The following is a 144,179-nucleotide window of genomic DNA, read 5'->3' as shown; positions in this document are numbered from 1 at the left end:
TTTCATGGCCCTTCTCTTAAGCATATGTATGTATTCAAATTTGGACTTTATATTTTCTCAGTCTTAACATGTATGTTAAGTGATTCAAAACCATTCTACTGCCATTCAGATTTATGGTACAACCACAAAGTAAAGTACAAGAAGAACATGCTCTATGAAGAGTCATGGGCTAAAGCAGGAATTCATTGTTATGGTGATTTATTTTATAAAGGACAATTTATAAGTTATTCTGTTGTTGCTGAATTTTTTTTCCTTGGTTTTTCTTTTATTTCCTATAAATAAATAGTTTTTTTGAACTTTTTTTGACAAGCCGGACCCAGTCACTCAGACCGGTGACAGTGCCCTAAGTCCTGCATTTAGCTATTTTGCAACTCGGAAAATTGCAGTATTGTTGTTTTAACAACATATACATGAAGAGATAAGACTGTATTTTATAGGAAAGATATATGATATTATATATGTGTACTGTAATAAAAAAAAAAAACTGTTTTCGCAGTACGAGTGTCAATGTTACCAATACACAGATTCTTGTAGTCCTATAACTTTATTTATGCACTGTTTTATTGTCAATATACAGATTTAAATAAAACAGCTATATTTGTTTTCCTTTCATGACCAACCTTTATTTAGTCCATTTTCTATTCATTGTAACCTTTAAGTGCAGTTCAGAGGTAGGAGCTAGGGGTCCTACCCCCTGTTCTGTCGGGCCAAAATGCCTGTCAATCTCCTTATTTAAACCCCAAGTCACACCTTTATTCTCTGTCTTGCTTTTTTCTTTCCTCCATCCTCCCTTCCTCCTCCACTACACTGTTCCACCTCCCTCCAGGGACAAGTGAAGCTCATTTCTCAACCTTAGAGGCCTGGCCGCACCGGCCTCGTCCTCTGTAATGAAGGTTCTCTGTGAGCTAGAGGGGATTCCCATCCAAAACTAGCCTAGCTTTCTTTTTTTCCCCCTGCTCACTATAGCAGCTTCCAACCCTCAGAGCCCAACCACATGGCCTCAACCCCTCAGATGGGGCTCTCTGAGAGCTGTGGGAATTTGCATGTTTATTTTTCTTTTTCCTGCGATGCAATCTACCCTGCAAGGGAAGTGAAGTTCACTACTCAGCTTGGAAGTCCGGCCGCGCAGACCTCCCTCAGCAAAGACCTTGTAAGATGGGGAGACCTCAGGACAGCTTTGTGAAGGTGGCTCTCCATGAGCCAAGGGGAGGCCCTGTCTTTTTTTCTAGTCACAAACACTTTACTCCCATTTCAACTCTGGGTCTTTATTGTGTCAAAGTCAACAGAACACAGTTTTTATACAAAGAAATGTCAATAACAAGAACACATATCCCCTAAAATAACAATAGTTTTCATAGGGTTACTATAATTTAATCTCCACATGGTAAGTATTCAGGTAAGTGAAAAGTAAAGTTCAATCCCACCAGAGGATTTCAAAATGTCCCACGTTGGTTAGGAAGTATATTAATTATGTCCACAATATCATTATAGTGTCATGTGACCTTCAATGGCTGCGAGTGTCTCGTTCCTCAAAGGATAAAAGGCAATCTTCACCATAATACTTTGATTTGTCCACGAAAGTCCAATTGGTTCCTTGCCAATACTTTGCATCCAGATTCCATGCTCGCCTCCAGGGGGTGCTTCCTCCCTCTGTGATGTCGATCCTGGAAAAACAATCCATCCTTAATACTCTCTCCCCCTCCCTGTCTCACTCTCTGAGCGGGGCTAATTCACACACACACTGCATTTAGCCCTTCCCTACAGGAGCATTAGTCTTCTTACCTGGCTACTGATACTTAACTAGTAAGTGAGAGCCTCGCTTATGGGAGTGTCTGCAGGTGATACAGCAGTCCATCTTCTCTGCAATCCTTCTGGAACAGAGGGAAAGAGAAGGCAACCCCTGGAGGCAGATAAACTACAATGTGTCAGCACTAGTAATACAATAAATGTATCTTCCAGTCCAACGATATACTTATTCCATTCACAGTCCCTATGTACTGGAGTCATGTAAAAGTTAACAATGACTAGAACACTTCAGACGGGATGTTAAGTAAACAACACAAGTTATGCTTGCAGTTCGTTGTGAAACATTATTCTCATAATCTCGCAATGCAAAGAGTACTTAACCTTCTTTTCTGTAGAGTCTTCACTGCATTTAGTTGTGCTGTTTTGTTTCCTTCTACTTTTCTTCAATGATTCTCTTCCTTCCACATCCAAAATGGCCCCGGTCCGGTTCCAGTGTCTTCTCCCTGTGTTCTCCCTCTTATTCTTTTAGTTCCAGTTATATTGGGGAATTAATCAGGTTGTGTTGAGGACTTGCACCTGACTAAAATTAAGGTCCCAAACGCTTGTGACCGTGCCTGTGGTAAAATAGTTAAAAAGATAAAACACATACATAAACTCCTTATTGGGATCTCCCCATGGGTATATAAAGCACATAGCGTAGTCGACCGACGCAGTGCTAAATTGGCAGAGTGTAACAAATTTTACCCCACCCTGAATGCATTAACTGGCCCAAAATTAATGAGGCACAGTGTAAGCTGGCACATTTATAGGAGAAAATTCTGCTGCGCTGGTGTTCTGAAACCCTAAAAATGAGCTACCAGTAGCACAGATTAAGAGACTAATCTGAAAAATAGCGCCTCCCCTCCAAATGGACTACCTTAATTGAACAATAGGTAATTCATCTGGAGAGACAATGACCCGTGTTGACGAAGGGGTCTGTTCATAAAGGGTTAAGGCCTATCGAAATGAGAAAACAGGAGTACGTGATTGGATTTTGTCCATAGCCACCTATTTAACGACAGTTGCTATTCATAAGAGAATTCAGATGCGTCGTTAAGCCCCAACAATTTTCATCTACGAATGCATGTTGAGATAAAGCTTAACGATGACCTCATTAGCTTAAAGTTTTCATCGGTCCGGAGCGTCAACCTACTATTCATAAGAGTGAACGACAGAAAAACGCTGTTGATAACTAGCAGAAGTTTGTTACATTATTAAAGATTGTTTCAATAGTGAATCGAGTTACAATGTACATTTTTAAAGAGTTGACTCAGTAGCTCGGCTAAATTTTAAAATGTTTCAGCTTTGGTTTTTGGGTGATTCTCTTGATGAACTATCAATGATAACATATTTCTGGAGCCTTTTAGGGCCGGCGCTGCTGTTCTACCGCTTCATAAAATTAATTTTAACATCACAGACTTAATTTACAAGTGAATTCCACCTACAAATTGCCCCTGCATATAATTAAGGCTTGACACGCCTTCAAATGCATGGCTGATGAGCGGCCCAGCACATTGCACGGGCTGGTGCATTTTGGCGGTGCTAATACAGCCTTAACTTGCCAAAAGTGTCATGATTCATATGGGGCAATCTTAAGGCTGGCAAGTACTCAGTGCTATGGCATTAATGTTGTGGCAAACGCTTGATACATGACCCCCATAGATTCAACCCCTTATTGGGGCCTCCCTTTGGGTATACAAATAAATAAAACACACAGTATAACATATACCAATAACAATATATATATATGTAAAACAATTAAAACTTTGGTCACTTGACATACGTACTATTGTAAAAATGGTAAAGAGCAGAAATCCGTTTTCCCTGCCATTGCAATATGCTATTCATTTATGGTTCTGAATGATGCAATGACTTAAAGTGTTTGAAGCCTCAGAGATCTTTAAAAGCCTGCAATGCTTTGGGACATATCCACTGGAATAAAAGCCACAAAATAAATCATTTGGTGTTTAATGCTGAGCCTTCATATTACATTATACTATGCAGTAATCTAATATTTGCCAGATGCTTTCTGTAAAGTAAGGTTTCCTATATTAAATTGATAAGTATGCTTAAAGCCACAGTAACCTTTCATTTTCCCATTCATATGCATATAAAAACAATACAGCCCTTTTATAAACAAAACCTCTTATTACCAAAAGTCTTCCAAAATGGAAGACAGAAAAATCTTTGCAATAGATAGAAGTGAGAATATACTATTTTACCTGTAAATAAAGCTCAGTTATGGGGCAGGTTTTTAGTGCTCGATTTTTGAAGCCGAACATGTCCTTGCGCTATGAAGTAATATCTATTGTGTTCTAATTTGACAACATATATTACACCCCAGTTGTAATATGGCAGAAGGAGTGGCTTTAGGGGTGTACAAAAACTCATTACTCATACTTGGAATTGTGTTTAAGAAGTATTTAATAAATCCATTCATTGAGTCCTTTCTCACATTTACTATTGCGTACCAGTTAATAACAGTAAACTTCTGCATTGTGTGTTTCAAAAGCAGATTGGAACAATATGTTCCTCTCATCTGGGGCGTTGATATTTCTACTGTCATACTGGCGCATCACCATACAGTACCATACTTATAATTTCCCCCTTATTTTTTCATATTTAGATTGTCTTTCCTTGGTCTTGAATGAAAACACATAAACCCTGCAATCATATTGTTCTGTTTTATTTCTGATCAGGTAGTCTATAATCTATTAACATACTCAATTTAAACATTGTATAGTATTGGTGCAAACTGTGCATAGTTTTCACAGTGTATGTAATGAAATGGACACTGCTGGATTGTGACAGGGTCTTCCTCGAGTCACGCGTGGGTAGCCGCTGTTCAAGCATACAGAGAGACAGAGGTGGTGTTGAAACGCCGGCACAGGCGCGCAGGATTTATTAACAACAAACAGAAAGTGAAAGTAAAATGTAGTAATATGTGAGCACGGGGAATTGCACTTTATTAATTCACGTGCTGGGATTCAAGTGAATAATTAATTGGTAATTGAATCCCAACACAATAGTATATATAGATGCACGTTGTCACATACTGGGGTTGGGTGTTCGGTGAGCGGAGAACGGGATTGGAGACGGAGGAAATAAGCAGTAGTAATAATAAGAGGAGAAAGTATCCGCTCACCGTGTTTGTCAGTGTCTGTCCGTGCACCGTTTTGTTAAGTTTAGTCTGTTTTTGTTTGTCTATTTATTTTGGCGTAGAGTGCCGCGTCCTGTGTTTTTCGTGTTTGTTAAACCTTTTATTTTGTATTAAACCGGCGCCAACAGGCGTCTTCATCATTTCATTTCATCCGTCCTGTGTTTTGTGTATTTCATTACTTTTCCTGGCTCTGACGCCGCCCACTTCGGCCGTCTCTGTGACACGTGGTGTCCTGCGTGGGATTTAACAGCGCCTCCAAGCGTCAGAACCAGGAGAGGTTTTTTTTGTGTGGGAGAAAAAAAAAAAAAAAGGGGCGTCTTTGGATTACAAAAAAAAAAGAAGAAAGAAATGGGGAGAAGCAGGAAAGAGGATAAAGAGGTGAGGGACAGGGAGGAGGAGTGCCGCCTAAGGGCCAGACATCCCCAGCGATGTAACCAGTCCTTGCCGGGGTGCCTCCTCTGCAACCAGGACCATCTCTTTGCCAATTGTCCCTTCCGCTGCCCCTACCAGGAGGGAGAGGAGGAACTGCCGCAGGAGAGGAAGGTGAGGAGGTGGCAGAGAAGGGGAAAGGGGAAGAGGAAGGCAGAGGTCCCACCGCTGTCTCCACAGCCGCACCAGTCTCCTGCAAGGGAGGAAGAGCCGCACCAGTCCCCTGCAAGTGAGGGAGAGCCGCACCAGTCCCCTGTATCAAGGGGAGACTACACACCGCTCCCACCTCCACCACCAGGAGACTACACGCCGCTCCTACCTCCATGGGCAGGAGCAGAGCAGCAGGAGCTGCCTCTGCCTCCGCCACCTCCACCGGCAGGGGGAGAGCAGCAGGAGCTGCCTCTGCCTCCGCCACCTCCACCGGCAGGGGGAGAGCAGCAGGAGCTGCCTCTGCCTCCGCCACCTCCACCGGCAGGGGGAGAGCAGCAGGAGCTGCCTCTGCCTCCGCCACCTCCACCGGCAGGGGGAGAGCAGCAGGAGCTGCCTCTGCTTGTCCTGACTGCCAGCCTCGCTTCGCCCAAGGATGCCAGCCTCGCTTCGCCCAAGGATGCCAGCCTCGCTTCGCCCAAGGATGCCAGCCTCGCTTCGCCCAAGGATGCCAGCCTCGCTTCGCCCAAGGATGCCAGCCTCGCTTCGCCCAAGGATGCCAGCCTCTGCATCGCCTGGGGTTGCCCGCCGCTCTGCATCGCCTGGGGTTGCCCGCCGCTCTGCATCGCCTGGGGTTGCCCGCCGCTCTGCATCGCCTGGGGTTGCCCGCCGCTCTGCATCGCCTGGGGTTGCCCGCCGCTCTGCATCACAGCCGGAAGTACTGTGGCCGGAACCCCACGAAGGGGAGCTGCCGGCCACGAAGAAGGGGGAGGAGGTCTGGAGACCGCCAACCCCAGCAGCAGTTTCGCTGCCGGAGGAGGGGGAGGAGGTCTGGAGACCGCCAACCCCAGCAGCAGTTTCTCCGCCGGAGATCGTGGGGGAGGTCCGGAGACCTGCTCCCTCTGCAGTTTCTTCCCTGCAGGAAGAACGGTGGTTGAAGCCCCACCAAGGGGAGCTGCCGGCGCCGAAGGAGGGGGAAGGTCAGGAGACCACACCCCAAGCAGCCTTTCCGCTGCTAGGACTACCCTGGCAGGAGAATGCTACCCTGCTGACAGCATTACGACCTGTGGGCCCCTGGAAGCCTCTGGTCCTGGCCAAGGACTTTGGGCGGGACTTTTGGGCTTTTAAGGGGGGAGGTGGCCATTGAGGCCATGTGTGCTTTGCACAGGAGGGGGTATATGTAACAAAGTGCCCGCCCCTGTGTATATTATCTGTTATGTGTTGCGTGTGGTGTGTTTAAATGTTGGTGTATAGACATTGGTACACGGGATATAAACGGGTCTGTGTAACACGAGTGTTTAAAAATGTATATGTGTATTTAGGCACGAGGATTGCACAGCACTTCACGTGCAAGTAAAATGTAGTAATATGTGAGCACGGGGAATTGCACTTTATTAATTCACGTGCTGGGATTCAAGTGAATAATTAATTGGTAATTGAATCCCAGCACAATAGTATATATAGATGCACGTTGTCACATACTGGGGTTGGGTGTTCGGTGAGCGGAGAACGGGATTGGAGACGGAGGAAATAAGCAGTAGTAATAATAAGAGGAGAAAGTATCCGCTCACCGTGTTTGTCAGTGTCTGTCCGTGCACCGTTTTGTTAAGTTTAGTCTGTTTTTGTTTGTCTATTTATTTTGGCGTAGAGTGCCGTGTCCTGTGTTTTTCGTGTTTGTTAAACCTTTTATTTTGTATTAAACCGGCGCCAACAGGCGTCTTCATCACTTCATTTCATCCGTCCTGTGTTTTGTGTATTTCATTACTTTTCCTGGCTCTGACGCCGCCCACTTCGGCCGTCTCTGTGACATGGATGAAAGCATCTATTTATGTTAATACAAATATAAGGTAATGTCAGTGTTGTTCTGGCATATTATTCACAAGGTTCCAAACAATCAATGCTTGATATGTATACATTTGTGAAATTTGGATACAGGTTAACAATATTGATACTTCCTTTTATTTTTTGTTATGGAATTAGCTTTTCTGAAGGCTAGCGATTTGAATAATAGACTACTGTATGTCCACTGTGAAAGGCATAGGCTATACAAGTTTACCAGGTTTCAGTTTTTGACAAGGACCACCATATAATGCTTTGGTAATGTAGCAGTCCCATCACCAGGCATACGTAGACACACAACCCACATACCCTAAACCTTCATTTAAAAAAATTAATGCATTCTAGAAAGTGCAACACTGAAGTTGGGAGTTCACAACTTTTAGTTACTGTGCATAGACCATAGAGTTGTGTACAACAAAACTAACTAATGAGCTAAACTGATTAAAAGTCCCAAACCAGAATAGCCATGACAGAATAATCGTTTAGGACATAATGTCCCTTTAAGTTTGTTTTGAGAAGACATCATTTCTTAATTAACCTCTTGGAAAACAAGATCGCTTTTGTTGTGTTTTTTTTTCTTTCTGTATTGAATGACATGCTCTGTGTGATTCACTGATAATCATCAAGCGATTCACAAAACTCAATTAAGAGAAAACTTGCATAATTGGTGAAATCATTTTTGCAACGAGTTACTAGGATTTCAAAATGGGGATTAATGCAATTTAACTTCGCTCTCTTTTTGGTTTCAGTTTGATTTAAAAAAGACTTACCTTTAAAAAAAAAATAATACATTAAGCATTGTTAGCAGAGAAACTGAATGAAAGTTTTAGTCAAGTTACAGAGGGGGAAAAAAACACAACAAAAGCAATCTTGTTTTGCAATCAACACTTCTACAAGAATTTAATTAAGAAATGATGCTGGCTCAAAACAAACTTAAAAGGGACATTACATCATCAAAAATAAAAACCAAAAACACAGAGCCCTAACTATAAGCAGTGCCACCACAAGAACCAGTAATAACAGAATGTAATGAAAGAAAGATGATGCAGAAAGGTGTTTTTTATCGTTTGTGCTATTTTAAATTGAACAATAATGAAAATAGATACACAATAATACACAATTTTTAAGGCTCTTGCCCTGATAGCAGTTGTCTTTAAGTGTAATAATTTCCACAAATGTATTTAACAAGGGTAAACGTTGCATATGCAACGTACTGCAACGTGCAAGCAAAATTAAATATATATATATATATATATATATATATATATATATATATATATATATATATATATATATATATATATATACACACACACATATACAGTTTACTACAATTGTCTACAAAGATCTACTAAAAGCAATGGAACTATTTACAGTAACCACTAACAATAAAGTGGAATGAACGATAATGCAAAAAGTTTTTCTTTTGTCCTAATTTAAATTGAACAGTCACGAAATGAGACATAATGCTCTAGTTGACACAGACCAGAGAATGACACAATACCCTTGCAGATGCTGTTCCCCCATTAGCTGTTTGTCTGTAATACACTCAAAGAAGTTAACTTGCCTGGTCAGCCAGCCAGCGAGAACCCCTCAACGCAATGTGACATTGTGGTGATGTTGCCCCTCCCATGTGTGTATTTCTGTGTTGTATGTTGCGTGCAGTGTGTTAATGTTGGTGTATGGCAGTTTGTACACGGGATATAATATGGGTTATGCGCACGAGTGTTTAAAATGTACATTTGTATTTAGGCATGAGGATTATATTCTATTCCTAGAGCAGTTTCCACTTAACTTGATAGCATTTGCTTCAGTTACTTTCTCGAGTCATAAAGTATTTAATATTAGACATGTTGAATACTTATTGATTTCCATATACAGAAGTCAATCTGTGTCGATGAATACTGCAGCTCTCTGAATCCACAGTTCCAATATAGATGGTACTTTGCTGTACGCATTATTGCTTAGGCTCACAATACAAATAGTTCCTTTCAAATGGAGAGCAGCTTGTTGATCTCTAAGTCTTATAACATTATCTTTGTTGTTGGCAGTTTTTCCACTGGAAATAGTTCCTTTGATGAGATGTAACTCATTTCAGCTAATGCGTTGAAATTGAAAAGTTATATAGTTTGTATAAGTGTTTTTGTGGCGATTCTCTCGGAATCTTCCAAAAACATAACTGACGGCTTTGCTTCAGTTTTTTTCGTGCAGATACATGGAAATAAAGACCAGCTTTCCGATTAATGCATTATCCTATTTACTGATTTAGTCTCTCATAGGACAGATGGCAGGGCTCTTCCTCAGAAGATGATTCTAGCCATTATTCAGAACATTGGTTCTTCCTTGCCTCCTGTGAATTTGAGCATGTGTGCTCCCATGACCAGAAACTTTCTTCAGAACAGTGTAGCATCCATTTCATTCCTCCGAACTCCTAGCCACCTTTAGCGGATGGACACCCCTTGTGCACACATCCTTTCCAGACAGAACACTTGGTCAGCACGCATGTCTGGAAGCAGCAGGTTGCAGCAGAAGCTCGCAGCTCATAGCAGAAGCTCGCTCATACTTCGTAAGTCAACGGGTTTTGTGATTCTCTCTTCAACCCTGTGATTGATTAGTCTAGTTATTTTGGGCAGTGCCTGAGTCCACGTGAAGTGTCTTTCAGGTTGTTCTGTTACTGACGCGGCCCCTTGTTCTCCATTGGTCCACTATTTCGCCGCCTGATTTATGACATAGACTGGTTCTCGTCTTAGTGTCAAGGTATTCAGAATTGTCTGGAAGTTGCCTTCAGTAAAATACTACTGGCTCCTAAATGACTCATTCAGTGATAGGTACAGATAAAACACTTATCCAGTTGTTAGTTTATGACTCTTTCTAAAAAACATTCTTTGTCATTCTTAGTGTTCAATGGAACTGTGTCTGTGTTTACAACACAGCTCCTGGATGCAGGCACAGTTAGCTTGCAGACAAAGTACGGTCCTACATAGAGCACAATGCAACCCTCATACCAGAAGTAGTGTTATAGTTTATTTTTATGAAGGATTAGAAACAATGATTTTGGTTTTATAGTTTTGGGTGTACATATACCTGTTTACACAGGTATATGGACATACCCGTTTCTTTTGAAATGTGTATTTTATTATATTTGTTCACTGTAGTTGTGCTGTATATGCACTCATTATAAAAAATAAAGCACTTTATGTTTAATTTTCCATTTAAATAGTGTTTTTGCGTTGCAAATGTTAGATATGATGTTCATGAAATCAACTTTTCAGTTGTATCTGATAGTATGTCTTTCATTTTCACAACAAAGCAGTTTAAAAATGTACACGTGGCGGTTCTAGGTAGTTCGAAAATCTATCTGTTCTTGTGTTAAAGTAGTGCACTTTAATAAACAAAAATAACACAAACAAAAGGGCACAAGCACCACATTGAAGGTTTAACAAAACATAAAACATGATGTCAGGTTGGACATTCACCTTCACTGAACACAGACAGAAAATATAAAAATACAGTACAACGAAGATTCAAAAACTCACCAACTCCTCTCTCAGTAATGGAGTCCTGGACTCTCCTTTTACAGAATGTGACTTCTCCCAATCAGCACCAATTATTCTTTTAAGGAACAGTCACATTCTCACAGGTTTTTGGCAGGAACAGGAATTAACCCCATCCCTGCGAACCACCACTAAAACAAACAAACAAAAAAAAAAAAAAACACCAATTATTTACAGGCAGAGCTCAGACCCAAAGAAGAAAAGTCTGTTTTTGTTTCTTTTTGCTTGTTTATTTTCTAGTTTTTTAGCACTCTATACTGTATGACTTATCTTTTGTGTCATGTCATGTAATTCATTTCAGACTACTTTCTAATTATTTGATCAGTGTTCCTTTTGAACTTAATTTACTAAGTGCACGGATTTAGACAAACACAGCTGGGAATGCTTCAGCCCCACCCTGCCACTGTTATCTGATGTCTGCGTTCATTTAACTTCACTTCTTCCTTTCCTCAGAGCATTCGAAGTCTGGCAATAAACACATTCATTTTGACAAATCTGAACTGAATTAGGAAAGCTGGCAGCTAATTTGTATATATGTGGTGATATATTTAACATTTTCAACCACCTCTAACAGTTGCATTGACAATATAAAGTGGTTTAAGAAATGACCACTAGGGGTGTGCAAGTGTAGTTTCTGCACACTCCAATTGATCATTGATCACTACCTGACTTCAGAAATTCAACTTTTGGAAGTGGTTGAAAAATATCTCTTTTAAATAGATGGTAATCATGGAAAACACAAAAAGTGATGAACATAAAAATGATTATTAAAGCATCCCACACACACACACACACACATATATATATATATATATATATATATATATATATATATATATATATATATATATATATATATATATATATATATACACAGTGCCTTGCCAAAGTATTCAGACCCTCTCACAGTTTTCACATTTTGTTGCTTTAAAGCTTGCAGTCATGACACTTTGAAGTAGGAATTAATGTGTGTTATACACACAACCTACTCCACACATTCAAAGCAAAAACAAAAAGAAAGAAGTAAACAAATAATTAATATGAAATAAAAATGGAAAAGTCGTGATTGCTTAAGTATTCAAACCCTTTGCTGTGGCAAACCTAAATTAATTCAGGTGCACAAAATGACCTTAATGAGCCACACAATTAGTGGAATGGCCTCTGTCTGTGTGCAATATTAGTGGTTCTCATGATTTCAGAATAAAAACACCTGTCTCTGTGAGGTTGCTTGGTCAGATAGCGAATTTCAAGCAAAGACTCAACCATGAAGACAAATGAGCTTTCAATGTAAGTTAGGGATAAAGTAATAGAAAAGCACAGATCAAGAGAAGGGTGCAAAAAATATTGAAGTCTCTGAATATCCCTGTGAGCACAGTCTACTCAATCATCAAGAATTGGAAGGTGTATTGTACCACCTAGACACTGCCTAGACCAGGTCGTCCCTCTAAACCAGCATTTTTCAAACTAGGGTACACGTACCCCTTGGGGGTACTCGAGCGCTCCTCAGGGGGTACGCAAGAAAAATCCTGTAATGGCTGACAACAGATTTTTATTTATTTATTTGTTGATTTATTTACCCCATTGTAGTACTTTGCAACTTAGAAATAGAATTAACAATGTTGAATCACCTTTCAAATAAAACCAAAGCCATATTGGTGTACGTTTCCTTTCTGTTGGGTGAGGTTAACTCAACCGGGTGCTAACAGTGAGTGAGCGTTCAGCGCACACATGACTAAATTATATATTTCAATAGCAGGGTGGTGGTTCTGCGTCTGTAGGCTAAAAAGAAAAATAATAATAATCATTGTATAATGTTGCGTCTTTTAAAAATGTGTACTATTTACTAGGTAAGTTTGCTTTCTGGAGTTATAATGTCCAGCGTGTTTTATCTAAGTTTATGTTTAACAGTATTATTGAGTTTAGGAGGCAGCTGTGCCGCCCTACTTAGACAGTGAAATCACTGTGCTGGAGCTGGAGCATACACAACTGTGTTTGTTATCTTTAATTGCAATGCTTTATGTGCTTTTTGACTAATTCATTAAAGAACTCCTTTGTCTAGTAATTGCATTAGCCTATGTATATATGCCACTAATTATTAGGCTAATATAAGCAAAAGCAAGGTATTACTATTATTATTACAAAATTGGAATAACAGATTTTTTTTTTTTTTTTTTAATAATAATCAATCTCTAACTCCTGGATTGGGAATTGTCTGAAATTGGATTCACTACACCAGACCTATTGAGTGTGTTCATATCATATAGCGAGTGCCCACCAACAAGCTGTCTGGCAGCTGATTAACATGAACAGACGACTGCACTAAACATTAACATGTAAGCATTTTGCTAAAAGTCATTTTTGACTGCATGATATAAATGTCACCTTTCTACTTTAATCAAATTTAGTTTTTAGAAATAATGTGCTTATTCTGGCTGGATTCGATACTGCACAAGACACACATAGCATTTTAAATGTCCAGCTCAAGTGTTAAACCATAACATTCGAGTTAAAAATAAATAAATAAATAAATAAATAAACACATTTAATGTGTTATTCAGATTTTTTTTAAAAAGATGCCTGTATTTATAATTGTTAATAGCTTTTATGCAAAATGCCCTGTCTGTTTTCTCTCTACACTTCTGCATTTTTTGGAAGAAATGCACGGCTTTTGTTGAGAATTGCTTTCTGATTTTGTTTTAAAATGAGAACCCTACTTTTGTTTTCAAAAGCATAACCTGCTTTTTGGACTCATTTTGCCACTTACTGGTCTGTATTTTTAAATCATTTTACATAGCATTTTTAGTTTAAATTTTATTTTATTTTAATGAGTTTAACAGCAGTTTTCCATTAACAGTAATTAGCTAAACTCTAGGCCCTCCTCCTTCCCTGTGCCTTCTGAGCCAGCAAATCGAGTCTTGTTTAATTTTATTTTTTTAATGATTCACTTAATTTTTTTATAACTTATTCGTTCATTTTAAAATACAGAATAACATGCCCTTATCTAGGGGCTGCATTGTTTACTAATCAGGGTGTACTTTTATTGAAATCTGTGACAGAAAGCAGGCACATCCATCACATTGGTGAAGCATTTAATATATATATTTTAAAAAAATCACCCGACATGTCTTCCCAGCTCTTCTGCAGCAATTCCCAGAGATGTAGGGCACTTGTGGGTAGCTTTGCTTTGACTCTTCTGTCCAGTTGGTCCCATACAAGTTCTATGGGATTGAGGTCTGGAGACTGGGCAGGCCAGGTCATTAGATTGAGATGTACTTTACTTTCCTTCTTCACCAGATAGTTCTTGTACAACTTTGAGGTGTGTTTCAGGTCATTATCTTGCTGAAGAATGAAGGACTGCCCAACTAGTCGTAATCCTGATGGAATGGCATGCCTCTGAAGTATGCTATGATAGCCATGCTGGTTGAGTTTGCCATGGACTTAGTAAAGATCACCAACTCTGTCACCAGCAAAGTAACCCCAGACTATGACACTGCCTCCTCCATGCTGGACAGTAGGAACCACACATGCAGAACTCATGCACTCACCCTCTCTGCTTCTTACAAATACTCGGCGGTTGGACCCAAATATTTCAAATTTTGACTCATCAATCCATAAGACCAACTTTCACTCCTCAAACGTCCAGGTTCTGTGTTTTTTGGCCCAGGCAAGTCTCTTCCTCTTATTCTGCACTCTTAACAATGGTTTCTTTGCAGCAATTCTTCCAGTTAGGACAGCTTCACGCAATCTCCTTGGAACAGTTGATGTTGAAACATTTGTACTTCTGTAGCATTTAGCTGAGCTTGTATTTCATGGGCAGTTAATCGCTGGTTTCGCAGACTTGTGACTCGAATGAAATGTTCTCCAATTCTGAGGTCACCCTTAGCCTGACTGACCTTGTTCGGTCCTCATGAGTTCCAGTTTCTTCAAATCATTTGATGGTCTTGGCCACAGCAGTTACAGACACTTGCAAAGTTCTTGCGATTTGTCTTAAAGATTGACCTTCATTTCTTAAAGTAATTAAAGTAATTATTTGCTTAACTGAGCGTATTTTGACATTTTCCGCTCCCTTACATTCAGGAATGACAAACTTGTGCCGATGCTACCTATATTTATAGTGATCATGAACCCTCACCTGTTAACAATAATTGGTGACAAAAGGTTAATTAGGTAACATGCTAGTTAACTCGGAGAACATCTAACAAAGACACTTTTATACTTAGGCCAGTGTTCTAACACTGTGTTATTCACATTTCAGACTTTTAACTGAATTGGGCTTCAGACTGAAATCCCCTTGCTTTGGGTGACCATTTCATTGAAATTGACAAGATTTACATTTTCATTTAAAAATAAAATTTTTGAATGCAATTCACTTATGATTATCAGCTTATATAAGTACATGTATCGTATAATGAAATATGAACTGTTTATAGACAAGTTTGTACAGTTAAAAGCATAGATAATCACGAAAAACCTGGTTTCAAGCAGGTGTACCCAAACTTTATGTGTGTGTCTATATATATATATATATATATATATATATATATATATATATATATATATATATATATATAGTACTTGTACTTAAGCCTAGTAATTAGAAAATACATTTTTTTTGCTATTATATATGACCCTATCTGAGACGGGGGTACGCGTTAGACTAGATTTTTTGGAAAGGGGTACGGTGCCTAAAAAGTTTGAAAACCACTGCTCTAAACTGAGCAGCCGGGCAAGGAGGAAACTGGTTCAAACTAAATGAAATACCGGTTACATTTCTTTCTAGCTAAGTAAGCTATTGTATTGATACTCCTAGGTCTTTATTTTCTTTAATTAAACAAAAAAAGCATGAAATACAGTAAACTCAAAAGGAAAACAGTGTGACAAGTTATCGTCTGTATCAATAAATGCCCTTCCTTCCTGTATATAAAAGCAATAATGCCTACGTTGGAGCCTTTAAAAGAAAATGAAAGCAGTCCGCTGATTTTTTTTTTCTTTTCTCTGTTGCAGCTTTCTTTTCCTTGTGTTCAAGTTTAAAGCTTGTTTGTTTTTTAAACAATTCAAAGCAACATTTCCCAGCAATCTCAATGGGTTAGCGCCCTTAAATTTAACTTAATAACTTAATGGGATGTTTGTCTGAAATAAACTCTATAGCTAATTAAGATCATGGCTCCATCAAATATGGCACTTGCTTTTTTTTTCCGTTCTGTCCCACCTTTCAACTTTGTGGTGTCTTTAACTAAAAAAAAAAAAAAAAAAAACTTATTTTTTTTCAGGGCTCTACACATCTGCTGTATATTTGAAATGTAATACCAAAAAAAAAAACATTTTCGTGACAAACATCTCTTCAAAGCATTATATATTTACCATAACCTACATACAGAATTTCTTATTGCATCGCTACTCTGTTTTAAACAGAAGCTATGCAGAAAAAAATCCTCTCCAAGTAAGCAATTATGTATGACTAAAGCTACGATTTTAGCACGTCATTTTTAATACATTTCACTGGTAAGGTTAGGAAAAAAAACAAGAATTTAAGTAAAGTTCACCGAATAATATAGTTTTAGCTACATTAACATACACAAGAGTTTTTAAATAGTACACAAATAATATAAATATATTGCTTTTAACTACTGACCAGTTTAAATGTTACTTTAGAGTATAAAACTTACAGTACATACTGTCTGACACAATTTCAGGTCAGAGTCGAGGGTCTCCGACCCTGTGTCACAAGTCACAGATTGTAATGTGACATGGGGTGGAATGATATTAAATTACTGACCGGTTACCCAGGTAACTGGGGGAAACACAGCTTTAAGAATGTTATACACGGGATGCATTAACTGTTTAGTTGGAGTTGTACACCGCCATATAAGTGGGGCTATAAAAAGCTTGCATCCAGAACAGAAAGGGAGAGAACCAAGAAGAGTAGAGCATGTTGGGAAGGACTGAGATGGAAAAAAGTGATGCAGCTGTGGATGCAATTACAAACGCCCCCGCCGTATTTATAATATTTGCCAGTAGCACCGGTGCTTATTGTAGACTCAGTGTTTATTATGTAAGATCACTTCAGATGCAATCATGAAAAAGCTGCCTGTACACAACCTTATAAAAATGACATAAGTAAATTACAACATTCCAGCAACACCATTCAAGGTAGTGTCAGTGAGTAATAACAGTTTGTATTATAATAAAAACTGTAAAATCCACTAAAGACAGCCCTGTATACATTGGAACATAAGCGTGTGTAAAGGCTTGCAGCACAATAATAATAATTAAAAAAAAAGGTTTTAAAATTAATAAAAGCAAAGTATCATCTTTATTAAACATTTATTGTTCACCCTCCAAACGTGTTCATTGGTAAGCATGGACAATTTATGAAAAATTAACCAGCAACTAATCTAAATTGTAAAACAACCACATGAAATATTGTGTTAATACAAAAAATAAGTTCCTACTGTTAGCCCAAAACACACTCAAAAATGCTTCAAACTGTTTAAAGATTAACAATAAAATTAATAAAATTACCAGTTTTATCACAAAATCAAAGCAGAAGTGACTAATTTGTTTTTACAACATGTACATTGATAAATAAGGACACTGGAAAAGGAGCAAAATATTCAAGACATTGCACAAAATACTGTTAATACAAAAAAACAATTAAAAAAAAACACATACAAATTAATTTAAAAGGCAACCCTGTTCATATCAGAAAACAAGTTTGTATTTTACTTTCAGCTCGTTCCAAAAAGCTTCACAACTGGTTTTAAAATGAATATCATCATAAAAATAACTATGCATTACATGAACCTTAAAATAAATTTAATTCAGTTTTCTTATCATTCATCCTGCGCCTCAGGGTCTGTTCATCGCTGTTGAAAAACAAATTGGTATGCTTGCTGTACAGCCATGTGTGTATATTGACTGGAACATTCAGTATGACACCCATTATATTATTATTCATTACTTGCTATTTAAAAGAGACCCAGCATCTATTTACCATATTTCCCAGCAGCCCCGGCACTTATTAGAGACTGACGATTATTTGAAGTTTTACGGTAGACGTAGAGAATTGATGGGACGGACAGAAAGAAAGGAAGAAAGAAAGAAAGGCCTGCTGCAATGGGAGTGTAAAAGCAGGGAGACTCAGTTATAGTGGTATTGGCTAACAGGGAAGCATGCAGTATCATTGACTCAAGATAAATGAAGATATAATGTGTTCTAAGTACTCTATAATTGCCTTTGGAAGAAGTAAGCAAGCTAACAAATTGTTACACTAACCGGGAAGCTTTGTTAGTGTCTTTTTCTGCCCACTCACTGTCAATAGCACCCGGAGAGCAGGGAAGGATTCAGACACAGCCCTGGCGGAAAAGAAGTCCAGAAGCTGCACAGTCACCAGAAGGCGCAGCCATATCCCCACAGTAGCATTTTCTGCCAGAAGGCAGTGCATTATGCAGATACAGGCCAATATAGGGGTGATGTATAGATGATTAAAATCAGCTGAACATACTATTGTTGATGCCCCCAGGGTCGTGTTTGTTTCTCTTTCTTATTTGTAGGAGGGGCAAGTACGAGTGGGCTGAAGACATCGGAGACAGTGCAGTGCCAGGAGGAGCCATCTTTGGCTTTGTTTGGTTGGAAACAGAACTGAGTCACTGTAAGGGACAGTTGCTTGCAGGAAGCCGTCTATAAAGAGCAAGATTAACTGCCAGAGGGATCGGATAGAGACTCAGGGGATCGGGATTTATTGGACAACTGGGGAGGGAAAAAAATGTATGTTTTATATATTTATTGTATGTTTAGAATGGGTTTTTATGTACATGTCATCCGATTTTATCTTAAATTGTAATTCCATACTGCAATTCCTTCTTACTCTTAAGAATTGACCTCACTGTATATTTCTTATACGCGAATGAGGATGCTGACTTTTTGCTAAAAGCAACAAACTGAAATCCATTGGTTTGTTGAATACAGTAGTTTGAAGGGTGTTATTCTTCCCTTTCAAAATTTCGAGATCCAAAAAGGACATCATCACTGTATCTTAGCCAAAGAGAAAACAGTGGTAGAAAAATATGATCATTATTGTAGATAAATCTCTCTTCCCAAACTCCCATGTACAAATTGGGGCAAATGCTGTAATCATTGCTGTACCTTTAATTTGAGAAAAATATTGTCCCTCAAACACAAAGTAATTAGAATTTAAACACAATTCAAGTAAATCTATAATAATTGAGAAGTTGGAATGGCTTCAACAGGTCTAGATTTTAAATAAAAATGAACCGCATCAATACTTCCTATATGTGGAATGTTTGTATACAAACTGGTGACCTCAAGTGTAACTAGAAAATTGGAGGGGATCACTTTCATATCATTAATGCGGTTAAGAACATCACATGTGTCAGATACAAATGAAGGTAGTTTGCAAGCAAAAGGTTGTAGATACGAATCGATGTATTTGCATAATGGTTCAATACCTGAACCTATACCTGTGGTTTTCCAGGAGGATGCATTGGATCTTTATGGATTTATGCTCAGAAAGGATTAGACCGTTTATTGGGATTTTTGCACTGGATAGTCTTATATTGCTTCCCTGTATTTATGTATTGGATAATATCCCCAAATAACTACATTTGGAATTGAATACTATTATATTATTTATTTATGTAATACTCTGAGTAATAAGTGTATTACTTATTTATGTTATGCACTTGATTGTATTCATTGTGGGAGGAGGCTGGATCAAGTAGTATAGAAAATAAATTATTCATTGTTTAATTCACCTCACCTCCTGTGTGCGTGCTGGGTGTGGTTCCTGGACCCGGAGCTGGGTTATGGTGCGATCATTCAGCAGCTAACCTTACTTATTGCTCAATTTTAGGGCCCATGACACCTGTGCGAAAAGTCAGAAGTAAGTAATTTAAAATCTTACAGTCTTAACAGATTGTCAAACCTTTCATCTGTCATTCTAAAATACCTACAATATCTCTCACTGTCACATACCCGCATCTCTCTAAAAAATGTTTGAAATGATCCCTTTCGGGCGCTCTGTTGGTTGAGAGTATCGGGCAACAAGGTCGCTTTTGATTATTATTCTTTTCAATCCTCTTGTATAGAGGTTCAAACTCAACACTTCTACTGAAATGTACATTTATCCAATTACTCAAATGCAGTTTGTATTGAAACTATTGTATTTATATGAATAGCAGCTGCGACCACTTTGTGCAGTCAAAAGAGATGTGTCTGCACCTGACATATCGCATTCATCGCAAAGTACTGCAGGAACCAGGCTTATAGTTTTACATGATTATGAAACAAAGAGCATGTTGTAAAGAAAGCCTCTGCAAGTTGGTAAACTTCTGTTCTCTGATGCATTTCTTCTTCTGTCTTTACAAAACACAGGTCAGCTGTCATCGATTCACATGCTTGCTTGCTTGCTCAGCTATCTCATTTGCAGAACTTTATAGCTACACTTAATTCCTGTAAACAACCAATTTACAGATACTTGCAGATTTATATTTTTAGTGTATGATAATACATATTTTAAAGGAACAGCCTAATCAAAACTGTTTTTATATCCATTTTCAGGATTCATTTTCACTAACTTTTTCAACTCACAATTTTCACGATAACGTGACCTAAGTGACAAAATCGCAGCTTTACGTATGAACATTTTATTATGAAGCACAAAGATTAATCTACACATCCTACCCCACAATGTCCAAGTGAAAAATATTGTAGATATTTGTAGAAAATTAATTAAAAATAAAAACTAAAATAGCTTGATTGAATAAGGGTCTACCACCCTTGTAATAGCAATCCTAAATTAGCCCAGGTGTAACCTATCGCCTTCAAAATCACACATCAAGTTAAGTGGCCTCCACCTGTGTTAAATTGTAGTGATTCACATAATTTCAGGATCAATTCAGCAGTTCCTGTAGGTTCCCTCTGCTGGGCCTTGAATATCCCTTGGAGCACAGTCAAGGCGATAATTAAGAAGTGGAAGGTGTATGGCACCTTGCCTATACCAGGCCGTCCCTCCAAATTGGATGGCCGAGGAAGAAGGAGACTGATCAGAGAGGCTACCAAGAGGCCAATGACAACTTTATAAGAGCTACAGGCTTTTATAACCAAGACTGGTCAAAGAGTGCTTGTGATAACAATATCCAAAGCACTCCACAAATCTGGCCTGTATGGTAGGGTAGCCATTACTCTAGAAACCCCACTTTTAATCCTGTTTGAAGTACACAAAAAAAACCACTGTAGCGATGTGGCAAAAAGTTTTGTGGTCTGATGAAACTAAAATACAACTTTGTGGCCTAAATGCAAAGCGTTATGTTTGGCGCAAACCCAACACAATCCATCACCCAAAGAACACCATCTCTTCTGTGAAGCATGGTGGTGGCAGCATCATATTATGGAGATTTTTCTCATCAGCAGGGACTGGGGCATTTGTCAGGATAGAAGGGAAAATGAATGGTGCAAAGTACAGAGAAAATATTGAGGAAAACCTGCTGCCCTCTGCAAGAAAGCTGAAACAGGGACGGAAGTTCACCTTTCAGCATGACAACGACCCAAAGCACAAAGCCAAAGCTACACTGGAGTGGCTAAGAAACAAACAAAAATAAAGGTAAATGTCCTTGAGTGGCCCAGTCAGAACCCCGACCTAAATCCAATCGAAAATTTGTGGCATGACTTGAAGATTGCTGTCCATGAGCGCTCAGCAAGGAATTTGGCAGAGCTTAAACAGTTTTGTAAAGAAGAATGGTCAAATATTGCCAAATCTAGGTGTGTAAAGTTGGTAGAGACCTATCCCAACAGATTCACAGCTGTATTTGCTTCCAAAGGTGCTGCCACCAAGTATTAACTCAGAGGGGTGGAGACTTATCCAATTATGATCTTTCAGTTTTGTATTTTTAATATATCATTTTTTCTCAATAAAAACTTTTTTTCCCCTTAACAGTGTGGCGTATGGTGTGTAGATAAGTATAAAAAATCATCATTTAAATGCATGAAACTCTGAGGCACTGACACAACAAAATGTGTAAAAAAGTTCAAGGGGGTGTAGACTTTCTATATGCCCTGTATTAGTAACAGTACATGTTTATTCTGAGTGTAACATGGATCCGGAAGATGGAAGCCTAAACTGAAGGCAAATTAAATATAGTGCGATTTGATTCGCTGCTGGCTGCTCTGAAAAAGCAAGCTAAATGTAATGTTGAATTTCATTAGCTGGCTGTATTGTAATGCTTTGAAGTTTATTGGTAAATCCAGGTATATCATCAATTAATGTATTTGTTCCTGCATATAAATGGTCAATTAACAAAATCAGTAATGTCAAAAAATATATTTATTTCTGTGGACCCATTTTCCAGTAACAAAATAATCATTATCAAGCTTACCGTAATGCACAATGAGCAATTTAAAATAGTTCAAAACAGTGAAAGGGAAAGTCATGAGATGGGCTGGCCTGACAGTTCATTTCCTGGGTCGAGAAGTCAGTCAGCCTGGATCAAGGCGAGACTCCGTTGCAGGAACGTATTGACCTGGAAGGTAAACGATGTAGCAGCTGCAAGCAAAAAAAGCAGCTGCAATTGTTTACCAAGGGGTCGTGCGTGATAGCATAAAGGGGCCGGAGAATCATTAATCTTTTCCTTCGCTTGGGTTGTGTGCATAGACCTGGAAGGAATGAGAGAGCTGTGTAGTAACTGTCTGAGAAACAGTATTGTGAAAAGAATATTCGTGAGTGTTTATTTTATGTGTTGTTAGTAATTGTCTTTTTGTTGAACTACCAGACAGCTAAACATGTTTCCGGAGCTGTTGCTTTTGGGCCAGCACAAGCAGGAACTGCACTTCACGAACTGTCACAAAATAGCCTGTTATCACCCAGCACGAGCACTAATACACTTACCCTGGACTGGTGGCTGTGTTTTAGTATTTAGGACGGATAACATTTATTGTTTGGGACTGTAAACCCGTTTATTTGGGTCTGCGCCATACACATTATTGTGTATTGCTAGAGCATTTTCTTTTGGTCACCAGACCCAGATTAAAAATAAAACCCTTTCCAAACGGATTACAATTGTATGTGATTACTCCTGCACTGCATCACCTCTGCACCTGTTCACAATCATCAACCGCTTTGCCACGAGAACAACCAATGGGAAACGTCCCACGTGGACTCGGGCATAGCCCAAAATAAACAAACTATCCAATCACAGGGGTGAAGACAGAAGTTACAAAAGGAAAATTGCAACATTCAAACAGGGCTCCCGACACACAAACAAATCTCTAAACTTTGATAATCTACAGACCCAGCCTGCGACCGCCTTGTACAGAGATGCAGTTTTCGGACTCTCTGATATGAGATAACTACTCTAGTTTTACCGTGGTGTGGGAGTCCGTTGCGTAACCCTAATCCTAAAATCCTAAAAGTACTTGTAATCAAATCTCTAATTTAACCCTGATTGATCACCAGAGAAAGAGTTGGATGAACATTTGAAGTCGACAAAGATTGAAATATATTCAGTCTTTTATTAAGCTGGTAGTGCCGGAGTTTGCGGTGAAATATCCCAGACATAACCAGACGAAGAGTGCACATATTGGTGGAGGAATTGCTGTTTCAGTGGAATACCTAAATAGTTAATGACTCTTGTTTTTGGAAAGACATTTCTTTAGTTCCCTGGTAAGGAGTCAAAGAAGCAAAAAAGACAGACACCGGAACCTGGACTTCTCTGCCAACAGGAAAGCCAAGAGCTTGTTAAGTATTAACATGTATTGTTTTAATCCTCTTATGAACTCGAGAATAAGCCAAACTTAAAAGTAAAATTACCATTTTGTTTTAGGTAGAATGTAAGAAAAGTATTATTGCTTTCAATTCATACTTTGAGTTAATGAACACTATAGTAACTGTTTGTTGTATGTGATTTATACAAATTGATATGGGTTCTACAAGACAATTATCATTCTGCGTTAAAAGCTAGAATCCAAATTTAACTGTCTTGACAATAGATAATTCTCGATAGGTTGTCTGGACGCAAACAGTGTCTTTATCTAGCAAGAGTGAGAATTGCCTTCTGAACCAAAACATATGAGACCGATTTAACAATACTTTTATTATCAAATATGAATGAAAGTAAATATTTGTGTTACTTACGGCACCCCTGCTAAGACTAACCTTCGTCTAAATAATTGTCTGGAGTGAGTTGTTAACTTTGAGAGAATTTCCCAATGTTATTTTTCCCTTAATTATTTTTATTTCTAATAAAACTGTTTCTTTATATTTACTAGAAGCATTGTCCAGTCTGATTATTTCAATAGAGGTGGGTTCTACATGATTTTGAATTCAAATAAGGTATTATATGATTACAACTTAAACTAGTCCAAACACAAATACACCTCATACACAACAAATAGCATTATATATTGTGTAATCTATTTATTGCAACTTATCACTAGAAGGACCGGAGATATACTCATACCTAGAAGCCCCGCAGCAGTCTTTCTGATGGCTGTATTCAAAACATTGTAAATAGTATAACGAAAGGAGAAACAGTCGAATGTAATTCTTTTTTTTTATTTTTTTATTTTTTTTTATTGAGTACGTCACAAACATTTGAACAACTGAAGCATATTATATATACAGTGGTTTGCAGAAATATTCGCCCCCCTGCAAAGTTTTCACATTTTGGTGGCACCTGAGCATACTCCACGACGCTTTCAAATTAGACTTTACATTTAGAATCTACACAAACTACTCCACATTGATAAAGTAAAAAAATGCACATGGAATATAGATAAATAGGATTTACAGAGAAAAACGGTTTAATCTTTTGCATAATACTTGCATAAGTATTCAACCCCTTTCTACTGCAGCCCTAAATCAGCTCAAGTAAAAATGATTTGTTGGAAAGGTCACAAATTTAGTGAAATGTTTTCAGCATCTGTGTACTCAAAGTAGTTTAACTTGTAGATAATTTCCCTCAGGTATATAAAGACTTTCAAGCTGCAGCTCACATAGTGATCAAACAAAGCAACCATGAAGACCAAGGAGCTTTTGTAACAAGTCAGGGTAAAGTGATAGAGAGGCACAGAGCAGGAGAAAAGTACATGAAAATTTCAAGTGATTATCCCGCTCAGCACAGTGAAGTTCATTGTTAAGAAGTGGAAGATGCATCATACCCAGTTACCCAGACACTACCCCGATCAGGTCGCCCTCCCAAACTTAGCAGCCGGGCACTGGAAACTGGTTCAATGTAACTCTGAAGCCAACAATGACCTTGAGAGATATACTCCATCCCAGCTGTCAAGCATGGGGGTGGTGGTATCATCTTATGGGAATACTTCTGTTCAGCAGGGACCTGGAAGCTTGTCAGAGTAGAGGGGAGAATGGAAGGTGCAAAGTACAGGCGAATCCTTGAGGAAAACCTGTTTGAGTCAGCCAAGACTCTGGGGAGGAAATTCACATTTCAGCAGGACAACAGCCCGAAGCAAAAGCCAAAGCCACGCTGGAGTGAACAAGAAGAGAATTCATGTTTTTGAGTGGCCTACAGTATATACATTAACTACAGTATATACAATCATCACTGTGATTACAAACGGTAGTGACATCTACTGTCAGCTCTACTATGACAATATTTATGATCAATGGATTCGATCACCATGCATGAGCTTAGAGTTATAATTAACAATTGATACAGGATATGCAGGTTACTTCAAACACATCATATTTTCATTGTATCTTTTTTGTACCGTATATTATTGCGTTCCTTAATTACTATAAAACTGGTATCTAACGTGTGGGTTAGTGATCATACAATCGTCCACAGCAAATCCTCTGGTGCTTTTTCTCTATAGGCAGATCCTTGACTTAAGAATTAACTTCAAAGAATTCAAGAATCTTTACCGATGCATTATGAAAATGTTTAATTGGCACACAACCACTCTAATTGCAGTGCCTGGGCACCGATGAAGCGATTTCGTTTCCTTGTTGTGTCAAGGCAATAATAAGCAGTATGGAAATCAAATATTTTCTTCTGCGCCTTCAAGCAGTGTTGCTAATGTAGCAAATTCCTCACCAAATCTAGTGACTTCTAGGGCTGACTTGGCAAGATGTGCTGTCAAAAGCAACTTGCTACAAATCTAGCAATTTCCAGGACAGTCATCAGAGAATTTCAGAGATATAAAATCGGTAAAACGTTTTGATTATCCTGTATTAGCAATGTCATTTTATAAGAATCATTGTCAGGGTAATTAAATGAAATCCAATAATGCCACGCCCTATTTGAATATCCTTTGCTTAGAAACGAGCTCATCAGCCACTAGACTGTGCCCAGGGGAGCCCAGATTTCGAACCGGAATGATCATCCCGCCCCCCCAGCTTTGCCGTGCTTCCAGATTTAGGACAGCACTGCTCATGACATCAGCAATAAGTTTTGCAGAACAAGAAACAGTGATCTAAGACACTGAACATTTTACACCTAAAGAAATGTGAAGTATAAAATGTAATTATGTACCGTTTTTGCCACCCCCTTCAATCTGCCGCCCTAGGCAGCCACCAGTTCTGCCTATATGGTTATGCCGGCTCTGCTGGCAGGCAAGATAAGGCAATGTCCAAACCTTGGGGGGCAACAGGGCGCTCAAGATGCGAGTACTGGTGGGGGTTGTTTAAATGGTAATGAAAAGCTGACTATCGAATCATACTTTACATACAGTAAGAACTTTGCAACACTACACTGGCACCAATCAACTAATACATGTCAGAAATAATTACTTACAATGATACAATGTCTGATCGCCAGTTAATAATAAAAATAGAAAGCAAATATATTTTTCCAGATATTTTTCTGACAATATTCAAACGAAATCTTGCAATAAATAATGATACAAATCCCACTGTAATGCTATTAAAACAGCAAGTTATGCATTTTAATTTTATTAAAACTAGTATTCAAGTTAACTAATGAAAGCACATCAATTAGTGATCACTTTATTGATGTTGTATAAGCACCTTATTAAGTGCCTGATTAAAAGTGTAGCACTGGATCTAAATATGCATAACTTAATACAACACCTGGGCTAAATTACATTGCTAAAGTTTTTAAATTAAATGAATACATTAACTACTTTCAATGGATAAGGGCATCTGCTAATAAATAAATAAAAATGTATAATAAAAGTCTCATGCTGCACAATTCCCAGCTAAATCTAGTGAAGTTAAAGTGCTTTCCAATACTATTTATCCTAAAATTATATGTAAAACTATAATATTCCAGAATAGGTTATGAAGGCTTTATTTTGCTCCACTGAATTAACTATAAGCAGAGGATGTTCAACTTAAAATTATGTGTGTATTTCAGGCAGAAACAGTAGAATAAACAAAGTGGCAAATGACACATTTTCATAAAGTAATAGTATTAAAGATTTTTTTTTTTTTTAAAGCTGTGCACAGAACTGAAAACTGTCAAATTTAACTTTAATAAACTCTTCAAGAAATAAATGTGTGAAGCATTTGAGTGATGTGCATTACCTGCACCTGTATCCCCCTATTCTGACATGCTTGCCAAATCTGAAGCACCACTTTGTTGATGTTGTGTTAATACCACACATCACTTGCCATTTTAGACAGACATGGATTTTTGCGTTTCAGTTAATGTGCAGCAATATTTGTAACACTATTCAGATAGTTTATCAGAAATAAGGAAAATAATAATACTCCATACTACTGTTTTCATATCGTACTAACTCTAAGCTAAATGGGCAGAGACGTGTGACAAATGCCAAAATGAGATCTCATCAGAATGAAAGCAGGACAATCAGCTGATTTTTTCCTGATTAGGTTGCCAAAAGAAACAACAAAAAACCTCTTGTTAGGGGTCACAAATGCCCTGTAGATGACATTACAATCTTGCATATCAGCAATTTCAGCTTTTGTAATGAAGGACAGCTGACGCTCTACTGGCCAAAAGAAAGGCTCTCGTGGGCCAGGTTCGGCCCATGGGCTGCCAATTGATGAATCCTGTGATAGAGTATACACTTCTGTCACTTGGTGCAGCACAGAATCCAGGTTGAGCTTCTGCAACCTGCTGCTTTGCCGTACTTCGAGATTTAGGACAGCACTGCTCGTGATGTGGCTCTGTAACATCAGCAGTAAGTTTTGCAGAACAAGAAACAGTGATCTAAGACACTGAACATTTTACACCTAAAGAAATGTGAAGTATAAAATGTAATTATGTACCGTTTTTTGGATCAAAATGATGAAATCTATCCTTGGTGCATTTCTTGTACAAAATAAAGGAATTGATAACAGGCTTGTAGATAAAAATTAAATGGAATATTGTAGGTTATATTCAAAATAAAAATATGTTTTGTAAAAGGCAATCAAAATGATGGCTTTGACAGTTCTAGTTAGGTAGGATTATAAGTTCTTTATTTTCGTGATCCTGCCTTTCAAATCCCATCAGGGTATTTAATACATGTATTTAGTAAAAGTCGTAAACGGACAACCGCATAACTTTCAGACACATAGAGTAATTTAAATTTGAAATCTCAAACTGTCACAATGACTACTGTGGCGGTTCTAGTGTTAATGTTGGTTTCAATTATGGTTTTCCACATACATTCTTGCCAAATATTGAATGGTTAGAATTAAAGTGTAAGTATAAATTAATTTTTCATAGTTTGCTTCACTGTCCTCTTACCTTTTTATGATGCATGTAATAATTCCGAGGAGTTAGTCAGACACTGTATTTTAAGTACTTTGGCATTCACAGGCTCCTCTACTGTTCTAGTTGGTAGTCATAGACATGAATAACTAATAAGGCTTAATCAGACTATAAATCTGTACTTTGATTCATATTATATTAAGTGTTCACTAGGTGGCACTGGCGCTTACTAACAAGTAGCACGCTTCTGCTGAGCTAGCCTATGGTTGGCAATGACAACTGAAGAGCAGCTTCGGGCCAAAGAACCTTAGAACAGGAATATCCTGAACAAAACCATCTACTGAACATCAGGGCAGAGTGTATCTAACCAAGACTAGGAGTGTTTTCTTTTTCTTTTTGTCAATTTGTTTCTTTTGTTAAAGAATACAAAGGGTCTCCAAAATAAAAGGAAGTGGAAGCAAAAATATTGTGCTTTTAATACACCTAAGAATAAATGAAGCACAGGGAACAGTTCCAAAAGAAACTTAAAGTTCACTGACTTTAGATGTCCAATTCCCAATACAAGCCCCTATGGAAAGATAGTTACTGACACTATAACAATATACCGGAGCAATGCAACAGTACAAGCTAACCAGATCTTAGCACATTGGCAAACATGACTCATAGTATGTATTTTGAATAGTTTTTATCATTCAAATTCTGCACTCTCCTTATAAGATGTCATGTTTATTTACTAGTCCATTATCATTGAAGAAATCTTCTCATCTTTGCTTTTTATATTCTCATTGTTATTTTCAGGATGTTTATGTTCTACTATACAAATAATATACTACTGCTTTGCTTAGCAACAAAATTCATTGCAAGCCCACAGTAGTAGTAAATTAACAGCTGTTTATATGGACCCTTTGCCTGGACAAAGACAGAGGAATAGTAATACTACAAGACAAGGACATAGTGATAGTATAATCCACACAGACCCAAAAACACACAAACACATGTTTACTAGTTGTTTTTTTTCTTTGATAAATTACAACAAAGTTAGTTTTGATGGACGTGGGCACATGGACATAATGAATAACCTTGAAAACCGTATAAAATCACCAAATATAATCTTTTAAAATAATGGAGTCGGGAGATCAATGCATTTTTTACACCAAACCCCCCCCCCCCCCCCCCCCCCCCCCCCCCCCCGAATATTATTACTAATCCAAAATGACTGTATGTGTATGCTTTTGTCTCGGAAAAACAATCATACTCGTTACGAATATACATGTGTACTCGTTGCATGGGATGGCCCTTGTTTAGAAACATGAGTGCTGTAGTGTGTGGGGAGTATAACTGTAAGAAAGCCAGCTGGATTAACAACAAATCTCTTGCCTTTTGGAAATGTAGAGAAATGCAATCATGTTGTGCTTTTATGTACATGTTATATAGTGGAAGCACCAAACAAAACACAGAAACTTCCACCACATGCTGCAACTGATCCCTGGAAATGCTTTAACTTTCAGCAGCAGACATCACTTGAGTGACTTTATGATGTACTTTAATTATGCTAGATATATCAAAATCTCAAATAAGGTATACAAATAAAACATATATATATTTTTTTTACATTTAACTTATTTACCATGGTTTTATTTGTAAAGTTGATAGAAAAGCATTCACTCGCCAAAAACTTGTCCTGAACAGCCACAAGGTCAAAACAAAAAGAGCAAGTATCGGTAGTAAATAGATATTCTACTGTTATTCAAGTGCCCATGTGGAAACCTAAAACTTTATAAGCCATGCTTAAAGAAAATCCAACAAATGAACATTCATCTGATGAATAATAACGCGTCTTGGCTAGAAAGAGCTCTTTGTTGTAAGCTGTCAGGAAGGTAAACCAGAATATGCTATAAAGTGCTAAAGACAGGCATCCATTCACTTTGTGCTGAATGCACCGTAACATAAAACCTGTTTATCTTGTATGCTTTTGTTAATCAATAAAATTACCTAATAATGGAGGAATTTTTCTTCATTGTGGTTAGAAGGGCTCAATATCAGGTTTATTAAACTGCCAACCTTGGTGTTTGCATATCCAGTTATTAGAATGACACTGAGTCTTGGAAAGTAACTTGAGCCAACACTGCTTTGTATAATATCTCTCATGAATGTGATAACAGAACTTTATGTCATGGGTTGTTGAATGTCAAAGGCCTCTTCTTTTTGTAACAGATTACAATGTAAGATATTCAGTTCAAGCCCAATTACTGTCCCGTACTGACTACTGTAACTCCCTCCTGGGTGGCCTCCCTGCCTCTGCCATCCGTCCGCTGCTCACCTTGACTTTACCCTTTCTCGTTTCTCCCACACTACGCTGCTCACTGCACTGGCTCCCTATCGCGGCTTGCATCCAATTCAAAACTCTTGTACTCGCTTATGCCCTTGAAGTCTCATCCATTTATCGTACTTACTACGTGCTCATACTGGACTTAACTTGTATATACAGATATTGTTAATATAAGTTAACTGCTCTTAGCCGAACCCGCTCTTACATGTAATTATTTATTGTGTTCTCTATTTTTTGCTCTTATTTGAATTTGATCTTCTTTTGCTACTGATTTTCTTGTACTTTACAGCTGCTCATCTGTAATATGATACTCTGTAATATGACACTCTGTAATGTGATATTCTGAAATGTGATACTTTACAATGTGATATTTTGTAACAATTGCCACCCTGGATAAGGGTGAGTCTATCCCAGCACAAACAAGTATTCATAAAAAGTATGCATGAGTAATACACAAGTCTTCCTGCTCTGACTAAAATGTTTTATTTGAAATCATTCTCATCCATTTATCGTACTTACTACGTGCTCTTAATGGACTTTACTGGTAAAGCAAATATTTGTATTAAAGTTAACTGCTCTTGCTCTTACATGTAATTATCCCATTTGAATTTAAACTCTTGTACTCGCCTATTGCTGTCTTCACCTTCCTGCTCCCTATCTCACTACACCCCCTCTCGCCCCGTCTGCTCCTCCACCACCAGCAAATTAGCTGTACCCCCACTCCGCTCCCCTGCTTCCAGAGCCTGCTTTTTCTCCACCCTTGCCCCTCAGTGATGGAACGATCTACCCATGGATAACATTTAATGGGCTGCTCAGTCACTGACCACCTTCCGGCACCATTTCAAGACACACCTGTTCAGACAGCATCTGTAAACCTCAAAATTCATTTTTTTTTCAGAATAGTTGTTGTTGGGAGTGGAGGTGAAGGGCATTCCTTTGAAAAGGGGCGGGGCTGACAGTGATAATGAACCAATCACATGTCCGAGGGAGACTGTTGCCTGGTGGTGTAAGGTCAGGGCAATAGTTAAATCTATTTGTGGTCCTATAATGATGTTTTAACCAATCACGGGCCAGAATTTCCATGTACTGACTCATATATATGTACTGGCTCTTACCACTATAGCCTTCTTGAATCAAAACTTAAATATCCAGTAGGGTTTATATTAACCAATTCCATGTCTTTTGAAACAAAATTATGTATGAATTAGACAAACAATGAGTAATTAAGATTCAGGGTGTGAAAAAGTAAGTGAACCCCTGGTTTTATCAGCTCAATTAAGGGGATAATTAGAATCAGGTGTTTAAATAATTAGGTAGATCTTCAGGTGTGAGTTTGGGAGGCCCCACCCTTTATAAAGATCAGAAACTTTGTGAGTTTGGTCTTCAACATATAGGTGTGTGGAAACATGTCATGCACCGATCAAAAGAAATCTCTAAGGACCGCAGGAAAACAGTTATTGATGCTAATCAGTCTAGAAATGGTTATAAAACTATTTCTAAGGATTTGGGGCTCCATCAATCCACTGTCAGACAGATGCAGAAAGTTCAAGATCACAGTCACTCTACCCAGGAGCAGTTGTCCTACCAAAATCTCTCCAAGAACAAACCGGAAAATCATCAAGGAAGTCACAAAGAACCCAAGAGTAACATCCAAGGAAATCAGCAAACTGAAAATGACTGACCTTCCTTTCAGAACAGATGGGGCTGTTTGAACTGTTTCAGCTACAGGAAAGGAAATATCATGAACCAACAGATGGCCACTGGACTAAGAGCAGGCGAAAAGTAACTGTATATCACCCATACAAAGTACAATGAGGTTGTGGTTACTGGGTCAAACAAAGTCCAGCTACTTTATTAGGATGAATGTGAATGGAAAAAAAACTATGTAAACAAGGGGATAACTGTTGTATCAGAGCTATGGGGGACACAGGTACTGATTGCCTACCTTTTCAACCACTAGTGTGTAGGTAAAATACCACACCATACTTGCTGGCATTGGCATTTTGTTACAGGTCACATTACACGTCCCCTAGAATCTGGATGGGAAATTGAACAAGCATTGCCAGAACAGGGAGCTGAGCCCTATCCAGTATTGGACCTTGATGTGTTAAGAGAATGGACCAGCAATAGATCAGATTGCCCTTATTGTGCGGAGAGTGGCTGTTTGCAATGTGTATTGCAATGGAGAACCCATAGTACTGCCCTGCAAGAAAGACTACATGGAAGGTTTCCATGCTTGGCCTGGAACCTACAACCTTGTACAATTTGAGGATCAGAGAAGAAAACAAACATTTACCTGCTTAATGTATCCTGAAATCAAGTGAATCACTACAATATAACACAGGTGGAGGCCACTTAACTTGGTGTGTGATTTTGAAGGCGATTGGTTACACCTGAGCTAATTTAGAATTGCTATTACAAGGGGGGTGGACACTTATCCAACCTAGCTATTTCAGTTTTTCTTTTTATAATTTTCTACAAATGTCTAGAATATTTTTTTCACTTGGAAGTTGTGGGGTAGGATGTGTAGATAAATGAAAAACTATTTTAATGCATTTTAATTCCAGGCTATAAGGCAACAACAGGTGAACATTTTGAAGGGGGGTGAAGACTTTCTATAGACATTTTAAGTACAAGGAAAAGGAATTGATCATAAAGCATGAACAAGAGAGTATGGAGAAGGACCTGCTACAGAACACAGGATAAATATGGACACTGAACACCAGCAAGAGGTCTCTATTTTATAGAGAGAACACTCGCGGGCGCTCGCACTCATGGGTTCAGTGTGTTCATTCGGATGGGAAGAGCACTTGTAGGGACACACACACACTCATGAGTTCAGACTATTCATTTTAGATAGGGACACACACACACCTAGATAGGTAACGTACACATGCACGGATCCTGATGAGTTGGTGGCACGCTTGAGCATCAGACTAAGAACTTTCCTGGGAGACTCAGCTCACCACCTACAATCTTTGTAAATTCTTCTAATTGGTAAATATAGCTGAGCACTCCCACGTAGCTTGTTTCTGCAGTTTAATTGAAATGCTTTATGTTATTTTTCTTACTGTTATTTTACAGATGACCTGGGACTAAAGCATTGGTATTTCAGAGAAAACTGTTAGAGTAGAAATATATCAAAAATTTGTATATCTATTTAAATAGTTAAATTTTGAACAGAACACATTTTGTTCCAACAAATATTCTTATGTTTGTTATTTACTGATTGGGACCAATCTATTAACATACCAGTAATTGAGATTTATGGTTTTCATTAAAAGTATATTTGCATTTAAGGGGTATCTTGGAATACAGTGAGATTATAGGAGGGGTTTGTCTAAAAGTGATGTATTTTTGTATGCTATAATCATTTAACTTGTAATCACCTTATTATTAATATGTTTGTGAACCTAAGACAATTTAAAACAAAGAATTTGATTTTAAACCAATACCGAGACTTGGTAGTCGTTCCTTCCGTAAATACTTTTTTGCAAGAAGCGCTCTTGTCCCGTCTATCTAAACCAACGGAAGCAGGTGAGATAAAACTTACACACATTACACTTCACACCTTTTACATGTTTAAGCAGATTTTCTTTATATTGTTTTATATTTCTGATTACGGTTAATTTGATCTGCTTTGAATTGACATTGGCATAGATAAGACATTGGCATAGATAAGCACAACCTAGCTTTCAGGGGAGTGCATAAGTATTGGTTAGCATTTGGTTACATAGCAACACAGTAAAGTCACTGACACTGAAAGGACAGGTCAGCAGTACAAGAGAAAGAGGAAGTGAAGTGATTATTTAAGTGATTATTTATATGCCTTACCTCCAATTGCTTTTGTGAAGTTAATAAATACATTATTATTGTCAAATTGCATGCATTTTTGTCCCCATTCCTTCCAAACGAAATTATTGTTGAATTATATGCATTTTGTCACAATTTCTTCCACAGGAAATTGTTATAGAGTTTTGTAAGTAAATGCTATGCTCGGATATATGTTTTTCCTTCCCGCTTATCTTGCTTCCCATAGAAATGTCAGTATAAGTTTTATGTATGATATTGCAGTAGTATACACTGTTCGTAATTAGTTAAGACCTCATTTTTTATTAATATTGTTTTACTTATTTGTATTAGTTCAGAGTAATGGGATTATGAGTTACTTGTATTCACTTGGAATGTTCTAGTAAATGATAAGTTGCCATATATAGCGAATACTTTTATTCATTATCTTACTTTTGAGCCCTGGTAAAATTATTGTTCTATAGCGATTGTATTTTGATTTGTTCTTATCGATTGTTTTATGATATACATTTATTGGTTATTAAATAGTTCATATTTAGTTTTGATCATATTGTTTTGAGTTACTTATAGCTTTTAAGAGTGATGTTTTAGATTTGGCATAGTAGCAGGTTGGTTTGATAAATTTATAGATAGTTTATACTTGACTGTATTGAGATTGTGTTGATTTTAAGTGGTTGGATTTTATGTTTGGATTTTGAGTAGTGTTAAGGATAACGCAGGGGTTTATGAATAATCAGGCTTGACATTTTATTAATATCCTTTTCACTTTTTATTGTTGTTTAATCGATATTGTATTTCAACTTGTTTTATTTTAGTTTTAGTTTGTTTTGATATCTTGGTTGAGTTTAATATTCTATTATCTTTATATTTTTTTATTAGTTTAAATTGGCATTTATTTTATGTCTAATATTTTATTCTAATATTTTAATTTTACATTATTTTATTATTTTATTTGAGTATTTTCTTTTTGCTATAAGACTGTAGATTAGTTGGTCATTTTTCATTTAACATTTTAATATTTTGATATGGTATTTTATAGTATTAGTCTTTAATTTAGTCATTTGATTGATCTGATGTTTGATTTAAATTGATAGACTTTTTATTTCAATATTATTTCTTTAATAATGTTTTCTGTATTTTACTGTCTATACTCGCTCAGTAAAACAAGTCATTCCGAAAACCTAAACACGAGACACAGCAAAGCTCTCCAGATTTAAGTTTGTTTATATTGTACAAAATTCTACAAACTGTTGAGCTGTCCAAGTCGGTCTTCAGAAAGGCGCATGCAATGTTTGTCTTGAACTTTTCTGAACAAACTGTATCTTTCTATAGACACTGAGGCACGGTGATTGGACGTAATGCCACACCAGACATGGCAGGCGGTGACTGGGTTTCACTTTCCAGTAATCAAGTGTTGTTATCACAGGGCATTTCACGTGCCATGTACATACAAAGCTATTGTTATAGTGCAGTTTGACCGCCCGTGACAAACGTAACTGCATATGATATGATGTTTCTCAACTTTAACCCCAATGTACCGTACTATACACTTGAATAATTAATATGCAGCATAAATTATTCACAGCTCCTCCTCAAAGTAAGCTGCTCTAGCCAGAGATGTAAATACTGCTCTTCCTCACCTCATTTCATTTTATACACATTCATGAACTCTAATGTGTTTTCAACCATCATTTTTCTTACGTCCCCATTCTATAAATTTCGATTAACAATGATGGAAATATTTCTTCATCGGTCTGTGAGTGTGAGGTGAAATAGACTTTTTATCAACATTTACAGATAAAAATCGAATCCTGCCAAGCCTAGTTATATATTAATCAGGTTTCGGGTCTTAAGGAGGTAAATATCCATCCGGTAATAGTTACATTTCTATTTCACGGAACCAGGGTTATGATAACGTTTTACCTTACTGTTTTGTACTTTCTCTACTTTTGCCAACATATTATCTTTGGTGTATCATCTGACCTCCTGTAATTGTGTCCTTTTGGCCGAACTTCGACGTGCAATTTAGTCATGTGATTTAGGTGGTCAGAGTTGAAAAAATCAAGTTTCCTGTTTTTCTCTGGGCTGCATTGCAAAAACCACCAGTGGGCAGCATGTAATTGTTACAGATAGCAACCACTGTGCTTTTACAACAGGCAGAGGTACTTGTTTCTAGCAATTTAGTTTGATGAAACATAACCCTGAATTTACCAGGATCAGGGTCAAAATTCTGGTTGAGATCAGCACTAATATTAAACTGCAATAACATGCATAGCTGTTAGCTATACGTGGTAGGACACAGTATACTGGAAATCAAGTATATTTAAAAACACAATGCAACCTTTTTTTGTACAAAATGAGTAATGACAACAACAAAAATATAATACATTCAGCGACTATTTATTAGAATATATTATATTTTACAAATGTCACTGAAGGTTAGTGTGGTTACTACACACCATGCCCCCAAAGACACAGTATGTGCAAGCATAGCAAATGTATGACAAGAAATACAATTGGAAGACAATTTTTTTTTTTTTACAAGAATATAACATTTACAGTAATACTGTTAACACTAGGTAATAATTTACAACAATAAAACAACACAAAATGCACAATCTAAACTTTTTGCTGATGTAGGCATTAAACTCTCGATGTGTTCTACTGAAGCTCAGCTACTACAGCAATAATAAGTGTCTGTATGCATATAGTACAATACAAATGTAATTCTTACAATAAAACAATACTTTAGTAGTACTGCATGTTTGGCACTTAGTGATGCGGGCAATATGTATTTGGCTTAATAAATGTGATTATCCATAGCACGCTATACCTGTGGATTTCTTTTTTCATTGTTATCCCTTTAAACTTTTTTTTTCTTACAGTGATTATATAAAATCAACCTATTATATTCCCTTAAAGCCTCATTATTTTATTTAAAATTGATGTAGAATCTGTTCCCAACTCTATATGTTTACTAACACTGGATTATCATATTATATTCACATTTAAACTTCCACCTAGAAAATTAGTGCATTTAACTTGGGGGGGGGAGGGGGGAGGCTAGATAAACATTGGTTTACTGAAAACACATGAACTTAATAAATATATACATGGGGGTTTCTTATGACAGTCTATAGCTGTGATAGTTAAGGGCAAGCTGCCCTTTGTTTACCCTCAGATAAAATTATCACTTGACAAACAAAACATGGGAGACTTTTATGCCTTAAATCTGAAATTATAGCAGCCTTCTAATAGTTTGGAATCTCTGGCTCGTCCCTCATGTTTTACCCTGTAAATTCTGTTTTATTTATAGCCTTAGTAATTATTTTCGCGACTGAATAACATAAAATAAGAATTTCTAAGCAAGATGTTATAAATTCTTAATTTGTCACACTGCTAAAACCCATGGTAACTTAAATATGCCTCATACTCTACGATTCTAAATAGACTATTTTTAAATGTACTTCTTGTTCATGACAGTAATACGTCTGCCTACCAAGTGCTCAATTCAACCATCTCAAGATCTCTATATGCAATTTTGTAATTTTACAAAATAATTAAACTAAAGCTACTTCCACACCTTGTTTGTAAAGGTGAAAAGGGATCTTGCCTTATGAACACAATGGCTTTTAGCACTACTATTCCTGAAAAACATCTGTCTGACCCTGTCCTTTTTTACTATGATATGGGTTTATAATAAACTTAAGTACCACACCACTGGGGGTTATTTTTATTATGATATGGGTTTATAATAAACTTAAGTACCATGCCACTGGGTGTGATTTTATGGTAAGTAAGGAGCGGCTGTGCTGATACTTTAGATGTCAAGCATAAAAAGTAAAAGTTTTAAGTATAAAATTAAAAGTGCATTGTACTACAGAGTGTGTTTACAACAGCTTTGTAAGATGCAAGAATGATATTACAGACGTGCTCTAATTTTACTTACCTAAGAATCATGGCCACCCAGGTTAACAGGAGCAACTGGATTGTTATACTTGTCCCTGAAGACGGTTTAATGTATTTATTTGTTAAATGTTTCAATTAGTACTAATTACTTGGACTTTATTTTTTGAACAGTGTGCTGTTAATAAGTGTCTCACGCGGTTGTCACTCGTCAGCAATGTTATCATCAGTAGCAATAGCTTCACTAGAATAGGAATAAAACCTAGGTCATATGTATACAATTGGTCAAGGATACACAATTCTGAACTCCAAATTAATTCAATTATAAAAGGCAGGTTGCAACTACTATAACTACAGTACGAGAAGTACCTTTGAATTAAAATACTTTCCAACAGCATGATGCGATGTACCTTAAGCTAAGGTTATGCCAAGTAAGCTATACGGAGAGTTCTGCTTGGAGCTGTCAGCAACAGTGTGTGTACATCGATTTTACACTGTATATGCAACTGATACTTAAAGAACGTATAGTATGAAAACATGAACCTGTTTTGAGATTGCAGTAAAACCAGTCATATCCAAAAGTTTTGCCTCACCTACAATTTTAGGATTGAGGCACAATTATAGAAAATATTTCAAAAGTGAACCAGAAGCCATAATAGTTGTACAGTATTACATGTCAGAAATGTTACATTTTAAATTTGTAAGCTTTCTGTTAAGTATATAGAAAACTACAAAGCGTTATGTAATTCAATATGTTAACATAACATTATTCAGTAGGTTTCATTTGACTTTATGAAGCAAAATTAGTTCATTCTTTACGTTGATGCAAAACTTTTGGCCACAGCTGTAGTTATTTATTGTCACCGGGACAGTATAAATGAACAATGTCATGTACATCAGTGTGACAAAAACACCAAAGTACAGCACTGCACGTCTACTATGCAAAGAAAATCAGTGAAAACACAAAGCACTGTAATACAATATTTGGCAATTTAAAAAACAGCATTCCAAAAACAGTTCTTACACTGCTTTTTTAGTCCATGCCATGTAAATGTGCGTTAAGCCGTGACAGAAATGGCATTAAAATAAAAACAATAAACAGAGCGCACACACAACACAAACTGGCTTTGGAAGTTGGCAAAAATTATTAGTTTTTTTTTTTAAATCTTTTTAACAGTACATTAATTACATTAATCCCCTGCTTTCTTGTATTGAACATTGTTAAACTGAACAGTTTGCTTTCTGTAGTGACAGCAAAAATGTAACTGAATTTTCAAACGCTGTCTTTCCTTTGTTTATTTGCAGCTTAATCCATTCTGCCCTGCTAAAAGCTGAATTTTCTGTTTTAGATCCATTATCAAATGCAAATTGATCAGTGTCCACCTCTCCCGTTCAGCTGGTAATAGAGGGTCTCTTATATGATCGGATATGATAGGTTCTACTGTATTCAGAAAAGTATGTTGAGGTATTCTTAATAATGTATGTTTGACAATTGTTTGGAAGCACTGATAATTTTTCAATTTGACTTTGACATATTTTGATTGTACCAAAATGGCACTGGCCTACCTGCATTCCACACTGGGAATGTGCACTTCCACTAGTACGATGGTAGGCAAAGAACAATCTATTCTGGGGGTCTATTCTAAAAGTTTATAGAATGTATTTTTCTTAACAAAAGGGCATCTCCCCTTACAATGCATTCAATCAGCTGAAACTGCATCAGGGGACCGCTAATAGCTATCTTTTTTTGTCAGGTGGCTGTCCAGTGTTCTGCCTGCATATCACTGAACAGGACTACAGTATACAAACTATTTCCTAGCATGTCTACACACCCCTTTGTCATCCAATACTGCACTACTGTCCTAAATGATTTTCAGCATATTATCTAAATACTACAGCATAACAGACGGCAGGATGAAATTCTTGCCGTTGACATTTTAAATTAATTATTCAAAACACTTGTTTATGCTACAACTGGCAGTTTACAAATCCATTCATTAAATGTGTTTATGAAGTAATAATTATATTACAAAAAAGACAAATAAAACTATTAATTACATATACATAATATGGTACAAAGACTAAAAATTACAACAACATAGCAAATATTTGATGTTCATTTAAAACACAGATGAAGTTGTATGAAATTTATATATATAAAAAAAAACAAAAAAAAACTTTTTTCCCCCAATTAATATTGTATATGTTTAATACAACTGAAGGTTTTGTCTGAGCAAGTTCAATAGGACAAAGCCATAGATATTGGTATCATGTACCATAAACATTTGCCCTGTTGAATCTGTTACGATCCACAACGCCTATGGACACTGGACTTGTACGGTTCAGAGGATGCCCCTGTAACTATATTCTTTTCTACAACACTGAAGTCAACAGCTGGCTTACAGTAGAAAAGGGTTGGAAGGACACAATGGGATCGAAAGGCTAAAATAAAAGCTCACCCTGTTAATTCAGATTTCTCTCCCTTAAGAGTGCGATACAAAAGTAACGTTCAATTTTGCTATTTCTAAAACTAAAAAAAAAAAAAATACTTTAAATTCAAAAAGTGCTAAAAGAAATAGAAATTTGTTTACATTTTTTTTTGGAAATTTCCTACAAGATAAATTCCACACAATTTTCTTTTTTTAATGAAAAAAACAAACAAATAAAAAAACCTCATGCAGACATGCTAACATGTTTAGGAATCATTGAACTTTAACTGCAGTTTTTGCTTTTTGAAAGCGCTGAAAAATTATTGCATAGAATTTTAGACAAAAACAGTTAATCTGTTCTCTAATAAGATAAGGCACATGATTTAAACATTTGAAAAAAAAAGCTACTAATTCAGACATAAAAATGCCTATTAAAATTACCACTTACATTTACTTAAAATGCATTACACTGTCAAATTAGACAATAATCTTGACAAAATTAACCAATACATGATCCACAAGCATCTGTTACTATTGCCATTAAAAAAATGCAATATTGTAGCTGTCTATGAGGAAATAATTCACAGGTTAGTATCATAAGGTGGAATTAAATAGTGTGGATTTACAATGACCTGATTTGAGGAATAAATAGAGTTTTATTTTGTAGTTTGTTTGGGATATTTTATTAAAAGTCACACTTAAATAAAACCTCCATTAATAGCCCCCTTATGATTAACAGAAGACCTATTTAGTCTAGACCTTCTGTTTGTAACTACTGGACATACAATACTTCAACCAAAGATATACATCTTGATTAAACAGCACCTATTTCCACAGAAAAACTTAGTGCAGTAAAATCTATTGGGGTCACAATTTTCATCTAGTGCATTGTATTTCTATTCCAGCTACTACCTACCATGTGCCTTATCTTATATTCCCAAATTTATCTTGAAAGCAAAGAACATAGTTTATAACAACGAAATGTGTTTCTTAGATGTCTTTGTTTAGATTATGCACTTTTAGTGCAAGAAATCAAAAGCGATCCTTCTCCTCAAAAAAACCCCAAAAGTTTTGGATTAAAATCCTGCACAGTGTAACCAGCCTTAATTCTCCTTATCAAGCCACTTTGCCAGTTCAGATTCTTCACATAATAAGCTATCCTTCAGAAGGCAGCACTCATGCAAGCAAAAATAACCCATCAGGCATGGTATGAGGGTTTGTAGTTATGGAAAGCCACCGGATGTTGGGTCCTGATGGTGAAGAGGTTGTTTAGGCTGAGTGCAGTCCATCAAGCTGTAGGACTCTGGGTAGGCTTCATTGTATCCATTTTGGAACTGAAAAGGAAAAGAAAAAAAAAAGGTTGTAAAAAGAGCACTATGTTTAGAAATTACAACAATTATATGTATTTAAACTATCAACAAATTTCACTTTGTAAAATTCTCACTGCTTACTGTAGCTGCAAAATGTTTATTACTTTTGTTGCAAATGTCCTTCAAAATTGTTCCAGGTGAAATTTCACTGCCCACTGAACCCTTGGAGAATACATTTCACCTTCAATGCCCCATTATGAAATGGATACAAAATAAATACTGATTGATTTCACAGGTGATCAGGCTACTTTCTTAATCAACTCACAGATACACCCTTTTATTTTTAAATAACTTTTACTATTTAAAACATGTATCCTTTTAAACCAATATATTGTTAAGACGTTGTTGCTCACCTTGGGTAAGAATGTCTGCTGCTGTGAGGTCCCTGGATTAAACAACAATTGATTCATCTGATTTACTTGATTCATACAAGTAGATTGAGTTTCTGGTAGATACATAGACACAGCACCCGTGTAATAGGTCTGCGAAGTAATCACGCCATCCTGAGGGCTTATTCCACATTTCTGAATCTCTGGAATTGGCTGTAAACTCTCCAGGAAATTCTCCAATTCCAGTGTGTTAAAGTCATTGACTGGATAGTTCATGTCTGTCATGTTAAGTGACTGATGATGTTGAGATACTGCAGAAGGCATACGATCCAGCGTGCAGGCTTGCTGAACTGTGTTTAGCTCGGTTTTGTACAGAAAATCTTGGGCAGTGCCCTCCAGACCAAAGTACCTGTACTGCTGTGGTGCCTGCTGCTGTAGCAGCTGGGGTTGTTGTTGACAGTTTGCAGGCAGTACACTGACAGGGGCCCAAGGTGTGTCTATTCCATTGACCTGCATGTGTTGCATTTTTTGACAGAGCTGCTGCTGTTGTGGGTTCTGTTGTTGAGGCTGCTGTGAATATAGCTGCTGCTGCTGCTGTTCTGGGTGCAGCTGTGGATGAAGCTGCTGTTGCTGAAGCATGCTGCTTGGGCTCTGTGCCAATGGCTTTTGAAGAGTGCAACTGGAGAACATACAGTCCGATCTCTTCTTCAGCGATTCCTGGACATAGTTTAGGATGTCATCTGCCACATTGGTGATGTCTCCAGGGTCATCCCACTCGACTTTCAGAAACTCTTCATCTTGCTGAATAAGTTCCAGGTCTTCCATACTGATCCCAAGGTTTTTCATGAAGTTAAACAACTCATTGTTTCTGCCATCCAAAGTACACTCACTTTCCTCTTCTCTGAAAGCATTGTTTTGTGTCACTGGCAAAATGTTATCTTGCCAGTCACTCGACATAATATCGTTCAAGTCATCTTTGGTGTCACTAAATGGGCCAGTCTCAAAAGACATTTTGTTTTGTGCTGGAGCACAGACATAGACAGATTCATCTTGTTTCAATATGGCACCCAGGAGTGAGTTAGGATCCAAGGACTCTTGATCTCTTGCTTTGGAGGAAGCTGCTGTGGCTGATGTGCTTTTGGCCTTGGCATGCATCGGATCAGTCATAGCCAGTGGGAAAGTTGTCTCATACAGTACAGCCTCCCCAGTAGCAAAACTAAAAGGCAACTTTAGATTCCGTTTACGTAAGTTTTCTAACCCCTCGTTATCCCTGAGGAAAATATAAAAATAAAGAAAACATGTATTTTTATTTACTTTTTTACTCAAGCTGGAGATGGAACAGGTTGAAAACATGGGGTGCCCCTTACACACACTCTTACAGTTACAGTATACTGAAGCGATTTAAACGTTCCCAGTCATTTTTACACCGGAACCTTCCATTTTCACAGAATTTCTCAGGCTAATCAAATACCTCAGCTGGAAAACATGTGGGAGGTACATGTAAATAAATAAAAAATAAAAAATTAATATTTGCCTACCTGTGTTTTTTTTAAAAGTATCAATGCATAGTGCATGGATTCCTACATGATTTTTTTTTTTTTTAATGTCTTTAATAAATTAAGTACCAAGCAGGTAATTATGCCCCCCCCCCCTTCCACAAAACCCCCCAAAAAACAACAGCTTTCATACTGTGCATAAGACACTTTTATGACTATTGTAAAACTCTGCATGTACTTACGAAAGAGCTCTTTGGGTGGCAATAATATAGTCTGGCTTTCCATTTTTGTACACCAGGCGTGCGTTTGCCTGAACCCAGGCCCATCGGTTCTGTTTGGTAAGGAGTCTGAACACTGTCATGCCACTCTCTCCGGTCTTGATCACTGAAAGATGAAAAGTTTCACACTATAGTACTGCATCTATGCTAACTCAAACAAATGACCTCTGCTCTGTTCAACTTTGAAATAGCTACATTTATTATCATTTTAATTGTATCAGCATTGAGGGAATAAATGCTGTACACATTGAATATTGAACAGCATTCTTTGAGGAATACCTCATGCCCAGTGGTAAAAGTTGTGTGAAAAAGGTACTGGGGTGGGGGGTTAGATGAATTTAACCACATTTACCTACAATATGTTAAGGTTTTTTAAAAAGGACTTATCAGTGTTTTAATGTTATACAACGAAAACATTAAATTAGTTTTACTGTCAATTGCCTTTACATTACACATCATAAAAGGTCTATATCAATGTAATATTTAATCTTTTTATTTTTGGGAACTGCTGTTGAAGTTTTGGGGTGCTTTCAAATGGGATTATACTAAAGGCCCTGTGAAAATCTTTAAAATTCATGGCAGTGTCACCGGTAAAGTATCGTATTTCACGGAATGTGCACGGAAATACGTTATAAATTACGTGTACAGATTTTTATTTTTTATTTTTTTTAAACAGCAAATATAAACATAAATGCACTGATATCAAAATTAACATCTAAGTTATTCAAGCACTTTACAATAGCTTGTGAAACAGTGTTGTAATTAACAGCCTGTAGGTAAAGTATATCTACAAGGACAGATTCAGTTCCAGTACGTCAGGTGATCGCTCAACATTAGGTCTTGCAAAACAAATACAACGTGTAACTGATGCAGATCCTGTGCATCAGTCGACTCGTCAGTGAAACACTGAAAAGCAACCAAACTGTTTTACCAACTCCATAATCTCCTGCTTGTGATACTCGGCAACTTTAGGTAAGTATTCACGTCTCAGCTGGGCTGATGAAGGAATTGCTCCACCATTAGCTACACTCTGCCTGAAGAATTTCCTTAACTTTTGGTTGTTTTCAAAAGGGATATTTGCGCAAACAAACGCCTCTGTCAGGTCAAAATTTAACAAGTGAGCTTTTGGAATATGAAAGTCACCGTTTGTTGTTTCTTTGCCAGTAAAGCAGTCGCAGTACTGTTCTGGATTTCTGCCTTTCTCCTTCGGTGAATACTTGCTGTCAACTGACAAGTTTCAGTAGTGATCTACAGTAACGTTGCAGGACGTACAGTAGAGCTTATCTCCATCGCTGTGTAAAACTCCTGCTGGATGCTGCTTTATGTGATCTGCTGCAGACACATTTTTTGCCTTTTTAGAGACATCCATTTTCTTGTTTACAGTGTGTAGTATTTAAATGTTCTGCTTAGACTGCATACAGTCACATGACACAATCACTGCACAGCACAGTGTGCACGGCGAATATTACACGCAGGCACACAGCAGAGCTGTACGGTTTCGTTAATGTGTTTTTTTTGTATGAAATACAAACAATTATGAAATTATTTTTATTTCTTAAGAACACTGTAAAAATCGCGGTATTGGGCTAATTTCACAATTTCCGTGCATCTCAAAGGGCCCTAATTATACTGTATGTAAAGCTGCCACAAAGACGGCCGGAATGGGTTGCGTCAGACCAGAACCAGCAAATAAACAACAAGAGAGAGGTGGAGTTTGGTGGAGCTGAGCTGATGGTCTTGCTCAGCATTTAATGAATGAACAGACACACAGAAAATAAACGGTTGTAACAAACAGAAACAGGACACGGCACATTCGCCAAAATAAACAGACAAACAAAACGGACTAAACAAAACACGATGAGCAGATATTGAACTATGACTACTACTAATATTATTGTTATTATTCTTATTACCTTTGTCTCCAATTCCGTTCTCCACTCACCGAACACACAACCCCCAGTATGTGAAAACATACTGCTTTTATGCAGCTGTACTGAGACTCGACTGCTAATCAATCATTAAACTGGAGTCGCGGTACAACTGCACGTGAATTAATAAAGTGCAATTCCCCGTGCTCACATATTACATTTTACCTGCATGTGAAGTGCTGTGCAATCCTTGTGCCTGAATACAAATATACATTTTAAACACTCCTGTTACACAGACCCGTTTATATCCCGTGTACCAATGACTATACATCAACATTAACACACAACACAAAATACACACAGGGGTGGGCATTTTGCCACAAAAGCCCTGTGAAATTATTTTTATTTTTTATAATTTTTCATTTTTATTTTTTAAAAATTTATTTTTATTTCATTTTATCCACTACAAATGCCATACACACTCGAACCGACAGGCTAACCAAATGTAAGTACACTAAATATTCATAACAATTTCCCATATCTTTTTCATTTTGACATCCTATAAAAACCAGCACATGAAAATAAAACAGATGCATTTCAACACGAAAGGTATTAGTAGAATTTGACTGTTACGATTTCCAACACACAAGTAATGCACAAAATTTACGGCTACAGTGACCTGCAGGAGAAGCGGTTCCGGAGAATAAGGGCATGACCTGAGGTGAAACATCCTCGTGCTATGAAGAGACGCTGAAGTCAAAGGTTTTTTTTGTTTTGTTTTGCAGCAGTATAACATTTATTTTATTTTTTTCCCTCTATTTTTTTTTTCTTTTGCCAGTATGTCATACAGTCATTCTTTTTCTTATGTATGTATACCAGCCCACTTTAACCACTGCTCATGTCCCATATTTAGATTCTAAAAAAAAAGAAAACTCAAGAAATAAATAAATCACATTATGGTAATACCAGATTCTATTGTGGAGATGCCCCGATTAACTGAGTGATCACCCCACCTCAACTTCAAGTTGAATGGTTAAATTTTTACATCTGCTCTCGATGACCTTATTTTTGCCCCCTCCCCCAAAAGAAAATCTACAGGAAGGTAATTTCTCTTGGCACAATAAAAGCTCAAAAACTCATTAATTATTAACTCATGAATAATAAACCCAAGGAAAAGGCAAGATAACATGGATGTTTAAGGTTATAAAAGAGATAGCTACTTCATACTCACTTCGTATGTGGTTCTCAGCACAATACAACATATCAGCTGCATGAATAAACTGATATCCTGTTCCACGATAGCACAGCTCGGCCTCCGTGTAACCCAGCACAATCTTTCCTCTGCAGAACAATAAAATACAAGATGACTTTTTACAAGGTGGCAAAAACCATAAACTTCTTAAAAAAAAAAAAAAAAAAATACTAACTTGTATTAAAAAAAAAAAAAGATGAATGTACCTTTTAATAGTGAGTGTAAAAATGATAACAAAACATTCTGTGCACCACATTTTATTGTATGACAGCTTGCTGCATAATATTGTATCTCACAACACAAAAACAAGTAAACCTTTACAAGTTGCCAAGTACTGTGCACTGAACTGCATGATCCCCAAACCAGCATCATGACCAGATGTTTCACAATCCAGACCAAAGCTCCCTGTATTTCATTGATGCTAAAAAGTATTTTCTCTCAGCTAATTGTTTCAAGCTATGTAAACAAATCGGGACATTGAGCTGTGGAAAGCTGTGTTTATGCCATCGACAGTTTTCAGTTCTTTGTAGCATCTCTGAGATTTTGGTTAAAATCTCAAAGAATGTAGGAAACAATTAGATTATATCATCTTTAGAATTTAAATTAGCTAAAACAGTACAGCTTTTGCAAAATATATTTTTCACATTTTAAAAGTATAGACCAAGAAAAAGATATACAAAAGTTCAGGCCCAGTGATTAATTTGGCTTGGTCAAGTTGACACCCTGGGATCCTTCAAGAAGCTGCTTGATGAGATTTTGGGATCAATAAGCTACTAACAACCAAACGAGCAAGATGGGCCGAATGGCCTCCTCTCGTTTGTAAACTTTCTTATGTTCTTATGTTCTTAAGTCCTGGAATCACCCAAAGGGATAGTCTGATACTCACTTGGCATCGCAAGCTGTAGGCGTAAAGTCCAGCTTGTGCTTCGTTCTGAAGATAAAGTTTCTGGTACGGATCTCGAGGATGGATGGGAGTTGCAGGGGAGTAGCCACCACAAACAGGGCCAGCTGAGGAGGGATTGTGGAACCATCTTTGGACTTCATGTTCTGTCCATGCAAAAACTTCAAACGACCTTGGAAGTTCAGGGCCTGAAGGTTTAACAAACAAATAAACAAAATAAAATCAATTAACACCAGGGGCAAGACAGAGTTGGAGAGGAGGCTTTTTTCAGATTATTCCCCCATTATCTTTTCTTTTTTGGAGGGAGAATATAGTGAATCTATATCACATTTTGCAGTGTTGTGTTAACAAAAGACAAAACAACAGGGAAATCATTTCAGCCCTTAAAACCTTCATTTAAGACTGTCCTATTCAGAAATCTATCAGATAAAGCTGACTGTGTAAAACTGAAAAGAGCTGTGGCAGGCTATTTTGAATCCACTAGACAATATTAAAGTGAAAAGAATGAAGAAGTAGTGAATCGGTACATTGTGCTGTATTTAAAAAAACAAAACAAAAAAACAAATTAGATTTAGACTTAGCACGCAAAGCTATCAGTAAAATCACTTCCTGTTCCAGATGAGCTGCAGTTGACCCTTACTTAAACCCAGTGAAACACCAGAAGATGAGAACCTTATAACGTAACTAACCAGACTGCAGTGTTCAAACAGAATGTGTTGCATTTCTAACCGTATGTATGCCCTACTAAACAAACGAGGTCACATAAACAATAAAGCAGAATGGGGTTATCTGTAGACTTTAGAATTGAATGTTGAATAATTCAAAGTGTATAATACCCTGTAAAAATAAATATATGGTGTATATTTTCTTTTTCAAAAATCAAGATAAGAGAAGACTTTACTCACAAGAAAACCAGAGGAGTTGTCCAGAAGACATCTTAACCTGCAGACAAAGTTTCTTTCTAAAAACGCAGAATTCTCTGGAGGAAGCTTCTCTGGGCTGTAGTAGGTGACGGGTAAGGAAAGTCCATTGTCTGCAGCTAAAACAAAAATATATTACAAATTTCAAGAGCTGATACAATACAGTTTTTTTTTTTTTTTTTTTTTTTTTTTTTTTTTTTTAGCCTTTTAGATTTTAGAAGGAAACTATCCAGCAAAACAACTAAAAAATACGAGAAAAAAAAAACAAAAAAAACATTTCAACATATTTTGTTCTTCAGCTTGGTATCGCTTGACTTGTTTTCTCTTTTAATTCAGGCATAATTGTGAGACAAAATCAAATTTACATTTTGAGCAAACAACATCGACAGCATTTTATTCCAATACAAACAGCTTTAATTCAGCACATAACATTCAAACAGTTTTAAAGTTCATGAACAGGGAAAGAGGGCCCAGGAACATAAAAAATGTGTTTAGTTTCAGATATGTTGCAAATACTGGATATTATAGGACAACTACAAAGTACACTGGTATGTAATTAATATTGAAAGCACCATTTAATCTTCTAGAGACAATTTAATGTATTCATGCGTAACCTATAAAGTGGGCACCATCGTCACCACTTCTACCACACAGACAGACATACTAAGCTGCAAACCCACAACACGTTTTTAATTTACCGAGAAGTAGAAAATAAAAGCACTGATTATGCACTTCAATCTCCAAGTCAGAGCAAAAGGTTATATTTTATTTAAAAAAATATCAATTCAGTATATAATTTAAAGGGCAGCAATTACAGTACTAGCACCCTGACTGAAAAATTCCCATGTATTTATTTATACAACATAAACCTAATGCTTCTAAAACCAAGAATGCAATGAACTCATTTTATAAAGCTACTCAACAACATACATTTGGTGTACCATACGCTAGCATTGCATCCATTGAACAACAGATCATCTAAAACTCTTGTCAGACGTTGCTTAGCCTTCTAGATCACTCAGCACTGTCATCAGGAATCAAATGGAAAACCACTGAAAAATCAGCACAGATGTTTATGGGCGGTATACAAATGACGCAGTTCAGAATTAGGATGGTTCAGACTGCTCATGTTGGCCACACGAAGTATTAAGAGTGGATCTCTTTTTTTGGTAAGCCAGATTCCTTTGAAACATTTTAAAATCTAGAAATGTACAATTTTTATAATCAAAAGATATAATAAACCATTTTAATACCCTTAAAAATACTTGTGACTCACTTTGGTATGGCAAACGCTCTTCTTTAAAAGTGCAAGACTCATGGAATACCATCTTACTCCAGAGTAAACTGGCCATTACATCTATGCTTTCTGATAACAGCTGTTCGCTATATAAATTTCAGACAGCGAGCTATGAGTCATGTAGCATGTCTTCAGATGGACAGTGTAAGACGATCTTGGGCTGGTGTAAAAACTGAGCCGGCTCAGTAAGAGAATCAGTCCATTTTATGCCAGCGACAACAACTGTGAGTACTAATGAGATGTGAGTGTTTAGTTTTACATGATCCAGTATCACTTGTCCTGTCATATAGCTTTGAGATCCGACAGTTATTTCCTTTATCTTCTACCTCAGCAAAATCGACTGACAGGTTGCTGCAGATGTCTACATTTCTGTGGTAACTTCCCAAGACTGCACAGACGGACAATTTGGTGTCCACATTTTTGTGGTAGCTTCTCAAAGCAATGTTTTGACCTATTGGCTGATTCTTCATTTGTGTGAGTAAATTGGGCATTTATAAACACCACAGTGTGTACAGTGTACAGCCTGTTGATCTAATAAACAATTATCACATTTGGGCAGAATGGCGGTAGCTTTTAAGAACATTTTGTGATGCCTACAGTTGTTGCAGGTAATATGAAAAACTAAATGTGACATGTCCATGCATTTGTCATACTGTATGACAGATAACAAGAATATATCTATTGTCACATCAAGAACTGGTTAGCCTGTCGGTTCGAGTGTGTATGGCATTTGTAGTGGATAAAATGAAATAAAAATAAATTTTTAAAAAATAAAAATGAAAAATTGTAAAAAATAAAAATAATTTCACAGGGCTTTTGTGGCAAAATGCCAACCTCTGTGTGTATTTTGTGTTGTGTGTTAATGTTGGTGTATAGTCATTGGTACGTGGAATATAAACGGGTCTGTGTAACACGAGTGTTTAAAATGTATATTTGTGTTTAAGCATGAGGATTGCACAGTACTTCACATGCAAGTAAAATGTAATATGTGAGCACGGGGAATGCACTTTATTAATTCACATGCAGTTGTACCGCGACTCCAGTTTAATGATTGATTAGCAGTCGAGTCTCGGTACAGCTGCATAAAAGCAGCACATTTTCACTCACTCCGGGTTGTGTGTTTGGTGAGTGGAGAACGGGATTGGAGACGGAGGTAATAATAATAATAATAATAATAATAGTTAATAGTTAAAATATCAGCTCACCGTGTTTGTCTGTGTAGTCCGTTTTGTTTGTCTCTTTAATTTGGCGGAAGTGCCGTGTCCTGTGTTTTTTGTTTGTTACAACCTTTTTATTTACTGTTCTGTTCATTCATTAAATGCTGAGCAAAACCAATCGCTCAGCTCCACCCAACTCCACCTCTCTGTTGTTTATTTCCTGTTTGTAGCCTGACGTCACCCACTACAGCCGTCTTTGTGACAGACACAAACAAGGGTTTAGTGATACATACTTAGAATCATCTCTGGATCTACATGTTAGCACCAGGATATATTAAGCCCTTATCTGTTTTGGAAAATCAGTGTTGATCTTCATTCCAGTACAAATATGAAGTGAGGGCAGCCAAGGAAACATGACTGTCTAAAGATACACAGTATGTGCAACACTGGCCACGGTTCCATAAAGCAAACAAAGCACTACCAGGGACATAATGTAACGGGAGGGAATATATATGGATAGAATGGGAAAACAACTTTTGCTTTTAAAGAGGAAGCAGAAAACACAAAATATGTATTATGAAAAGTTTATTAAACACAGCAAGAATAATGCACAAATATTGCCAAACAAATAGTTTTTTTTTTTTTTTTTATTTTTTTTTTTTTTAAAATATTAATAATCAGTATTAACCAAGACAATCATAGAATACCATGCAGTACCAAGTTTGAAGACAATGGGAAAGATTTTCAGTCCCCTTTAAAAAACGACATTTATTGTCTTAATTTTTCATTTTTGGTTTGGTGCCTTACTGGATACATTTCTTGGGGGTAAAACTCTTTGTGACTGTAGTCTAACATTCCAAAAGCTAGAAGTCTTTCACCATTGACATGAATAGAGAATAAAATAAATGTCCCTGCAAAAAGGTTAATTTACAGTGGATGATTTCCATAATCAAACTCAACTGAGTGCAAGGGGCAACCTTTTTTTCTACGATACAAGCGTTGTTCAACACTTTCTTGAAATCCTACCATGGCGACCAGTGTAATGTAACCCAACACTGATGAAAACTCACCTGGTACAATCTTGTCTGAGTCATGTGGAGGGCCTGGGTTCAGGGCCCAGTGAAGCTGGCGCTGAAATTCTGCTCTGTCTTCTGTATGGATGAGTTCGTAAACATTCTGGTGGATGACATCTGACTGCAAAAAAACAAAACAAAAACACACCAACACACACACACACACACACAAAAGGTACAATTACTTTACTGAAGAGGATTTACAAATGTAGCCTTAAAAATAGGTGACGAAAAAAATGCTACAGAATTCAAATTAGCCAGATACTATTTTAGAGTTCATATCGTTCATTGAACCAGTACAGCAGTTGAAAATGAAATAGGTAGACAAACATTTTGACATTTCATTATGTTGAGAATTCAACTACAACTGTCATTATTGACTTGAAACACAATGACTGTGTACATAAGCAAAGGAAAGTCAGACTTGTAGGACTCGAGTCTGGCTACTTTTTAAAAATGTTTTTATTATTTAAAAATATTTACACTATTTTCGGGTATTATCATTCAGTACATTTGTTATCCTACTATTGCACTGTAAGATATAATACAAAGAAGATATACATAGTACACAATTACTATGCACATGTATTAAAAAAAAAAAAACATATTCTTTTTATTAACAACTCGTAAAATATGTACCCATAGGTGCTCGTCATTTTGGGAGTTCATATGTAGAGTTTCCTACAAGTTGTGATGGTGACCAAACGTGTGTGAGTAATACTGTTTTGTAAAAATGTAGCTTAACATGAACAGTTGCATTCAAGAAATTTAGAACAAGACATTGATAAACTAAAATAAAAATAGGCTTCAGGTTTGTGTGTTGGACAAGCAACATTAAAATGTTGTGAAAGTAATTTTAATAAGTGCTGTAAATGCAGCAAAAAGCTCAATATTGAAACAAAAAGGGAAGTGAAACGGTTACCACGTCAAGCTATTAAAAAAAAAAAAAAGAGCTCCAATACACCAATGCTATCTTTCACCAACCAAGTCATAGGGTGTCTAAATAACGTTTCGAGTCAACACGAACAAATTCAGTCTGTTGCATCTTCTTAGCAGCCTGAACTATTCCAGGTAAAATAGATTATGTTGCATTGTTTAACCGTGGGAGTTTAAGGATGATTTAATTCTGCAGCAGGTTCCTTACTTAAAAAATTAGCTGATAATATCTCAGCCAAAGAAGCATATACGGTAATTCAAGATGTTACCATAATGAAAAACAGCATGTAGCTGAGTTCTGGACTAAAGCAGGGTCAGCTGTTGCAGGAAAAACAAAGTTTACTTCTCAAACTGACCATTTTAAGGTGAAAGCAGAACGCATAGACATAACTGTGACTATTTTGGAAGTGTACTGCTGAGAAAATAAATAAATAAATACAAATAAAATAGGGAATTAAAAAATGAATTGCACTACAGCTTACCTGATTGCAGCAAAAAACAAACAAACAAACAAAAAAAAAACACATTCACTAAATTTAGCTCTCAGATTGTGTTATTGTGAATGTCTAAAATGTACTGAAATGTGCTTGCTGTGGTGTACTTAACATAAAATAGGACAACAAACTCATTGCAATTTAAAATTGTTGTTACTGAAAAATAAACAGGAACATGTAATTAAAAGGGATATCTGTGTTACATGCTCTCAGATCAGGACTTTACTAACACTGAGCATGAGGGCTGCAGCACGCTGTTTCCCGCATTACAAGTGGACAAAATTAAAAGGTGCGGTCACCAGTTCCACACACATTTTTAGCCAGTCTTGTGCTGCAGGGGCCTTGTTGCTCAAAGTCCATTTTTCTTCTTGTTGATCTTGCCTTGCTGTGAGAAGTGCTGAAATAAGTCTCCTTGACTGTGTAACCCCCCCTTCTATGCTTTAGAATTTAAGTTGACGCATGTACTCTGGCACACACTCAGACTGTAGCCTGGTGAGCAAGTCCAGTGTGCACTGGAGGCTGGCAGGGGAGAGTGTAGCGTGCACAGGAGAAGGCAGCAGCAGGGCTGGTAGGTGACGTAATTTGCCTGGTTACAACTGCATTAATGGAGTACTTTGTCAGACACTACAAGCAGACCACTGCTAGTCTGGCACATGCTTCAACGAGGCATAAATACGGCAGAAAGCACATTTTTAGTCAGTTTTTTCAAAAACTTCCACTGGGAAACCCCCCTCCCGCACCCCACCTTTGCTGAACTCCCTGAATTTCTGGAATAAATTATCTGTTTGCATTGAAAACAATAGAAGAGTGGTCACTTTAATAATTTTAAGTTTAGTGAAAACAAAACTGAATGAAAAAATAACAAATCATACTTTTAGAGGTTCTTAATTAATATCTGAAAGTCGCTGTGTGATTAAATATTCTGTGCTTTGCTTCTAATCTCCACGGCATCACTGTTTGCAAGAAATGTCAATTAATTCACCTGGTAAATTCAGTGTAATACTAGGCACTAAAGTCTCAAAATCGGAAATTGCTTACCGTCAAACAGGCAGATATATTAGACTGATTTGAACAGAAGGACTGATTGATAGCAAAAAAATCAATCTGTCTGTCTGAACTTCATTTTTTTATTCCATTATGAACCTACATAAAGGGGAAATACATATAATATGTTTGTGTAAAAGAGAAAAGATAAATACATTATTGTATTACAGACTTAATGAAAGTGCAAATGCAATGAAAGTGAAACAACGTTTCTGTTTTGCAAAACAAATAATAAAAATAATACTAAATGTACTATTTAAGATATATATATATATATATATATATATATATATATATATATATATATATATATATATATACACTGAGAGAGAGAGAGAGAGAGACACACACACACACACACACACACACACACACACACACACACAGTTCCGACAATGTCTAAATCAGATTGGCAGATTTTACCCAAATTGAAGTCAAAGTAGATGAGTCAGAGATGACATTTCATGTGTGTAGTGTTATTTTCAGGTACATGTTAAAAAGTGGTACTCAACACACTGCGCTTGTCTGTTTCCAGTTTAAGTTTGCAAACAAAAAATAATTAATGGTTAATACACCTCTTTTGACAATAGGAAATCACCCATCAGATTGCAATTGATTGCACCTGTACCAAAATCTGACTGTGTACCACTTGCAATCTGCCAGCATAACGTTTTCTGACATTACACAGGTAACGTTTTTGTACTCGTACCATATTCTGACGATGTATGACTTTCTAACACTACACCAGCTGTATAGTCCAGATCACGGCTTCTATCAAAATAAAAAACAATGTCCACAAACTTGAACTTCTATAAACTTTAGATCTATAAACTTTAGGTACATTCAAACAGTATTCCAATTTCAACCAAAAGAAAAGAAGATAGTGTAAGACAAGCTGAAAAAGGTATTTTTCCTGTGGGATATCAGACAAAGTCTGTTAAGTGAACTCCCCCCCCCCCCCCCCCACTACCCATTAGTTTAATGAAAATGCATATCTACATTAGAGGTAGTACATAGAGCCATTAACTGTATCTGTATTCATGCTATTAGTATTTATATTTGTATTCATTTATGAATTTGGGTATGTTATTGGGCGAGGGCAAGCCTGGAAGTTGTTTAAAATGCTTTTTTTTTTTACACTTATTTACACTGTAAAAACGTCTTGCGTGACAAAACCATGCAAAACACATGCAAACTTCACTTATATTGTGTTTAATATATACTGTGCAGTCCGGTGCTCTATTTTGTAACAGAGCTCTACTATACAGAGTGTTTAAAAGGGACCAAGAACAAAGTACACAGAAGGAGTACTTGGAACTGCAAACTTATTTATAAGCCGGTGACCAAGATCATGCAGCAGTCTCTTGACACAGGGCTTCTACCGACAGACTGGAGAATTACAAACGTAATACTGATCCACAAAAAGGGAGAGAAAACAAAACAAAGTAACTACGGACCAATAAGCCTGGCTTCTATTATATGTAAACTTATGGAAACTATAAGATCCAAAATGGAAAATTACCTATATGGTAACAGTATCCTGGGAGACAGTCAGCATGGTTTTAGGAAAGGGAGATCGTGCCTAACTAACCTGCTTGATGTTTTTGAGGATGCAACATCGACAGTGGATAATTTCAAAGCATATGGTTTATTTAGATTTCCAGAAAGCTTTTGACAAAGTCCTGCATAAAAGATTATGCGGTGATCCGATTAAAACATTCAAAATTCTAAAAGGTATTGCCAGTGTCGACCCAAGGGACTTTTTCAACCTGAAAAAAGAAACGAGGACCAAGCGTCACAAATGGAGATTAGATAAAGGGGCATTCAGAAACCCCCCCCCCAAAAAAAACAAGCATTGTTAGCAGTGAAACAGAATGAGAGTTTTAGTCGAGCTAAAGGGGGGAGAAAACATAACAAAAGCGATCTTGTTTTACGAATGAACTGAACTGAAACACTGACTGTACCCTTCTTCTACACACCGATTGGCTGCCACTGTCACAGACCGCAGAGGGAGGAATGGTTTAAATGAGAGACCAATTCTCACTGAGTTCAAACGCTTAAGTTTGCAATGAATACTGCCTAATATTCGCAAAAATGAAAGACACTATTCAGTCAGTACTAATATTAGGAAGAAGACCATTATTCATGCATATCCTAAATGAAACACAAATTATATTATGAAACATATATATATATATATATATATATATATATATATATATATATATATATATATATATATATATATATATATATAAAAAGGCAGGCAATCTTTTCAAAATGACTTCAGTGTTGATACATTTTTCTTGTTTGTTTTTTAAACATTTAAGCTTGCAATCTCTACTATTTGTCTAAGCGGGATATGACTAATGTATCCAATTTGTAAAATCTGAAATATACTACTGCTTAAAATGGTATTTTTTATGTAGTCATAAACCAACTGTATATTACACCTACATATTGAAATGATGTACATGTTTTCTTTAAATTAAGAAGCAGTTTGTGTTTCATGCCTAAGCCTCACTACTGTGTAAGGTTAAGTGGTTTTGCAAAGCATATACCACTGTATCCTCCTTTGGCTTAATTAACCTCTGTGGTAGAGAAATGACTGCCACATTTTTGTGTTATCTGGTTATCTGAGGGCTCTATAGTACACAGTGTTAGACAATGTCCCAGATAAAACACAATTTTAGGTTGCAAGCATTCATTTATAATAACAATATTGAGGAAATAAAAGTATAGGCTACAGCATGTCTTAATTTGGAGTGATTTTACTGTAGTAGTCATATTGTACTACACAACACATTTCCCAAGTGCTATGGGAAAACACATATTAGTATTCCTAGATGAAAGCTGTCAGGTTAAACTCTAATGAAGGACTTCCTCTGTCTGCTTTCATCTAATAACGTTAATATTTGTGCTACCTGTAACTAATCTTTAACTAGCCATGCCATGGGTTGCCTAGATTCAAAATGGATAGTGCTCACAGACACTGCATAAGCATACAAAAGCTTTGTGAATCTTTCCCATAACCAAACAATGAATCTAAGCAACATACAGTAAATCTCCCCACCCTACGTAAATGATATTAACACATATTAGAAAATGAGTGACCCAGAATGGTTTGATTGTTTAGTGTGACATACACAGACAGCAATGCAGCAAACTCTGTAATGGTTCCAAATGTATATGCAATCCCAAGCCAGGACTCAAACAGTCAGTCACGATGACCAAGATTTCAGGTTTGTGACAAGCTTCCTGCACCTCTAGGGATAAGATGTGCCAACGTATGTTTTAAAAAAAAAAAAAAAAAAAAAAAATTAATCCACAATATAGAAGCCGTGATTATTATACACTTCTGAGGACCTTTCAGGCAAATCGAAGTGCAAAATTACAATATAGCAGTACCGGTTTAGAGGACTGTGAGGGTCTCTGTGCGAGTCATTTTGACACTTCCAGTGCGTGGGCCTGGGCGTTCAGCCGATACTCCTCTCTGACACAGACGTACACCGTCTGATAACCTGATATTATGATATTAGTTTTTTTCTCAAAATTAGGGCGATCAAATGAACAAGAAAGAGCCAAGTAAAAGCTATGTAAAATCCAGTCTTCTTAACAAACGTGTTCAAATACTAATGCTTTTAAAAACAGCTTAATACATTGCACTTGATACGTGATGAATCTGTTAAAATCCTGACATTTATAATGGTTAACTAAACATTGTGAGAGCAGGCAGATCAAAACAATTACTATACTCGTACAGGGTTAGTATTGGTTTCAGTGTGGTGTAGTGTGGACAATGTGTAAAATACACAGCACAAACTAAGGATACATATTAAGCTCATTCAAATTATTCCATAAAATGCTTATTGAGCAGGACATTTGCTTCTACACTAATCTTATTACTGTGCCTAATAGTAAAGAATGGCTTTAAGCAACCATCAAAAAAAAAAACTTTCAAAACTGTAATTGGCATATTATGTTTAGACGTGACAATGCTAACCATGCGTGAAAACCTTATTTTGGATCTTTACTTTTACCTTTCCTAAGTTAACCTTAAAAAGTGTGCCTGTTTACAAAGTTAGTAAAACTACAGCAGCAACAAATGTTTCTGCTCTTTATAATAAAGTTGGCCATGCAATCTTTCAGCAACTTGTAGCTTTCTGTAAAATAAAATCTGCTATGAAAACAATTAGCTGGTTTCAAGTTATGAAATCTGCCACACTAAAGAGAAGCACAATGGGAAACTAGTCTGCTTGTGTACAGTATGTTTTTATATCTGAAGACTGTAATAAATAGGATCTTTGTCCAAACAAGCAAAGGCATGGCAGATTTACAGTCAAACTAATTCCAGTACATCTAGTACTGGTATTTCAAAGCTCTGTCTGTTTTATACATATATAACATACTGCACCTCACATAATGATTTTATCAAGTGACTGTCAAATGGCTGTACTTACACACCAACAAAATGGAAATTCATCTTTAGGTTATCAAGCAGCTAGAACTATGAATATAATCATTCACATACCCATTTCAGCACTCAGTACAATGGTTAAAATTCTCTGTTTGAGTCTGTATGTGTAGTTTCTGTGGCACGGGGAATTGAATCCCTGCTTCTGCCTGTAGAATAGTGCATACATGGAAACTGTATGCACGTTTTCATAGCTGGACCTATGAGCCTTACAAAGTTTTCTTAGGGAAATCATGACAATGATCAAAACTCAGCAACTGGATCTTGATAAATATCTATTTCAATGTATTTACTCCCTGGATAAAAAACTCAAAAACAGAGGAGTTTTAAATCACCAAAAAACATTCAAAAAGCATAATTTCCTAGCACCTTTTTAGTCTTACACAGAAAATTATGAAAATTATGAAAATACAATTCCAGGCACATTTGTTTTATTGACATTTTGTCCCTTTAGTTTTTTTGTTTTAAAAGATAACACATATTTATTTAGATAACAAAAAATGTAAGGCTGTATGTAAAATGTACCCATTGCCATGTAATATTCAGTTCCCACTAAAAATTCCCATTCTGATAGAATAGTGTAATTATACCTATTTTGTATTACTTAAAAATAAATGCTACATTTGCACTACCTGTTACACTGCATTTAGGAACATGGCAGCCGGTTTAATTTGCTTCCGGTAATTATTATATGCTGCATACAGCTGCACAGGGGCATTCCATGTGTGTTTGTTTTTAAATGTATTTATTTCTATTTATTTTTTGTTAATTCACTGATCATGAAAATAGAAGATATTTAAATGGTGGACATAAAAATAAAATATCCTACAATTTAGGATTTAAATATTTAGGAACACTTGTATAATAACTCTAGAGAGAATTATATATTTAGAATGTGAAAACACTTATATTGTCTGCTTTAATAAATACTATGTTATTCAAATACCTATTTTTAGACTGTGAAATAGGCAATTTTTACCATGAAAAAATGTCAGCCCTAATATGTAATGATACATGTATATATTTTTTGGTTTGTGTTTAACTTCTCCCTCCAAAGAAAATGTGTACAAACTGTTGCAAGAATTCAGGATTCAGTTTTGAACTGTATAAAGACCCTGCTTTGCAACAATGCAGTTGTAAATCTACATACTTCTTTTATGAGAATGAAGTTCTTTAAATTATGCTTTGAAATTTAAATACGTCACCTTTAAGTACTGAAAGAGTTCCCTACCCCCTGCCCCTCCACTAGTTGACTCTTAACCAGTCCATAACTCACATTGTTATTGATATACACTTTTGGACCAGTAATAGAACAGATAGCATTATGAGAGAACACTGTTCAAGCTTCCCAGCCACTCAACAAACACCCAGTACAGTCTTGGTGTGACCCAGAAAATCCACATTCTTGCCTTGTGTTCCTGACTTAGGATTCCTGACAGAGAAGCTGGGCATGTTCCCAGTGCATATCTTTACATGTTCTCTGCTTTATCTTTAGCAGTGTTACTTTATGAGAGAAGATCATTTGCCACTAACATGACACTATCAAAGTTTATATAAAGCCTGCTTGTTGACTTGCTTTTTTCATGCTTTATATGTAAACAGCTGTTACAGATCAGGCACCAGTTTAAGCTGTGTACTACAGCAGTCTTCCTCAATCAACTCTCTTGTCCAATAATGATTTTAGTAAAACAACTGATACGCAAAACATATGTGAGGAGGAACTTATTAAAAACAAATGTACACCTATACTTTAACAAAGGAGATGTTATAAATGAGAGTAAATTGTACTGATCTGTTTCAAGCCATTTTCAAGAACCGCATTTATAAAATACACATTAAAAAAATCAGAGAATCGTATATAGAAAATTTGAAGCACCTATAATTGTAGTTACAACTCTTCTCACACATCCGTACCTGAAACACTCAAAACATGAAAGGGCAAACTGTACAAGAATATCTATCTCCGTTCTGATTAGCACTAAGCAGGGAAGACTGCTTTTTGGGGGCATGGTTTTGATGTATTATAAGAACACAGAAAAGTTTTAGAACGAGAAGAGGGCATTTAGCCCATCAAGGCTTGTCCCTTGTTAGCACACCATTCTCCCCTACTGGAGTGAACTAATTTAAAAGGCACAGAAACAATTTATTTTTTATTTTGAATGTTCCCAGTGTTTTAGATCCTACTACATCACCCTATAGGTTATTCTATGCATTTTTAACTCTCTGCTTCCAGTTATGTCCGCTTGTTCTTTTCTCTGTGCTAAAGTAGTGGCTTAGGTTAACTTTATCTATACTATTTATGATTTTGAAGGCTTTAATCAATTCCCCTTTCCCTTTTTATCTAGGTTGAAAAGATGGCATTGTTTTAACCTGTCCTCATTTATATAAGACAACATTTTGAACATACTGTCCCAAAATGTTAAACTGTGCAGTCTGTCTTAAAGACAAAAACATGTTTTATACTTGCTGTCTGTCCCGTCTCTGTTCTGCTCTGAATGGCTGGGGGTCACTGTAAAGTCATCTCAGTGGTCCATTAGTATTGTATCACCCTGATCTGACAGATCTTGTTGACTGAAGCAGTGCTAGAATGCTCTCATTTGTCAGCTAAAGTGCCTGTCATTCAAAACGCCTACTTTGAAATTAGCGGGTTAAGGTGTACTTAAGCTTTTGCTTTCGGTATATGGTGACAGTTACTAGTTTGATTTGAAAATGAGGTGCAAGATAAAAACACTTCAATTAACATTGTGCACAATACCCTGGCCGACAGCTGAAGTCTCCGCGGCAGGACGAAGCGGGCCCGTCTGCCTTGCCTTCCAGTGACTCTGAGTCTGGCTGTGCTGAAGCAGGAGAGGGGGAGCTCAGACTAAGTGCAAGTTAGTTCTGTTCAACTATCTAATGTTTTGCTCTGTGCATATTATTTTTACTTGTAAATTTATGCTATAAAAGTTCTGTGTAATGCACTTTTATATGCTGTGTTTACTACTGTTTATTTGAGACAATTTTTAAATGTATAGCTCAGTTGTGACCAAATGTTTTTCCAATTAGAATGTTGGCAACCCTGGCTTTGTTGGATTTTGAATATGATAAAGGGGTTTCGCTAAATGAGATGTTTTTTCAATGGCATGCTTTTTTTAAAGCATAATGGTCAATTTCACCCATTCTCTGCTTGAACTAAAAAATAAAGATATATATATAAAAAAAAAAAAAAAAAACAGTAAATTCTTTCTAAATAGTAAAAAAATAGTAAATTCTTTATAAAATACGTTCATATTAATGGTTGATTTGGCAAGAAAATAAAAATCGAATAGTAGCAAGTCTAATTATAACAATTAAATGTTGCGATAGTATTTGTATTTATCAGTCTGGACTTGTACTGAAGTTTGATTATATCAGTCTGCATTCCTCAAGTGAGTGGTCTTTTGACATTTATATTGTTTCAATGAGGCTCCTGATAGCCCATCAATCACCTTGACAACTTACGGAGCCAGGCTGTCTGTCTAAACTCTGGTCACTATATAAGTCGCTTGTTTTTCTAAGAAATTCAGTGTTACCCCAGTACACATTGAAAATAGATCACAGAAGACGCAGGACAGCAAAGCAGTGTTTGGAATTACTGCAAATTTTAGCAATGATTCTGAAGCAGCAGAGAAGGACAATTACGAATCTGTCTCTGAGCAGACTGGATTTGCGAAGATGAATCTTCCAGCAGCAATGGCACTGTGGATACTGGAGAGCCCGTGGGAGAAGAAGCAATCATAAGAACATAAGAAACTTTACAAACGAGAGGAGGCCATTCGGCCCATCTTGCTCGTTTGGTTGTTAGTAGCTTATTGATCCCAGAATCTCATCAAGCAGCTTCTTGAAGGATCCCAGGGTGTCAGCTTCAACAACATTACTGGAGAGTTGGTTCCAGACCCTCACAATTCTCTGTGTAAAAAAGTGCCTCATACTTTCTGTTCTGAATGCCCCTTTATCTGATCTCCATTTGTGACCCGTGGTCCTTGTTTCTTTTTTTCAGGTCAAAAAAGTCCCTTGGGTCGACATTGTCAATGCCTTTTAGAATTCTGAATGCTTGAATCAGGTCGCCATGTAGTCTTTTTTGTTCAAGACTGACTAGACTAAATTATTTTAGCCTGTTGCATATGACATGCCTTTTAAACCCAGAATAAGTCTAATCGCTCTTCTTTGCACTTTATCTAGAGCAGCAATATCCTTTTTGTAGTGAGGTGACCAGAACTGAACACAATATTCTAGATGAGGTCTTACTAATGTATTGTACAGTTTTAACATTACTTCCCTTGATTTAAATTCAACACTTTTCACAATATATCCGAGCATCTTGTTGGTCTTTTTATAGCTTCCCCACATTGTCTAGATGAAGACATTTCTGAGTCAACATAAACTCCTAGGTCTTCTTCATAGATTCCTTCTTCAATTTCTGTATCTCCCTGTCACAAAGACGGCTGCAGTGGGCGACGTCAGACCAGAAACAGGAACCAACACCGAATACAGGTTTGGAAATGGTGAGGCGCTGATGCGCTGTTTAATAATTAAACAGACAGAAAATAAAAGGTTTGTAACAAAAACGCTGACACCAAATCCTCATGCCTGAATACAAATATACATTTTAAACCACTTGTGTTACACAGACACATTTATATCCCATGTACCAATGGCTATACATATACCAACATTAACACACTACACACAACATAAAACAAATAAAATAGCACAGGGGCGGGGCACATTATCTGCCCAGTTCTGAATCTTGTCTAGATCATTCTGAATGACCTTTGCTGCTGCAGCAGTGTTTGCCACTCCTCCTATTTTTGTGTCATTTGCAAATTTAACAAGTTTCCTTACTATACCAGAATCTAAGTCATTAATGCAGATTAGGAATAACAGAGGACCTAATACTGATCCATATGGTACATCAATCCTGAAGCCCACTGACAACAACAAGATGATCCCTTGGAGGAATTAGAAGCTTTCATTGCACTAATATATGCCTGTGGAGCATTTGGTGCAGAAGCTTGAGTTACTGTTGGCATTAAATTGCATCTCTGTGTCTGCTAACGTTAAGGAAATACCAAAGTAATCAAGTTCATAGGATTTAACTGGAATTTCACATGCACATTATCACCTGTGTACACAAAACCTTAGGAAATAATAAATAAAAGAACCTCCTGAAGTGAAGGACAATAACCAATAGCCTGAAAAAAAAGAAAGAGAAAAAAAAGCTTACTTGATTAAATCCAAGGTAGTCCTGAAGAGTAGATGAAACATAAAAGACTAACCCATCAGCAGTAACCACAAGCACAAATCCATTCAGGACCTGGGAATACAATGCAAAAAATTACACATTGAGCTTATGTACAACACATAAAACAAGAGACAACAAACAGTATATAAAAGTACAAAAACACAATGGGTTTGTGATTACTTATAACTTTTTCACTTGAATTTATATTTGACTTGCTATGTGTGGATCATCAACTTACAGTTGGTCATGTATGATGTGTGTGTGTGTGTGTGAGAGATGGCGTTATAACTGTGCAATGTGCATGCGATGGCAACTCTATGAAATGGTTACTAAATAAGTAAAATGGAAGTGAACAATTGTGTAATCTATATCAAGGACACAGTTAAGAGTAAAACCGTTTATTTTTACTTGAAGAATTTAATTTTTTCTTGCTCATTGACTGAATGGAAGAACACAAATTACATGACATTAAACAGATACAGTATATATATATCATATATATATCTATATATATATATATATATAATATATATATAATATATATAATATATATATATAATTATCTCAGTATTCCTTTAACTGAGAAAAATAATTAAAAAAAAAAAAAAAAAAATACCAAATATGAAGGAAATAAGTACTTTGATGTTTCCATAACTTGAAGTAGGGATCTCAAATGGTTTCTGTGATATAAGCTATTGAAACAGTGGCAACAGCGGATTTACAGAACAAGAACAAATTACTGTAGCTTATTGATGATGATTCCCAGATATTTTAGTCAAATTAGATAATTTGCGGTCAATGTGTCTAAAAAGGAAGGGTGTGTGTGTGTAAGTAGTGTGTGTGTGTGTGGTTGCCTTGTGTGGTGTGTGTGTGTGTGTGTGTGTGTGTGTGTGTGTGTGTGTGTGTGTGTGTGTGTGTGTGTGTGTGTGTGTGTGTGTGTGTGTGTGTGTGTGTGTGTGTGTGTGTTTTGTTTTAAAACATTGCTGTAAAAAAAAAATATATCACCCCAGTTCGCACGCATGTAAACACCCTGCATCCGGCAAGTTACACAATTAGAGTACCGGTATGCCTTGAAACTAACAGTAGTAGTTTAGCTTAAAAACCACTGCACTTGCAGTCTGGGCACAAACAATGTTTTGGAAGAGATTTCTCCTAACAAGCTACTAGACAAAGCGTCTCCGTTTTGATAAGTCACGCAAGGGGCATTTATCTGCTCTTTCAATCAATATAGTTCATGGTGATTGTTGTGATAGCAAATACAACATTTGGGACTTGGCATATCATCTAATAGGTTTTGATAAATGTTCCACTGCTTCTAGTTGGAGGTTTATCTATAAAGGTTGGTGTGGAGGAGAAAAAAAAAAAAAAGTTGAAAAACACTGTGACTGCATGAGTTTGAGTTCATGTAAATAGCCGTGACGTCTGTAGCAAAATATTGTTTTCCCTTGATTTACTTAACTGCTGGGAAGATCAAGGAGTACTCTTAGTATGAACTGTGCACGCAGAACCAGAAAACATTAATACAGTTTTTACAGACAGTGTTGTGATTCTGTACTAGATATGCTGTAGACAGAGAAAAGAAAATGAAAAGCTGAAGAGGACTTAAAAATGAAACTTAAAAAGGCGAGCTAGACAATTCTGGGGGGTATTTCATCTGCCAGTATTTCTAAACAAGACCAGCGATAACTTGCTACATTTGACAATTCATTTTCTTTGCTGTCATGCTGCTAGTCTAAACAAGAAAAACAACATTTAAAAAAGTAGATCTCACTGCAGGGGGTTATTTTTAAAACTTGGTAAGTTACATTGCTTATAAAACTCGAACTAAAAAAAGGAAATCACATTCACTTGATTAATATAACTGAGCAAAACAGAACATGCTGAAAAACATAAAGAAGTACATAATTGATTAAGGTTAGGGTATAAGCTTTTTTATAGGGCATCTGGTTTCAGTAGATATTTTTGACCATTTTCACTTGCTGCAATCATGTGATACCTCTCTATGCAGAATATTATACACAAAATTAATAATACTGGATACAATAAAGCTAAAACAGCAACTAAAAATATGTATTTACGCATAGCAATAGGTGAAAATGTGAAAAAAAAGTAGCACGAAAAATATTTAAGGAATAAACATGGAACTGTTACAGACATTTTCCAAAAACATGACCGGTGGAATTCAGTACGGTTAGGTTTACCTTCAGAACCATTCTTCAAATGTACAACCAACCACTTTTAAGGTTTCTAATTATACAGGATTTAAAATGGAACTGTACACTTAGGAACACACCACTGGCAATGCATCTGGTTACAAATTGCTTTTGTTTGTTCTTTTTTCCACTTGCTTTTCTGAACTTGGTATAACACTAGATTATTATCATAACCTTGGGTCCCTGAAATAGAAATGTAACCATCACTGAATGGGTATTTACCTCTTTAAGACCCGAATTTTAAATATTTTGTACCAAAGCTGCTCTTTGAGCCCGAGGTATCAAAAGTACTGCAATCACAGATCGTTGAATCATTTTTCCTTCAAGCCTGCTTCGAATAATGGATGCAGCGACCTTGAAGGTTAATGGTTACATTTATATTTCAGGAAACCAAGGTTATGATAATAACCAAACATTCCCTTTCAAGTACGAAATTTAATCATTACTGAATAGGTGAGTATACCCAAGCCATCGCAAAGGAAAAAATTGAATTTGCTACTCCACAGAATAAAAAATCTGTAGACCTAGGTTGCACACACACTGTACACCCTGGCCATTACACAAAATGCCCCAGGCCAGACTGTTTCCACCAAGTTAGTGCCCTTAGACAGAGGTAGGACCTTGTCAAAGAGGGCTGGAAGACCCTGCGGCTGAACTAGGTCTGCAGAGGGCGCATATGCAGGACACCCAATGGAAAAGCCTGGGAAGCTGTTGCTAGGCCCAGAAGTTTCTGGAACGGTACTACCGTGAGTGCTCTGTTGAGCTGAAAGAGCTCCAAACATGCGGCTATTCTCTGCACTCCATAGTCCAAGCACAATCTGAGATAAGAAGCTGTCTGGGAAGGTGTGAGCTGGCTCTTCACATGATTCACCGTAAGGCCCAACCTTTGAACGTGGCCGGTGACAAGTTCCATTTGGGCCTCTGACCTGGCCAGAGAGTTCAGTACTCGGTTGCCTTGGAGTCCATGCACTTCGAGAAGGCATGCAAGGAGAGGCCAAATGGCAAGACACAGAACCCATATGCAGTTCCGTGAAAGACGGACTGCAGGTACTTCCTGTGCACTGGTTTTATGGAGATGTAAAAATAGGCATCCTTGAGGTCCATCGTGGTGAAGCAGTCACCTGGCCTGAATGACTGCAACAGCTGTTGCATTATCAACATCTTGAACTGCCTTCAGCTCAGATACAGGTTGACCTGGTCAAGGATTTGGCACTAGGAAGTACATGGTGTAGAACCCTTTCTCCAGCTTGAGGTGGTCTACCATGTGAATAGTCAGTTTTTGCAGCAGAGTTGCTACCACCCGAGACACCACAGTGGCGTGTTGCTTGAATTCAAGTGAATATACGATACAAGAACGGTAGCAAGAACCAGATGTCTGTGACGCACTGACAGCAGTACGCCAGATGGCTCCCTGAGAAGGGACCTGTGGCAGCAAACTTCTAGGGCTGCTGGTTTCACCTGTGGCTTAGCCTGCACATTTTAGGATCAACAAGCTACTAACAACCAAATGAGCAAGATAGGCCGAATGGTCTCCTCTCGTTTGTAAACTTTCTTATGTTCTTATATTTTATATATGCAAATTTAATTAAAACCCACTGTGCGTGCTCACCTGTAATAGGAGTTCTCCCTCCAGCAGTTCATCGCAAGGAAGTTTATTAATGTCATGGAGTCCATTTCCAGCAGGTCTTTTGCAGCTGTTAGAGTTTACAGATGCTATAATAGAAGAAAAAAAACAAAACAACAACAACTTTTAGGCGAACACACCAAAGAAAAAGCATAAATTACCAAAAATCAAGTCATTGTATTTATTTATTTTTTTAATCTGAAACAAAAACACATTGGAAATGTGAAAAAACGCCAAGTTACTATAAGTGCCCAGCCATTTAAAGTAGAGATATCAAAAACATAAGCCAAGTTTCAATAAACTTTTGGGGCAACCTTGCCCAGCACAAAGCAAATAGGCACAACTGTAAAACCAATGGGGGCAAAGGTTGCGAAATTGTTTCTTCTAACTTGTATCAAAAACACAAGCTAACTAAGAAGAAACAATTTGGGCATGCATCAAGCACACAGGCACAACTGTAAAAGCGGTGGGGGTTAAGGTTGTCCCAATTGTTTCTACTAACTTTTTAGATGCAAGTTCGATCCGCTTTTATTGTGCATGAAAAACACAAGCCAAGTCAGGGTTCAAATCCTGCATGCATGCATATGCATATATTATATATATATAATGGATTTGAATAATAAAGATTGATTTTAATGAGATGGCGAGTATTTCACCTTATTGAACTGTTCAAAATTCAAAGGATCTACAGGAGTGTGCTGCCATAACGGTTTCTGTTACTGGGGACAAGTGGATATTACAACCAACTGTACCAGAGACATAGAGAAATATATATATATATATATATATATATATATATATATATATATATATATATATATATATATATATATATATACACACATATACATACATACATACAGTACTGTGCAAGAGTTTACAGCTAAACTCAGCTAAAAAGGTGAGGTTGCTGAAGACAGTTTACTGTCAAAAGTCATACACCATGGCGACTGAGCACATCAACAAGACACGAGGTAGTTATACTGCATCAGCAAGGTCTCTCCCTGGCAGAAATTTCAAGGCAGGCAGGGGTTTCCCGATGTGCTGTCCAAGCTCTTTTGAAGAAGCACAAAGAAACGGGCAACGCTGAGGACCGTAGACGCGGTGGTCGGCCAAGGAAACTTACTGCAGCAGATGAAAGACACCTCATGCTTACTTCCCTTCGCAATCGGAAGATGTCCAGCAATGCCATCAGCTCAAAATTGGCAGAAACCAGTGGGACCCTGGTACACCCATCTACTGTCTGGTCAGAAGTGGCCTTCATGGAAGACTTGCGGCCAAAAAGCCATACCTCCGATGTGGAAACAAGGCCAAGCGACTCAACTATGCAAAAAAATACAGGAACTGGGGCGCAGAAAAATGGCAGCAGGTGCTCTGGACTGATGAGTCAAAATTTGAAATATCTGGCTGTAGCAGAAGGCAGTTTGTTCGCCGAAGGGCTGGACGCGGTACATGAATCAGTGTCTACAGGCAACAGTGACACAAGGTGCAGGTTCCTTGCAAGTTTGGGGTTGCATTTCTGCAAATGGAGTTGGGGATTTGGTCAGAATTAATGGTCTCCTCAATGCTGAGAAGTACAGGCAGATACTTATCCATCATGCAATACCATCAGGGAGGCATCTGATTGGCCCCAAATTTATTCTGCAGCATGACAACGACCCCAAACATACAGCAAAAGTCATTAAGAACTATCTTCAGCGTAAAGAAGAACAAGGAGTCTTGGAAGTGATGGTATGGCCCCCACAGAGCCCTGATCTCAACATCATCGAGTCTGTCTGGGATTACATGAAGAGAGAGAAGCAACTGAGGCTGCCTAAATCCACAGAAGAACTGTGGTTAGTTCTCCAAGATGTTTGGGCCAACCTACCTGCCGAGTTCCTTCAAAAACTGTGTGCAAGTGTACCTAGAAGAATTGATGCTGTTTTGAAGGCAAAGGGTGGTCACACCAAATATTATTGATTTGATGTAGATTTTTCTTCTGTTCACTCACTTTGCATTTTGTTAAATGATAAATATAAACTATTAACATGTCTATTTTTGAAAGCATTCTTACTTTACAGCATTTTTTCACACCTGCCTAAAACTTCTGCACAGTACTGTGTGTGTGTGTGTGTGTGTGTGTGTGTGTGTGTGTGTGTGTATATATATATATATATATATATATATATATATATATATATATATATATATATATATATATATATATATATATACACACACACATACACCCACCCACACACACACAAAATCTTCACTAATATACAGCTGAACAAGAACTGTTGAGTATTTGTTTTTGTTTCATGCAGTATTAAATGGCAGTGTTTATATCTGATAGTGAAAAATAAATAAATATCAAAAGAAAAAAGAAAGCAAGAAAGAAAGAAAGAAAGAAAGAAAGAAAAAAAGAAAGAAAGAGAAAGAAAGAAAGAAAGAAAGAAAGAAAGAAAGAAAGAAAGGGCTATGTATTGATTTATGTATTAACTTATTTCAATATTTATTAAGGAATTTATTTATGTTTTACTTTTACCAAATATATATGCTATCCTTCAGCATAGCTAATAAAATGAATGTTCCTTTTTGTCCAGTGGGGACAGCAAATAGCCTTACTCTCATCAACCAGTGTCAAGAGGAGGAACCCTACTTCCTTTCGCCAACAGGGACCACAATGAGCATTACACTGACAGGAAACCAACATTTTTCAAAGCTCAAGATCACAATCTCAGAATGACGATGAAGATGACTCGAAAAATCTCCAAAATATCCCGAGAATTCACAGCTGGCTGACTTATAGTTTCAAATCCCATGTATGCTAGACCTTTTTATATATTTATATTACATATAAAAATAAAAATTGCAGACACATGTTCCACTTTAAAACATAAATAAATCATTTCATATAAATTATATAAACGTCAAAATAAATCTGTTCCCTAGTATATTTCCAATTTGGACAAAACAAGTTAAGTGTCATTAAACGCAGATGTCCTGTAATATACATATGCGTGGATAAAAGTGCCTGGGGTCTGAAATCTGCAAAAAAATGTTGGGAGAAAAAAAGGAGGACATTTTCACCTTACTTTGATGATTTATTTCTCTTGCTGTATGACAGGTAGTGACTTTCTTTACTACATTTCACCTAAAAGTGTTGGAAACTACAAATTAAAAAAGTGAAATGGTGCTTTTGGCGGATTTACTTTTAGTGCGCCATACCCTGAAAACACATAAATTATCCTTGCTATATAAAGAGTCTCTGGCAGTTCTTGCTGATAACTTGGTGGAGGAACTAGTGTTCCTCTCAATATATATAAAACCCTTGAACCCGTCAGGTTTTAAATTACCTGATGCTACCTGGGTTTATTTTTACTACCCGGGTATCAATTTATTAATTTGAGAATTTAAAAGAAATGTAGAAAATATGACAATGCAGTTGTAAGCGCAAGTCTCTGGCCAGCATAATAAAGACAATGTTAACAAGCTTTTGCATTAAGCCTCTTCTTAACTGACAGAATATCACTGTTTTACAGAAAACAATAACACACAGAGCATTTGCTTGACAGGGAGTTTGCAGATTAGTTTCCTCCTGCTTGGTAAAGAAATTCCACCCAATGCTTTGCTTGGATGTCACTGTTATGTATTCACAAGACAGAATTTAGTGATGATCAGGAACGGCACTTCATTGTTAACCAAACAGATGCACGTCTCTTTTGCGACTGCCATCAAAACCCAGCTGCTCAATTTACGGTAGCTATTGCGACAGTCCATAACATACTACTGCATTTAATTTAAAACTGAACATAACAGTCATGCTAACAACAACAACAACAACAGCGGAATATGGCCAATATATGTCACAAAGTATCTCGCAGTATGATGCCCATTTGACATCAATAACTGTATTTAGATGAGAATTTTTCTCTTAAAAAATAAAAAATGGTTGCAGGCCAAGAAAAAAGTCACTCTTTGTAAAATGTCACAAGGACAATCGCTTAAAGTTTGCAAAATGCAATTTGAACGATGGATATGAGTTCTGGTCAAAGGTTTTGTGGAGCGATGAAACAAAAATCAAGCTATTTGGTCATGCTGATAGTCGTTATGTTTGGAGAAAGTCTGGTGAGACGTACAAAGAAAATAACACAATACCTACTATCAAGCATTGAGGTGGTAATGTCCTTCAATGGGGCTGTTTTGGATTCCCTAGCATACCAAACAAAAGATATCAACCGATCATCTGAAACCCTCCACTACAAAACTTGGTTTAAAGCGCAACTGGACATTCCAACACAACAACGATCCAAAGCACATATCAAAATCTACTTCAGAATTGTTGAAGAATAAAATCAAGGTTCTGGAATGGCCTAGTCAAAGTCCCGTGTTTAGACCTTGTTTAAAATCTGGAAACTTATTTTTGTGTAGTTCAATTACAAACAAGTAAAATCAAGGTTTTGGAATGGCCTAGTCAAAGTCCCAATCTGGAACAATTTTATATAGCGCCCTTCATAGTGGACCACCATCACAAAGCGCTTTACAAGATTCAGTAAATAATACTTCAAAACTTCAGAATAAATATCACAGAAAAAAAAATGGCATAATGTATAATCACAAAGCGAAATGTCACAAATAAAGAACATCAGTAAAAAAAAATCCTTCAAAATACATTGCTACTAATAATACATCGAAACACAGTGGAAACAACAGCTAATAAATGAAAATAGTACTTCACAAATAATACTTTTGTAAAATAAAAAAAATAAATAATTGACTTGTAAATACAGTGGAAAGTACATAATACATGATAGCAAATGGTCACAAATCACTAAAGAACCATGGCAAAAGCTCACTGAAAAATATCCTAATCATTTAAAAGAGGTTATTATTGCGAAAGGTGCCTCAACTAGCTACTAATTAAATTTTCCTCGTCAGGGTACGAATACTTTTCAATTAGCATTTTTAGACTTTTGCAAAATAAATTGCTTAAATAAATAATTGTAGATATCTATTTCTTGTAACTTGTTTTCCTCATCCACAAAAGCAAAACTTTTGCTACAAAAATTTTTTCCTATAATTATTTGTTTTCGAGAAATGTCTAGAAATGATAAATTTCCATTGGGGTATGTAAACTTTGGACTACAATTGTAGATGGGGCTGTGAGAATATTTGAAATTCAAAATTTCAAATCAATTTGTGGAAACTGAGGGTCAGTTGCAAGTGAAGCTATTAAGTACTATTAATATTAGAGCTAGAGCTGTGTTCAAAGGTCCGTTCGCAAGACAGCAAGTCAAAGGTAGTTCTTAACCTTCGTAGGTTCGTCAGGCACCATTCACACATTATGTTTTTTTCTTTTCTTTTTTCTACATTAACAAAAATTAAATTACTACAATACTAAAAATCACATATTAAATGTCACACATGCAAAATTCAATTGAAATTCGATTCAAAATAATCATATAATATATATATTATATTATAATAATATATATATATATAATATATATATATGTAGACACGCGTTGAACCATCGTTGAAGTTATTTATTTATTTTTTTTAGAATAATGCACACAAATACATGGATAACCACATTGTTAAAGTCAAGTAGAGTCCTGTTTGAAATACTGTAGAAAGAGACGTTAAAGGAAACTGCCACTGCTCACACTTGCAAGTCAATTGGAGGTGTAGGAATTTGTATGGGGGTCTGACATAGGCTTTCAGGTCAGTTTATTTTATTTCTTTGGAACAATGTTCTTATTAAAACATATAATGCAAGGTCATATAGTAATACTTGCAGTATAAAGTGAATACTGTACTGAAGTACGACCCAGTCTCAACGTTGACTTATTTTTCCAATATTTAAAAAACGTTTGCTAAGAAAATAACATGAAACATGTATCACCCTAATAAATAGGTCAATGTGAACAAGTCAAGCAAATTATTTATGGGTTGTTTGTCAAATCAGTGAAGATTAGATCCCAAAATCCTGAATAATTCAAACTGTCAGGTTGTTCCAGTTCTACACACGTCTGTTCCTGTAGTAAAAGCGTGAAAAGCCTCACATATAGACCGATACATGCTATATTTTTAAGTGGAATCAATACAGTAGAGAATGAACATATGGATTTTACTTATTTTTATTTATAGCTAAACATGTTGCAAAAACCATCAGAACTAAACACACCATACAGTTCAGCCTTGGGTTTAAACTACATTATGCAGAAGCAAGGTTTTGTGATTCCACAGTACAGTACATTATTAAAGTAGAATTTTTGACTAGATTAAAACAAATGCTTCCTGGAGCACTTATTTAAAATGCTAGGGTGTGCCTACAACAGCATAATTAATGTCCATGTTTGATATGTTTTTGCTGATGCATTTAGTCAAGAATTTAAAATTTTAAAATAGCTGTTGCTGAAGCATGCATTCTCCAGTATCCAGATAAAAAAAAAGGTAATTACTGAGTTGACAGTAAACACTGTGTAGCCGACTTCAGTGCATCCAGCATACTCAAAGCAATTCAAATTTAAACTGACAACTTTTGCCAAAGCAAAACTATTCAGTCAGCTAGATTTAATAAGGTACATTGACTCTGTGTGAGGCCTTCAGAAAGGATTATTATTTCCAACATTCAACAGGGTCAGTGGTAAGAATCTATCCAAGAAATGTGAATTCACACAGACATTCTGCCTCCAAAAAGACCAATAGAATAGATGTAAATACAACACAGGTTATCACATATTAAGATATCACACAAAAAACTGGCAAAACAAAAGCAGAAAATAAAACAAACACACTAACCTCTTGCAAGACTTGCAAAAAATGTTAACCTCTTTGTCCTTATTAGAAGTGTTAGAGGTGTACAGCAACTAGTTTAAGCTTAACACAAGTATTTGAATACTCATTAATTTGCAAAATGTTATCAAAAAACATCCCAAAAAATAAGATTAGGTTGTGAAGGCCTTACTGTTGTTAATTCAGTGTGGGTAAAGGCCTTACTTTACCCACACTGAATTAACTACACAATGGATGTTGTATATAGTAGTAGCTACGGTGAGAAAATTATAATCTTGAGCTGCATGGGCATTCTAATCTGGAGTCTGTTTAAAAATGATTATGATTTTTGACAGAGTAGGGGTCCAAGAGCAACTGTGTTGATCTGTTTTTTATACAGAAATCCCAGACAAACTAAATTTAGAAACTGCAGCACAAATTCCGGTAAATCGATGCTTGGCAAAACATGTTGCAATACATATTTCTAATTTCTATCTATTGTGTAAAGGGGGAACAGACATTGTTTTTTGCCTCTAAAAACATGTAAAAAATTAAAATTGTTTGGATACTTGGATATTTATCCCATCACTAACTGCAACACATCCAGGAAGAGCTAGGTTTTAACCTGTGTATTTTGATGAGAGAGGACAAGAACTTCATAGTGCTTTCTTTTTTAATAACATCTTAATATTTGTACTCACTTTCATGGAAGATAATACTTTTGAACATACTGCATGAATAAACTAAACTGTTTTTCTAGAATATCTTGCAATAATGCACCAAAATATCAAACTTGCCATCTTTGAAACAGGACATCATAATAGTTTTGAACAGAGACAATCTGGCGCCTACAAACCAATTTATGAATGGTTTCATTGTGTTTGAAACAACATTTATAGCTGTATGGTGCCACTGTGCTGTGCACCTCTGCCACAATCATAAAAAACATTTTACAAGTAAATGAGATGTACCGGTACAGCTACTTGTCAACAGATAAAAATAATGCTATAGTACTGACAGGCATATATTATTTCACAAAGTCTTGATATACTGGCCCATATTCATAAAGTATCTCGAAATCACTTGATAAGACTGTACATTCATACATATTGACGGCACGAGTAGAGTGTTAAAGAAGCATTGCTGTTCTAACATTCACTGAATCTTTTGGAAAGGTCTTTGCTATTTGACTGTAACAATACAAAACCACAATAAGAGTATACAGTTTGCAATGTGTCTTCGAGCATACTGCAGCAGATCCTCTTAACTGCAGTTATTCATGTCCCATATACCTTCACAAACCAACAGTTCTATATTGTATTCCTTTTTTAGCAAACAAAACCCAGTTATATATGTGTGTGTGTGAGAGTGTGTGTTTGAATTCCTATACTTGTGGGGACATTGGCCTGATTACACAGTGGGGACTTGAGACAAAGTGGGGACAAAAAAATTAGGTCCTAACAAAACTGACCTTTGTAGTCAATGCAGGAAACCTTGTTAACATCAAAATAAAGCATGACCCCATGACTCACGTGAGGAAGTGTGTGTGTGGCTGAGGAACTGCAGTGTGTACATGTGAGACGCAACAGAATGGAACTAGAAGCCGATACACACTTTGGGTCATGTGATCTCAGCTCTTCGGCTTTAGAATTCGCGGCACAGACTGTAGAGTTGATGAAAATTATATTTGATGTGAAAACAAGGCAAAATCCATATCTAGCTAAAAAAAATAATATTGTAAGAAAATCACCACATGTTTCTTCTAAGTATTACGTATTAATTTCTAGTCTTTGTTTGCACCAATTACCTGTTAGTCTAAAGGGTGAGTTATAGTACAAAGTTTTTTTGACAAAATGAATCTTACTAGGCCACGTCGATATTTGATGTGAAAACAATGTAAAATCATATAAACCTCATTTTAAAATACTTCAAGTGTTTTCTTATTTGTATTATGTGTTAATTTCAATTAATATCTAGTCTTTATTTGTACCAATGACTTGTTAATCTAAAGTTCAAGTTATACTACAAATTTAAGTTTTTTTTTTCTTGCTAAAATATTCTGTCTTCATGACAAACTATAGACAGTAGAAGCTAAATGTGTTCTTCGATAAACAATCATGAATCAGATATTTTTGTGGTGTCTTTACAGCTATTATATGTATGTGAGAAGAAGGATTAATCCAGAAAATGATGCCATATATAATTCCTGCTCATCTACAGATAAAAAAGGATTTGACATGAGACAGATCAGTCCCAATAAAGGGAAGTTGTAACTGATTTTAAAGGAATTATCACAGTTTTTAGTGTATATTTGAACGGGTTTAACTGTTTTTTTTTTTTTTTACATGACTACCGGTGTTATCTTTGTATAGGAAAGGGAGTGTTTGCTCTGATTTCAATAGGAGGATAATTCATTAATTACCCTGAAAGCCAGAATATGTACCACAGTGCTCTTAAGGTTTGTATGCACGACTAAATGGAGTGGAAAACCATTGAGGTTAATAAAAAAATGTACTTTTCAATATTTAATATTCATTTTAGAGTTATTAAAATATTACATATTGAAATGATTAGGCCTACATACCTGAAGATTTTAAAATAAGTTTGGTGAAACTTCTGAAATCTAGTCGATCAGCATTTTGCAGTATAACCATATATGCAATTTTGTATGAGTTTTTATTAACACAATCCTTATTTACTTAGAAGAAGAAAAAAAGAAAACCTCTGTGCAATTAGTGTACTGTTTGTGATGGTGTATTGCATGTTTTAATATCTAATATTCAAATACTGTCCTTTGTAATCAAAGTTAAAAATATAACTTCTTAGATTTTATATATAAATAATAACAAAGTAGGTAAACAATGCATTTACAAAATACAGGATCAAATATTAGAAATAAATGGTTGGAAGCTTTTTTTTTTTTTTTTTTTTTTTTTAAATTTTTTTATGTACCCTAGTTGATAGGAATCTTAGTTTACCAACTCCGTATGGGGTTTTTTTTTTTTTTTAGTTTTTTTTTTTTTTTACTTTTCTGCTTCTAAGCAATGTTAGATTTGGCACTTCAAAATAATTATTAAATCATGTTTAACATATTATAGTTCTTCACGCTAAGATTAATATAGCATTTTGTTTTGTTTACAATAATCAAAGCATTCATGTGGCAAAAGATGTGGACTCTCAACTGCAAAATAAAATAAAATATTGTGGAGTTAAAGCCACATTTGTGCTCATTTGCCATTAGAGACCTCACTCTTGGAAAGGGAAAAAAAATCACTTACAACTGCGGAGAGAGAAGGTATGTCAATCACAGTATTTGGGCATTTAAAAAATAACATGAATTTCGTTTAGATAATTACATCATAAAGCTTAATTTAAAACTAGACTTAACATATGTCATCCAATAAAATTCGGTGTAAACAAACTGTACTAGAACAACAAAGGTGATAATACAAAGCAAACTCATTTCATAGTAAATGCAAGCATTTTTCCAAAAAATTATGTTGCACATTTTCAAATATGCGGCTTTAATAATACAAAATAAGGCAAAGAGAATATAATCCTGAAATGCAAATCAAGCTAAGATGTAGTTTGTTGACCCAGCAATGTCTTCATCTAAAGTAGAGTAGTTTTTGAAATGTCTAATAACGTATTTACATTTAATATTTGTTTATATATTTAATTACTCTTGATAAATAATTATAACAAACTATGCATCAGGGTTTGATTCTTTCCTGCTTAGATACATCTGCGTGAGATCTTTATGATCTTGTTTTGTTGTTTCAATTAAGTCTTACTATTATGCAATCTTTTCAGGTGTTAAAATCCAACATTTTAGTTCTTTAGTCTAATGTACGCTTTCAATATATCCATATTTCTAGTTTATTATTTACAAAGTAGACAAGTCCAAATGTTTAGCCTTAAAATAGCCTGAGTTACTAAAACATGAATTATGTATTTTTGTTTTCTAAAGCTGAATAAGACACTTCTTGATGGCTTTTCTGACCGCACTGATTATGACCGAGATTACAGTGAAGATGATTACGTCTCTGACTCCACAGAGGACAGTACTTTAAAATCAGTAACAACCCTGAGATAGCCACACCTGGTTCACCATAGACAAGCTTTATAAAAAGCACTTCCTTCAAAAATGTAGGCATGTTCTACATAGGATGGTGCTCTCATTGCTAGCCCCAAGAAAGAGCATGCGATTCAGTGACTGTCCAAAAAAAATAGATTGATCAAGAATATACAACAAAAATCAGTACTGCCTATACTGTGAGAAACCTTTTCTCGAAAATAGGCTGGCACATTGAGCACGTTCATCGAATAGAAACTGCAGTCATTAAGGCACTCAGGTTTCTCAAGCTCTAGAAGGAAAGGCGAACACAATTAGAACATCTTTGAAACAGAAGCAACTTTGCACACAACTTTGAAGTAATGAGGACAGGAACTGGAGTGCTAATTCCATGTAATCAACCTGCAGTTCACAAAGACTTTATGCATTGTGTACATTGCCAAGGCCTATTTATAAGAAAATATCTATAGAGGCACATGAAGCATTGTAAACTGAAACAAAAATGTGACCTTTCCAAACCTGTAAAACACAGAGTCCAGTCTCTGTGTGCCTTTGCTGATCCTGTGCCACCTCATTTTAGCAGCAGTTTTTGGAAGCTTGTGAATGAAATGTCACAAGATGACATTTCAGCCACAGTAAAAAAAAATGAAACAAGCATGATACAGATGGGACAACACCTATATAACAGAATTGAATCAGATGTTGGTAAACACAAGTACATCCGTCAGAAACTTAGAGAACTCGGAAGGTTGCTGGTAGGTGCCAGAAAAGTTACACCTTCGCAGAAAATGAAATACTTCATCCTTCCTTCAAACTTTTTGCATGTTGTAAAAGCTGTGAAACATGTAGCTTGCTACAACAAAGAAACCAGTACATTCAATATTCCCTCACTGGCACTTAAGCTTGGTCATAGTTTACAAAATATCTGTGATATTTTGGAATGTCAAGCCATTATTGAGGGCAGTAGTGCTATGGAGGAAAATACTTGCAACTTCAGGCGGATTTATGAAACCAGATGGAATGAGGTGGTTTCATCAGATGCCTTAAAAAGTCTGAATTAATCAAACAGGAACATGCATCAGCTGTTACCATTACTGAGAATGTGAAAAAAAAAAAAAATCACTTGTATCTTGATGAGAAACAGGATGTACCGCAGCAGTTTGTTGACTGACCCATCCATTAAAAACTGGACTAGTTTGAGAAAAAATGGTGTCATCATTTCACGAGGATAGAAATCAAAATGGAACTTCTTGTGCAGGTGCGTGAAACATGTGGGGTATCCAATGACACTGCCTACATGTTTGCAAGAACGGTTTCTTTTTCACATTTTTCGAGGTTCTGATTGTATTTGCCTTTTTGCCAATGAGTGTGGGGCTAAAAAACTAAACTTCGAAAACATGTTGCTACTTTATCAAAATTCCTTAATTAACACGATACAGAATTAGATCAACTAGCAGATTTGCTAGGACATGACATAAGGGTACACCAACAATATTTTGTCAGAAGGCACCGTACAGCTTGCTAAGATAAGCAACATTGTAATGGCTCTTGAGAGGGGAAGACTGACAGAGTTTAAAGGAAAGAATTTGGATGAGATCAACATTAATCCAAATGGTAGGTTTGACAACTTTAAAAAAGTTGCAAAGTTCTTTAATTAAAAACAAACTGAAATATTTTCTTATGAGTAATTATGTAGTTCAGACAACTGAAATACTCCAAAAAGTATTTACCTGCGTAGTCTACTGTATGTACTGTACTTTAACTTTACATAACTAAAATATACATAGACTCAAACAAAAGCTTTCTGCGATATTCTTAAATGAACATGCTTTTAGGATATTAATTTGTTAAGTGTGTTCATAGAATTATGTTTCCGCTTATGAGTTGTAACAAATGCAGTTGTACTGCAGGCTAGGTTGAGATGCGCCTGTATGTGTATGTGTATGTGTGTATATATATATATATATATATATATATATATATATATATATATATATATATATATATATATATATATATTAGATATATTTCCAGGTACTACTAACTTTTTGACATACTAACTTTTGTAATTGATAACATTAATTTTAAAATTCAACTGATGCCTATGTTCAATATGTTTTGTGACTAATACTAGTGCCGGCACAGGTCCCAGTGAATTCATTATTTTTATTTCTTTCCATGTTTTGTTTCTTAATGTTTTTTGGCCCTGCAAAGTGTTAAATAATATTTCCTGATTTTATTTTCCATTTCACTAACAGGTCAATTTCGTCTTTGTTTGTTTTCCTTTTCGTTTTGGCCGGTGCTATAGTTGCATCAAGGTCGGAGTCTGCAGAAGCCGTAGCTCGATCCCGTCATATTTGCCTACTACTTCTTTCTGCTCACTATACCATTCATTTATCTTTGCCAGAAGGAAGTTCTAAATCTTGACTTTCAGTGTTGTGAATCTATTTATAATGAGATGCAAATTCTGATTTCTCCTGTATAAAGAGCAGTCATTTATGCCATTCATAAACTTGCAGTGATATTACGGTAGCTGTTCACGAGAAACTGCTGTTTAGTACATCACATATAGAAATTCTACAAAGGTCGGAGAATACAAATTCGCAGTATTACGAACACGTAAGTAATATTGGTACATACAGCCCTAAGGTGTATGCTACAGTAACCATCATCCAATTCCTATTACCCCTGCTCAAACACATGCTCTTGATTGAACCAATTTACACCTAGGTTTATTTAATGTCAGGTCTCTGTCTAATAAGGCTCTGTTAATTAGTGATTTTATTCAGGATTACAACATTGAAATTCTCTCTTTAACTGAAACCTGGCTTGGACCGAAGGACAATGCTTTCCTGATTGAGGCTTCTCCACCTAACTATTCTTTTTTCCAGAAAGCTCACTGCTGGGCGCGGAGGTTGATTTGCTGCTGTTTTCTGTAGTGAACTTAGGATCAGACAGGAAATTGTGAAAGGTTATAATTCTTTTGAAGTGTTAACCTTAACATTAAAACAGTCAATTACCTGTTCATATTGTAACTATTTATCGACCACCTAAACCCACTATTTCTGACTAACCCACTACTGTTAGGTGACATTATCCGCACACACGGAGTGAATTTTCATTGCTATTCTGATGATACCCAGCTATATTTGTCCCTAAAGCCAGGAATTTCTTCTGTCTGTATGTTATTAGCTACTTGCCTTGCATACATCAATCACTGGATGTCACAGAATTGTCTATTGTTGAATTCAGATAAAACAGAGTTTCTGCTAGTGGGCTCACACAACCAACTAAAAGGAAATGTGGGATTACATGAGCTCGACTCTTGCAGTCCCTCATCAAAACTTAAACTAGAAATTAAGAGTTTGGGGGTCATCTTTGATCCTGATCTATCATTTGAGACTCATATTAGGGAAGTTACTAAAGTGTCTTTTTACCACTTGAGAAATATAGCCAAACTTTGAACAAACTACAGTATTTCCGTATCTGATGCCGAGAGATGTTTCATCTAGAAGTGATTACTGTAATGCACTTTTTTCTGGTATCGCAAAACATGTGGTATCCTGCTAGCAGCATGTTCAGAATACCGCTGCTAGAATTCTGACCAAAACCAGGAAAAGTGAACAAATTACCCCTGTTTTGGCTTCTTTACAGTGACTCCCTGTGCAGTGTAGAATTGATTTTAAGATTCTGCTGTTAATTTACAAGGCCCTGAATGGATTAGCACCAAGTTATTTGCAGGATTTACTGACCCTTTATCTTCCAAACTGCACTCTGAGATCACAGGATGTGGGGCTGCCGGTTAATCCTAGGGTCGACAAAATCAACTGTAGGGCTTTTTCTTGTAGGGCTCCTAAATTATGGAATGCTCTGCCTTTGTTTGTCAGGGAAACTGGGACTGTTACAGTTTGAGTCAAGACTAAAAATGCACTTTTATAAAATGTCTTTCGTATGTATTGTGGTTTGTTCTTTTTATCGTATGTACTTTGCAATACTTTTGTATAAAAAGCACTATATAAAATGCAATAAACAAATAAATGACTGTTTTCTGTCTGTTTTCCCATCAACACATCAATAGTTTCAATATTTACTTTACTCTTAGTCTATACGTCCCTTAATCCCTGTGAAGGCGCCAATGTCCTTCAACACTGAAGGCAAAATGTCTACACCTCCAGAAACTGAAGTATTGCAGATATAAAGATGTTAATAAAAACCGCACTGTGCAGTCCTTGTCCTCTCTCAACAAAAAGTACCTAAAATACACAGATTAAAATCTAGCTGTTGCTGGGTGTGTTGCAGTTAGTGCTGGGATAAATATCAGAATAAGAATGTACACTGATACATATTGACGGCACAAGTAGAGTGTTAAAGCAGCACTGCTGCTCTAATATTCACTGAATCTTTTGGAATCAGCAGTTACATGAATGTACCAAAGGTCTTTGCTACTTGACTGTAACAATACAAAACCACAATAAGAGTATACAGTTTGCAATGTGTACTTCGAGCATACTGCAGCAGATCCTCTTTACTTAACTGCAGTTATTCATGTCTCATTTAGACAAAGTAGTTTATATTTTTAGAATATCAGCAGCTTTTCATCATTTACTAAGCATAAAGCACATCCACTATTCTGCTCAGCTATGGTGGAAAAAAGCCATGTTGCACTTGTTGAATGTTTACTATACATCACAGAAATGTATACATAAGTAAGGACAGTCACTTTTTCATTTGTACTCAGCTATTCATCACTCTTATAAAACTTTCAAAGTACAGAATGTATTGGATTGATCTGATGGTGGGAAACTGAAATACAATAAATTGCAGACGGATATAACAAAGCATTCAGATTGTAGATAGGTATAACAAAGCACCAGCTTATTTTCAACTAAGGCCAAGCTCCCATATGGTGCTTTTATTACCCCACGGGTTCACTGCGTTCAGCACTCCAGCAGACAAAGCATACAACCGAAACCATGTTCTCAGCTCCAATCCAGTGTAAATAGAGGATAGTATCAGCCTGCTCCAAGTACAATTCAATTCCCCTGTATAAACACGGCTCAAGGCAGATCTGATAAGCTAATGCACACCTTCAAAGCAAAGAATGATGTAAACACTGCAAGCTATTTATAGGCTAATATTCTTAGGTCACAGATATTATATCACAAAGGAACACCACACAACACAAGGGCAAAAAAAAATAAAATAAAATTTTCTTGGACTAGAAAAGAAATTGATTTTTCAGATACTGTAGTAAAACTTGGTTCAATTGAGACTGACCTCTTCTGTAAACCTACTGACATGCACCAGTATTTACACATGTCCTCTGCACATCAAATACACACTAAAAGGGCAATCCCAAAGGGTCTAGGAATAAGAGTCTAGGAATAAGAATATTTCTAAGATAGTTTGGAAACACTTGTGGATTCTACATAATTCAGAAAAATTGAAAAAAATATTTAAGGCCCCAGTTGTGGTATTCAAAAGAGAAGCTAATTTAGGTGATATTTTATTTCACAGTAAACATACAAGAATAATTGACAGCATAAGTACTACAAATACTTGCACTAGTACATGTAAAGTTTGTACATACATGGACAAAAGTAAAAATATAATTAAACATAAGAACACCACATATCCACTAAATACTAATACCTACTGTAAAAATAGCAATGTTGTTTATGGAATAGCCTGTGAAAAATGTAATGAAATAAAATATGTTAGAGAGACTGGAACAACTTTACATAAAATTATTCAGAACCACCTTTCACTAATTAGAAATAAAAAATAAAAAAAATGAATGAACCAATAGTACAGCACTTCACCAGTCAAGGACGTGACATAAATGATGTAGTTTGTAGTCTTAGAACAGCTAAAATTAGACAATTGGACATATAGAAGAATAAAAGAAAGTAAATGGATAAATAGACTGAACACGACTATGCCAGCGGGACTCAACAGAAAAGAATGAACCAATTAATAAAAAATTATATAAATGATAAAAATAATTAAATAAACAAAATTAATTCAAAAGTTGTGCATGCTGATGCGCTGGGGAGGCCAATTCAAGGCTGACAGATTTAAAGATATAAGTAAAAATTAAGTCACAATATATAGAACACCATTACATCATTTAAGAATAAATCATGGATTTGAATATAAACAATAACAAGTTGTTGTCATGCCATCAAACACCTATAAATACCTCCAATGTTTTGATTCAAACATAGGCTCCCTTGAGAAAGACATGTACAACATATTGAAAGTGTTGGGCAGCTGGCTCTTTGAGATATATATATATATATATATATATATATATATATATATATATATATATATATATATATATATATATATATATATATATATATAATGTGCCCTTTCAACAAATGAAAACTTTCATAAACATACATCTTCCCTAACACTCCCACCCATCCCTTTTTAGTAACTTTGCAAAAATTAAGCCGCCAAGCTTGTACTCTTGCACGTAAGACAACTGTACAATACATGCAATTTACATTTATTTTAAAAGTATGGACTTCAGGTTTATCCCTGAACACATGTTATTATTATCCAAATACCAAAGCTGCAAACTGTTTCCAAAGACTCACTATGCTATACTATGTGAACAGTACTTCAATTCAAGAGTCCAACAGTACAGAAAATATATGCTGCTATAAAACAGATGTGGCACTAACCAGCTTCCCTCCCCCCATCGAACAGAAACATGCATGCATGTGTGTCTCTCTCTCTCTAGCACTCAAGCTTACATATCAGACTTTCTGTTCAGGATATCCTGGCATGGATTAATCAAAGTATACAGAATCACATTTTTGCAGGACCAGAAATATCTTTCTGATCATGCTGGCAATTATTTTTCTCAAAAGTGAAAACACAAACAAACTGCATAACTTTTGTAATTGAACAGTGAGGAGAAGCAAACGTACTTGAATCCAGAAATGTTATAATTGAGTCACTGCACAGGAAATACTTTCACTACAGTATTTACACAACTGTCACAAGACATTTTTTCCCCTGCCCTGTTATGACAAGATTACATTTTTTTTTTTTTTTTTTTTTTTTTTTTTTATCAGATTTACAGAATTATACATTTTCTTGCACCATACAATTTTACTTATACTTGAACAAATTATACAAGAATAAAAAAAAAAAAATCTAATACTGATTCTTATATGAACATTTGATAAAACACACAATGTGTGATAATGATAAACTGTACAAGGTTGTGTTGTTCATTTACAGTAGTTATCATTACAATATCCAAAACTAGCTACTCTCCAATTCACATGCTTTGAACTGCAATTAACATCAACAAAACTTCAACCAAATGAGTTGGATGGATCCACATTGTAAGCTTTGAAGTACTGTAACATTTTTTAAGCCACAAAAAAAACACTGATTGTCCAAAGTTTACTGTTGATTTTCATTATCACTGCGTCTCCCTTTTTGTACATCACCTAAAAGGATTTACAGCACTAAAAATATTTCTCTTAGTGCTAACTCCAACCTCAAAATAGTGGTTAAGTTATAATAAGAGCAATGATACTCATGAAACCCATCGTGCATAACTTACACATTTAAGCGCTACCCCCAGTTTAATGACCCCATCCAGACTTTTTTATCTTGGGACAGTTGTTTCCAAAAACAATACCCACCAAACCCTAAAAGTGCATTCAATTTTATCAACTCATTCAGGAGTTACTGCATGCCAAGTACTAAATTCAAAATGCGAAGGCTAGAAAAACAGACTGCATCCCTTGAGTGGTACTAAGGACATCATTTCAGTATACTTACAATTTGGACATATCTATCTAAAGAGACTTTTATACAGTTACCAGTAATGATGTAAAAGACAGGTGTTAGCAAAGCAAAGGGGTGAAAGCAGAGCCCAGTAGTAAAGAACTGTTTCTACAAGGGTTGTTTTTTTTTTCATTGTGAAATTAATTCTCAGTTGGATTACCATTTGTGATGTCTAGGGTCTCAATACTATAAAAATATTTTTCCATTTGAACACTGGGATCTTACTGTTGTACAATGGCTGTGAAAAAAAAACCCTCCTCTCCTCTGAAGAGGGAGTTCACAAACTTTAGAGAACAGGCTGTAAATGCTCTCATAAAATATGCCACCAGTTTGAAAAAGAATAGGACAGTATTTTATTGTAAACTCTGACCTTTCATCACTTTCTGCCAATTTCCTACAGTACAGAGTTAGACATGCAAATCTAACATACAGTACCGACCCCACTAGCTGTGGTTATCAATGACCAACTGAGTCCTCAGCCTTACACAAATGTTCCTTTTATCTTTTGTCGTTTCTGCAAACAAAACATTGAGATACTATCTTTAACAGAGTCTTAACACCGTTCACATGCAACCCCACAACACGGCCCTAAAGAATTTCCCCAGCGCTGGTTTATATCAAATTTTGGCAAGGCCCCCGCTATTCAGCCAAACAGGTCAAAGTTTGTAGTTTGAGCCAACAACTATCAAACTGTTTCATAACCCCTCTAGTAGAGTCAAGAGTTCAACGAGTCTGGTCGAGAGTACTCACGCAAGTCCTTTCTCCTCTTGGGAGTCTGTTCAATCACCCACCCTCAAAGCACACACAGCCCAGTAACAAAAGCGGTACAAAAGAAAGAAACTGTCAAAACTAAAAGCCCCTTTTTTTTTTTTTTTATTGGAAGAAAAGTTTAAAAACACATACCAGTATCAATGTGTTGATTGCTTTAATGAACAACTTAAGCTCTCTGGTTACTTTGCATTTTGGAATGCTGTTCAGTAAGGACTCAGCAACATAACAGATTCCCATAATCAGGAAAACCAGCTGAGAATATGCATTGTGAACTGCAAAACCTTAGTGTCATCTGAGGCCTCGGGTGTGACCCTCATCTAGCCTTGAGTAAAGGAGTCTTATTTGTGTGTGTGTGTGTGTGTGTGTGTATGTGGAAGGTGGGGGGGGTACAGCTTGGAATGCCTCCACACAGTTTTAAGGCATGGCAACGTAATGCTTCCTTGCAAATGCCATTTAAAACTCCCCACATCTGCAGAATAGCAGAAGCATGGGTATTTGGTTTGCAGTGTAAATTGGAAGTTTGTAACTGGTTGAGGTTAGCTTTCTTTCCTTATTATACAGTTCTTAAAACATACAGTACTTGTGGCTTTTTCAATACATTCCAGTCAAGGATATTGTTGTTAATTATGTCCTGAATTGGAATGGATTAAAGGATCACATGAGAACCATTGATATATTGTCAAATCTGTAAGTATTTTTTTATAGAAGCTTTTAATAAAGCCTTGCGGTGCAGTAATGGAAACAGTTCTGTGCTTCTGACAGTATAATAATTTCTACAAAACTTTTCAAAAACAGAGGGTTTTATAAAAATCTGTGTGATTTAGAAATAGAGGGAATTTTGTGTTACATACTGTCACTGCCTTAAAATGATGTAAAAAATATGAGTATCAAGGAACACATGCATACTGTAGTAAATGTGTCGAACATTGAAAATAAAAACAAGAGTCAACAGCAGAGTATATATAGGACATGGATATATGTATGACCATGTCACGCGAGTATCCAAAGGAATGATATTCCAGTGACGAATGCAATCAGATTTCATTCTCAAAAGAGAAGCGCGAAGAAACACACCAGCTAAATCCCATCCAGCCCTAACAAGTTATCTTCCCAGATATGAACCCATATCTCTGTGTCTAGCAGTTAGAATGCCTTCTCTCTTTTTATTGTATTTTGGCACCTTCTTTGTTTCTTCTTTAGCGTCATTGTTTTTAATGAAGTGTTGGCTTTCAGTGTGCGCTGCAGCTTGGTGCAGGATGATGGGATACAGAGCACAAAAAACAAGACTGCACTACTTAACTATTTCTCCAGCCTACCTTGCACTTAAGCCAAACCTACACTTGCATATGTATATTTTGTATGAAGAGCCAAAGGTTTGCCCTTTCAAAAATATACATTTTCCAATTTAGATAATGATAGATTGTTTATAGTTACATTTAGCCATTTCTACAAACACTTGTTAGAATGTGAGCATATCATAGCTGCAATGTAACTTAATAGCCTCTGTAATGCATTGATGTGTGTTTATATCTGAAACAAATACGGCAAGTGCCTAGCCATTTAAAGTAGAGATATCAAAAACAAGTTTCAAGAAACCACTGTCAAAGCGATGGGGGGCAAGGTTGCCCCAATTGTTTCTACTAACTTGGCTTATTTTTTTTCTTGTGTTTGATCTGCTTTTATTCTGCCTGAAAAACACAATGCACTGCCATGTAGAGAGGGTAAATGTAAATAATAGCCTAGTTAGGAGCCTGTTGTAAGAGTTGAGATGTGAATATGTGTAGCATAGTGGTTATGTAGTTGGAGTGAAAGTATGACTAGTTAGAGCTCAAATTCTGCCTATATATATATATATATATATATATATATATATATATAGACACACACACACACAGTGCTCCCTCTCTATAATGGACATATAGTAAAGCAAAAGTGTAACCTTTCGTGGATTAACCATTCATAAAGCACCATGTATTTAACCTCTATATTTTAAAAAAAGGTAACATTCGCTGATCATTTTAATTAGCAGTTTTTTAGGTCGGGAGTTCAGTTCGAAGCAACAGACAAGCAAACCAAGTGCTAGAAAGACAGCGGCTCGGGAGAGGGGAAGAGGGAATGGGCTCGTCCCAGGTTCGGCTGCCAGAGCGAGACTGAAGCGTCTCGTCTCCCGCAGCTCCTCACGCAGCAAAAAAGTAAATACATGACAAAAGGTAACCACGTAATATATTTATTTAGTTATAAAATGAAAGCTGAATAAGATGTCTGTGTTATAAAGGGAGACAGAAACGGTAGTTTAACTAAAAAGTTGTTTATAAGGAATTGGGGAGTTATAACCGAGAGCCTTATAGCGAGGGAGCACTTTATAGGTAAGCAATAAACCATGACAGGCCATGCAGTTCCTATGATATACACCTTGCCTGGGGCGGTGATAAGGCACGACGCAACAAATAATGAAAAAATTAAAACACATTTTAAATTACGACAAAATCAGAAACTTTTATTGTGTACACATCCACAGCGTAATATAGTTCTTAATTTAATTTCCTTTATTGTTCGCTTATTAAAAATGAGTTGCACATGTCCGTTTACTGTGAATTTCTGCATCGAAAGTGGCACTTCACGAGAAACCAGAGGGCCAAAGTCTCATATGACACCGAGGAAGTAAGAGGAGCAGCTGCCACAGATGCTGAAGCTGTATCTTCAGGTGAGTTTGTGTCCTTGTTATATGTGAGGCACACATGTGCACTTATTTCATTTGTATTTTTTTTTTTTCAGGTGGACTGCTGTCTTCACACAGAAAATTAGTATTGTACCAGTTACCTGGAGTTTCATCCCCAAATATATTAAATGAAGTAGGTTGAATGTCAGTCATTTTTGGCAGTTGTTTTGTAATTAATAACAAATAAAATGTCAGTTTGTCATGGAATTTATAATGCAGTGGTGCGCAGTGATTTATTCAGTGTGAAGCAGCTCATTAGTATGCAAGCCATGGTATACGCTATATATACTCACGGTCATGTGTCATGTGATATATATATATATATATATATATATATATATATATATATATATATATATATATATATATATATATATATATATATATATGCACAATGGAAACACAGCAGTCTTGGGATAACAAAATGCTGAGCTCAAGTCATGTGATTTCACAAAAATGCCAAGTGCAGTGTTTGGTATTTGAATTGAGTTAAAACTGCCAACATGAGTTGATTAAGAATCTGTATAAGTAGCCATACGACCATGCCCCACTTCAGTAATAAAGACCGCCTGGTTGCTATCGGCACAATTGAAGGTGGCCTGTCTGTGAGAAAAGTTGCCCGGAGAATGAGATGTTTTGCTTCAACAATCAGCAGACTAGTCCAGAGAAACCAGGAAACCAGCTCTGTGAGAGACAGGCAATGTCCTTGAAGGCAGAGTGTCACCACTCTGGCCCAGAACCGTTATGCTGACTGTTGAGCTGTTGAGCCAATTGTTGGGGCAACCGGGATCAGCCAACCTTCGCCAGCTGGCTGAAGCTGCACAGGAAGAGCGGTGGAACATCCCACAACAGTCTATCCAGAGGCTGATCAGGTCTATGAGTCAATGCTGCCAGGATTGTATTAATGCTTAGGGAGGTCATACCTGATACTAACTTTGTAATGTTTTTATTTTGACAGTGTGTCACGTTTCAAACTGAAAACTTATCATGATTCTTTGATCTGTATTTTTGTTCACATTTTCTGTGATTTTGTTTGATATCTCAGTTTAAAATATTTCATTAAATCCATTAGACCTGAGTGTTGCGTTTCACCAACTAAAGCAGTGGCATACTATAAGTAAAACAAATGCATCTGTCTGGAACATTGAGTGCTTAATGCAATTTCTCTTAATGCTGCAAATTATACTTAAAGATTTGAATTATGTTTCACAATGTAAATCATGGATTCAATTGAGTCTACTTCGTCCGTACAAAAAGATTTTAGTTGTAGTACGGCTTTGCCAGAAAGCAGACTGTACAACGTATCTCATCATGCTTTTTTTTTTTTGTGTGTGTTTGTTTTTTTTCTAGCCCAAGCAATAGAACAAACAGTCCGATTTTTTTTTTTTTTTAAATGTGCCTTGTAACAGCAAATCAACATTTGCAATGCTTTAAAAATTCAAATTAGCTCAATTTAGAAAAAAAAAATTAAATCCAGCAAATGTATGGGTGATTTCTGGTAAATCCAGGGCAAGTCTATGAGGCCCACCCAGTGTAATTCAACTGGAGCAGGAAAACAAGTCTCTCCTGCCAATTTCTGATCTGCCTTGAGATTGATATCACTGGCCTTTCAGAGCAGGTCCTTCATACTCACAGGCCAACTCACAATGATTTCATGTCACAGACGCAGAGATTTTAAAAGGGCATATGACAGACTTCCTTTATCCAAATGAGGTATAATAATTATTATGATATAAATTTTATGATGCATACACCTTGAGCAATATACGATAGAGTAACTTGTATCTATTATATCAAACACATACGCAATGAACAAAATGTAATAAAACATTTTTTTAAAAAGTACAATAAGTGTTTCATTTTGAATGAGTGGCTTTGAATGGAAACCTTTGTTGCTCGGGCAAATCCTAAGCAAGGCAGTAAAATCCAGGCAGTAAAATCTATCGTCTCAGGGCTCTCGCTAAGTGGCAGCTGCAGGATTGTTTTTCCTAACTAAAATCAACTTTGCTTAGGGAAAAAAGAAAAAAAAAAAAAAAAAATCACATTGAGCATTCGAGAGCATTAGAAAATACTCTCGAATAAATAAAGTACCTAAAGGAGGTTTCTTCAATAAAACACTGTGCGACATTTTTCAACAATGAGCCAACAAATTAGCAATTAAATTAGCTTAACTCAGTGCACAGTCTGACCTGATTTTCTATGTACTGCACGTGCTTGCATTTCTTGCAAGAAAACTTGAACTGGCACATGTTTATTTGTTTATGTATTTATTTATTTATTTTTAAGGCTTTATACTGCTAGATCACATTTTCATTCACAAAACTTTTTTTTTTTTGTACTGTCAGTGTCAACTTTGCGACACCCCCAGAAAAAAAAGTCCCCCTACAGTAGCAGACAGATACTGTGTCAGTTAAGTGCATAACAAGTTATAATATTTTATCAGCCGAATGGATCGGTAGGTAAATCTGTTTTAGGACTCCCTGATATTTTACTTATTTTTACAGACAGAAATACATGGGTAGCATAAAGAAGATTGGGGTTCAATGTTGCTTATCTAGCAGACAAAGAGAAAAGAACACACCAAGGGGAAGAGAGCCTGGAATAAAGCTCAACTCCAACAGGATCTGGTGGGACCTGTGTTTGAGTCGGGCCAAGTACAATCTCATATCAGAGTCTAGGGTCAGGTGCAATCTCATATCAGAGTCTAGGGTCAGGCTGTTTTTATAGCAGCTGGGATTAGTGGGACAGCTACATTCCTCAGGTTTGTGTTGAGTTGGTTGCAGATCATTAATGTGGACATGCATTTTGATAGGTATGTTCAGGGCTGGATCGACGCATAAGAAAACTAGGCCCACATTTGTTGGGGGGGGGGTGTCCAACATGTTGCACATTAGGGTTGGAGGACACATTTCCTGGACTTTTGCCTTAGAATGTCGAGACCAGCTTCCAAGTGTCAAAAAACACCTCTGATCAACAGCGAAGTGAGAAACGCTAAGTGCTTTTGCGGTATTGGTGATCGAGAACAACATTGTCCAAAAAAGCTAGAAGGAAGCCACTTTAAAACTGTAGTTGGAACTACAAAAATGGCAGAATAGTACTGAATTGGAGTTATAAAACACATTTAGCAATACAAGCAATGCAAACAAAGCAACCACTTCTACAATCAAACATTTACTAGCAGTGCAATTTTTAGTATCTGGCTGTGTATTTTATATATGTACTCACTTGTTTCAGTAATTGTGTTCCCAAGTCTCTAAGTTTGTGGGTGTGGCCTGTTGCCTGTGAGAATGCAGTCTCCGCAGTTGCTAGGGAGGGACAGGACTCAGGCTATAAAATTTGGTTTCAATTATAAAAAAACACCTTATTGTGGAACTAGATTTCAGTTTTTAAACTTGTACATTTTAAAAATATAAGTATTACATTTTTTATTTGATGACAAAGCTGTAGATTAAAACCGTCTACTCTCTTTAGTTTGTATTCAAACTGTTGTCTTTGGTTATTCAATAAATTGGAAAATGTGATTAAATCAAGCTTCAAGTTTATTTAGAAATGTATTTAGCTAGGGCTGTGTCTGACAGTTCATTCACTAGCCAGGGATTCAAAGATTGTTTTAAAAATTCGAAGGTTCGGCAGATGGGTTCACGCACTGTATGTTTTTATTTCTTTTTCTTCCTGTTAACAAAAACTGTTTGACAATGTGCGAATACTATAAATCACACATTAAATGTCACTCACATGCAAAATTCGATCTTCTGATTTGTATACTGCATATTACATAAACAAAAGTTAATAAAATCCGCTACCAAAACGTTACTGAAGTTTTTGTTCAATTAAGCAAATCTTTAAATAAATAAATAAAAAGGGGAGGTGTCCCACATAATTTCGCAATCATTTGGAAAATTGATTGTAAATTAAATTATACAGTAAATATACCGACACACCCAGATCATAAAAATAAACTTCTTTGTTAAAATTGTGATGTCGGAGAAGTCATTCTCTGCAGACAACCAAACTTAACTTGCTTGTTCATCTGTGTAATCGGTAAACAAAAAGTTATCACTGTCTCTTTATGGTGCTACATGGGAGCATTTAGCATAAAAAAATAAACTGATATTATAATCCCATATGCTATTTAAAATAAACTGATATTATAATCCCATATGCTATTTAAAATAAACTGACATTATAATCCCATATGCTATTTAAAATAAACTGACATTATAATCCCATATGCTATTTAAAATAAACTGATATTATAATCCCATATGCTATTTAAAATAAACTGATATTATAATCCCATAGGGTCTGCCAGTATGTCAGTATAAATTGTATGTGAGATTTATTTATTTATTTATTTTTAGAGGTAAAAAAAAGTATTCTTAAATTAGTCAAGAAAACATTTGATCTGTCTATCTCTCTATCTATCTCTATATATTGTGACACAGCTTCGTTCGTTTTGCCCTTTAAAAGCACAGACCCAGACACCAGAACTGCAGGTTTAACACTTGCGTGCACTCTTATTATTTACAGTAAATAAAATACACAAGCAAAAAACAAGCAAAAACAAACACCTAACTCCCACTCTGAGTACTTACTAAATGTGTATGTGGGGTATATAGTTTCGAGAAGTACACATGACATCCTATATAATACAACTGTTATATGCACTTAGTGTATAAGTTTGAAGTGACAATAGTCCTCAATACTGTATCCTAGCCAGTTTTAATTTGTAACAATGGAGGTTCTGTTATACAGATGGACCTAGTTAGTGCTGCCTTTTATCACTCAATATGCTGAAAACATGTTTCTAATTTTATACTGGAGCAAACAGAAATCATTTCACAGCACTTACAGCTCAATGTCAATTCTGTTAGTTTAAGTATTTCAACCGCCCCCCCCCCCCCCCCCCCCCCCCCCCCCCCCCCAAAAAAAAACCTCATCCTTACAGTATTTTCTTTTAGATACTATTTAGAAGATTCTGAATAGAAACCAGCTGTGCAAAAGTCCCCGTATTGCTTTATAAGTGTGCCCTAAATATTGCCTGCTGTAGTATCTAAGGAAAAAATAATGAAGGGGAAAATGACGACATATGAAGTGTTCCACCCAGTTGGTAAATAATACTGTATAACAAGATACAGCAGTCAGTGGGGAAACTAACAGGATTACCAAAAATGTTTACAACTATACAATTACTCGTACATGTGAACCAATTCAACAACAGTACAGCGTTGGGAGCAAGGTAAACTCATTCCATAATTTTCAACAGAGTCTATATTGAAGCCTAAAAATGTCTAAGACTAATTTAATCTACCACATATTTATATAGATTAGCTGAAAAAAAGAAAATCAAACCAGTAAAAAAACAACAACAAAATGCGCCTTTAAATAAAATTCGGTTTTCAGTAATTTGCCATTCACTCTTTAAAAAAAAAAAATATATATATATATATATATATATATACACACACACACACACACACACACACACACACATATATATATATATATATATATATATATATATATATATATATATATATATATATATATATATATATATATCATATACCCTTTTATAGTGTAGTCACATCTGTAGTGTACAGTAGAGTGCAATATATTACCCTTTTAATAAGAAACACTTGGCTGTCGGCTACAATAGAAGAGTTCAAACTTGGGTAGTTTACAGAGTATCTCTTCCCTGTCCCTGTGTTTGTCAAGCAATAACAAAAGGGTACACGATATCACACACAGGATAACAGGATGAGGAAGTGGTAATGTAAGAGCCGATCCACACTGGGACACCCTGTTCTAATCAACAGGCCCCTGAAAGGGGAACTTGCTCACAGCAATTGAGAACATCAAAGAGGAAGGAAACGACTAATTGTATAATCTGTTTTATTTTGCAACAAAATAAATGGGTCTGCAGCCCAATGCAGTGCTTTAAATAAATATTAAATAAATCACTATTTATTTCTATGGATCTAAATTACTCAAGCCCCTTATACAGTAGGTCTATATGCTCCATTATGTGTTCCCCAGACACTGCAGAATATAATATAAATCACATATAAGATTATCTAAATTTTCTTGCAAAATTTTGTTTTAATCTAATCCAGATCCTGCAAATCTCAAAGCGTCGCCACACAGTTTTTTGATTAATAGTTCATCAGTGTCCAATGATTATATTGACATTTCAGGATTACTTTGCATTTATTGTTTCTATAACAGAATATTATTTATATCATATTGAGTTAAAGGAAAATTCTGGATGGGTTAGCTACAGCAGGTGGAAAACAGATGAAAATTAAATGACAGAGCGACAGCAAAGAAGGAATCACTTGTGGAAAAAAGCTATTAATATTGCTTATGCCCAGGTAAAATGATTTATTTTGTATAATTTATTTTAAGAATAAGACAGATGTTGACAAAGCATGCTATCTCGCTATATACAGGCCCAATAACCCAGCTTGTCCAGTCATGAAGTCATTGCTTTGTTTAAAACCAAAATATTCCAATTAAAATTGCCTGTATTTGCTTTGAAATCTGCCTCACTTCTGTTTTGCCTTCTCCAGGATCAGCACGCTGTATGGAGTGCTTTATCAAAATCTCATCATCTTCAGATTTGCTTAAGATATATCAGTTTTTACTGCTCTGCTTTAAATGTGCTCATTATGCACTGCTCAAAAAGTTATCTGTGTCCACTAAATAGTTATACAAATACAGTTTTTAAACTATTGAACTTGCAGTTCTCTGCCAGTCACAGGACCAGTCTAGCATCAGTCTCTTTACATATAAAAAAGTAATGTACTTACTTTTTTTTAATCTGATTACTGGTTTTGACATCCCCTAAATTGCTTATTAAATCATCCCTGGTTTTAATTTAGGGAGGCAGATGGCCACCAGAACATTTATTTTTTTTTGTAATCTAACAGGTGTCCACAAGAACTCTCCACCAGCAGCCTGCTTATTTTAAGCATCACAAAACAGCACATAAATAGGGTTTAACGTGTTCTTTTGAGAGTGTATGTGTCCATGGGTTTAAAACATCCAGACTGGCAGATGTTATGGTAAAAGTCAGACTATTGGGAAATCTTAAGATTTATTGATAAATGTCGACGAGATGGATGCAGCAGTATTTATTAAGAATATTAGCATTGTTATTATTGTTATTATTATTTTTTTTTTTTTTTTAACATTTTACAGGCCATTAAAATGTGATTAATATGGACCACGTCTACCAAGAACACAACCTTTTTGAACACCATCACACGTGACATATCAAAAGGAAAATAGTTCTTAGTCTGTATGTCTGGTGGCCTACAGGTTTGTGAGATAAAAAATAAATAACAAATAAATAAATAAGAATAACTACAACTGCCAGACAGTTTTCCAAGCTCAGTACCAGTTGGAAATTTTGGCAAGCTGTAGTATTTTTAGCAGAAGTATCAGCAAAAGATCAGTATTATGGAGCAGTTTCAATTCAAAATAATGCATTAGTTCATTATCTCACGATGCTTTATAACTTTAAACACCATAGTAACCATGACCCTATCTATACACTGTAAGGAGTTATACATAGGCTAATTTTACATTTAACATTAAGGAGAGGTCAACAGTCACGATCAAGATAATTCTTGAGTAGAGCATATAATATGGGTTCCTAAATATGTTGTACAGTAACCATAACCCTATGTGCACTGCAGGGAGTTCTAAGCTAGTTTTACATTTGACCTTAGAGAGGTCAACGGTCACAGGCAAGGTGATTTTTGGATACAGCATATATGGCTTCCTATATGTGTTCCATAGTAACTATTAACCTATCTGCACTTTGTGAGGTGTTATAAGCTAGTTTTACATTTGACCGAAGATTTTGAAAAGTTTTTAAAAAAATGTGTCGGGTGGCCATATTGGTTTACGCACAAACATCATTTTTGAAAAGGTCAACTGTATTGACACAGGGATGATGCTTGTCAACTTTGGAATCAATCAAATAAACCACTTTTGAACTGAAGCGGTTTTAAATTTAAGAAGAAAACGTAGGTCTGGCAGGCATCTTGTTTTCAAAAGCACACCATTTTTCCCTATTTGAATTCCATTATCCTGAGGATGATGCCTACCAAGTTAAGATTTAGTTGGTTAAACGGTTTTCAACCAGAAGCAGTTTGATGTTTAGGGCACATTTTGGCAAATTTGGTGGTAGCCATTTTGATAGCAAAATTTATCGCAGTAACTTCTGCTTCGCAAACTTTACTGTTAACAACCCGATTTATTTGTTCAGGATCAACAGCGTTCAGGTTGTGTTGCTAGGTAGAAACCTAAAACCACTGTTCTAATTAAACTTTTTAATGTGTTACTCTCAATACCCTTTGTCATTTTGAATATTAAACATAAGCTTTCAGACTCTTGACTGACCTCCTCTCAAAAACGTCACAGCTATACTGCTTCACTTAGTGTTAATACAATAGCTGTCAGTCTCTGAATTTCCTTATTCCCACCCTCCTGAGCCACTGATTTGTCAACATTCAAACTGAACCCGCCCCTGGGATCCATACCAAACAGCTATTGGTTAGAAAGCTGAGTAGTAAACTTTTCAAGTCTTCTGTTCGTTGAACCTACAATGCTATAATAATGCAAGTGACTTTGAAACTGGATAAAGTAGGACAGTAAGAAAAAAAAGCAAATGCTACTCAACAAGTTAACAATGTGCAATTTCGGAATTTGCCAAAATACATATTAACCACAATGCTGAAAAAAACATTGTGTAACTAGAGACGAAACAAAGAAACTTAAAATAACCAAAGAAAAATGAGCTGATAGGAGGAAAGTGTTTGTGGCCCTATGCAGAAAACATTTAGTTTGAATGGAGTGCTTTGAATTACTTTATTACATACTGTAACTTGTTATACATGTCAGTGCAACACAGTGGTACACTTGTAAAGTATGTGTATGGTTATGGTTCTGATTAAGAAAACCAAATCAATGTATTTGTACAGCTGGAAATTGAATGCAATTGTATTGTACCATATGCAACAATAAAATGTTTTGTTTACAGGTTATTAAATGGTGCACTGTTTAGTTTACTGGTTTTTTTTTTGGTTTGTTTGTTTTTTTTGTTTCTTTGTTTGTTTGTTTTTTTTGCATTTTAATTGATGAAGAAGTACTGTTTAATACTTTTCTTTTAAATTTGAATTAAAACAACAACTTTGTAAAAGCCAATGCAGCTGGAACTATTGTCCAAGTATGGGTTTGGAAATAAATGTTCAGTAAAGCAAAGAAGATAGGTTCTTGAACTTGCTTGGGTACTTGATAAGCTAAAATAAAATATCCGTAACTTAAAACGATGTGCGATGGGTTGTACCGACAGACTGGAGAATTGACAAATGTAATACCGATCCACAAAAAGGGAAACAAAACCGAACCAGATAACTACAGACCAATAAGCCTGACCAATATTATATGTAAACTATAATAAGAAACTATAATAAGATCCAAAATGGAAAATTACCTATATGGTAACAGTATCCTGGGAGGCAGTCAGCATGGTTTTAGGAAAGGGAGGTCATGTCTAACTAACCTGCTTGATTTTTTTGAGGATGTAACATTGACATGCAAAGCATATGATATGGTTTATTTAGACTTCCAGAAAGCTTTTGACAAAGTCCCACATAAAAGATAGTCAAACTGAATGTAGTAGGGATTCATGGATTAGGGAGTAGTTAACAAGTAGAAAACAGAAAGTACTGATTAGAGGAGAAACCTCTAAATGGAACGAGGTAGCGAGTGATGTACTACAGGGATGAGAATTAGGTCCTCTGCTATTTCTAATCTACCTTAATGACTTAGATTATGGTATAGTAAGCAAACTTGTTAAATCTGCAGATGACATAAAAATAGTAGGAGTGGCAAACACTGATGCAGCAGCAAATGTCATTCAAAATGATCTGACAAGATTCAGAACTTAGGGCAAATGACATTCAGATACATAGGGCAAATGACATTTAATAGAGAAAAGTGTAAGGTATTGCATGCAGGCAATAAAATGTGCATTATGAATATCATATTGGAGATACTGAAATTGAACTTGAATCTATGAAAAGACCTATGAGTTTATGTTGACTAAGAAATATCTTCATGTAGATAATGTGGAGAAGCTATAAAAAAGGCCAACAAGATGATGTAAATTAGCACTGTCCAATTGTCATACCACTAGCCTTTGCCTTGTTTTGTATGAAATCTGACAAATTTCCAGTGTAAACATAACGGTACATTAAGGGGGAAAAAAATTTAAAAAATCAACCCCACTGTCCAAAGGAGAAAAAAAACAAGGTTTGAAAACTACATTAACATTATGGCCTATTCACATGGAAATAATTCAATCTCTCTTTTGTTTTTAATTTACTATTAGTTACAACTTATGAATTAGGTGGCCCAGCTTCTGCTAGTGAAAGCAACAGTCTCTTCCAGCGTGCCCCGGCTGCAGAGATGCAGTTTACTTTTTGCTGTCATACTTTAATCAACTTTACATGACTTTGCATAGACACTTAGATTTGCATTATCCTCAGCAAATACAACTATATTGTCATTTTTCCACACAGTACATTAGAGGTAGCCTACCCTTTCCTGCAACAAAACTTTTGACAGCAACAAACCCAGTTGATAATTTTGAGTTTATTACTAATTTTATTAATGTTCTGCCCACACCACAACCAAGATATGTAGAATATCTTTCATACATGTATAAGCCTAATCAATCTTTATACCATGTCGCAACAAAAAGTGCCTCACATGCTGGAGTGCTCAGAGAAGCGTTTGGCCCACGTGGCTTCACTTACACTTATACAGTACATTGCTAATGCCCTACCTGTTTTTGACAGGGACAGTGAAAACTGTCTGTTTTGTATACTTTTAACCTGCACTTAAATCCAATTAAGTTATGTGTATCAATCCAGGTCAGTGTTGCCAAGTCTCATGAGCAAAAAAGCAGCACTGCCTTTCAAAACAATCCCAAAACAAGAGCAGCCCATGCTACAGTATGGGTGTTTACGTAAATTCCAACCCGTGACTCTCAAATTCCAACTGTGACTCTGAAGCCCAACCTGATGTGGTTATAAGTGTGCTTCCATTTCTAAAAGAAAACTGGACAGGATTTATTGTTTCACACTTTACAGCAGCCTAGGAGATCGCTACTGATATTGTTAAGCGTGTAAACATTTTGCGAGTGTCCAAGATGAATTTTAAGAAATCGGTATTAAATACTGCAGCAGATCATGTACAATAATTTTGGATTCTACTGGTAGGAAACTATTTTGTACAACCTGCAATGTTTCATTAGATCACAGAGGTCGAGTTACGATCCAGCGGCATTTAGACTGAGACGGCAATCAAAACTGAAAAAAGTTCCGGTAGTGCATTGCTTCAAAACGAAAAAGGTAAAAAAAGAAATGAATTAATTAAACCGCGGCACGTGACAAAGTAGTAATGTTAAACATTATTAGTTTCGCACAGACGGCTACAGATGGGACAGATTTAATCCTTTGCAGTCCATTTATTCAGTGCTTGTCAGGCGCATTGGGTCCAATTTATTTTCACACGTGCTGTTTATTTTTTATTTTTTCAAGAGTAAAACAGGGTTAAAAGGCATTTAAAATGCAAAAGAACACTCAGTACTGTATCTCCAGCCAAGCCCCAACCCTTGTTCACTGTATTTTTCACATACCTCTTTATAGACTGCATACTGATAAATCCTGTCCTGATCACTCCTTTTATCACCAAACTCCTCAATAATGTGATCAAAGTCATTATTTTATTACTACAACATCTCCAAAAGCATTGCAAATGTCTGTGATATTCCTGAGCACTGGATGCAGAAGCAGCTATCATCTTTGTTTATTTCCGTGTTATTTCTGTGGTGCATGGGGCTATCAGATACGCCTTATTTTTTAGGCTTCATTCGGCAACTATCGGTATCACTCAGCCATTGAAAGGTTTTCTCTGCTTTTTCCGGGGAAAAAAATGACTAGAGAACTGTGCTTTTTATATGCAAGAATAAACACATTCTTTGATAACATACCTGCATTTACCAATAAGCTTCAGTAAATCATACGATTAAATTTGTAAATGTCTGAAAAGCATTTCTTCATAACTTCAGACATGTACCAACTTATTTGGTAAAGATTGACTAAATTCTGACTTTTCACATTTATATATATATATATATATATATATATATATATATATATATATATATATATATATATATATATATATATATATATATGCATGCAGTACCAGTCAAAAGTTTGAGTGCACTTAGATTAAACTAGTTTTTTTTTTTCATAATTGACAATGTTTTATGTCGCATACATTTCTGAAAATACTTTCAAATGAAAACACATGTTACAATATACAAAACAAAGCATAAGGAGTATCAAAGCAATTTTCAAGAAAACTGAAAATTGTCTCTAAATCTTGGATTCCTCAAAATAGCCACCCTTTGCCTTAATAACAGCCTCACAAACACGAGGCATTCGGTTAACAAGTTTCAGCAGGAAATCACCCAGACATGTCTTCCCAGCTCTTCTGCAGCAATTCTCAGAGATGTAGGGCACTTGTGGGTAGCTTTGCTTTGACTCTTCTGTCCAGTTCGTCCCATACAAGTTCTATGTGATCGAGGTCTGGAGACTGGGAAGGCCAGGTCATTAGATATAGTTGTCCTTCACGTTCCTTCTTCGCCAGATAGTTCTTGCACAACTTTATCTTGCTGAAAAATGAAAGACTACCCAACTAGTCGTAATCCTAATGGAATGGCATGCCTCTGAAGTATGCTATGATAACTATGCTGGTTGAGCTTGCCATGGACTTGGTAAAGATTACCAACTCTGTCACCAGCAAAGCAACCCCAGACCACTGCCTCCTCCTTGCTTGACAGTGGGAACCACACATGCAGAACTCATGCGCTCACCCTCTCTGCATCTTACAAATACTCGATGGTTGGAACCAAATATTTCACATTTTGACTCAGCGGTCCATAAGACCGACTTCCACTTCCCGAACGTCCAGTTTCTGTGTTTTTTGGCCCAGGCAAGTCTCTTCCTCTTATTCTGCACTCTTAACAATGGTTTCTTTGCAGCAATTCTTCCAGTTAGGCCAGGTTCACGCAGTCTCCTCTGAACAGTTGATGTTGAAACATCTGTACTTCTAGTAGCATTTAGCTGAGCTTGTATTTCAGGGGCAGTTAATCACTGGTTTTGCAGACTTGTGAATGAACTTGTTCTCTGATTCTGAGGTCACCCTTGGCCTGCCTGACCTTGTTCAGTCCTCAAGAGTGCCAGTTTCTTCAAATTGTTTGATGGTCTTCGCCACAGCAGTTACAGACACTTGCAAAGTTCTTGCGATTTGTCTTAAAGATTGACCTTCATTACTTAAAATAATTACAGACTGTCTTTTTTCTTTGCTTAACTGAGCGTATTTTGTCATTTTCTGCTCCCTTACATTCAGGAAAGACAAACTTGTGCCTATGCTACCTATATTTATAGTAATCGTGGACCCTCAACTGTTAACAGAAATTGGTTACAAAAGGTTAATTAGGTAACATGCTAGTTAACTCAAAGAACATCTAACAAAGACACTTTTATACTTAGGCCAGTGTTCTAACACCGTGTTATACACATTTCAGACTTTTAACTGACTTGGGCTTCAGACTGAAATCCCCTTGCTTTGGGTTAAAAAAACAAAAAAGAAAGAACACAGCACTGTACATTTTCAGTTAAAAAAAATACTGAAATGTGTTGATTATGCCTACAAGCACAGCTATTCCAGTTTAAGAAACAGAGTCATGAAGATAGGGGAAGAGAATTTATAACAGATGTTCATTGTATAGAATTATATTATCATTTTTTTTTAGCTATGCTATCCTAAATATTGGTCAAAAAAAAAAAACTGTTTAAGGAAAAAAGTAAAAAAAAAAAAAAAAAAACATTCCGTTCATGAAATGGGTGGGTGGGTGAGGAGGGACTGTGTTTCAGATTTTCAGACTATATTTTATAAATGTTCACACACAAAACCAAATAATTTAGCTGAAACTTATATTGTGGAATTTTCTTGCATGACAAGCTCTCGGCCAATAAAAAAAACTGGAACCAGTACAAGAGCTCGTCCATTCCAGAATCTTTCATCAGACTCGACGATACCTACTCAAGAATTTATAAATACCAAGTCTGCTGTCAAGAAGCATTACATCACAATTCGTTCTATTCCCAGAGGTCTGTGACAGAGCTGACTTGATTATTGATTACATGTAACACTGAAACATTAAGCCTCTAAATTCCCAAAGCAAAACTAAAGTTTCCAGTCAAGCAAAGTGTTCCAGTGCTGTGTCACACAGGATTAAGTTGATAATTTTTAGCAGTCCATTCACATATTTCCAGGAATTGCCATTTTTTTGAATGAGGCTATAGTATTCAATAGAGAGTAATGTGACAAATGTATTCCGTAATCTACAGTCATTATTTTACACAGACAACACTGCAGGGCCTGCATGACACATTTTAAAAGATGATGGGAAAGATCTACTTCTATTTTACTGGAACAAAAAAAAAAAAAAACGCAGTGTTGCAGGATGGTACATCAATCAATCAATCAATCAATAAATATATAGGCCCTTTCATGGTAAGCCATCCCAAAGCGCTTTACAAGCAAAAATGTAACTATAATAGCAAACATTAATTACAACAATTAAAAGTACTTTAATTATTTTCCATAAGTTTGGAAAAAACAGGAGCATGTTCTCTATGCACTACCGGTATGCTGCTAGTAAGCCAAATCCTCTTTCCCTTGGCAAACAAACATTGAAAAGTTGAGAAATATATTCACTAATTTATAAGCCATGAACTGTGTAAAAAAAAAAAAAAAAAAAAAAAAAAAAATTGGAAAAGTTTTTTTGCCATAATACGGAAAACAGTAAGGTTATATCAAAGCAATCATATGGGAACCTATTTAAGACGTATGAGCAAGACTGCATAATATATGTTATTTTACCTTTTAACATGATTCACCTATTCTGGTCTAATGCAACACTTACCAAACTAGCTACACATTAGCAAATGAATCTGGAAGAGTACTATATATTTGAAAGATGTATAATACTGTTGCTTGCTTTCATTTAGCATTGCTCTTTGTTCACGACATTGTGCGAGTCACAGGACAATGGGAACTGAAGGGCCTTTCTGTCTTGTTCAATAATCTCTTTTAGTCTGACTCACAGATGAATAATTAAATTATTGTTTATCGTCGTACTGGACAATATTCGGCGTGCTAATGTCTGCTTCATATAGCGTATAGGCATTTCATACAAGTTTCTTCAAGGAAGTCATCCACTTCTGAGAGTTTTGATAAATTGGTGTATCAGGAAAAACACTTAGTAGTTATTGCACCATTGAGCATTAATAAACTCATATTTGCACTGGTACAGCAGCAAAGTCATTATCCTTACTGACTAGATGATATAGAGTTCTTTAGGATACTGAACAGATCAGTACAGGAGGTATTTCGAGCCATCTGTACGTCAAACCATTGTTACATGTTTCACATCAACAGTGCAAGTTCTGTTCCAGTTTGGATTCCATTCCAAAGATTTTCTAGTTGTGCAAGACCTCTAAACTAACCACTGAGTAAGACACTTACATAAGAGAACTCAAAAGGAAGATACTGAAAACTTATCATACCGCAAAAATCTGTTGACTTTGTATCATACAACAACAGCAATGTGTCTTTATAATTTATATACAGTATTTCCTTCTGCCTCTTGTTTATTTCAAAATACTCCCGAATACACACCAAGATTTTCTTTGCACATCTTCCAGAAGGGGAGTAATAGATTGTGACAGCTGCTTTGTGCTAACCCTAAAAATAATGGCATTCCTTTGCTTCTACTGTAGCACAGCAATATGCTTTCCATTAAATTTAAATGTTCAGAAAATCATAACTGCCAAAGCATAACAGTGATGAATGAAAATATGTATTTATATCTCGCTTTGAATAATCCAAAAGAAAAGCGAAAAATATAATATATTTCATGAGGCTCTGAAAAAATAAAGTTAGCCACAGATGAGTGTCTGGCAAGTAAAGTCAATTTATGGACACATTTCACTATACTCATTGCCATTTTTTTTTCTCTGATGTTGGTGCCAACATGTCAATAGTGGTCAACTCAAGCATTGTACTGGGCTTGAAGAATATGTCAGATTGTATCAAATTAGTTAACACAGTGAGTATTGAATATTCAAACAGGGAATATGATGCAGCAAACTGTGAAAAAATATACTGTATGAATTGAAAATATTTATAATAATAATTAAGGCTGTCAAGCAATTACAAAAATTAAATCACGATTAATCTTGAGATTAAATTTTATCTCAGTTAATCTTCGTTTTAAAAATCGCATTTTTAATTGATACAATGATTGCATCCATCTCATTTAAGTGTGTTGCATTATTATTATTATTATTATTATTATTATTATTATTATTTATGATATAATTATTATTAATATCAAATAATAAATAATGTTTATTTACAATGAGCACAATTTAACCAACTTGGTAGTCACAATCAGTGTTACCTCACCTTACTCAGTGGAATGAAAATTATTTTTCCTTTATCAAAAAATGAGTTTGACTACAAAGGTTTGAGATGTTTTCCACTGCTGTTTAATAATAATAATAATAATAATAATAATAATAATAATAATAATAATAATAATAATAATAATAAATTATCCTATTACGAACTTGTAAATCGTCTAAATAAATAATAAAATTCATAGAGTAACAGTTACAGCATCCATAATTGTAAATAATATCGTTTAAAATAAATGTGGTTATTGAAGTAAAACACATCTGCAATGTTAAAGGGCCTGCAGTCGGTAGCTATCCACTTTGCAACAGCACTGGTTATGGTATCATATTGCGCTTGATTCACGGGTTTGCAGCAATCCTGAATTTCTAAACATGTGTTGAAACTAATAGGTTTAATTTGTTGTATTTGTCTTGTCTGTAGCAGAACTGTGAAACAGATGAAAGTGTATTTTGAAAAGTGAAAGCATGTTCAGCACGCAACACTTGTTCCTATTCACAAGTCCTTCAGTTTGAGTGCAGTGCTACATAATGCCATTCTGTGACTCATTTTATATTCAAACGATGACTACACTCATTCATTCCTGGCATGTACTCAAGTGTATTAAAATGGCGCCGCAGGAAATTAATTATGGTATGCCAAGAGGGTCAAGACAGAGGAGTGTGTTAAAATAGGCAAATTACCACAAAAATATATTAATTCTATCTTTGGCTTCACAGTATTTTACAGAATTAATAAACAGAATAGTATGACAGATATTATTTATTGTATGTTACAAGGTACCATTACCTATACACACAAACATCTCCACTATGTATATTTTTAGTAATGCGTCATTTCACGGTGAAAAGCCTGCATGTAATTGCAACTGCTTCTACATCCCTGCCCAAATATAACCTTTAATCTCACTAACAGGAAGTGGAGTGTCTGAGGAGGAAACCCACCTAGTTTAGTGCAAAGCATACGAGTCCAGACAGTTACCCACAAGATAACATTTATTGTCACTGAGTTAAAAAAAAAAAAATAATAATAAACGGATACCTTGAATACAACTGTCTATAAAGATATTAAATAAAGATTATGCAGGAAGCCTAACTCCTGCTTTCTGAACACTTACTCCCCATATAAGCATGTTTTTAGGTACAGCATGTTCAATCTGTGTATTTGTACATATCTAAAGAGTTATGTTTTGTGTAGTATGCTTGCAGTATATGTCTTTCATTAAAAAAAAAAACACAGCACTGAAAAAAGTCAAATGCAAATCAGTGTAAAGAAAATTAATGCTCTATGTTCCAGTTCCCAGGTCCAATGTCTATAGTCTGATGTCACCACTACTTTTCAAATGTTATTGTTATCCTTCCACACATGAAACCATCAAAGCGTTGCCACAAAGCCAACCTCTTCTGTGACATGATGTTAAAAACCATCTCTGTACCACAAACAGAAGTGGTGGGATCCAATTAATTAAGCAATTTAACTGTCAAGGAACTATAATACAGTGTTTCTATGTATTTATTTTTATTATGGATTTTTACCAAATCCAAATTTAGTGAACCACCACCAGTGCAAAAATAAGGACTATGACTAGATTCAAATAGTTATTTTAAATTAGAAAATTCATTAGATCCATATTTAATACCATTAACCAATCAGCTTCCAGTTCTACCAGGCTTCTGTGAGACAGTTGATACCCACTGCTACGTCACAGCATAAACTGTGAATCAAATTTCAAATCAAGTACTGGCTTTATCACTTTGACTTGCCATAATGAAAACTCACTTCACAGCTATTGGACAGCAAACACTAAACAAAGACAGTGCAGCATAACACATAAGGTTTTTGTTGTTTTTTTACTTGAAATGTGCTGGCTGCCTTTGTTACGCAAAGGTTAGTGAAATCATGATTCTGGTTGGGATTATTACACTATGTAACACAATTTTTGTTCCTGGGTAATAAGTGTTATTTCCTAATTGCTTATGCCTCAAAAGTATAGAAAATGGCTATTATTCCCCACAAAAGTTGCTTTTGTGACCAGGACAGTGATATTTCAAAATATCACTATTTCCAATGGGAAAACAGGCAAATGTGTGTTCACATAAAGTCAGAAAAAACAACATATGAATCCAAATTAACATGTATTTATACTAAAGTAATACAAAAATGACTACAAAAGATTTAGAAGTGAGTAGTTTTTCGAGATTTACGATTATACTGTAGCAAATTTTGTGGGGAATAATAGCCATTTTCTATACTTTTGAGGCACAAGCAATTAGGAAATAACACTTACTACCCAGGAACCAAAAAAAAAAAAAAAAATTGTTACACGGTGTATTCATTAATGGTCTTACCTCCGACTTCACCTTAATCCGAGTTGATTTACGTTCAACAGTGCTTCGGCCGACCTAGTTTTGGCACGAGTTGACTGTGAACCCAAGGAGTTTCCGTAACATTGAAATTATGGAGTTGCTACAGTAGCTGAAATGGGTTATGAGATATAGGCAATAGTAGGTCCAGTGACAGTGGCAGTTTAATAATCTAAAAAAACAAAAACAGTAATATTTGTGCATATTAGAAAGGGTGAGAAAGATAATCTTAGGCTGTGTTCACACTGGCTCCGTTTAGAGGGTTTGGTCTGCACTTGGTATGCTAGATGTGTAGTTTGTCAACAAAGTCAGCTCGGAAAACAAACCATACCTATATAGGTGGTCTCGGTCCATTTGGCAAACACATTCTGGTTCACTTGCTAAACTGCAATGTGAATAGCTGGACTTTTGCACACAGGAAACAAACTATACAAGCTAACCTGACTAAGAAGTAAACATTTTGCAGTTTAGTTCACATTCTAAGGAAACAAGTAGAGGAAAAAACTAAAAAAGTCTCGGGGCACTACGTTAGGGCTACAAGACATCCTGAGGAAATTGAGATTGTCACCGGTTTTTCTATTGTATTTATTTATTTATTTTTTTAAGTACAAAACTGTATTAATGTGCTCAGCAAGTTAACAGCAAGTCATTTGTTATGTTGTGTGTTAGGGCCATTCAAAAATAAAATAAACACTTTTGTGGATTATTTCTTTAATGGTCCTGATTATGTGTATACCATGAAAGGTTATGTATCAAGCGTTTGCAACAGCATTAATGCCATAGCGCTGACCTTACGCCAGCCTTAAAATTGCCCTGTATGTATCATGACACTTTTGACAAGTTAAGGCTGTATTAGCACTGCCAAAATGCGCTCCGCCATGCAATGCCCTCGGCCGCTCACCAGCTCTTGTCAAGCCTTAAGTATATGCACTAAGTCTGTGATATTAAAATGAGATTTATGAAGCGGCAGAACAGCTGCACTAGCTCTAAAAAGGTACCAGATAAGTCTGATTTTAAATTGGTCTTATTTGGGCGTAAAGAAAAAGTCAGAAAGCAGCTGATAGGAAATAGCATTATAACGGCAGTCATAATGTATTTCTTACGACAGACAGTGCAGGCTCCAACCCTTCCTGAACAACCTAGGAACAGAGGGAGAGTACTGAGAAGGGAGAGTATTTAGGGTCCGCATTACCCTTTTTTAATCTCCCTGAGGATGAAATTATAGCTTGATGCCAGTTATTTCATTATGTACAATTGTTTGTATTCGTTGCAGAATAAACTTTGTCCCCTTGATGACATTCTTGAACCCCCCCTCACCTTTCATGAAAGTCTAGATCCGCCCCTGCTTTTAATTATGTATATTTGGTTTTATTCGTCATATAATATTATAATATAAAGTCAAGACACTTAGTCAACACGGGCCATCTTCTGCCTTTCCAAGTGAGCTGCCCGGGGTTTAGTTGGTTAAAACGTGTACATTATTTAAAACACAGGTTAGGCCATTTTGAACTGTCATTTCTGCCACTCCAAATGACCGACCTGTTATGGGTAGCCCATTTGATCAGATTAATCTATTCTACTGGTAGCCCATTTTGAGAACCAGCGCAGGGTATTTAAGCATCACGCCGTGCCTCATTAATTTTGGATAAGTTAATACATTCATAATACAAATTTGTGCTGCGGCAGAACACTACTATACACTGCCAATTTAGCGCTGCGTTGGCCGATCTTGTACATGCTCCTATATTTTTAAATGGTAAGAGCTTGTCACAAAGACGGCCGGAGTGGGTGACGTCAGACCAGAGCCAGGAAATAAGCAACAGAGAGGTGGAGTTTGGTGGAGCTAAGCGAATGCTTTTGCTCAGCATTTAATGAATGAACAGACACAGAAAATAAACGGCTGCAACAAACAAAAACAGGACATGGCACATTCGCCAAAATAAACAGACAAACAAAACGGACTAACACTAAAGAAAACATGGTGAGCAGATACTTTACTTATATTATTTATGATCACAATTATTACCTCCGTCTCCTATCCTGTTCTCCACTCACCGAACACACAACCCCGAGTATGTAAAAACATGCTGCTTTTATGCAGCTGTACCGAGACTCGACTGCTAATCAATCATTCAATTGGAGTCTCAGTACAACTGCATGTGAATTAATAAAGTGCAATTCCCCCTGCTCACATATTATATTTTACTTACGCGTGAAGTGCTGTGCAATCCTCGTGCCTAAATACAAATATACATTTTAAACACTCGTGTTACACAGACCCGTTTATATCCCATGTACCAATGACTATACACCAACATTTAACACACCACACGCAACATATAACAGAAAATACACACAGGGGCGGGCACTTCGTCACAGAGCTGATCTTTTTTTTTTTTTTTTTTTTTTTTTTTTTTTAAATCAGGCTTTTTGTACATTTAACATATTTTGACTAGGGGTGGGAATTTCGTACAATAAGATATTCGAATATACCAAGAATCAAAGTTTTGAATACCCGAATGCTCAACCTCTGATCACTCAACAGTGACAGGGCCTTGGAGTGTATCAGCAGTAACCACACATAGAGATACATAGATAAACACATCAGCAGTAACAGCCAAGAAACATCTAAGGCATCTATAGGTATTCAAAGTAAAAAATAAAATAAAATAGAAGTATGAAATAAGAATACACAGCAGAGGGGGTTTAACTATAAAACGCAGAACTTATAAAAAGGACCTTCAAAACTTTCAACTACATTTTTTGACACCCTTTCACAACTTGTACAAAACACACAAAATATGTTTGCTCAATAACAGCTATGCTATAATATATAACATAAAAACGAGATGTACAGTACCCTTACTTGCTGATTCCAAAATGTAAAAAAAAAAAAAAATGATGCCGGAATCAAACTGATACCAATAGGAGTCCAGTAACAGCAGAACTCAAAGGCTTAACATCACCCAAGTAGTTTGCAGTCAAAGTCCAAATAAAAGTTAAGTATATAAATAACATTACACATTTTAAAAAATAACTTTTAGTCATATCTGGGGCATTTCTTCCCACTTTTCAATAGAAATGGATATGCTGGAATAGGCATGCACAAAGCCCATTGGATGTATTCCTTCCAACATAGTCTTCTCTGTTATGAACGTATAAACAAAACACCTCCCTGTCCATTTCTATATTCCCATATCCTTACATAATTTGTATAACAAATGGGGTAACATTGTAACCATTATATATATATATATATATATATATATATATATATATATATATATATATATATTATAGAGAGAGAGAGAGAGAGAGAGAGAGAGAGAGATTTATTTTATATATATATATATATATATATATATATATATATATATATATATATTATTATATATATATATATATATATATATAGATATATGTGTATGTATGTACAAACTTGATAACAAAGTGGTTATGTATATATCACCATTTACTATGTTTCAGCACATCACATCTGTATGTGTTAATAAATAATTAGATTGCAATGACTGACTGTCAGTAAATAAATACAATACAAATATATTTTTATATAGCTCCCTTCATGTCAGGGCATCCCAGAGCGCTGAACAAAGATTGTAACATACTGAGAATATCTAAACATCCCAGCAACTGAAATCCATCCACTGTGTGGAGAATCTTGTTTCATCAACACCACTAGTGTATCATTAACAGAAGGTATATTGAGCTACATTCATAAGTATATGATTTCATTCTATTGGTTTATTCAAACATGGATCAAGTGCATTTCATTTCTTTGAAACACATCTATTGTTGCAGCACAACTCTGGCTTCCTTTTCAAACAAGATCATGTGATTACACATTTACATTGTACTTTCCGCAGGAATTAACACACCCAATGTTTGCATCCTGTTATTCACACAGTATTTCCCACATTTTAGCTTACTGTATTCATATAAAAGGGGGCTTCCAGCACGCATTACAAACCCTTTAGAACTATTTATTTTTTATTTATTTTTTAATTTGACCGTCAAAGTGTGGTATACAGTTTAATGGTTTGATCTGTTAATGTCTGAATAATTTTTACTTGATAGATTCAACCATTAAAATACATTCACCTACAATACCAGTAATAGCCAAATCTAAAAAAAGAGTATTTGTGAACAAAAACAAAGATAGAATAAAGGTAGAATAATCTAATTATCTGAGCTCCTTAAAAAAACCTGAATCAAGAGTCTTTCCATTCTGGTGAGCTTCACACCATTCTTCTAAATACTTCTGTGCATGTTTGCAATATTGCTCCTGTACCTAGAGCTACTGCTGCACTTTTTAACACGTGTAGGGGTGCTGTGTTAATTTAGTTTGACAGCTTGTTTATTAACATTAGCTTGTCTGTTACTATATTATAGTTTCTTAACATCCACTTGCCTATTGCTTCTCTGTTACTTATTCAGTTAATTTCATATGCTGATGCACGTGGGTCATGACAAGTAATAAATATAATTTGATTGATTTATATTGTGTCTGGTCAGTGGTAAATTCTGTCTTAGAGAACACTTCGCCAAAGAGAACACTTTGCTTGCTTTCCGAGGGGTTCCCTCTTAGCCGGACTGCATGTACAATTAGTACTGTTTTTTTTTTATTATTATCACTGGACCTGCTGCTGCTTAGACATTATAACGCATTTCAGCTAGCAACTCCTTATGGAAACTCCTTCGGTTCACATTCAACTCGCCCCTAAGTACTGCTGAACGTAAATCCACTCAGACTAAGGTTAAATCAGAGGCAATACCATTGACGAATAATAATCCCAACCAGAATCATAATTTCACTAACCTTTGCATTACAAAGACAGCAAGTAAACTTCAATAAATAACAATAACAATGATTGTTGCTGCTATAATGGTTCAGGGGGTCTTTTAAAGTGATCCTGGTGAGCGTCTCAAGGTTTAAATAGGTAACCTATTAAATTCCCACACAGATATGAACAAACGACAAGGCTTGTCATGACTTACCACTGAAGAAGCTTTTGGCTCTCAGGTAACTGACACTCAGTCGCAGTACTGAGAGTTTGTCCAGTTTGGAGATAACATCCTGGGGGAAGGGCAGAAGGCTGGCCAGCCGCTCAAGCTCTGTATTCAACCGATCTCGATGCCTCTTGGATGGGTTGGACTTGGCTTCAGGAAGTGATGGCTTTGCACTGAGAGTCGAAATACATCAGGAGCAGTGTTAATTTCTTACATAAACAGAGAACAAAAACGCAAATTAAGACCTTTAACAAACATTTTCTATTGTAGAGGTTACAGGCCATGTGTACTCTTAACTGTAAACTGTAATGGTTACTAAATAAAGATATACAGTGTTGGTTATTGTCAAGTACAAGCATAGTTCTCGTTTTTTTAAATTACACTTTAGTTCGGTATCCTAGATTTAAAAAAAAAACGTGTAGGGCCTTGTGTTTTACATGACTTGTCTAATAACCTGTAATTTAGTCCTACAGCCACAAGATGTCGATACAGTCTCCACAGTAAGCCACATAATGAGAAATCACTAAACAATCATCCCATTGTGTTACTTTAACCATTAGAATTGCTCATCCCATTTACTACAAAGTAGGTATTAGCAGATTAACAACCAGAGCGCTGTAGATGGCTACTGACATTAATTTCACCCTTACATCCCTGTGAATATGTATAACATGATTTTAAAAGGAAAGGTTTGTTTTCAATATGATTTGAGAAAACTCATAAGTGATACATTATTTATTATTTACCAGTACACTTTTATGCAAATCATATGTGTGTGTGTGTGTGTGTGTGTGTGTGTGTGTGTGTGTATATATATATATATATATATATATATATATATATATATATATATATATATACATACACACATATATACACACACACACACACACACATTTTCTTGATATCTGGATCTCATCAGGCACAAATATATATTTTGTCAATAGAAGAGAAGATTTTTTTTTTTTTTTTTTTTTTTTGGGGGATTTCCCTTTCTGGCACTGATCCCTGAACACTATAGATATTATAACTATGTGTTGGAATCTGGGCATTTAATAGGTTCTGTAAAATATGTAAGCTGTTTTTATTTATTTTTTTGTTTTTATTTGTTTTGTTTTTGTTTTTTTGTTTTTTAACATAATGTACAAAAAAAATGCTATTCATAAGAAGCCCACAAGAAGTTACTTACGTTTGCATGAAAGACAACAACAAAATCCATTCTGAGTTCTTTTGCTATCAAAAACTTCAGCATCATCAGTGAAGATTAAAGTTGCTCTTTGAAAATGTGTCCATATTGTTAAACACTTCTTTCAGCATCCACAGAATTGGTAACAACTGACAAATATATTTCAGCCTTTCTTGTTAAATTCATTCTTGTTAAATTGAGAACTGCAACTGAACCTGGGCCCAGCAAGGTAGCAAGGTAGTATTGCCGGGCTGTCAATCAAAACACAAACTGACAAATCACAGCTGACAGATTGTCCATATTGTCTGTCTGCAGGCGGGACGCAGAGCGAGCGCTCTTGCAATAGGTCAGCGTTATTGTGTTACATGTTCCCATGTGTTGCTACAACTGTTTACGTAAGTTGTGTGTATTGTTTTATTTATTTATTTTATTTTTATTTTTACATTTAACCACTTTTTTAAACTTTTAAATTGCATTCCCTGCCTCAAGAAAGCTTCCCATATACCCACATGGGGCAGAGCTTACAAGAGGTACCATGCAATGTTCCTGTCAGGACAACTGAGAAAGTCAGTACCCCCAGGCACTTTTTTTTAAAAAAAACGCCTATTCACTGCCAAACATGAACTACTTTAGATGTGTAATGACTGCAGTATAGTATACTGACCTTAAGATTAGGTTTTCGGTGTTTTATTTAAGCGATAGAGCCCGGCAGGCTCCACCGTGTGGTAGATGACTACGATTGGAGTTGTGTCCCAAGCCATAGGCGAGGGCGCTAACGAAAGTCAAGGTCATCTACCACACGGTAGCACACGCGTCGAGAGGGCTCTATCGCTATTACAAAATAATTTATTCTTTATTTTCTCTTTAAAAAAAAAATAAAACCTGTATTTACCTTGAACATATTTCGCCAGTTAACATTCCGCCGAGGAAAATAGTCCCTAACATAATTAGAATAGATAAACAATACACATAGAGAAAACATTATTATTATTATTATTATTATTATTATTTATTATTATTATTATTATTATTGCTAACATATTTATTAATTGGGTCTTACTCTTTCTAATTATAATTTATCAGGACATGTACAATTCTTGAATAGTCTGTGTAGTATTGACTCGAAACTTGTTGTTGGAGGCGGGCCGTCATTCAAGCAAGCAGAGAGCGGATTGGTTGGTGTGGAATGAACTGAAACAGGGTTGGCAGTTTGACTGGCTGGTTTTGAGGGAGGGTGTTGTTTGGATCCAGCCGATAACAGAATTGTGGACCACTCGTGTCTTCCCTCTAGATTTGCTGTCCAGTACCTGCAAATTGAGCCTTCATTACAGTGTCCTGTCACAGACATGATTTCGCTTGTCTCAAGACCAGCGTCAGAAAGTATGTTAAAGTAGCTTTTAATGTTATCTGATTAGTTGTAGACTAGAATGTTGAGGAAAAAAAGCGGCATTTGTGCACGGATTGATTTTAAAATGTAATTCACAGTTAAGCACTTCAACGTTCCAGCGGGCATCTATGCGTAATATAAGCCTGCTAGATCTGGAAGCTGATTGGCTGTTCGCAGTCAATCGTTTTCCAATAACAATAATATGATAGCCAGTCAGAGTGCAATGTCCTGACAGGAACATTTCATGGTAGTTTGTAAGCACTGCCCACATGGACATCTCAGAACTACATTTCCGATCATCCTTCTGCTCACATATGTAACGGAGATGGATTTACCAGTGAGCAGGAGGATGATGAGAAATGTTGTTCTGAGAGGTCCATGTGGTAAGCCATCTTGAGGCAGGGAATGCAATTTAAAAGTAAAAAAAGTGGTCAAAATGTAAAAATAAATAAATAAATAAATAATTTAAAAATACACACACCTTACGTAAACAGTTGTAGCAACACATGGGAACATGTATCACAATAAAATAAAAGAGGTCCTTATGTGTCCTTTAAGGTAATGTGATTGCTGTGCTGGGAGATGCAACACTAAAGATGTAATTTTGAGAGCCCGAACAGACTGAACAGAACTGGGAAATCTGATTTGGCAAAGCCGTTCCACATTCCTGCCCTGTAATGTGTTCTGCTTGTTTGGTCGAACAGTCAGTCCAGTCTGGTCGAGGAGTTCCAGGTACAGCTATGGCCAAAAGTTTTTCATCATAAACTTTTTTTTTATTTTTTTGGATTGAGACAAAATATAGGGTAACAAAATGCAGATGTTTTATTTAACATCATGTAATCAAAGAAACTACAGAACGATAGGGCTGCAACAAAGGGTTTGACTTTCGAAGGTTCGGAACGCATTACAGAAGGAAGGTTTGAACCTTCGATGGTACTCATTTGAATAATTTATTGGTGACGTCACCATAGCTACTTGTTTATATTTGATTGAATATCCTGTTATTTTACAGGTAATCCATATAAATGGAATATAAACATTCACATGTAGTTTTAAAAAAAAAAACTGCTTTGGATACTATACCCTGCTCCAGTTGTACGTAATGTATAACAATTTGGTAGCAGATTTTATTAACATTTGTTTATGTAATATGCATTATACAAATCAAAAGATCCAGTTTTGCATGTGAGTGACATTTAACGTGCGATTTATAGTATTCACACATTGTCAAACAGTTTCTGTTAATAGGAAGAGAAAAAAATACGGTGCATGAACTCATCTGATGAACCTTCGAAGGTTTAAAACAATCTTTGAATGCCTGGCTAGCGAATGAACCTTCGAACCTTCCAACACTCTACCGGAAGCCATAATAGTACAGTATTTCATGTTGGATTTCGAAATGTCACATTTTTTAATTATTGTCAGTTTTTCATTAAGTATGGAAAACTACAAAGCGATATGCAATTAAATATGTTAATGTAGTTTAGGTACAGTACAGTATTAATACTGTTCCTTTTATTCTAAACTGCAATTATCGTAATTTGTTATACAACGGTTAACACATTTTTCAACTGCAAACACGCTTCTTGTAAATCAAGCTGCTGCTTCTAAATCAATCAAGAGGAAGATCCTTTTGTGAATTAATACTCTATTTTGATCATGGTTTTGAAGGAAACTGTCAACGACACAATACATGTTTCAACTGCTGCGTTCTGTTACCCAGCGCTTGCTGCGCCGGCTGCTCTTGGCTGCTGTCTTTCTGACGCCACACACAGAGGCGTAGGCGTCAGAAAGAGACACGCCTTCTCCAAACCTTACAGCATAGCATACATTTCAACGTCCTATATTTAAATTTGTCTGGATTATCAACAGTCAGTTTAATGTAATAGATTAACATTAACTTTACTGTAAAAAAGATAATGATAAAATGTCGTTTGCCTCCGCTAACAAGGTGGCAGCAGTAGTTTTAGTGGTTATTTGCATTACGATTAGCAGGTCACTCGTGATCTTTGCATTCGTCCCTTTGGTTCACAGCCGTAGCCAGCCTCACGCAAAACCATTTCAAAGCTGCACTGGGCTATGCAGAATCTGCACACATTTCTGTAAGTGTTGAGGTATGGTGTTTCCATGAAAGGAGTGTGTTTTGTTGGTTTTATTTTTGTGAATTACAGTAATTTAAGTGATTTACATTAGTCTTTCTTCTTTTGAGTCTTTATTTGATAACTTGCATGATGTACTGTATACCGTGATATTAAGGTTACCAAAGTATTTTATTTATTTATGTATGTATTTATTTTAACGGTTATATCGTGCAAATTTTATACCATCCGATCTCTACTGCAGACGTATACAGTCATGGCCCAATAGAGATTTTAAAAGGTTCTAATTCCACAAGCTGGAAAGCAGTAGAAATGGCACTATGCCAACACGTTTGTATTTAAAATGTTAGCAAGAACCATTAGAAGGTGTGCTTCTTGAACAAAATGTCTCAGTTTAAGTTGATTGAAACAAAGCCACTCATTTGCACAACAGATCATCAAAGTACTGCAGTGAGAGGACAGAAGTTGCTGCCCAAATAGAGGTCTCTAATTCCCTTGATGTTTGTTTTGTTAAATACAACCCATTTACATTTACAGTTATTCCATAATATATAACATATGTGGCTATCCACGTGAAAACCAAGATTAAGTCAGTAACATCACAATTAAAGCCAAGCCAAAGTTGTGCCTGCCCAAAATGTTAAATAACCATACCACGAAAACGTTGAACTGCCTGAATTGCTCTGTGGCTTTTTGTTCGTATTTAGTACAAAAGGACATTTGTTTTTTCTTAGCTCAATGTACAATCAAATCACACATTCTGTATAAACTGTATAAGCGGCTTCGGGCATTATAGCCCCCTGTCTGTAACAATAGTCTTTCCTCGGGGCAATAAGTTTCCACTATATCCCTCCTCTCCAGTCCATATAAGAACAGAGGAAAGGGTACAAATGAAAGTCCATTCAGCCCATCTTGCTTGTTTGGTTGTTAGCAGCTTATTGATACCAGAATCTCATCAAGCAGCTTCTAGAAGGATTCCAGGGTGTTAAATTCAACAACATTGCTGGGGAGTTGGTTCCAGACTCCCACAATTCTCTGTGTAAAAAAGTGCCTCATATTTTCTGTTCTGAATGCCCCTTTATTTAATCTCTATTTGTGACCCCTGGCCCTTGTTTCTTTTTTCAGGTCAAAAAAGTCCCTCGGGTCAACATTGTCAATACCTTTTAGAATTCTGAATGCTTGAACCAGATCGCCGCATAGTCGTCTTTGTTCAAGACTGAACAGATTCAGTTATTTCATCTGTATATGACATGCCTTTTAACCCAAGAATAATTCTGGTCGCTCCTTTGCACTCTAGAGCAGCAATATCCTTTTTGTAGCGAGGTGAACAGAACTGAACTAGTGGTGCAATCGGCAACCTCATTTCTTATTTGATTATCGTATAGACTTATCAACGATAATCGATGCATTGACATTTTATTTTTCAAAATAAAGAACAAAAATGTGTGTTTTTAAGATAAGATCCAATAACTAAAAACACAGTTGTGCATAATAGTTAAACAAAAAGACACAACTTACATTTCAACTTAAAGGGGTTGAGTTTTTAAAAACTGAAAAGAATATAGGTGCGTCCGTTTTAACAGAACTAATTTCTACCTTAACTATGGTTGTTCTTTACTGTTAACCTTATGTCCAAAGCAAAACATTGTATTTAATCTCACAAATCCTGACTAACTTAACTACTGTACTAAATCCAGCTTCCAGCAACATGCTTTGAAACAAAATAAGGTAAATCGGTAGATTTAAGAGATTTAAAAAAAAAAAAAAAAAAAACAACTACGTATTGCCATAATTCTTAAATCAAGTAAACATGAATACAATAGGTCTACTTCGGATTTGGGTTGTCCAACGCCAACGTAGACGCCTAAAGTGTGTACCCTAGCAACGCTTTGATATTGTTTATCTACCGTACTAGCACTAATAGAAGTGCACTCTTACACACACTCAAGACTTTAATGCAAACCGGCAACAGGAGACTTCAAACTGAGTTCTAATGTGCTGCATCGATTCACCAATATGTAATCGAAGCTCTGGGAATGTAAGAACAGATTGTCAATAATCGATGCATCAGTTAATTGCTGCACCACTGAACGCAATAGTCTAGATGAGGTCTTAGGCATTGTAAAGATCTTGCAGTAGCATTTTTCTAATACCTTACACTGCAATATATGACCGACCCCTAGTGAACACTTACATAATTACTGGTATTAGTTTTTTTAACAAGTACATTATTAGTATCTTTCATGAAGCGGGAAACCATTGCCAATAGAGCTTCCCGATAGATGAGGTTTGCACCGCCCCATGTAGAGACGCGTGAGGCCTACAATGCTTATCGTATTACAAATACAATACAAATACCTAAAGTACATAACAACGTGGATACAATTTAAAGGTATTAAGTTTATTTATAGTAAAATTAAATAACTGTTAAAAACATTATGATTTTATAAAATAACAGTCAATGACCTAACGGGATATTAAGTTTATTTAGTGTCTATAAAAATGCTAGTTTAAATCATGGAGATTATTTTGTTATAATGTTAACATTGGTTTCGAAAACCCACGCTAAAAATGAACACATAACAGGTAGGTAATTATTACGTTATCAATTCTGACTATGAAAAAAAAAAAAAACAGAATATAACATTACCATAATCGAAGACTTCCTTGTTTTATAAGTACGAATAACAGACGAAATAGTCTTGAGGTGCATTAATTTATCTATCTGTTTTCTTTTTATAATAGATTACCACTACCTTGAGTACTTCTCCTGTTTAACTAGTGAAATGTGTGCATTAACACAAAATGTTACACGTAAAACACATATCGCTAACTACAGCGAGTTATAACACGTTGAATGAATATTTTAAATGTAGCGGTACCTGTGGTGGAATTAGCTTTCATTTTCAAACAGCTCGGTTGTGGTTGGTTTATAAGGTCATACAATCCAGGATTCAATGATACTGTGGCACATATTAGTTTTTTATATTATATGTGTGTGTGTGTGTGTGTGTGTGTGTGTGTGTGTGTGTGTGTGTGTGTGTGTGTGTGTGTGTGTGTGATTTGTTAGTCGCCGAAATCTCAGTCAACAACTGAAGACATAAGAGCATAATTGGCACCAATGAAACATAACCTGGTTAAATGTACTGATGGCATATCAAATGCTTAGATGACAGATATGATTGCATTCTTGTAGAACTTAAGGTTAAAACAAAATACATTTCGACAAGGAATTGCATCAGTTCAATTACTGAGTTGAGCACAAGGTGGTTTCAATAAATACTTTCTGATTTAAATATAGCCCTGTTATGCGATAGTTTGGGGTATTCAGTCTATTTAAAAACAGTAGGAAGATGTTTATTTATTTATTGTTATTTAGCGATTCTGTTACGTAGAATGTAATACACGAGAACCAAAATGGTGAGTTTTTTTCCTCATCACTTTACAATGCCATTTCCATGTTTGTTTTATTTGAAGTGTTAAAGTTAAATTTCAGTTTTTCTTTGCTTTTTCTCCTACAAAAAGGCACACGTAAACCTCGTTCATAATTACTTTATGAAAACGTGTCGATTCTAAATATTTAAAACCTGATACAATTTGATAAAAAATACATACTATTGTACTGTAATTGAGTACATTTGGTTAAATACTGAATCAGATAGAGGTTTTCAGTTGAGGTTGTGGTTCGGTCTTTGGGTAAGGTTTAGGGTTGAGGTATCTAAAGTGTACTGATTTTGTACAGAAATCCGACCTACAGCAAATATGATTATACACTATTATTCTGGCAACTCTTTTGATATGCCATATAAATTAGCTGTACCTTTCTAGAAATGAATACTGCTGTCTAGCCTACAACAAGCACACAAAACGTTTGGTGTCAATACTTATATGAAAATATTTAACCATTTTTTTATGAGTTTTGAAAAAGCCATTACACGTACAGTATATAAAATATAGGAAAGACCAATTATTTATTTAGAAAATTTTACTAAATTCAATAATCACACACACTTTTTTTTTTTAAATTAATATTTTGTAATGTTGTTTTTCTTTAAACAATCTTTGAAAACTAGAATACTGACGACAAAGCTAGAATAGTACTAGAAGCAAATGGCTTCAGTTACAATTCTGACAACTTAACAGTTGTTAAAAAGCAAACACTCAATAAGTCTCTGTTATAGTAATTAAGAATAGCAATCTTAGCAATTTATCACAAAAAACAAACAGACCACATGCCGCAAGTTACCATGCCTCAGTGCAACTCCAACAATAGCGAACAGAACTTAACACACCTTAACATGGTTACCTCGAGGCTACAAAGAAAAAAAAACCTTGAATAAAGCAACCTTCAAATATAGATAGATAGATAGATAGATAGATAGATAGATAGATAGATAGATAGATAGATAGATAGATAGATAGACAATTGTCCACCCTTTTGCTTTTAGAATTGTCCTGTTTTATGTTCTTATTGACTAACACATAACACAGAAATCTACAACAAAAAATAAATAAATAAATAAATAACTAAATAAAATAAAGGTGATCACGTTTTCACCGAAAACACCCCAAATTCTGCATTAGGTGTAAGACATAATTTTAAAAACTAAAATTGAATCTTTTTTTTTTTTTTTTCTTTATACAGTTTGACAATAAACTTGCAATTTATTTGAATGAATGATCCTTGCTTTAACTTTCTTAGCAAAATGAGTGCACCATTAACTACAAATCACTTTTTATGCTACATTGAATTTAAAAAAAAAGAAAATCACAAGAGGTTGTAAAGCAACCCTGACTTAAATTATTCAGTTAAATACATTGGTATACATTGCTAATAGTGAACCAAAATACCCTATTAGGTGATGGCACTGTAGCTCACCCTCTTGGGGCTTATTGAACAAAGCTTAATTTGACTGGACATGCTTCAGCAATGGGGACAGAGAATGCTGGTTTGAGAGAGTGATCTAATTAGAACATCTGTCGTCTCATATTAGGATAGAATATTACAATTGCTATCCTTTTAAAAATAGATATGTCGTTTTGGGAGACTGGGTCTATTTTACTGATATTTAAAATGACAGATCTAAATAGTGTCGCTCTCTAAACTACATTAATCGCATCCCCAGCTAGCCTCCATCAGGCCTGACATTATCAGAATTAAATGCAATACAAATGCAGTGTAAACAAGTCTGTTTATGGTGGAGCAATTACGGTCTTCAGCTTATCGGATCACAAAACTGTAAGTCCAGACATGTCCAAATACCACTTTGTTTTTATGAGTACACCAGACTGGTCTGTGCACAGTAGACTGTAGTCTACAGAATGAAAACATCACATATTGTAATACAAACAACACAGAAAGTAGTCTAAAAAAGGCAGGGAACCTGAACTTCAGAGCATACTGATGATAAACTGCCTCTGCAATCCAAAATAACAAGCTTTAGAAATCAAAGCATAACCTTATAGATGCACTAAAATCAACAACAACAAAATAATGCACTACAAAGGCGTTAACGAAACGAAATGGGCTTTGCTGTGCATTCTTGGGTGATATACTTGTCCTATTTGACCCAGCGAAGCGGTTCCGGCGACGCGCACCTCACAGTACCTCTGCACATTGTCTGTTGTTTGTGTAACTTCAGCTGCACTCCTGACCTGCGCACGTAGCCTAACCCTTGTATACGTCCTACACCCATCTACAACACAACGTTAGTCATTTACTAATACAATGTAACAAGTAACTGAAACTTTGTAAAGCACTCCACTTGTGTTAGATTGTGCCTTGTTTTGTCATCACATTCACAAACGACCTTGAACTTCGCCGTGCGTGTTCCCACTTTCGCCCCATACAATTATGGAAAGGTGCAATAAGAGAGGGAATCGCCCACATTAAAGCATTGCACAAAGTGACAGAGGAAGCCGAAAGCAATCTCAGCAGTTTAAATAACATTGACACCTCATCAGGAGTACATATATGCACACAAATATTAAAACAAAAAGGTACTTTTAAAAAGTCCTTACCTTTTCTGCACTGGCTTTCGCCTTTTACGGCTTGCATAAATGCAGTTGCTAGTAATACCACTAGTACCAGCACTGCTAATGTTCATCATCCTGTCTCGATAAGCGACGCAACTGACTTCTTTAAAAAGCTTTTTAAATTTTAAAAGCCAGAATCTCGCGTCTCACTCAAGATGTCCTTGAAGTAGATTAAAAAGAAAGCAAGCTCACACAGCGGTCACAAAGGGGAAGTAATTTTAGACGAAAACATCCAGCTCCACCGATTTAATTAAAACTGTCATCCAAAGACACATTGTAAACTTGATTTATGTCCAGTTGTATTACGCGACTCTAGACATGTAATATTAACCAAAAAAAAAAAAACGAATAAGTGCAGACTGCTACGGTATTCCAGCGTAATCTTCTAAAGATTTTGCAATCCTCTTGCATTTCAGTATAGTCAGTAAAGTCAGCATGCAGTGTGGGTGTATTTATATGGAGGTGTTCTGGTGTTTAGTGTAGAAGGCTGAACTCGTGTCACCGTATCAGACCTGCTTCCTCCTCAAACTCGCTGCTTCACCGATTTTACTAACTACCTCACTCTTTCACTCCCTCACTGTCGCTCACTCGCCTTGCGTTTGGGCCAGTCCCAGGTACGTACGCCCAGACAAATACGTCACATATTTTCTGACGTTTCCCCTAACACTTCAACGTGGGAAGCTGAAGCTGAAAAAATGTTTCTAAAGCATGCCATTTTGATAAGGTCAGACAGTGGAAAATGTTATGAAGAGGTCGATGGATTTCAGACACGAATGACAAATTTTTTGAACTTTATAGGTATTAAGAGTGGGATGTACCGGATTTGAAGAACTTCAACCTAAAAAGTTTTTATATTAAATGTAATTAATTTAAAGAGAAACCTACCTAATTCAAACATTTGATAGACAAAGGACAAATTACTAAATGTCGATACTCAAGTCAGGAAGTGCAAAAACCATATAGTCAGTAAATTTGGGGTGTTTTCGGTGCAAACCTTTATTTTATTTAGTTATTTATTTATTTATTTATTTATTTCAGCTAAATTCAGAATACACTATACAAACTATCGCTATATTCATGTATTTTGTCCCATAAGATTTTCGTTTTATAAAACCCAAAATATTGGGTGGCTAAATAAATATATATATATATATATATATATATATATATATATATATATATATATATATACATACACACACACACACACACACACACACACATATATATATATATATATATATATATATATATATATATATATGTGTGTGTGTATATATATATATATATATATATATATATATATATATGATATATATAATATATATATATAATATATATATATACTCTGTCTCTTTTTCTTAGTCCTAGTTTGTCCTATGAGTTCTTGATCTTTATGAATTACTCCTTTACATTAACTAGTTGATTTTTAGGTGATAAAATTATTAATCATGTAGTCAGCTGGATCGATAAAATGGTACCATGGTACTATATATTTTTTTTATCTCTGTTGCTTTCAGTTATATATATATATATATATATATATATATATATATAATATATATATATATATATATATATATATATGCTCTGTATTTTACTAATTATCTACAGTGTATATAATTTTCCACAAAAGCAATGTGTCCTCAACACCAAGGTACTGAGCACATCAATAGTATCAACGTACATTCACAGTTTGCTGTTCATAGGCCTGCATTACTGTTATTTCCTAATTGTTTATGCCTCAGAAGTATAGAAAATGGCTATTAATCCCCACAAACTTTGCTTTTGTGACCAGGACAGTGATATTTCAAAATATAATTATTTCCAATGGGAAAACGGGCAAATGTGTGTCTTTTTGTTCACATAAAGTCAGAAAAAAACAACATATGAATCCAAATTAACATGTATTTATACTAAAGTAATACAAAAATGACTACAAAAGATTTAGAAGTGAGTAGTTTTTCGAGATTTACGATTATACTGTATTTAACAATATCCTTTACACACAACTTTTCGAACTAGGTCAATTAATAATAATAAATAATAATAATAATAATAATAATAATAATAATAATATTAATAATAATGATAATAATAATAATACAAGTATTTTGTATAGCGCATTTGATTACAGTTATCTCAAAGCGCAGAAACAAAATAAAATCAATTTAAACATATTAAAACAACAACAAACTACAAAAAAGCCAATAAAAAAAAGTCTTTAGACCAGATTTAAAAGCCTCAATAGCCTCACAGTCTTTCAAATGTCCAGCAAATCATTCCAAAGGAGAGGGGCTATGAAGCACACAGATCTCTCCACACTGAGAGCCTCTTGCCTTCATACAGACTGCAGACTGCTCTGAACAAACATTTCTTCCCCTTCATATACCCGCCTGCTAATCACAGGCAGGTGACATTGTCTGTGTCTGCGGTTAAATTGTCTTTTTGAGGATTGTTTGTTATCACCATTAAAGAGCTTCTAAATTGAGATCCATTTCCTATCTCTTTATCCTGAACCACACTGAGCAAGAATGCAAACACACACACACACACACACTCTCTCTCTCTCTCTCTCTCTCTCTCTCTCTCTCTCTCTCTCTCTCTCTCTCTCTCCCTCTCTCTCTCTCTCTATATATATATATATACAGCTCTGGAAAAAATTAAGAGACCACTGCAAAATTATCAGTTTCTCTGGTTCTAATATTTATAGGTATGTGTTTGGGTAAAATGAACATTTTTGTTTTATTCTCTAAACTACTGACAACATTTCTTCCAAATTCCAAATAAAAATTCAAGTCATTTAGAGCATTTATTTGCAGAAAATGACAACAGGTCAAAATAACAAAAAAGATGCAGTGTTGTCAGACCTCGAATAATGCAAATAAGTTCATATTCATTTTTAAACAACACAATACTAATGTTTTAACTTAGGAAGAGTTCAGAAATCAATATTTGGTGGAATAACCCTGATTTTCAATCACAGCTTTCATGCATCTTGGCATGCTCTCCACCAGTCTTTCACATTGATGTTGGGTGACTTTTTGCCACTCCTGGCGCAAAAATTCAAGCAGCTCGGCTTTGTTTGATAGCTTGTGACCATCCATCTTCCTCTTGATCACATTCCAGAGGTTTTCAGTGGGGTTCAGGTCTGGAGATTGGGCTGGCTATAACAGGGTCTTGATCTGGTGGTCCTCCATCCACACCTTGATTGACCTGGCTGTGTGGCATGGAGCATTGTCCTTCTGGAAAAACCAATCCTCAGAGTTGGGGAATATTGTCAGAGCAGAAAGAAGCAAGTTTTCTTCCAGGACAACCTTGTACTTGGCTTGATTCATGCATCCTTCACAAAGACAAATCTGCCCGATTCAAGCCTTGCTGAAGCACCCCCAGATCATCACCAATCCTCCACCACATTTCACAGTCTCCAGGTCTCCGTCTAACCAGTAGATGACCAGGTGCTGGGCAAAGCTGAAAATTGGACTCATCAGAGAAGATGACCTTACTCCAGTCCTCTACGGTCCAATCCTTATGGTCTTTTGCAAACCTCAGCCTGGCTCTTCTTTGCTTCTCATTGATGAAGGGCTTTTTTCTAGCTTTGCACGACTTCAGCCATGCCTCTAGGAGCCTGTTTCAAACCATCCTCGCTGTGCACTTCACCCCAGCTGCTGTTTGCCATTCTTTTTGTAGGTCACTTGATGTCATCCTATGGTTGCTGAGTGACATTCGAATGAGTTGACGGTCATCCCGGTCAGTGGAGAGTCGTTTTCGCCCTCTGCCGGTCTGTGGCTTTGTTGTCCCGAATGTGTGCTGCTTGACCTTGTTCTTATGAACTACCATCTTTGAAATTTTAAGGATGGAAGCAACCCGACACTCACTGTATCCCTCTGCCAGTAAAGCCAGAATTGAACCCTTCTTTTCCTCACTCAAAACTTTCCTTTTCAACTCTTTGGGCATGGTCAATAGTTATTTTTTGATTCCAATTACTTTTGAGGTACTACTAGCACTGTTTTGCCATCCAGCTGGTCCTATTGCAAGAGGATAGTGATGACCATAGGTGTGGTTTTTATACTTTTCCTCATTAAATAAGATTTGGTTCAGGTGATCCCCTAATCAGTACTTCATTCAGTAGAATGAGCTGTGCCTGTGTTGGAATTCAACAGACACTGGGATGGAATGGCTGCCATACATATAGAGATGCTGATTTAAGAAAATCTCTTAATTTTTTCCAGAGCGGTATATAGTGTGTGTGTGTGTGAATAATTAGGTACTGTGTATATATACATACAGCACCTAATTATTCACCCCCCTTGGAAGTTTTCACAGTTTGTTGTGTTACAACCTGAAATCTTGATGCATTTAAATGAGATTTTCAGGTGCAACCAGTTGACTTCAGAATTCACACAATAAGTTAAATGGAGTCCATCTGTGTGCAATAAAAGTGGTTCACATGATTTCAGATTAAATACATCTGTCTCTGTAAGGTCCCACAGTTGGGTAGTACATTCTAAGCAAATATACTACCATGAAGAACAAGGAACTTCCAAAACAACTCAAGGATAAAGTTGTGGAAAGGCACAGAACAGGGGAGAGGTATAAAAAGATTTCAAAGACATTGAATATCCCTTTGAGCACAGTCAGTTCGATCATTCAGAAGTGGAAGGTATACGGCACCACCCAGAATCTGCTTAGAGCAGGCCGTCCTCCCAAACTGAGCAGCCGGGTAAGAAGGGCATTGGTCAGAGAAGCCACCAAGAGGCAAATGACAACTCTAAAAGACTTACAGCTTTCCATGTCTGAGAAGAGAGAAACTGTCCATGTGTCAACAATAGCTGAGGTACTCCACAAATCTGGCCTGTATGGAAGAGTGGCAAGAAGGAAGCCATTTCTGAAAAAAAGCCCATGTAAAATCCCGCTAGGAATTTGCAAAAAGGCATGTGGGAGACTCTGAAATGATGTGGTCCGATGAAACAAAAATTGAACTATTTGGCCTAAATGCAAAGTGTTATGTCTGGTGCAAAGCATGGTGGTGACAGCATCATGCTATGGGGATGTTTGTCATCAGCAGGGACTGGGAAACTAAACTTTTTATAAGAAAACATTTTCTTCTGAGTCAAATTGTCATTCATATTTCTAAATAAGAAAAATATAAACTTGATGCTGTTGATTAATGATTAATATTACTATGATAAATTAGTTTTGGCACTGCGTTCTTCCTGAGTTTCAGGTAACTGTATTTAACTGGGTGGCTTTTACACGTTTAAACTTAACTGTGATTATTAGTCTCTTGCTGGTATTGAATTCTCTCATTTAAACAACCCAACTCTGCTCAGAAATTTGTATTGTATTACTGCAATAAGAATAAAATAAAACATTGTTGCATGCACTGTAGTCTTCTTATGCACCTAAAGAGTAAACCAAGAGCCAGGATTAAAATGATGCTTGTTTACCCCAAAAGCCAAACAAGGCTAAAAGAACCAGCCTCCAAACCCTACAGGTCCCCGGCAAAGATTGTTTCACCTTGCACTCTAATACCCCTTCTCCACTTGCACATCCGTTGCATTAGGGTTCAGTATGGTATGGGTACGGATGGTTCTCCACTGGGGTTTTTTTGAGCCAAACGAGAACCAAACCGTGAAACTCCAGCATCACAAGACATCTTAATTACCACTGTACAAAGGAGCCAGCTCTTATGTTTTAGTGCGAGAGGTCCCTGGTTCACGCCCGCCCTCCGCCTGCGTGTGGATTGCCTCGCCTTGTGTAATGCGCCTGCCTATGTTACCCAAGATCATTACAATACAGGTACGGCTCTCGGCACTCACGCAGCTTCTTTTTTGAAGCAACAAAACAAAAAACAACTCTAGAAACAACAACTATCCTTAAACGGGATATCTTTGGCAAATCATATTTTTAAAACCTCCTTTTTTCCCCTTTAACAGTACTAATTAAACTTTATTAAGTTGATATAATCAGTAAAATGTGTGGATTATAAAGACAGACAAAGAGAAGACGTGATACCTTTTACTGGACTAACTAAACAATAACACAGTGTGACAATTTTTTTTTTGTTTGTTTTGTTCCTGGGTAGTACGTGTTATTTCCTAATTGCTTATGCCTCAAAAGTATAGAAAATGGCCCCACAAACTTTGCTTTTGTGACCAGGACAGGTACATTTCAACATTTCACTATTTCCAATGAGAAAACGGACGAATTTGTGTCTTTTCGTTCACATAACGTCAGAAAAAAACAACATAAAAATCCAAATTAACATGTATTTATACTAAAGTAATATATATATAGTAATATACTAAATTTTTCGAGATTTACGATTATACTGCTAATAAGCAAAGTTTGTGGGGAATAATAGCCATTTTCTATACTTTTGAGGCATAAGCAATTAGGAAATAACACTTACCACCCAGGAACAAAAATTGTGTTACATAGTATAACTAATCACAAGCTTTCAAGACCTCAAAGTCTCTTCTTCAGGTGAAAGTAAGACTGATGTTTATATTCAAAGGTGGCATCAGAACTATAGAAAAATAACCCATTTTAAAGAAATTCCTAAATATATTTACAAAATATAGCAATTCAAGATACAGCTGTAGCATAGATCTATTAATTTTTTTAACACCATTTGTTTGAGCTTCTTTTGGCAAACTGAGTTAATTACGTGTAATACGTGTAATAACAACTAATAATTAATAACAACTGTCTTTTGTTGTGTGGGACGTCAGTAGCACGGCTCAGCTCTGCAGTGGAAAAACAACCCAGGCTCCCCTTAACCGCACGTGAGGGCTTGGTGCTGCCCCAGCATGGATCAGTTGTACAGTGGAAAAGAAGACTAAAGACAGTGCTTTTACTGAATAAACCAGTGAGCATCCTAGTGCTCCTTGAGGGAAACGATCAAATAAATTACAATTCTATTTGTGCATTGGTTGAAGAAACTAAGATCAAGAAAATTAGAGATGACACATCAGACTTAAGTAATGTTTTATCTGTGGCATTCAAGGAACATTTTAAATGTGGGGGTTAATTAGTCACAGCTTATGTTGATTTTAAACATTTTACCTCAGGCATGCCCTAAATACAATGATATAACCACAAAACAGCCAAGCTGTTCGGAAGTCTACAGAAGAAAACTATTGCTGTACAGTGTCTCAGCATTTTAGGAACAGGGGCCTACTGTAATATGAAGCTAAATGTGAAGCTAAATATGAAGCCTGAGTTTTTCTTTTCAGCCACACAGGTTTTGTTTCTTCTTTTTACATATCATTTAACAGTAGGGATAAGCCACCAAGTACTTACGCCTTTATTTAATAATGTTTGTTGAACCAAACAATTTCATTTCAAACTTTCTAATTTCCAGGCCTATTTTAAACTTTCTGAATTCCAGACCTTTGTAAGTGCACAGAACAGCCAGTCATTAGTTTCTGTAGCATTTCAGGAAATGTTTTATCTGGAATAATTGCAAGAAATCAACTCACTAAAAGCAAATAATGAGCTATTTTCCAATGACTCATGCATGACTGTACCTAAAGCTCGTAAAAGATTAATGCAAAATTGGAACCATAAGTATCTATATTGAATTTCCTTTGTGTGAGGGCTATTGAATCACATTGACTTATAAGACCAAGTCACTGGATAGGCTAATAGTAGATTTAAAAAACAGGTCTCAAACTTTGGGCATTAAAAAGATTTATAATACCCAAAATGTGATTGCATTGTATCATATGACAGTCATCTACAAAGATTTAATTAAATACATCTGGGTGAGGGCGAATGGTCATTAACTTTTGAATGAACCAGGTAAGTCATAGCCTGCTTGCTACTACAGTTATGCATCATTGCATCATGTTCTTGTTAAACAGTGGATTTAATTAAACTAATGTATTACTGCTGTCTCACTTTTCTAAAGGTTCTTCTGGCAATAAAAATAATTCCAAACAATGGGTTCTAGTCACAAAGCTTTAACTCTACGTTATATTTAAAGACTGGGCATTTTAAAATGTCTGATTTGATTAATTAAAAATGTATGTGCATGACACTGCACTTGCTTACAAGTTATCAAACCTCTTTCTTAAACAAATCAATCAATAAAATATCAAACTCCAATTTGTAACAACAGATCCATGCTTCAATGTTGCTGAAACAGGCATTAAAAACTGTACAGATCATCGGGTACAGATCTATTATGCATATATAGATGTAGAGACTCAATACATCATTGTTTAGGTATGGAACAATTTTGTGCAAGTCAGAACAGTTCATGATCTTCTCATAACTCCCTATTTTGTCACTTAATTTATTTTTTATAACAATCCATTTTCTTTGTAATCTACCAATGCCTGCTGTATATCTGCAATCTATTGAATAAAATCCCACACAGATGAATTCTTCTCACCTGCAGTCTTCCTCCAAAGCACTCTTGTATTAGGTTGGTTATTGCAATTAAATAGTTAGTATTGTGTGTGTTTTTAAAAGACTAAGTGATACAGTTGTAAAAAAAAGCACTTTTATAAACCCATTGCTGAGTGTGCAATTTCAAATGTGTTCTGATTCAAACCACATACTATGCATATAGGCTATATTGTAGCCTACAGAATGTTGCTTTATAGACTAGGTTTAAAAGGTGCTTTGGTCTTTGGTATTTTCATAAGCTTTACATTTAAGTAAAGGATCAAGGCCTAAGCAAAATAAATAAATGAAAAAAAAAACACAATTTAATCCTGTTAGTGTGGTTCAGTGGCCTATCCCTTCCAATAGCGCACCCACAGATCTACAGTTTGGGATAAAAGTTAAATATAATAGGATTAAAATGGTAAAATGGTTGATATTTAATTTAATAAGAGGCTTTTCTTGCCCTGCATTATCAGTTTTGTTTAACCATGTTTGAAATGCTTGAAGGGTTATATAAGCCAGTGAACGGTTTATGTGTAACAAAAACTGACTTCAAGTGTGCATTTATTCTTAATGTCTACCATTGCTTTAAACAACCAATCATCAAATCATCTGAATAAAACTAAAGAAACCTTCTGGTTTCATAACAGGCAGCTGTTTTTCTTAGTTGTCTTGTGTAGTTTAGTTTAAATTTTAAAAGCGTCTAATCAGGCTAAAATAGATGTTGGAGCAGAAACAGATTTAATTAAACGCAATAGTATCTAATGACATTTGCAGCATATGCTTTAACCTAGAGCCGAACAATAGGCTTAAGAGAGCTGGCAGAAACTCATGGAAACCTAATTATGTCTTATTGCTGATGCCCATCCACACTGTTAAAAATATTTCTGATCAAAGTTAATATGTGAAAAAAAGAAAAATCAGTGAGCCTTTTATGTTAATTGCATAATGTATGAATTTTGTAATTGACAATCTTAACAATAAAAATAGAGGTGGCTGGCTATGACAGTAGCACTATTATTTCTCATAGTAATCCTTCTGCATGTAAGTGCTGCAGCACTAGGTGCCAATGTATGGTAATTAAAGAGGGACTATGCTAATATTTCGGATTTCATGCAATTTTCTAAAAAGGCTATAATGACAATTATTCTAAGGGTCCCTTTGTGTTAAAGTACTTTCCAATAGCAGCACTAGCAGTTTTAAAACATTAGGTATTAAATAAATGAAATAAAACATGTTAATTACTTAAAGCAATGAACTCCCTCAGTTCCCCTGGTTTACACTATTATTGTGTACCAATCTTTAAACAAATATAATATGGAAGGCCTAACAGTCAATAATGTAATCCATTACATTACTGTTTCTGAAAAACATTTTAAGGAGGAATATGTTATAATTATTAATTCACACTGGGGATACCTCTCCAAGCCTGTTTTAAAACAAATATTCTCAAAACAAATTATATTGCCTTGAATGCACAGAACAATCATCTAACAATATCAATTTGGATCAGCAATTAGACTGTGAAGCAAAACTGAGCCCTTATAATTGCATTTATCTGTCAAGTCTAGCATGCTCTCAACCATGACCCCAACATTTATTTTTTTTCAGTAGGCTTGTTTAATTTACAGGCTATACCCTGAGATGTACAGTACACAATGCTGTACAGTACCGATACATTTTCATTCAATACAATAAATACAATAAACAGCCCACAAAAATATAGTGATCATTTTATTGCCATCAGTACAGTAAAAAAAAAAAAAAAAGTTAGCCTGAGTATAAAACAATTGAAACAAAATAAAGCACCAGCACTCACACAGTTGTGCAGTGCTGGGTTCAGAGCAGAAATAAGGAACTTGTATATAATTTGTAGTTTCCTATGCTCAAACAGGTGTCTGACATAATATAGTAATCACTATCTTCCTCAATTCTCTATCAAGATGTTTTCAGTTGACTATTTTATTTGCATCACTTAGGCACATGCATGGCCTATTGACGTAAATATTGTTGGAAGGGAACCATGTTCAGATCAAGAATGGAAAGATCTTAAAGTGTATCAGATGGTAGCTTTAGAACAATGTAAAACTCTGTGTATTGCTGTGGAGTTTTGTGAAAACAACATAGCTGTAAGCTCATTTATATATACAGTTGTAGTCAAAAGTTCACATACACCAACGGAAATTTATAATTTCTCAAAAGAAAATAATTTGCTTTTGTGGATGAGGAAAAAAGTTACAAGAAATAGATATCTACAATTATTTATTTCAGCAATTTTATTTTTGCAAAACTCCAAAAATGCTAATTCAAAAGTATTCATACCCTGACATGGAAAATTAAATTAATATCTGGTTCAGACACCTTTAGCAACAATAACCTCTTTGAAATGATTCAGATATTTGTCAATGAGCTTTTGGCATGATTCTTTAATGACTTTTTACCTTTCTTCAATGCAAAATTGTTCAAGTTCATTCAAATTACGAGGACTTTTCTTGTACACAACCTTCTGTCTTCTTCAACTCATACCAAAGATTCTCAATTGGATTAGATCGGAACTTTGACTAGGCCATTCCAGAACCTTGATTTTATTCTGAAGTATGTTTTGATGTGTGCTTTGGATCGTTGTTGGATTGGAACGTCCAGTTGCGCTTTAAACCAAGTTTTGTAGCAGAGGGTTTTTTTTTTTTCCTTGGCCTGCAACCATTAAGACCTTCACCATGCAATACTCAACCTGTGGTTGAACTGGAAACCCCAGTCCCACTTGCAGCTAGTTCACTTTGAATATCTTTGGCAGTCAATCCCAGATTGTTATTAACCTTCATCCTCATTCTTCTACTTGTTCTTGGTGAAAGACCCTTCTTTCTTCCAGACCGAGGGAGTATTGTGACAGCTTGTAGCTTGTTTAGAATACCACTGCTAGAATTCTGACTAAAACCAGGAAAAGTGAACATATTACCCATGTTCTGGCCTCTTTACACTTGCTCTCTGTGCTGTCAGTATAGAACTGATTTCAAGATTTTGCTGTTAACCTACAAGGCCCTAAATGGATTAGCACCTAGTTATTTGCAGGAGTTGCTGACCCCTTATCTTCCAAACTGCACTGAGATCACTCAGTTTGGGGCTGCTGGTTATTCCTAGGGTCAACAAAAGCAACATGGGAGGTAGGGCTTTTTCTTGTAGTTCTCCTAAATTATGGAATGCTCTGCCTTTGTTTATCAGGGAAGCTGGGACCATTACTGTTTTCAAGTCGAGACTAAAAATGCACTTTTATAAAATGGCTTTCTTATCTCAATGGGTTTTAATATAACTTTAAAATTGCTGCTTTTGTAATATTATGTGTATATTGTTATTTAAATGGTCTGACTGTGGCAGTTGTATGTGTGACATGCTATACAAATGTATTGTGGTTTATTTTTTTCTGCTGTGTACTGTACAGTGAAACTGTGTGACTTGTATTTTTTTCGCGATGTATGTAACGAAATAATAATAATAATAATAATAATAATAATAATAATAATAATAATAATAATAATATAATAATAATAATAATAGGTACCAGAGTACCATGTGTCTTGTACTGCTTGATAATAGAACCAATAGTTGAAATTGGGATGCACAAATGCTTGGAAATCTTCTTGTATCCTTCTCCAGCTTTATGACCATAAATAATTTTCTGCCTCAGGTCTTCAGATAGCTCTTTACTTTTTCTCATATTGTCTTATTGGTAATGACAGCAATCATCCTATGCCTAACCTCTTTTATACTCCCTAAGAATACACTCTACAATCCAGCATTTTCTAGACATTTTTAGAATTAGGTTCTGCATTATCGTATTGAAATTTCTAGCACTTTGTAGACAATACTATCATAGCATCAAAGGGTATGATATGAAAACTGAATCGTAAAAACTTCAAACGTTTGTGTTAAACTAATTTATGAATTAATATATATATATATATATATATATATATATATATATATATATATATATATATATATATATATATATATATATGAACTTTTAATGTCAGTTTATTGCCTCTTAGATATTGAAACTGGAAAGAATATTTTTATAGCATAGCCATGTTTCTTTTTTATTTTATTCATAGTTCTTTTGATACATTTGAAAAGAAGAATAATGGAATTGTTAGTATAATTTTACAAGAAATATGTAAAAGACTAAAACCCTGGTTTTAAATTCAAATATTAATCACATGATGGAGGCATCATCATGTATATTAAGACATGTATATTAACTCATATGTTTGTATATTACCAAGATAGTGGGGGGATATTGCAGTATTAATGTTAAATATTATATCTTCATAAACATGCACTACAGAATGGGCGCTTGTCCTGTATATTAAGAAATGAATATTAACTTATAGCATTAGGCAACAGTAGGCATTGCCTGTCAAGTTATTTCAGTTGCCAACCGTAGCAGGGCAGAAGAGAACCCTGCACGTAATTAGAGGAGGCAGGGCGAAGGTTGCTGATAAAGAGTATTGTTTATGTTTATAAAGGAATGCTCTATAGTTGTATTATGTCAGAGATTTGTTTTTGTTTAACTGTTTTATTTTGCTCTTTGAGCAGTGTTTTGTCTATCCTTTTTATTTATTTTTTGCTGCAATAAAAACATGCACCACGGCTTTCAACCTGTAAGTACCTGTCTGTGTCTCTGTCAGCTTCCTGGTCTGGGGACGACATCACTCAGCCGTCCTGTCACAACTACTCATTTCCCAGGGTATTAAAAATATTTTGAACAGAGCGCACACATTTCAAAAGTGCTACTAATCTACTACTCTCTTCCATTGCACTGCCAAACAGGCACGTCTTTTTTTAGAATTATCTGCACATACTTGAGTCATATGATAATGGTAATGATTGGGCATTCCATGAACTCCTGCCCCAGTACAAGGCAATGTACAATCTATTGGCTACATAATTTTCCGGTTTGAGTCAGAATTGGAAAACACAAGAAAAGAAAAGAACCAATTAAATGCATGGAGTGCCCGTTAGATTCTGAAATGACCAACCACCATTTAATTTTTGTGTCTTACGTGATTAGAAATGCCATGCATGTCCCTGTGCTCAGTCATGTGGTAGAGGATTGAGTAAGAAGTATTGCTGAGCAGTGTATCTCTTAAGTAAATACATATAATTTGCAGTGTTATATTGGTTTAAAGGTTTAATTAAAACTGCTGGACACCGAGAAAATATTGAACAACTTGTTGTAGACCTATTAAAGAAATGGAAAGGAAAATAAATTAATTAATTAGGTGCTCACAATCACGAAAGGGTCTGTAAAGGGGAGCCTAGTCACATGACCTGGCATCTCTTACTACCAGCTTGTCTCATAACTTGACTTTATTCCATTTTATTTATAACAAAATATATTTATTCCCCCAAACTGTTCATGTGTGAGTGCTTTCTCCCAATAATTTAATTTGGTAAAGCAACTATTCTGGTTGTTCTCTAAATAATAAGTTACAGAACTATACATAATTTCAGTAAAACAAAAACATTTGTAAAATTCTAAAAACATTGAAGTAGCCAAATTGGAACCACTATAAACAAAAGAGAAGTATGTCATTATTATTATTATTATTATTATTATTATTATTATTATTATTATTATTATTATTGTATATTTTGTGAAATAAAATGCATAAGAAGCAGCTCACACTACAAAACTTTCTGCAGCCAATACAGAAAAACATGTATCTGGTTGTGAAAGGTTACACACCACAGCAGCAAGTAGAAGTAATGAAAATTAGATTTTTGCTAAAGGAGCCAATTAAATTGTCACTCAACTAAATCCCAGCAGCAATGCTTCATGTTCCTCCACTGAAATATCAATCATGGATTTGCACGCATCTGTTGCTCTAAGTCCTTCTGACCTTGGCTCAAAAGAAAGTGATTCACAAAGGCTTCAGCTAACAAGTTTCCCACAATCTTCATTTTCTGAAACTAAAAGATCATTTAGTTCTAAATTCTAGCTTCACAGTGTTGGGATACCATAACTGGAAGAATTTTTTAACATTGCTTCCTAAACTTCAGCTGACAGACAGTCATAGTGGCTATGACACTGTGGCAAAACTACAAAGTCAGTCAAGAAAAAGTAAGTGTCAACTCAGATTAGGGGTGAAATTCCCAACAAAAAAGTACAGGTGCTCATATGCACAGCCGTGTGTAAACATTTTAAAAATGAGTGTGAATGAATAAATACTTTTAAAATGTATACATGTTGCTACACAATACATTTATAAATACAAACTAAGCCTTAAAAAATAACGGACCAATTATAACCAATTCAACATAAACAAAGAAGCTGAAAAGTCATGTACAGTAATATAACACTTAAGTTAAACCTGAAATGATAAGCATTAAGAAATATTACACTGTGCAGTACTGCTGTAGAGAGGGAGTTTTGTTTCAAGATATCCTAAAAAAAGGGATGATGTTATGAAAAATGGTATAAAAAAAAACAACTGCTGTGAAAAAATGACACAAAAGTCTAAGTCAAACAATGCACAACAGGGGCTAAAATACCCCTCAAATTTATTATGTAACAGGCACTACCACTACTAATGATGTACTTGCCCATTTCAGTCTCCACAGTATTCTTTGAAATCATCCTCATACTTTCCAGACCCTGGGTACTCGCAGGACCTGGCCATGGGACAATAATAGCCTTGGATTAGAACATATATCCCTGTTTCTTTTGTTTAATTTGTACTTATTACTTATCTTACAATAATATGTTTAGTGTGCTTCTCTGTTGTGTTTCTGTGTAGAGTAACAACATGCTCTATTCCAGATAAAGATTTTTCAGGCAGAAACAGTATAAAAGTATTCTTTTTTTATTATTATTGTATCCCTGGTATTGTGATTTCTGTCTTTTTTTAGATGTGCATGCAAGTGAAAACTTACATTGAACTTAAATAAACTCTTCAAAATGTTTTATAATAGGGGGCTGTGGCAAAGTGCCCACCCCTGTGTGTATTTTGTGTTGTGTGTTTAATGTTGGTGTATAGTCATTGGTACACGGGATATAAACGGGTCTGTGTAACACAAGTGTTTAAAATGTATATTTGTATTTAGGCACAAGGTTTGCACAGCACTTCACGTGCAAGTAAAAAGTAATAATATGCAAGCATGGGTAATTGCACTTTATTAATTCACGTGCAGTTGTACCGCGACTCCAATTGAATGATTGATTAGCGATCGAGTTATGGTACAGCTGCATAAAAGCTACATGTTTTCACCCACTCGGGGTTGTGTGTTCGGTGAGTGGAGAACGGGTGTGGAGAGGAGAGAATTAAGAACAAGAAAACTAAACAAAGTAATATATATATATTACCATTCACTCAGCTCCACCAAACTCCACCTCTCGTTGTTTATTTCCTGTTTCTGTTCTGATGTCACCCACTCTGGCCATCTTTGTGACAGGGGCATTGTACAAAGAAAAAACACCTCACTGTTTTGTTTTTTGTTTATTACAGTCCTCATAACAGAAACTACTAAGATCACAACAAAACAAAATGTTGATTACTCTGCTTAACATGCACCTTAAGTTGGGCCCATGTAGCACACCTCCATCTGTATCCCGATTCTGACTCCCAAATCTGAAGCTGAACTTTGATTCTGTTTTTCATGTTATTCTTAATCCCTACTGTCCCACACAGCACTTGCCATTTTAGAAAATTTTACGCAAATTCTGGCAATGTGGTAAATCGGTGCAAGGCAAAACACGTTATGGTGATTATTTCTAATATTTATCAACTATGTAATTTATGATGAACACTGATATGGCTTTTTGCCTTCAAATTCATGTGCAGCAATGGCCGTTTTGAATATTTCATTTTGTTTCTCCACCACACTAAAGAAAAGAATTATTACTTCATAATAATGATAATTACTCAATACCGCTGTTTTCACATTGCACTGCTGAAGTCTTCTCTCGCTAATGAACGAATGACCACTGACACAAAAAGAAATGGGTGGTAAAGCTCGGCCAATCAACATTCAGTGATTATATTGCAGTTAATAGTGGCCAAAAGCAGCTAACAGAAATAGAAGCAGAATGAGGAAACAGATTGAAAGCAGCATGAACTATGCTGAATGAAAGTGCATTTGAGAAACGTTGCGCTAGTGGACAGTGTGAGTGGATGGAATGCATCGCTGTTGAATGAGAAGCAGATTAAATAAGTCCCAGTACCCAGTACCAGCATCAAAATAAGTCCCAATACCGAGTACTGGTGAATACCGGCAAAATTTCACCCCTGACTCAGATTCAGGTCACAAAACTTTGTGAATGCTTTGTGGAGACCTGAGCCGTGAAATCTCAATCATTGTTTGAGACACCCGAGTCTGTTAACAAAGGCACATTTTTGGAGTTGCGAGATCTTCTTCTGAAATATGACACAGAGTTTAAGAAAAAAGAATGTACTCTGAAGAGCAGACAGTGGGCTTGTAGACCTTGTAGAGGGCTGTGCAAGTCTGTGCTGGAGCAACCTTGGGTTGTGTGCCTCTTGCCACTGTAATGTGTGATGAATCTCATGATGTCTCAAGAGCTCAGTTTTCTGCATTTGATTTGTTTTTAAGGAACGGAAGATTTGTGAGGAGTTTCTAGTTATGTGCATCTGGAGGGTTTAGATGCATATTCCCTCTGTAACTGCATAATAAAGGCGCTGGAGCAGTTTTGTAGCTCAATGCTGTGATGGGGGGTACGGCCAGGGCACTGCAGTGGAGTACAGGTCAGATTCCAGGAATGTTATACTGAAGTTACCCATAATTACTGTTATGCACACCAACTAAACCTCATTTTAGTTAACACCTGCAATGAAGTAAGACCTGTGGCAACTTTTTTTTGCTATCCTTCAAAAGCTTTACACATTGATTACAGTGTCATCTTCTATTCATGAACACTTTGTGGCAACTCAAAAGACTATTGGCCTTACTCAGCCTAGTGAGCTGAAAAGTTTTTGTGACACAGTGGTGTTGCATATATGAGGCAGTTGTAGCTGTCTCCCAGACATTGCCTGCAGTGATTGATTTTCTGGGAGAACTTGTCTCTGCTCATGATGCTAATGCATCGATTGAAGCAGAAGGTTTACTTTACAAAATATATTCCGTCAACTTTATTGGATCAAATTTTTTTGGATCTCCTAGCTGTGCAAAATCTCAGCACCCATCTACAGAACCAAAACACAAACATTGCAGCTGTTGTTTTCCATCAACAAGCAATGAAGGATACATTGAGGGAGCTGAGTACAGAAGGATGGAAACAGATCTGGAACACAATTACATCAAAATGTGAAGAATGTATTGTGCCTTTCTCTACAAAAAGCATGTGGCTTGGGATCTCGGAAGCGCAGAAGACTATCATGATGAAGTAGTAATGGAAACATCAGGCCAGTGCGGCTGGTCTTCTGAAGAACCAGAAGAGGCTGTGCGAGCTGAATTTTTTTTTTGGACACACACACACACACATATATATATATATATATATATATATATATATATCATATATCTATATATATGTGTGTGGTGTGTGTGTGTGTGTGTGTGTGTGTGTGTGTGTGTGTGTGTGTGTGTGTGTGTGTGTGTGTGAATAAAGGATTATTTGGCTGCTTAAGGACGCCATTTACTGATTCAAAGGAATACCACAATGTCCTCAAATAAATCAAACAGCTTTCACTATCCAGAAATTATGTACTGTATGTAGTGTTATGTGTTGCCACATTCAGCAAAGCTTCAACATGATATAAAACAGGTTTCATTTTTGGCTTAAAATCACTAGCATTGGTGTTTTACAGGCTGTATTTTATGGAATGCATTTTTCATAGTTAAACTTTGTAATATGATAATTA

At 35.9% G+C, this 144,179-nt stretch overlaps 1 protein-coding gene and 1 long non-coding RNA gene across 3 annotated transcripts; both read right to left on the bottom strand.

Moving 5' to 3' along the window:
* Positions 1-1,261: 1,261 nt before the first annotated feature.
* On the bottom strand, positions 1,262-11,020 carry LOC121308784. Of its 2 annotated transcripts, XR_005948560.1 has the most exons (4): positions 10,897-11,020; positions 2,128-2,360; positions 1,783-1,900; positions 1,262-1,664 (listed from the first exon to the last, which is right to left on the bottom strand). It is a non-coding gene; the product is annotated as an uncharacterized LOC121308784 (long non-coding RNA). The 2 variants fall into 2 exon arrangements; XR_005948559.1 differs by having other exon boundaries at positions 1,783-2,360.
* A 29,568-nt stretch (positions 11,021-40,588) lies between these two features.
* Positions 40,589-126,498, bottom strand: LOC121313592 (aryl hydrocarbon receptor-like). The gene is made up of 11 exons (XM_041246285.1): positions 125,890-126,498; positions 115,185-115,369; positions 69,017-69,120; positions 65,177-65,266; positions 52,981-53,104; positions 49,442-49,575; positions 48,522-48,724; positions 47,615-47,724; positions 44,480-44,621; positions 42,766-44,011; positions 40,589-42,376 (listed from the first exon to the last, which is right to left on the bottom strand). The coding sequence occupies exons 1-11, from the start codon at positions 125,976-125,978 to the stop codon at positions 42,266-42,268; spliced, it is 2,538 nt and encodes an 845-aa protein (XP_041102219.1). The 5' UTR covers positions 125,979-126,498; the 3' UTR covers positions 40,589-42,265.
* Between the last annotated feature and the right edge of the window lie 17,681 nt (positions 126,499-144,179).

The sequence above is a fragment of the Polyodon spathula genome, chromosome 3 (genome assembly GCF_017654505.1).
Source record: "Polyodon spathula isolate WHYD16114869_AA chromosome 3, ASM1765450v1, whole genome shotgun sequence".
NCBI lineage: Eukaryota > Metazoa > Chordata > Actinopteri > Acipenseriformes > Polyodontidae > Polyodon > Polyodon spathula.
The sequence above is the reverse complement of the archived record's forward strand: the minus strand, read 5'-3'. Positions and strand labels throughout refer to the sequence as shown.

What these genes read in the sequence shown, in the direction of transcription:
- LOC121313592 (XM_041246285.1), bottom strand. Translation starts at nt 125,978, where the DNA reads ATGATGAACATTAGCAGTGCTGGTACTAGTGGTATTACTAGCAACTGC. An exon ending in ACTACCTTGGATTTAATCAA is followed by an intron (nt 53,105 to 65,176) that starts GTAAGCTTTTTT and finishes GTTTTTTTGCAG; the next exon opens with TCAGATGTCATCCACCAGAA. An exon ending in AGCAGACATTCTTACCCAAG is followed by an intron (nt 42,377 to 42,765) that starts GTGAGCAACAAC and finishes TTTCCTTTTCAG; the next exon opens with TTCCAAAATGGATACAATGA.